Source organism: Mercenaria mercenaria, chromosome 2 (genome assembly GCF_021730395.1).
Source record: "Mercenaria mercenaria strain notata chromosome 2, MADL_Memer_1, whole genome shotgun sequence".
NCBI classification, from domain to species: Eukaryota; Metazoa; Mollusca; class Bivalvia; order Venerida; family Veneridae; genus Mercenaria; species Mercenaria mercenaria.
In genome coordinates, this window is record NC_069362.1 from 101,148,651 (window position 1) to 101,292,829 (window position 144,179).

At 34.6% G+C, this 144,179-nt stretch overlaps 5 protein-coding genes across 8 annotated transcripts in view; 2 read left to right on the forward strand and 3 right to left on the reverse strand.

Annotated features, from left to right (window-relative positions):
• Positions 1-25,988: 25,988 nt before the first annotated feature.
• On the reverse strand, positions 25,989-59,415 carry LOC123562417 (protein transport protein Sec31A-like). Of its 2 annotated transcripts, XM_053537379.1 has the most exons (28): positions 59,251-59,415; positions 56,352-56,478; positions 55,873-55,962; positions 55,327-55,522; positions 54,880-54,975; positions 54,311-54,448; positions 51,077-51,219; positions 50,665-50,776; positions 49,876-50,028; positions 49,091-49,231; positions 48,184-48,408; positions 47,608-47,682; positions 46,002-46,100; positions 44,865-44,924; positions 44,085-44,211; positions 43,403-43,581; positions 40,904-41,030; positions 40,157-40,305; positions 37,787-37,957; positions 37,178-37,361; positions 36,429-36,756; positions 36,120-36,193; positions 33,469-33,587; positions 32,934-33,071; positions 30,503-30,556; positions 29,908-30,027; positions 29,207-29,278; positions 25,989-28,624 (listed from the first exon to the last, which is right to left on the reverse strand). In XM_053537379.1, exons 2-28 carry the CDS (start codon positions 56,462-56,464, stop codon positions 28,436-28,438), a joined length of 3,672 nt encoding a protein of 1,223 aa, XP_053393354.1. In that variant the 5' UTR covers positions 56,465-56,478; positions 59,251-59,415; the 3' UTR covers positions 25,989-28,435. The 2 variants fall into 2 exon arrangements, with proteins under 2 accessions (XP_053393354.1, XP_053393355.1); XM_053537380.1 differs by lacking the exon at positions 30,503-30,556.
• A 14,888-nt stretch (positions 59,416-74,303) lies between these two features.
• LOC123564711 (uncharacterized) lies at positions 74,304-78,468 on the reverse strand. Its single transcript, XM_045358473.2, has 3 exons — positions 78,330-78,468; positions 76,439-76,603; positions 74,304-76,079 (listed from the first exon to the last, which is right to left on the reverse strand). Exons 1-3 carry the CDS (start codon positions 78,391-78,393, stop codon positions 75,865-75,867), a joined length of 444 nt encoding a protein of 147 aa, XP_045214408.2. The 5' UTR covers positions 78,394-78,468; the 3' UTR covers positions 74,304-75,864.
• A 1,747-nt stretch (positions 78,469-80,215) lies between these two features.
• Positions 80,216-83,291, forward strand: LOC123564732 (vesicle-associated membrane protein 8-like). The gene is made up of 4 exons (XM_053527529.1): positions 80,216-80,263; positions 80,551-80,652; positions 81,082-81,244; positions 83,137-83,291. The coding sequence occupies exons 1-4, from the start codon at positions 80,216-80,218 to the stop codon at positions 83,289-83,291; spliced, it is 468 nt and encodes a 155-aa protein (XP_053383504.1).
• Positions 83,292-100,422: 17,131 nt separating this feature from the next.
• On the forward strand, positions 100,423-132,891 carry LOC128555314 (protein transport protein Sec31A-like). Of its 3 annotated transcripts, none has more exons than XM_053537383.1 (28): positions 100,423-100,524; positions 103,853-103,979; positions 104,383-104,472; positions 104,895-105,090; positions 105,411-105,506; positions 105,946-106,083; positions 107,296-107,438; positions 107,735-107,846; positions 108,473-108,625; positions 109,504-109,644; positions 110,324-110,548; positions 112,006-112,080; positions 112,660-112,758; positions 115,139-115,198; positions 115,916-116,042; positions 116,495-116,673; positions 117,282-117,408; positions 117,835-117,983; positions 119,901-120,071; positions 120,494-120,677; positions 121,099-121,426; positions 121,662-121,735; positions 124,483-124,601; positions 125,804-125,941; positions 128,152-128,205; positions 128,713-128,832; positions 129,338-129,409; positions 130,307-132,891. In XM_053537383.1, exons 2-28 carry the CDS (start codon positions 103,867-103,869, stop codon positions 130,493-130,495), a joined length of 3,672 nt encoding a protein of 1,223 aa, XP_053393358.1. In that variant the 5' UTR covers positions 100,423-100,524; positions 103,853-103,866; the 3' UTR covers positions 130,496-132,891. The 3 variants fall into 3 exon arrangements, with proteins under 3 accessions (XP_053393358.1, XP_053393357.1, XP_053393359.1); XM_053537382.1 differs by having other exon boundaries at positions 100,468-100,639; XM_053537384.1 differs by lacking the exon at positions 128,152-128,205 and having other exon boundaries at positions 100,468-100,639.
• Positions 132,892-141,060: 8,169 nt separating this feature from the next.
• LOC123562933 (uncharacterized) overlaps positions 141,061-144,179 on the reverse strand; it is an 8,722-nt gene continuing 5,603 nt past the window's right edge. Inside the window, exons 3-5 of the mRNA XM_053527533.1 lie at positions 142,537-142,608; positions 141,617-141,724; positions 141,061-141,328 (exon numbers count right to left, since the gene is read on the reverse strand). Of these exons, the coding sequence (XP_053383508.1) occupies positions 141,246-141,328; positions 141,617-141,724; positions 142,537-142,608 (263 nt within the window). The 3' untranslated portion in view covers positions 141,061-141,245. The remainder of the gene's footprint in view (positions 141,329-141,616; positions 141,725-142,536; positions 142,609-144,179) is intronic.

Sequence of the window (144,179 nt, forward strand, 5' to 3'; positions counted from 1 at the left end):
TACTCAAAACTGGATTTGCTCAGCTAATTTGCATAAAATGAACCAGTGTTACAAACAACGAATAAAATTCTGAGACCACTAAAACTGAATAAAATGATATAATTAGTTGTTATCATTGAAATAACAATGTTCATGTGGTCTATAATGTTCGCAGACATCGCGTAAACACTTTATTGAAGGAAGAATAAAAATGTAACATACATTACACATGTTACGTTACCATTTCAACAACCTTGTTGTATTGCATCAATTATTTAAAAAATATTCTAGAAACATAAATAATATTACTTATTTAATACTTATTTAATACAATATGCTTCTTTATTTGTCAGACAGTGTGATATTTTTCTGTAACACACTTTAAAATACGTTACCACTACCATTGCTTTTTAAAACGATATTTAAGAAGAATCTAAGCCCAAATTGCCACATACTGATTTATTTAAACTGTTACTGGTAAGATTTAAGAATGTTTTCTTCTGTTATTTCAGAAATTGCCTAAAATATACATTGCAACATCCATGTAACTATAATTTGAGATATAATTTCAATAAAACATACAATAGTATCCATCTGCGCGTTCATAATATTATGATCATACAGCTAATGTGTGCACTAGTCCTGTGAGTAAAAAGCAAGTTTTATAAAAAGTTTTTTTTATTATTTTAGAAATAGTAGCATTGTAAGAACATATACAGAACCAACCCTAGCTCGACAGATATCTGGACGAGGCCTTTGCTCTACATGACGATTCAATAAAGATATTGTGTCTTAAGTCAATAAACTTACACCTGTAAAATACAGAGAACTTAGCACTTGTCTGTAGAGAACTGAATAGTTCCGGTACAAAATCCAGGGACACTTGTTAGGTTAACTGCTCAACATTACATGACTGCATTTCTGTTGCAAAGCGGTGCTCAACCAAAACTAACAAACAAAAGAAAATATGCAGGTATTTAAGTAAACACTTTAGATTTAAAACTTTTACCAGGTTGACAAATCTGTTTTAGTGATACCAGATCAAGATATAAGAAATATATAAAACTTTAGAGATATAAAATAAAGAAAACTATTATTGTCATTTTGAAACATTCACAAGAATGACAGAATATACAAAATATTTTTTAATATTTTAAATTTTACAGACAAGGGCTAAATTGTATTATGTGAAGGAATATTCCTGAACTTATACCTGAACATTAAGAGAAACACTACTAAGAGAAGCTATGCATCAGTCGTAACAAATAAAGTGTGATTATCAATTAAGTTACGTACCAAAGGTTATGACAAAGGCATGACCTGTAATTGTCAAAAGTTCAAACTGTAGCAAGGAACTCGAGAGCATGATACAAATTGCTTCTCAGTCAAAGTGTAATTAAATGTCATTTATAAAAATATAGTGATTTTTGAGAGCCTATGATCTTCTTTTGTCAGTTACTTTTTATTTATAAATAATATGTTATAGAGCAACATATTATTCATAACAGCGAACCAACAAGAGAGCAAATATGCTATATTAGGTATCATTGAAGTGAAAATATCGTAAGTCTCATCTTAATCAAGCCGTGCAAAATGTGATTTTCTGGTAACACTGCTGCCTCAAATCGTGTGCAGTTCATGTTTTTCAGACATTTCATCTAATTTTAGATTCAGATTTTAACTAATCCGTACAATTTTACTATTACAGAACACTGTTTCAGCTAGTGCTAGGGGTGTGAAGGCAATTTCACATTTCACTGACACAATAAAATCAAATCAGCTGTTATTTTGCTTGGTTGTGTTGTTATGCTTCCAAAGGATTATCTTAAGAAATATTTGCTATCACAAAAAAGTCTTTAAGTGCCATGTGATGTTTACAAAAAATCTTCTCGTACTCGGTTTCAGTGTTGTTAGATTTTCGGGCCTTTTGGACCATGTTAACTAAAACAGAATTCCTCTTAAGCCAGTGCTAGGGAGGCGTAAGCTGTGTTTACACTTCTTTACCTCTCATAAACAGACTTGATCCAACTGAGTTTGCTATTTATTGACTTGGTTGCGTTCTTTGCCTCGAAAGGATCTTCGTAAAGTCAGTTGCAACATGTTTTCAGCAACTCTGAAGTGTCGTTCAGAAGGCACTCAGTATCTTCCTAGAAGTATTAAATAACATTATGTTATTGTTTTCGTAACAATTTTGCTTTTCAAACACTTAATATTGTTCACATTCTTGACAGCTTTTCGCAATTTCATAAGTTTCAATCTAAAGATTACTTAAAGTACCTAAGTATTTCATTTTTTTTTTTTTTTAGTTTTTGTTCAGTGCTGCTTTTCAACAATAAGCCCATAAATATCTCAATACAATGCATATTTTTCTCAAACTCAAAAACAAAATGCTTTATTTCTCACGTGAATAACTGAATAGATACACTTCACAATCACACAAAACAGGATAAATATTCCATTATAAAAACATTTTCCATGAAGACAGCCCCAAATTGTAACCCTATTATCAATGCATGGATGTATGCAAGGATTTATACATAATTAATATATACAGAACAGAACAGAACAGAACATGTATTTATTAGTCTTAAGCATATAACAGCTTATCGACATATACGTAAACAATTATACTGCATGGCATGCGTAATACATAGACAAATCATACATTTTCATGGAATTCAAAACAAAACATAATACATACACAAATAAACAAACACCAAAAGCACAACAAGCACAAAAAGCACAAAAGCGAGAATCCAAATAATACAGGTAAAGGTGAGAGTTACTGTACATTCTCTCGAAACTGAAACTGTCTCAATTTAAACGCTTTAATGATAAACACGGCTAATTTAATAAGGACACTTTTATTTTTTGAGTTTAGTAATTCAATGAATTTCATAACACTCGGATGTCTATAGTAGTAAGTATTAATATAAATCCTCCTTAGATCACTGTATAATTTGCATTTTATGATAAAATGAAATTCGTCCTCAATGTCATTGAGGTCACAGAGGACACATTTCCTTTGTTCTCTTGGCACTGCTTCGTTGCCATATCTGGATTTCTCAATCAGTAAATCGTGCGATCCTAAGCGAATTTTGCTATTGCCCGCCTGTAATTTAAATTATTTAATACAAGTAAATATTCGGGAATTTCAAATGTCTGTTTGATTTCTTTGTACAAATAAAGAGATGGGTATACATTCATACTATCTCGCCATTCCGATATATACATGTCTTTTAGCCTCTGTTTAAGAACAGGTATAAACAATTCAACCTTCACAGATGTAGGGAAGTACCAAACTTCACCAAAACCTGCTGAGTTCAATAAATTTCTCACTTGCAATGTCCAGTTATCGATTTCTTGTTCTGTTAACAATAACATGTTACCCAGCAAACTATTCAGGATACAATTGTCTCTTCTGTTATGGAGTTTAAGAAATTATTTAAGTATTCTAATTTTACGGTCTATAATTAACGGGTACCGACCCGATTCTCCATATACTCGTATATTACTCGTGCTCATTTTGGCATTTAGTGTCCATTTTATAAATTTCCGATGAATCCGTTCAATACACTCAGCACTTGTCAAACCCCAAATTTCGCTTGAGTATGATAATATTGAAGTCACAAATGAGTCAAAGAGATTAAACATAATATTTGTTGGGACTATGATTTTACTGACTAACGAAAATAGTGACCCTACTGCTTTAAGCCCTTTGCCCGCCAGTATCATTGTTGCTGTTCTAAACGATCCTCCGGACGTAAATATCAAACCTAAATAGTTAAAACTATTAACCACTTCGATCTGTTCATCTCCGTAAAACCATTTTTCATCCGCTGCTGTCGGTCCACCTTTTCTAAAAACCATAACTTTTGTTTTTTGGACATTAACAGTTAAATTCCACTTATCGCAATATTGCTTCAAGCTATTCATCGATGATTGTAATCCTTCGATAGTGTCGGATAAAATAACGGCGTCATCGGCGAACAGAATCAAGTACAGAGACAGCTGGTCAAGGTTTATACCTGCATTCAGATTCGACTGTAGTTCAAACTCTTAATCATTTATGTATAATGAAAACAGGATCGGGGAGCATATTTCGCCTTGAAATAAACCGACATCATATTCAAAAAAGTCTGAAAGAGTGTTTAGCTGCCTCACACAGGATTTAACTCTACTGTAAAGCGAACGCATGATTTGTAAAACTTTACCATCTATTCCATTTTTAATGAGTTTCAACCATAAAGATGAACGATCAATGGAATCATATGCCTTTTTCAAATCTAGAAACAAGCAATAAAGTCTTTTTTTATTTCGCAGATGTTGTTGAATCACCTCATTTAGCATAAAAATCGCGTCAGTTGTACCATAATTTGATTTAAATCCAAACTGCGCATCGGAGATTATATCATTTTTGCCCGACCATTGTTTAAGTCTATTATTTATAACGGACATAAATAGTTTAGCAAAACAACTACAAAGTGTTATACCCCTATAGTTTCCGGGGTCGTCTGTTGGCCCTTTCTTATGAACTGGAATAATAATACCTTTGCACCATAGTTCCGGGAACGAACCTGTTTGTAATATGTTATTAAACAACTTTTCAACATGATAGATAATTATATCTAATGTTTCAACGAAATATTCTGACAATAATCCATCAATTCCAGGTGCTTTATTCCGATTTATTTTTCGTGCGGCCAGTCGTATTTCTTCTTGGGTTACGGGACGATCCAGCTCGTCGAAAGTAGTGCAATATGTTTCTGATTGGGAATTTTCTTGGGAGGATGTAATACCAGCTGTAGCCTCTCCGTCGTCATTCGAAACTGATTCCGCCGATAATGTTTTAAAATATTCGTAAAATTGCTGAAGTGATACATCGTTGTTATCGGACTTACTTTTACCTTTGAACATTTTCCAGAATTCCTTAGGCTTTTTGTTCCTATATTCATTCATTTCAGAACATCTTTTAATATTAAACACTTGTTTCGTTTTTCTTACACAATATTTATAATCTTTTTTACGCTGTATTAGTATCAATCTGTTGTTTGCAGTTCTATTACAAATATACTCTTGTAATGCATTTTGATACAATTTTTTCTTTTCTTTGCATTGGTCGTTATACCACAATTTGCTTCTGTTATGTCGTGCATCAGTAAACGCAAATTTATCATAAACAGTCACTGTCTTTTTGAAAAATCTATCTGCCCGCGTTACTAAGTAATCACTAAACTGTTCCACTGTGTCATTCAATGACAATTCATTGCTCTCCATTTGCATTAAAATTTCATTTAATATATCAATATCTTGAGCGATACTATCTCTAAATTCCTGGCGGTAATTGTCATTCCATTTTGAGTAAGAAAAAAGTAGTCCGGTATTTCTCGCTTGCTATTGTGTTGATTCGTATTTTGAATGACACCGTGGCGTGATTTGAGAATTCGTTGTAGTCGCTAACGTAAAAATTCTCTATTAAGTCAAAATTCGAATATTTCGTCAGTACCAGATCGATCTCGCTCTCACCATTTGCCGTTAAACACGTGAATTTCCCATGGACATTATTAATTCTCCCATTACAAATACACATATTTGTCGCCTTACAGAGATCCAGTAAATTATCGCCAAAACGATTTGATCTTTGATCAGGAGATCGCCGCGGGGGCGGACAGTCATTTAAATGGTCCGTTAAATCTTGCTCCATCACACGTTCGAGCTCAATGTAGTCTTTCTTTTGCCCTACCCTGCTATTAAGGTCACCAAAAAGGACCGTTCGCCCTAATTCTGAAAACTCTATAATTTCTGATTGCAATTTTTGGAATATATCATAGTTACATAAATTGTGTATAACTGAAGATTCTGGTGCAATATAGGAAAATGCTAGGTACCAGTCGGTGTCCATTCTGAAAAACGTTTTATCTAATTTCAGCCAAATAATGCAGTCAACGTCGTTTTTGACCAATTTTACTCCTTTCCGTATACAGTTTTTGATATAAACAATCATTCCTCCACTAGATCGCTTAGCCCTTCGATTCTGAAATCTACGGAAAGAATGAATAGCCTTATCATATCCGTCAATATTAATTTTTGAAGATTTCGACGTCCACGTTTCGTTGAGACAAATAATGTGATTGCCAGAAATAACTTCTAGAAAGTCTTCGTTCTCCTTTTTTAGATTTGTGAGTCCCTCTACATTCCAACAAAGAATACCTAGGGAATTCTCGCTTACTCCCTATGTCGTCCTCCTTGCGCCCTCTGCCCTCGCTTCGTCGCCAAATGTCTGTGTTTCTTCCTCGTGTAATTGCCCATCTATATACAGTTTGTCCCATGAAATATAGGCTTTTCTCTCCTTTGATTTCGCTTCCTTCATAATTGGGACTAAAGATCGCCTTTTCTCCAAAATTTCTTTCGGATACTGCGGGCTTACTCCTAAATCTGTTCCTTTCAAATTTGGTGCCGATTTTCTCACCGACTCTTTGTCCTCATATGATTCGAATTTAACTAATATGGGTCTTGTTTTCCTAAGGTCATATCTACCTATCCTTTGGGCAGATTCCACCTTTATTGTTTCTTTAGCGTCTTCTATTTTCATATGATCTTGAACTATTTCCAAGATTTTGTCTCTACACTTGTCGTTAGTTTCATCTCGGTCTTCTGGTACCTTATAAAACATCAAGTTATTTTGTAAGTCCTTCACCTTCATTTTCATCAAAGTTGACTGGAACTCATCCTCTCTCTTCTTTTGTTGCACCTGGTAGCCCTCAAGCTTTTTCACCAAGGTCTCTATTTCTTTCTGTTTCTGTTTAAGCGTATCCGAGCTATTGGAATCAAAGGTCCTGCTTTTCTCAATCTCTGCTACCTTCTGCTACCGTCGTTTCCATAACTGTCACCCTTTGCTCTAGTGTATCCATTTTAACCGTTATATTATTCATTGACACTTGTATTTTGTCCAACTGACCCAGTTTTGTATCAATGCAATCAAGTCTTTGTAATACAGAATATATACATAAAAATACACTTGTTACTTTAACTGCCCGCCATTACATGACAGAAATACTGTTGAAAAACCGCGTTAAACCCAAAACAAAAAAGAACATTATCAATGTAAAATGTAATTATTGACAACAATATTGAAACCATCAAATAAAAGAACATCACAATTAAGAAACTGATATTAGTATAATTAAACTGATAGATGCATTTATTCAAAATGAAAAAAAAGAACACTGAATGTATAATGAATGTTTCAGATGATTTCTTGGTTGACAAAAGTAAAGAAAGAATGTTAGAATTAACACTTTAAAGTTTTAACAAATCAATGACATCATAATATTGATAAGAATGATTCAAATTTCTTCCTACATATTTATAAATACAGCAAAATACAGTGGTAACGTATTTTAAAGCGCAGTTATGGAAAAAAATCTCATTGCTTGAGAATTATGGAACTATACTGTTTTGTGAGAGTATTTAATAACTTGAAAACTAAATATTCCACTACTATTTTCTGAGAAAATAACGTGACAAGATTACTGAAATGGTAACGTAACATGTGTTAAGTATGTAACAAACAGATCCCTCCTTCAAATAACTATTTACACTATATTTTTCATATGATATATCTCAAGTAACACAAGTTTATTGATTACAGTTTATTTCATCGTGTTGTTCAGTTTTAGTTATATCTTGTTTCCAGAGATGTCTGTTTTAGCATAGATTAATTTATGCAAATTAGCGATAATACCTTATGTAGAAAAAATATTTACTTTCAGAGTAACTAATACTGTTCTAGAAAACGTTACATGTGTAAAGTATGTTACATACTGATTCTTCCTTCAAGAAGGTGTTTAAACTACATTTCAAAACAATATAGCTCACATAATTGTTATTTTATTGACAACAATTAATCATATCATTTTATTAAATTTCAGTGATATCTAGTTTCCTGAGTCGCCGGTTGTGCTAGTGGTTGATTTTATGCAAATTAGCCAAACATACGTATTTTGGAGTGAAATATTTACAATCAGTGTTACAAAATACTATTTAAGAAAACACTGAGAGACTTTCAGAACAGATCAAAACTGTTTGGTACATTTAAATTGATTTAAACTTTTGTCATTTTGTAACATTCTCATAACATTCATAAATATGCAAATTAGTTGATTAACATAAAAATACTGCAATATGAAGGTAATGTCTTAGCTAATGTCTTAGCTCCATTTTGACACCATTTTTATTGTTTTATCACCATAATTGACCAAGATATGACTGATTATCATCTAAATGGTTGTTCATGGAAACATTTTTTATTTTGAAAGAGTTGATCCTGCCGAACTATTTGGTACCTATGAAAAAGAGATTAGGGGGATGCATGGTAGACCTTATTGGCCCCCACCTAAATATGAATTATTCCATTGCAGATAATCCTCAAGGTTTGAGATGGTACGAAGACGTTGTAATCTTGCATTCCCCTAAAGATGCCCTAGCTATTACAGGTATGTAAATTGTTAATAAAGATAAATTCTTTCCAATATATTATGCAAATGAAAGCTGTTATTATATCAAAATGATATTTTGAATATATCAAAATGATATTTTGAATATATCAAAATGATATTTTGAAAGTTGTTCATATTTACAATAAACTTTAATTCAGAAATAATATTCTTGACATTATGAAAAAAGCAGAACAGGTATCATACTGCATGCAAAAAGTGGAAAGATTAATGTCAACAATGTAGATCTTGTACGTTACCAGTCAATTGATAAATACACTGAAGCCCTCAGAAATAATTATATAAGTTGATAGTCATTAAAGGACACGTTTGATAAACAATTGATCCAGCAGACTAAATAGGAACTACATTTTCCTTTATTTGTGAAATTATTACAGCCTTTGTGTACATCTAATAAACCCTAGTAATACGCAAATAATCAATTTAACAGTGTTTTCTGAACATATAGCTTATGCTGTCAAAGATTTCTAGTTGACTTATAGTTTTTTGTACTCAAGATTTATGTATAACACTGCCACCAATTTTTCATTGATAATGCACCTTTCTATATGTACTTATAGTTTTATGTTTATTTTGATCCACTTTAACTAAATTTCTGTTTCTGCAAGAGGGATTTGAATAAAAATCAAAATAATTGTTACACATCATCTCCCGCATCATGTGACACAAGGCCCATAATTCTCACACAAATATTTCATCAATTATCCCCTAATTACGGAAAATTCCAGGTTAAAAACTTTGATGCACTTTCATTTTATCTCAGTTATTACTAAATGGATATGATTGAAACTTAAAACAGTTGTTCTATATCATCACCAAAACCATATGACTAAAAAGCCGTACTCCTGAACCAATATTTCATAAATTATTTCACCTTTTTACTTAGCATTTCAGTTTTATTTTGACGCACTTTCAATATATCTTTGTTACTTTTTAATAGATATGACACAGACTTAAAGTAGTTCTTCTGTGTAATCGTTCTCATCATTTGACAGAAGATCCATACCTCTTGGACAAATATTGCATTATCATTAAGGATCACCACTCTGCGACCAATATCTTACGGATTATGCTCCCTTTTACTTAGACTTTTAGGTTGAAGTTGTGGCGCACTCTTACAGAATTTGTTTTAGTTTATGTTTTGATATAATTTCACTCTTACTCTGTTATTACTAGATATATTTGAGACAGACAAACTATTGTCCAATATTGTTATTCACATTGGAGTCATTAATCATCCAGTGGTAGTCACAGCTCTAACGAGCATTCAAATAGTACAGCTGTCTTCTGCGACAATGTAGTATTCATTTTACCTTCTTTAGCGTTTTTGCAGTAACATAATACAGTCTTTGAAATCGATAAGTTTAATGAAATCAATGAAAGAAACAACAAACTTTATCTTTAAAAATAACATTTTAAAATTTTTGTACAGTTTCAGCAATCTTTAAATTTTAAAGTCTTTTACGATATTAACCTGAGAATTGAAAAAAATACTTTCAACAATTTTCTTTGTTAATTCATGCAGCAATGTGACAATAATTTAAGTAAAGAGACTGAAATTAGAATTTTGAATTTCACTCTATATTATTTCAAACTGAATAATATAAACTGGCTTGTTAAACATTTAATAAATATAAAGCTAAAAGCAGATTTACAGTAATCTACACTTTTGTACAATATAGGCATTGTACCTAAAATATCTAGTCAACATTCAAATTCTGCTGAAAGACGAAATCTTATTGCATAAACTTTACAAAGGTGTACCTTTATGTCATTTAATCTGATATTCATGCTGTAAAAGTAATGACAATGTAAAGACTTCTGAACCATAGTGAACAACTGTTTTGTGAATAATTGTTCAAATAATTCAGATTTCATTAATTATAAATAAATTCTGCGATTTGAGCAATATCCAGTGACAAAATGATAATTTTGTTTATAAAAAACTACATTCATTATAGTAGATAAACATTCTGGTAGCAAACTATGTATATTTTTCTAATCATATTAAATTTGAAAGTTTTCCAAATTGTGTAGGTCATCTAAGGCGTAAGTGAACAAACGGGTATTGCCGATTGTCAATACGGGTCCACTACATTAATTTTGAAAAAATGTTGCTATAACCTGGAAAATGTACATGTTTAAAAAATACCAAAGAAAACTAACATGCACTTCACTTACTTTATATTTTAGGGAGCAGACATAACCCTGAAAGGGAATTTGATATGATCAATGGACAGACGATGATGAAGTTTACAAGTGGATTCCAACAAAATAGCAGAGAAGATTGACCATCCAAAAAGCGCGACTGTGGAAATGGCATATCTGTTCATGCAATTAGAGATTTTCTTGTGATAAAGCATTTAAAAAATAACATAACAAACTTAAAATTGTGAGAAATAGAAAATGCTTTATGAACAATAATTCTGACTGAACTTTATCTTAAGCTCATAGGTAACTCTTAAAGTGATTAAAAACTTTTGGGACCAGGAACATTTTTTAATATATGAGTTATTTATTGCTTGAAGTCATTGAGTTGTATATATTCATTTCCTGCAAAGCCATGTGTGTATGTACTTTGGAATAACTAGGGCATATTGCAATGAACAAGGGCTTATTGCAGTAGACTTATAAATGAGTTTTATATGAGAGAGGACTATTTCTTACATCAATTGTCTTTAATAGTCATTTTGGAAATTGTATGCAAGTGTAATTGGAATCATTTTAATTTGAAAAGTAAATATTATGCATACGTTGTGTTGTGTCTTTATATCAGTTGACAGCATCGTAGTATACATTATTGTGAATGTAATAAAATTAGGGTTTGTTGATAAGTATAGGAACCAAAATATCTGCTATATCTTTCTAGTATAATATAAAGCCTTGAAGTTATTAGCTCAACTTGCGTTTGCAGCTTTCAATGCTTCCATGAATTATGTTCAACATGATGTTATTTTTTTTGAAAAACACTGCTTTCAAAACAATAGTACAGAAACTGCTGTTTGTACTACTGCAAATATTGAGAAATGAACAAAAGTTATTTTCAAGCCACACCACTGCCAGTAAATAATGATGAAACGGGCGCAAGTTGTTTGTCTACGAAACAATTGTACCTTGAGTTATTTATACACCTTACTAAATGTAATAAAACATCAATGTCCTATGCAGGATAAACTCAGATCTGTTACTTTTAAAGAAAACAGTCGATGATGAATAACGAATTATAAGCATATGTTTTGTTTTTCAAATGGAAGATCTTTACAGTCACAAAGTTCATGAGTCACAATACATTCAAAGGGAGACGAGACTGTCTCTCTTTCCAAAAAAATTCTCACAGTTGTCTGCCAGCAAAATATATTAAGAAATCTGTCTTTACTCAAGAGAGGAAATAATTCTTATTGCATCGCTACGAGTAAAATACATTTTAAAGCAGTGAACTAAGGACGAATTAGATTGCAATAAAAGCTCCATATATATATTTGTGCCAGATACAGTTTCGGATTATATGACATTGAATGCGAACTATGATAAAATATGTCATATCAAATGCTACAAACAACATAGCATTGACAACACGATGTTATATCTGATATCACAGTTCATAACAATTATTTTGTAAGTTATGAGTATTCTACTATTTTAATGTCCTAGTTATTCTAGGATGACTCATGAATGTTTTACAATTTATTTCCAATGGTGTCATTTTGATAACATGAAGTGTCAAGGACAAATAAAGAATATCTGATTATGAAGTAAATGATTAAATACTGAACTATATATCTAAATCTTAAACAGATCACAGAATCATGATCACATAAACTGGAAGGGCTGAAACTATATTTACATCACAATCACAAAAACTGGAAAAGTTATTTGTTGTTTGTTTTTGTGTTTTATTCCCATATGCAGTATTCAGGTATTCAGATACCAATGGAATAGATATTTATAACTGAATAGAATCATATTTATCACAGGGTATTGAAGATCCCTAGACAGACCTATTTTAGTCCTGGGTATTACATGAGAAATTCAGACCTCACAGAAATACTTGGTTTGAAATGCACCTTCTGTACCAGAGAACTATTTGTATTTAATATTAAGCGGTGATTATCAGCTTCTTTTGCTCCAATTTATTTGAAAATATTAAGGCCTGTGTAATGTTCTGCCATAGACACACATTTTAAAATATTGATGTTCCTTTGTTTTTGAAATAACTAAAATCAGTTTATGTGTGTATTATCATGTATATGCAGTTCAAAGTAAAGAACTTTGCTTCAGTGTTCATGTAAGAAGCAAGTTAGGTTATAACAATTTTCAATTTAATTGCAATCTATATAATAACATTGCTAAAATCCATCTAATAGTAACTGTAATTCAATTGTAATTGTAATTTAATTGATTACATTTTAAGGATGTGCGAGCGTTTTTTTGTTGTTGTTTTTTTTTCAGACAATCCCCTATTTTGAAAAATGCTTCTTCGAATTTTCCTTTCTAACAAAATTTTAACCAAGAATTAATGCTAAATTATTAAAATGTGGCTGATAATGTACCATTTAACTGAACAGATTCTACTTTTTAAAACAAACCTTAATTTTTGACTGGCATTTGCCTAAAATTGATGTAAAATGTACAATAGGGTAGGAGTAAGTAATTTCAATTATCAGTTTAAGTAGATCAGGTTTGGTTCTGATTTTTTTTTTGACTGATACATATATAATGAAAAGCTACACTTGAAGTAAAAGGTTTTCAACATAGCACTTTATTTTATCTAGAAAATATAAAGTAAAACAAAAAATATCAAATTCTTTAGATTTTAAAAGATTTTCCTAAATAAATCTTTCGGTGACCAAAACTTTTTTCTTTCCGTTTTGAAGCATTTTTGTGTGTCATTAAAGATGTAAAATATTTTTAAAATCTTAACTGCAGAATTTCTTTAATTTGCAGATTTAAATACGTTTTTTCCATTTAAAATAAAGTGGGTGGGGAAATTATGTCAACATGTAAAAATGAAAGAAATTAGTTATTTACATGTACCCTTCTATAAAACTGATATCACCTTTCATTCATTGAAACCTTAAATCCCTATTAAAGTAAATGGGGTATTATATGTTTTTATAAAGTACCACAATTTTTTTCAATTTAACAAAATTTCAGGAATGCTTAAATAGTGGGTAAAGAAAATGCCATATAAAATTAAAACAAATTCGGTTACCAGTGCCTTTTCTACTCTTGTTTGTTTTAGAAATTAATGCTCTTCAAGCTCACAGAGTATGAAAAAAAGCTCTTAACGGTAGAAAAAAAAAACGATCATACATCCTTAAAGTAATTGACCACAGGTCTGTTCAGACATTAACCCAAAAAAGTGATATTGTCTCAGATAAATATCAAAACTTACACGCAACTATTTAACCAACAAGGCAGACGGAGTAGAATATTAACCATTTAAGGATCCAACACAAAAGAAAAGTGTTCTCATGTATTTCAATGATATTTATACATCAGAGTTGTGCTGCATTAGAATTGTCAAGACATGTCCCATGTTGTTCATTATATGTGATGTTAAGAGAAGTAAATTTCTTATTGTCCATGAACTAATATTTCCAGATTAAAAGAAAAATGAAAACATACTGAAAGAACTTTATATGAAGGATTCAAGAGAAATATGTTTGAAATGTAGAATCATTTTCGCAGAGCGGATTATCTAGAGATGCACAGAAACGCTGCATATTGGCTGATAACAGATATGGAATGGATCGTAATCACAAATGATCGTGATTAAAAAGTGACAGTCTTCCACTTAGTTTACGTGTGTTGTAGAACATATTTCACTAATATTACCAATTAAAGAAAAGCGTAATTTTAAGTGTCTTCTTCAACATTTTCATTATTTTGAACATTTTGTACAATGGCGGTAACACTCAGGACAATGGACAGTGTATTTTAGTAGAAATGATGATATTAAGTGAAACTAAACATTGCAATTTTTAGAAAGCAAGAACATGTTTCTCAAAATTACTTTCAAGCTTTTAATGCAGGCGGAAGATTCTGAATACTGGTACCCTTCGACATGATTTCAGATATGAACGGGCACTTTGATAAGATCATCGACCTTCTTCCAGTCAGGTAAATAGCTTCTTCACATTTACAAAAATGATTTACATTTTGAACAGGATTTCAAATAAACAAAGAAGATTGTCAGATCATTAGAATCAGAGACACTTGCCAACCGGCCACAAAGGCCCCTGTCGCAACAGGTACATTTCGCACAGATGAAATTGTTACACAAGCTAAGATGATTAAAAGAATATTAAATCAAAATTTGTCGTGTCATCAACGTTTTTCGAAAAAAAACAAAAAACAAAAAAAAAACAGCTATGTTTCAATATTGATACAGCTGATGTATTCATGGCTATCGTTTCTGCCAGTAAAATGTGTTGATTTTATTTAAGTCCAGAAAAAAATGTGTCGACTTTATTAAACTAATGGAATTTTGGTCCAAGTTCTTTGGCCGAAAATATGACCTATAAAAAGAAAATACAATGTGTAACTATTCAATTCTTTTATGGTTTGCTCTGGTATGATATCACATACAACATAAGTTCTTCTTTCCTGTTATATGTGTTCATTGTTACCTAAGACAATTTCGTAGGTTAATGAAATTGTTATGAGGGTATTTTATCATAAACAGGCACCTTTCCCTACTGTTAAAAACTCTTAAAGGGAAAATAGATCCAAATTTCATATTTATAAACATGAACAATTACTTCATATAGTTTATGTTAGCATACAATTTTCAAGTTTATGTGTAAAAACAATGCTATGAAAAGTACATATTGTATACAAGTATAGATAAACACGGTATAAATGTTTACTGCCACTAAATAAATGGCCGTTTTTAAAACTCAACTTTTACTGCATGCCATTTAATTATAAATGTAGTTCTAGATGCAAAATTAATATATATGTTTAGTAAAATTAAAGACATTTGATAAGGAATTTATAGGGTTGAAGTAATTATCTAAAGATAAAACAGTTTAGTGAACGATGGCAATTGGATATCTTTGATTCTTAGGTATACCTAAAATCCTCTCATTTAGGCTTAACCGCCGTCTAGCTTTCCCGGGGCAAGTCCTCAAAATCCTCACCAGCAGGAGGGGATGTCCCTCCCCTACCCCGTTGCGAAAACTGAAAATCACTCCAGGAACGATCCCAATCACACTAATATATGCTGATGAAAGTTCTTGACTTGGAAAAAAAACAGATTAGAGAGGAGTGAGTACTGAGGGAAATTTATAAAGTATCACTTTGTTCTTACATAAAGGAAAATAATACAAAATACAGAGCTATCGTCAGAAATCATCATTTTACAATATTGTGTTTTTCACAAGGACTTTTCTTTGTCAAAATGTTAGCTCCATGCACCAACTTACTACACATTTTGTTAATTGTCAAAACACCGAACAGATAACGCAGATTTCAGAGAACATCCTTTTACAGCTGCTTTATTTCCATAACATTAAAGTTCATGATGAAAATGTCGTATTCCAGACGCAGAGTTTAGATACAAAACAATCCATATACATTGCGATCCAATAGAGGGAAGATATCTCGTCGTCTTTGAAGTAAAGATTATTCTCTTTTTAGCTCACCGGAACGCAAGGTTCTCAAGTTGAGATATTGTGACAACCCCGTGTTTGTAGACGTCCCGTCGTCCGTACACACATTTATTCAAATGGCATCTTTCCCTGAAATTACTCAGCTGAAAGAGCTAAAAAAACATGATTCTTGGGCGATCTTTTAAGAAGATTGTTTCTAAAAAAATCACATAATGTACATTAGGTACGAAGATTGGTCAAAGTATAACGGATCTGGCCAGTTCAAGAAAGGAACCGAGATCTTATGGTGATACAAGTTGTGTGCAAGTTTGGTTAAAATAAAATCATAAATGAAACCACTATCGTGCAGACAAGAAACTGTTGACGCACGGACGGACGGACGACGACGAAGGGTGATCACAAAAACTCACCTTGTCACTATGTGACAGGTGAGCTAAAAAGAAATGTTCTTCCACTGCTGTCATTATGAATACTAACTGTCTGTTTTAAAAATTCTATATATTTTGACAGTTATTTGGAGACATGAAAATAGCATGCTTTATCCCTTTAAGTTCGTCATGCCGAAGTAATGTTTCATTATTATAACGAATAAAGATTTCATTTTAAAGAAATAAAAAAATGTATTTGGTATGTTGCTTTGATGGTTCCTTAGTAGGACTATTTTATGTTTATAACAGATGAAAATGTCAATGGACAGTTTTCCGAAATAAGAAAAAAGATATTTTCTTCTTTTTAAGTAAGTGTTTCTTTTGGATGCTTTCATGTTTATATATCACATGGAATCACTAGATTCTATATTTTGGCAAAAATAACATTTTACATTTAATTTTCTTAAAGATTAGTTTAATTAAATTTTGAAATACTTTGTACTTGCTGATGTGTACCTTTGTTGCTTAGACACGTGGCGACCTAATCAGATTATATTGTCATTTGGATCTTGAGTGAATTGTTCATTCTGTTTACATAAAAGCTAAAATGATGTATATATTTGCGCTATTTGGTTTTAGTTCATTCAGTTCCATATATTTCTGAGCATAAATAGGTAAAATTTTGATGCCTGGTGACCCCATGTGTTTTTTGGTATCATTTGAAAGAGTTGTGTCTGCTGATCAAGAATTAGTAAATAAATGACCACAAATAATATGCACGAATTTCTACAGTCATGTTTTTTGACTGCGAAATGATAAATCTTACGATGTATTAACTGGATTTCTGTTGAAGTATCATTGTAGACTATAAAGTAAAAAGATAAAAATTCTACAACATGTTTTATTATGTAATTTATATTTTCCTTTTCAGTAGACAAAACACTTTCAAATGATACCTAAATTATATGAGTTTACCAGGCATCAATATTTGTTATATTTTAATAGCATTGATATATAGAACTTGGTTATTTGTGGATCGGATACCTTAAATGATAGCAAAAGGTGATATTTACCCGATATACAGTTATTGAAAAGTTAAATGGCGTCGAAAACTAACGTTTTAGCCTAGCCCTAAATAGTTGAGATGTTGTCGTTTTTACAGCCGGGGCGTCCATTTGATTCTTTTTTTTTTTTGTTTCATTAAATATAACAGGCCCGTTGAAACCTATGTGCCGGGTGATGTAATTTTCAAATATGCACTCAAAACTATTCGCCGACGGAATGCTTACTTTATGCAAAAATCATGCCAAAATCTTTCTACGAAGTTATTGTTTCGAGCGGAATGACTGAGCTGTGTGTAAAAGATGTTCGAACATAGAATTTAAAAAACACTAAAAATAATATATAAATGTATTTCGGTGTAACATGAGCGAAAAGAATACGGAGATCTCCGACTTCTTTTTCGCTATATTACCTTAAATTTACCCTATCCCCTTTTCACGCGCAGATTTTGTGCATCAAAATTTCAAAAAGAACTGTTTGTATTTTAGGGGAAAATAAGTTAATCACAAAAAGGTTTACAACATAAATTTCATTTTAAGCGTATTATAATTCCGTAAGCCATTTTTCGACTTCTTTCCGATTTTCATTGTCACACTTGTATACCTGGGGGTGTGTTACACACAAAAAAAAATGCGTAATGAAAAAATGATACTTCTTATTAAACATTTTTACTGCTTGTTCTCCATATATTATTTTTTAATTTTCTGAAAATATTCCTCGTATGTTTTTGAATAAAATAAGTTTATACAATCCTTTGACTACCAGCTTCACGCTTCGAGGCTATGGACATTGGGAATTTCAGTTAATCCCCGCGTTTTTCAACCAAGTTCACATTGTCTCTTAGAAGGATTTATTTGCAGCCTTTATATAACGGCTTATTGCATTATTAATTAATTTTTCGTTATTTGGTTTAAGCCAGTTTCAACTGTTTTAAATACAATTTTCCCCAGAATCCGCAGATGTTGGTTTGAGCCCGACTAGCTACAGCGCAGTGGGAATGTTGTCAATTTCTTATGGAGAGTCTGTGCCTACTGGTTAGAAACTATATAGAGACAGGTTTTTTATTTTTTGATCCCCGTTTTCGTCAACTAGTGTGTCATTCGGTCGCCAACATTAAATTGCCCCTTTTGGATGTACGCACATTTGAGAGTACTATATACTGACTAAAGATTAGGGTTAGGTTTAACATAAGTTTAATATAGTGTACATTCAATGCGTGCGTACACTCAATACGGTGGATTTGATGCCGACCGTCATTCGGTCCGACATGAGAGGTGGTGTGATTTCTGTCTAGATGAATTTGACAAGATACTATTTTCTAAGGATCACTTGTATTTTTGAAGTTTCAAAACTTGGATTATTTTAAAATCTGAATTGCACATATTTGTTAACCATGACGAAATTTAAAAATGTGGGAAGGGTTGAATATGCCGATGTTAAAATAACTTGTAGCCTGATTGTTGTTGTTTTTGGTCACAAACAAGTAAATAGTTTCCCTATATATTCTGTATAAAACTGACATTTTTAAAGAGCTACCAAACATAGCTAGACCTATTTCGGAGAACAAATCCTTATCTCATTTTAATGAATTATGATAAAACTGATATAAAATGAAGAGAAAAGTAGGGGTCATGTATCTTCTAAGAGAGATTTCTCTTGTCACATTTGCTTACTGTAAAATCACATCAAAATCACACTGCTGTGACCTGGAAGTACTACTCATGCTAAAATTGAGCTTCACTTCACCAAATACAACCTGCTCCCCCATTTTTCCTACCAAAATGTCAAAAATACATCCACAATGAAATTTAAACAGAAACTAGCTTTAATTTAGACCTATGTTGCCATGCCAAGTGAAAAATTAGTGTTCAAAAACCTGACCGCTATTACGTGTGTTAAAAAGATCTGCTTGTATTACTTTATGTAAGAAACAAGGAGTAATCAAATATGATGTAAATAAAAAAATATTAAAGTGGTTAGCAGTTCATTGTTAAATCGCGAAGTTCATTGTTACCACTACCTCCCATTTATTCCTTTTTTTTTTCTTTTTTTTTACGATAGTGCTGTTTTAAAACAGAGTGAGCGGTCAGGTTTCGGGGGACTACCACGTATTAGTGTATGCAGAATATTTATACTTTATCTACATACACTAATACTTGTTATTGAGAGATATTTCAAATGTCAAACCAAATTTAAATTTGACGGGTAGAAAAACCATTTTGCTTGTCATGAATTTTTCTGCGTCTAAAATTCTTTCGTTTTGTGAACGCTATATAATATACATGTGACTTCTTGAAATTTGGTTGAGATAGCAAAATTAATCATTAAATCAGGCCAGGTTCCAGAAATATTTGACTGGGAGCACCAGTCTAGAACGAAGATGTCACCACCGAGGCGCACAGCGAGTAGGTACATGAGGGGGTCTATGCCCATGTTAGTGGGGTCAGTGGGGGTGGGGTCTCTCCCCCAGAATTCTTTGAAATACAGGTATGAAATGGTGCCCTCTGGTGCATTTTCAGGTCTAAATTTTGAGGTAAGTGAGGTGTTAGACCACTCTTGATTGGGGAGGGAGTCAGGGGTCACTTCTCAGCCAACTGGGGGGGGGGGGGGGGGGGGGAGGGGGGTCATTTAAAACATATTGTTCTGAATACAGGAGAAAGTTCGGAAATCCTATGTAATATGGAAAGTATCACAACAATACCGAGGGGGTATCATTAAAAAGTTTTTGCCTAAAAATATCATTCTATTATACTGGCCACATATTTTGTAAATCACAGAACTTCCTAACTTATTTAGGAATATTTTATTTCCTGGTATATTCTTTTCTCAAATTCAAAATAAATCAGATAGCTTACTATCATCCCCTTAATATCATATAAGTTTTTTTGTTTTTGACCAGTTAGAAAAAAGGTCCGTTTCAGGTCTCGTTCCTTTTTGACAATATTGAGAGGTACCTCTTTCGAGATAATTGGTGTGACTCACATGGAGCCATTTTGGTGGGGAGCAGTAACTGCACTGTTACTCCATGCTTCTGGCAGCATCGTCTTCATTGCCGTCTGCTTCCGGTCGTTCGCCGAACAACTTGAAGCGAAGATCGAGTATCTCGTGCTTCTTGAGATCAGCGTACTTCCCGTATACGGTAAGCATGCCCTCGACTACCAACATCCGGCTTCCAAGGATGTTACAGAAGCGTTGATTCTCCCTTTTCTCGGCAGTGCTGTGGCGTCGATCCAACATCTCCATCTTTTGGTTGAGCTGAAGAATTTGAGAAGATGCGCGTCGCAGTTTCTGATCCGCCATGTACAAGTCGTCAAGCATCTGGAAACGTGCCTCCATGGTGCGTGCAATTTTTCGGTTTATCAGTGATAGATGTGTATGATTTGGTATACAGAAATTGTATGACAGGAACTGCCTGGTAGCGGGTTAAGTACCATTCTTGAAAGCTTGTCAGCTTGTTTCTTAGTTTACTCAAAGATAATTAAAGCATCAGCTGATAATTGCGCTTGGCTGCACGCGTAATTAAAATATTATTTTCACTTAATGTCATAGTCAAGTGTGTTGCAAAGTGTGAAAAACATTAAGGAGGAACCACACTATAACTTTTTTTCAGAGCCCACGTTATTGACTGGTACCAACAAAAACTGGAAGATATTTCTGATTTAGATCTGTGTATATTTTTACGTTTAGTGCATCAGTGACGTTTCCATGACGTCGCAAACATGACCACTTCGCGCACTTTTGACGTCAGATATACGGGGACAAAATCTGCATTGAAATGGTTGTACCGGCAATATTTTTAAACGTAAACCCATAAATTATACATGAAATGAAAGCTGACATGAAACTCCAGACGATTATTTAATCGGAATTGTTCTACGTTTTCGCGTAATAAAATGAAAGCCAAAAAACGAGTTTTCTTTTTACTTAAATTTTCCACAAAGAATAGTTTCGCTCAGCATTAAAAAAAAATCCATCCGTAATTTTTTTACCAAAATTGAATATGTTTTACACTAATACGTCCTGTAAATATGTAGTAAAAACAGAAAGTTTCACCGTGCCGTTTTGTAGCTATATGAACTTCTTAAGCATTACTACAGTAACATTTTTCGACGCTGAAAAAAAAAATGACGTGAATGTGAAGATATGGCCCTTAAGGTTAGGCAAAAAAGGTTTGTTTCTGGTAACATGCTAAACAAATAGGGTAGGTAGCTAAAGTGCCGCCAGTTTTTATTTACACATTTACAATTAACTATAATAGATTTTTATTTAATGATGATTTAATCGGAATTGCTCTAAGTTTTCGCTTATTAAAATGAGAGCCAAAAAACGAATTTTCTTTTTATTTAAAATTTCCACAAAAATAGCTTCGCTCAGCATTAAAAGAATATTCATTCGTAATTTTTTTTATTAAAACTGAATATGTTTTACATTAGTATGTTTTCTGAATAACAGTCAAAATTTAGAAAGTTCTGCGGTGTCGTTTTAAGGTAATTAGCTGTTATGCGTTGATACTAGGTCAACAAATTTACGTTTTCTCGACGTCACCATTTCAAATTGTTTTTGAAGAATTGACAAGTTATGCAACATTCAGATAAACATGAAATTACATTAGTTATCCAATTATTTAGTAATTGTGGTAGCTTTTATGGAATGTGTAATCACGCAGACGGTAACACTTTCATTAGTTAACATACTGTCAGATCCGAATATCTACCATTCAGACCCAAAATATGGAAATATTATGTTTCTGCGAGGATAAGTACTAATTAAAGAATAGGCTGAGACTATGGCATTCGTTTATAGTGATAAGAATAATTATCACATCAGTGGAAACACTAGTGTAAATTTCCTTTCAGTGACCTCATTATCTGCGTGGTCATATTCGAAGTTATACAAGGTAATAAACATGTATTATTTGAAACTCTTCTAAATTATTGCTAATACATTTTCCATAAAAGAGAGTTATAGACCTGAGCCTATTTAACAACGCAAATAGTTAACATATTTTATATACTTTGTATAAAGCGTACCATATTTATGTAGTAATTTTACAGAAATGTAATAGCATAAAATATTACACATTTGTTCAGAGCAAATTGGCCGATCGCGATCACGTGCTTGGTGTGGTCAAAAAGACATGTAGACTCAGATGATAGCGCGTAGTTCTGCACGGATTTCTCGACGCATAGTTTACGATTTTTATCGCTTCTTTATTACTAGGTATACGATATATTACTCTAAATATCTTAATGAAAGTTACATTCATTTGTAGAACTATTCAAGAACTATTTCATAAAGGTATAGCGCAAGGCTCAAACTCGACCCTAAAGGTCGTGTGGACTCGAACATGGGTGCCATTATGTCAAAAAGCAAAAACATTACGAAAATACACTTTATTTTTCTGAAAAAAATATTTTACATCAATTAAGGCTCTTAAGTAACACGTTTTGGCGAATATCAATTATTTCTATGGAAATAAATAGTTTTAGGTAAGTTTTGTCCGTCTGTACGATCTGTAGACTTGCTATAGGGAACGTATAACGCTAATCTTGGTCGTATTGTTTCGAAAAATTCATCAATTTCTTTTTATTATAAAAAGCGTTAAAAGTAAGATATCAAACTGAAATTTCTTTTAAAAAGTAGTTGGAAATATTGTCTAATCGAATATGAAAAACAATTGTCTTCCCTGATGAGCACGCCGTCGGGAACATTTGCTGAATTTTGCTATTTTTGCCTTAAAATATTTGCCGTAGAATAAGGAAAAAGTGCTTATAAAATATTTACTTTGGCGAAAGAACTGCAAATTAAAACTCGTTTTGACAGGAATTGACAAAATTTGAATGTTTGTGACAAAAAATACAACATCTTTTCGTCCGTTTGTACGTAATTTAGGATAAAAGCTGTATTTCCGTACTTTTCCGTACGGTAAAAGGCAGTGCTTTTCATTAACTTCACATAATTGTAGAATGTTCCAAACACAAGATATTTTAATGAAATAACTTTTATAAATTATATCTAAACATTGTCTAAGCAGATATATAATTTGTATATTTTTATCGCCGACGGTTTCGTCGGAGGACCTCTAAAAATGTACCATTTTTCGTGAAAATATGCATACTTCTTCATAATTATATTAAATAGAGGGGCTGGCCTTGTCAGAGGAGTCATATCTTCATAACCTGATGTCCGATTTTAATGAATGATACCTTGTTGCGAAGGGCAAGCAAGTATCTAGAGAAAACAGGCCACGTCAGGTTCGAACTCTTTTGACTAGGGGTCAAGGTCATAGGTCAAATTCCGGTAATATTCTCAAAATATGAACTTTTCAGAGCAGTCAAGGCAGTCCTGAAAACTCGAGCACTACCTTCTCTGAGTCCAATGACACCATTGAAGCAATTCTCACGGCTCCCCGGGGCGGGCCAGCTTAGTCTTGTCCAGCACCCTACAGCAAATAACAAGTATGGCCATTTTCTGATACCTGTCCTGAGCTCTGATGGCATCATATGGACTTGTAATAGCTTAAATGTAAAGCTAAGACATCTACAAACATATTCATGTATGGTATAGGTAGGTATCTGGGGTGTAGAGACTCGAACAAGGGTCAAAATCCAACGTAGTGTCATTATCAGCTGAAATTCAGTATGAATTTAATACAATACCGTTCCTCCATGTATTACCTCCCCTGACACATATGGCTCACCAAGGTTTTCGAACATGGTCTTAATCTGTAGCCAGGACCCATACCTAGTCGACCATGTATTAAAAGGGTACAAGTTTATGTCAAAAGGGACCCAACTGGGTCGAAAACCTTCCAGACATGGCCAAAAAGGCCATTTCGAACGTACTTCGTAGCCGTGACTTGGCCTTATACCTAATAATAAATATATTACAGTTAATTGTAAATGTGTAAATAACAACTGGCGGCACTTTAGCTACCAACCCTAATTTTTTAGCATGTTACCAGAAACAATCTTTTTTTGCCTAACCTTAAGGGCCATATCTTCACATTCACGTCATTTTTTTCAGCGTCGAAAAATGTTACTGTAGTGATGCTTAAAAAGTTCTTATAGCCAAAAAACGGCACGGTCAAACTTTCTGTTTTTTACTATATATTTACAGGATGTATTAGTGTAAAACATATTCAATTTTGGTAAAAAAATTACGGATGGATTTTTTTTAATGATGAGCGAAGCTATTTTTTGTGGAAAATTTAAGTAAAAAGAAAACTCGTTTTTTGGCTCTCATTTTATTACGCGAAAACTTAGAGCAATTCCGATTAAATCATCGTCTAGAGTTTCATGTCAGCTTTCATTTCATGTATAATTTATGGGTTTACGTTTAAAAATATTGCCGGTACAACCATTTCAAGGCAGATTTTGTCCCCGTATATCTGACGTCAAAAGTGCGCGAAGTGGTCATGTTTGCGACGTCATGGAAACGTCACTGATGCATTAAACGTAAAAATATACACAGATCTAAATCAGAAATATCTTCCAGTTTTTGTTGGTACCAGTCAATAGCGTGGGCTCTGAAAAAAAGTTATAGTGTGGTTCCTCCTTAAGCCAGATAAACGGTCACATAATTATGAGGATTAAATGCAATCAGTGTTTTTTTTTTTATTGTTCTTTTTTAGTCTTCAAAAACTTTATGTTCTAATCAAAATAGTTTTGTTCAACATAAAATCACATCATTTTTGTTTAATTGATAAAATCATTTAAATACCACGTTTTTTTTTCGGGGGCGGGGAGTTAATTCTTCTTGATTTACTACGAAATATTTTGAAACTTTTGAAAGATTTTGCAATAATGTTTTCATGCATGTGATATATTCAAACATTTATACACGAATCGAAAACGCTGCAATGTCAATTTATCCAGTCTATACTATATGTCGTTTGGCTAGCTTTGTGTGCAGTTTGGATGGCATCATGAGAACAGAACATAATATTTCATCCAAAAAGTACATGTTAACAGAAAACTACCAACTGTTTACAGTAAATATATTACCCATAACCAATGTGCCAAACAAGTTTGAAGATCGCATGTTAAAGGGTTCTCAAAATATTCTGCAAAAACGGTTTTGTATAGTAACTGTGTCCTTGACATTTAAATTTCACCAACCTCAAAATAGTTCATGCCTCATGCATTACCCACGAGCTGTATGCAAACCATAGGTCAAAGCATTCTCAAATTATCAGATGTGAATACTAGTACTATCTGTGACCTTGGCCTTTGACTCACTGGCTTTAGCATCATTAGAGATCAGGCGGTGTCCATGCACATGGTCAATGTGCAAATCAAGGTCACTAGTCAAAGCATTCTTAAGTTAATGAGCAGAAACTGAATCACTAACAGACAGACAGACAGACAGATGACATGTATTTTAACATAGTATGTCCACTCCGGCGTATAAAAAGTACTACAATGAATAATAACACAAACAAAAGCTTGGTTCGTAATGTTTTATTATTTTTTCACATAGTTATCATTAATCAAGAAGTATCAGTCCAATAAGTAATAGTATTAACATCTATATGACATTTTATTCTATCTGTCATTCTGTGAGAATTCATTTATGAAATAAGATAATTTATATTTACAGAAAACATGTTCAATTACATTAAATGTTATGTTAACAAATCTATAGTACCTTTAAAACTGACTAGCTATTAATTAAAAATAATTCATGGTATTATGTGGATAATGGTTGAATACATCGAACAAATTGTAAATGTGTTCTATCTTATCAAAGTCCTAATAGTAAACTAATTATACAAGCTGTTTTTCTTGTATGCATTACTATGTAGTTTTATTTCAAGAACAGCTCTGTCCTTGTTGGCAGAGTCTACAGCAGTTGCTTCTTCTTATATCTTTGAACACAGATTGCCTCTAGGTTATGCCTATTTTAAATTGGGAAATCTATTTTAGTCAGAAAGTTTTCAGTGCAAGTGCAGCCAGTTAAATGTGTCCAGTCAATCTGAGGCTCAAGACAACTGACTATCTTAAGAGTCACGAGTTTGAACCCAAACTCCTCCAACTAAAATTCTAACAGTGTTAGACCTCTGTTAGACAGGAGTCTGGATTATGGTTACTTTTATATAACTGTCAATTCTACTTCATTTATATCTACTACAACTTTATAAATGATAAAATCAATAACAAAATCTTTCAATGCAAAGTAAAAGAAACAACTAACACACAGTCTTCACATAAATACTGTTAATTATCGCTGAGTAAATAATTTACTAAGTTTTTGCTACTATAATCTCTATCTATTTTGATTTTTTGGTGACAGAAATTATGCAAAAGTATTATCACACAAAATAAAATATTAAATCAAAAAGGTAATTTACAATTCCGTGTGCAAATGACAACTTTCCAACACATATCGGTCAGTGAGAATTGTCCAAAAATAAATAAGATTCCCTATTCCAATTTACCCCTGGTTAAGATATAACAGAAATTACATATTCATAAATCATCATCTTTCTGCTACAGTATGTGAAATTTTGGCTGTACTCAAAACAAGAGTAAAATGTAGATTTTAAAGTCAAAAACACACAATTTCATGATACAAAGATGCGAATCATCAACAGCAATGTAAATGTCTTTGAAAAAGAAATCAAGAGGTGCAATTTCATACTTGTACAAATAAGTGTAGAACATCACTTTTTATTTCAGTATATGTCTGAGGTGCAAATATTCAAAACGTTGCAACTCTAAACATAACTTAGCTGTACAAATTCAAAATGTACTAGTAAAAGACTAAAATGTAAAGTTTAAAATGTGTCGATTTATATGTAGTCCTTAATTTTGTCCACAGTTTCCAGCAGGCTCATTCTTGCAGGCTGCATAGTATACACATAAGCATTTGTAATAAGATTACCCTCTCTATCAATTAGATGCCATAAATTTATATTTTAACTTAAGACTTAAAAAAAATTATTTCTTAACATTTATACGTTTGGTTGCCTTGAATTCAAGATGCACATTTTACAAAACATCGGATCAACAGTAACACAAAATGTGTAAAACCTTATTAATTACACAAAACAAATTCTCTCATATTCCTTTATTATATCTAGAATGAGCATATATATACAGAACAACATGAGCATATAAAAATAGCATGCTTTGAAAAGGCATTTTATAAACAGCATACATGTTAAAATGATCTCCTAAACAGGTGATTTAATACTTGAATAAAACTTCTATTAAACAATTTTATGAACACAACAGGTTCATTAGTCATTGTCAAAATATGAATGTTTGTTGTTTCTTTCTGCAGACAGAAAACATGCATAACAAACACATGACTAGCACTATCCGTTCAGTCTACAGTACAATTATGACACGGAAATAATATGAATTTGCCTTCATAAAACATTCTAATTTACTAAAATACATATCACAACTTCAGCATGAAACAATTGCAACTGCTTCTTTGTTTTACAATTAACACAGATTTTATGTTTAAGAAGTTAAGCCACTTGAAGACTGTTGCAAAATGTACTATAACGAAATAGCAAAGATGTACCAAATAACAGAAAATAACTGTTAAAAGGTAATTTCTTCCTCTAATTCTTATCATATACACCAATTGCATTGTAATAAATATCTTATAATTTCAACAGTTTTCTGGCATGAAGTGCAGTCATCAACTATATCAACAGATTTGTAGACGATACATTGTCATGAATAGTTACCTAGCCAAGATCACAATCATTATGTACACCGTGTACTTTATATAATTTATTAACAGTATATACACTGCATTGTCATGAAGCTGTAACTTTGAATAATTATCTAGCTCAGAGATTAATGATTGCAAACACAGATTTGAAGACCTCACACACCGTCATAAATTTGAAAGTTTTTCCTAACACAGAGCACTATCATTGTACATAGACTTGAAGATGTGATGCCGACTGTATCAACATTTTTAGTCCTGGCATGAAACTGCTGATTTCTGAGAAATTTCCCTGACTGACCATTTGTGTATAAATTGCAAGTCCTGTGTTATAATCATACTGTTGTACAGTTTGAACAATCTGGTGTAAACCTTGAATAACTGCAGGCGATAACTGAAATATGAAATGACATAATGTGTTATATTGTTTACTTGATTACGTTTGATGTAACATCATAATTGTTAATTTCAACAAACCAGTCAACAGACAGTCAAGTGTATGGTACAAGCACAAACCATGCTGCATTAAACTAATGAAAAATAATGACAAGGAGCAGAAGTTACTCATATGTAGGTTATGCTTCCAAATGTATGTCAACAATTTCAATTTTTGTAATATTTATAAACAGAAAGTAATATATTTAAAATGTCAAAAATCACATTAGGTACTTTTTAAATGGATATCTCATGTGTTTGCTATGAACTATAGCTAAATTCCTTCATTTTATATTCATTCTTTACTGTGTGAATAACCAAGTGGACAGCCTTTCTACATATTATAGGATTATCAGGTTTTACACACACAAAAAATATACAAAATTACTGCCAAGAATTCACCGAATCGCTTTTTTTAAACGTTTGATTAACACTTACTTAGCAAATGAAAAACCATTATTATTTTTGAAAAAGAAAAAGACATCAATCTAGAGTCCCTGAATTGTCAGAAATTATATCAAATTTCTTGGAGTATACTTACTGTGCCTTCTCTAAGCATGTCATAAAGAATTTCTAGCTTTTTCATTACATCATCAAGTTTTCTCTTCATTTGCTGCAAACATATAATAGTTAAATTTAGTTCAAAATATATACAGGACATTTGTTTAATGTTTTTTACTGAAGTATTGGCATATATCAGTGAATTACAAATATTTCAGTGACAATATCATTTTCATTTTTCACTGGTATAAAATTATATTTGAATGAGAAAGATCATGAATGATTAATAGTTGGAAATTCTTTCCAAAACACACTTCAATAAAGATACAAATGTACATCAATACAAGAACATGGAAATATATGCTCTACTGTATTTAAATGTAAAAGAAATCTAGAAATATCATAGAACTTTTTAACTTTTTTTTTTTTCAACATAGATATTATAACGTCGCAACATTGTGATATTATTACAAAATTTATGAGACACTGCCCAAGTTATGGCAGGATCTCACTTTGTGTGACATACAAATTGACGATTAACTGGGGTGGGGAAGCAATGCACGAGTCCTCTTTGTTGAAACACCAGTAGGGGACTATTTGTTGAAACACCAATAGGATACCATTTGTTGAAACACCAATAGGGGACTATTTGTTGAAACACCAATAGGGGACTATTTGTTGAAACACCAGTAGGGGACTAATTATGAAATATTAATACGACAATGGTGTGGTTTTACTTACAGCATTATTTGCTCTTGTTTGACAATTATGCACCAAATTATTGAATATATCTTGTAAAACTTTATGTTCTTCTGGAATAGGTGCCTTTGGAACTTCCTTCACAGGCTCTGGGGCAGCCGGCTGAAAAAAAAAAAAACCAAGATTTATATTTTTCAAGGATTAATTCATAATTCTGTAACTTAGTTCAGGCAAAAAAGACAGTGTAAACTCTAACATTGCACAGTATAAATTTATCTTTAATTTGAAAACATGCAAACTAAAATCATATAATGAAAATATGACTTAAATCAAACTTTATTTAAAGTATTTAGCACAGATGTTTAAGTGTAAAATAGATTTCTTGAACTCATTACTACATTATTTTATTTGAATTAAAATAGAGAACATATCCTTAATGTACAAATTTGTGATTGTGTAACATTTTGTTTTCACTTCAACTGTCAAGCGGACAATAAATAAATGCATGCAGCTGCACTTCATGATGTAGAACTAACACATTGTAGAACCAACATGACAGAGATCAATTAATGCATTAGTCAAGTCAAATCAAACTTTTTATTCATTCACCCTTGCTTCGAGACAAACATCATCTCACCTTTGGTGCAACATGGCCGTTAGTGTACGTAGGTTGTGGTGTTGTTGAGAATTTCTGGTACAGAAGATAGGCATGTTACACAATATATAAAATACAAACAAGCACTGCTGCAAATACTCTTTTAATATCATTCTTTAGCAAATAGCATCGTAATAAACTTTTTTAAGTGACACGTTTTTACTAATTACGAGCTTCATTACTAAAAACGATACATAAAATATTAAGGTGTAAGAAATATGGTAAAAATGGTGTTAATTTCTATCAAATTAGTTTTGTGATTTTTTATATATAGTCATGTGTTTTAAAAGAACATTTGCAGCATAAAATTAAAGCAAGCCCTCTATTCACAAAACTGTCAACTTTCTAAACAAATAACAATGCTATATTTTTGTTTGTTTGTTTGGTATAGAGACCCAATTTCAGTCATGTCGTGACTTTTCCAGCATTTGATGGCAGAGGGAGACCCTAGGTGCCCCTCCAGGCCTTGTTTCCGGTATGGGCAGGCACTTGGGTAAGAACCACTAACTTATCATAGGCCGGCTGTATATACCACGCTTTATAACTTGCAAATGTTAACATTGTGTTGCCATAGCTCTAATAGATGCATATACCTTTTTAATAGATTGATATTTTTATTTTAAAATACTGACAAAGCTGGCCTAAAGTAGCATAAAAACATTCCACTGAAATTTTGGCATATATTTATCCAGTGCATTTTCACAAAACATCAAACCCAACACTTGTTGAAATATTGTGAATAGAGAACCAGACTGTTTACTAGTATGTGCAAATCATACAAGCAGCAAAAATACCACAGAAGTATGAATTTCAACTATCTATGCTTTGTACAACAATAAAGTAAAAATTATCATATTGATAAAGACTGTAAGCTGAAATGACCCGCGCCATGAGAAAACCAACATAGTGCGTTTGCGACCAGCATGGATCCAGACCAGCCTGCGCATCGAAACAGTCTAGTTAGAATCCATGCTGTTCGCTAATGGTTTCTCTAATTGCAATAGGCTTTGAAAGCGAACAGCATGGATCCTGACCAGACTGCGCGGATGCACAGCTGGTCTGGATCCATGCTGGTCGCAAACGCACTATGCTGGTTTTCTCATTGTGTGGCTCAAATGTTAATGAAATTAAAGAGCGTGAAATCTAGTGTCTTTAAAAATTCTGTATCTATTTGGACAGCAACAGTGAAACAAAATAGCATCTACACAACAAATTGGTAAAGAACTTAAATACGAGGATCTTAAAATACTGAGAAAAAAAATGTGTATGAAAGAAAGAAGAAAAACTGTTAACAGTTATCGCTTGACTAGAGATGCAATAAATTCTCTAATATTATTATTCTAGTATATAAAACCCTTAAAAGACTTTGGTATACAGCTGAACCTGTAAAGACAGACCACACTAGGGGATCAGAAACAGTAATGAAACACTGTTTGATTGTGTACTTTGCAGCTAAAGACAGCTCTGAACAATATCTTAACATAAAATGTACTAATGAAAGTTAAATACTTGCAACTCCAACCCTTAACAATTGATAAATATTGGTGCTGTGGTCTTTCGAGTCAGGTGGCTGTAGAATGGGTTTGACTGTATATTACTGTACATTCTTCTGAAGCTCGTCCAATTCGTTTGATTTTTTTTAAATGGTACTTTTAAAATAATAAGATGCTACTTTGACACAATATCTGCTGAAGTCTTTCAGGGTGATATATATTATCTAATTGTTATTTAACTTAGTACAAATTTAACTTTGTTAGAGAACTATATATGATGCAAGAAGTTGCAGAAAAAGAAAAACACAAGCTTAAGACATAAATATGTCTTTCAATACAAACTCTGGCACCTTGTATATTTCCATAGATTGCATATTTGCAAAAACTGTTTTTATCAATTGCTGTGCAGCAGTAAAAATAGAGACTAAATGAATATTTTAAGAGCCCCATTGTATTAAAGCTTTAGCCTGCTGGCAGCAAGTGATTCTACCTTTGCGACCAGTGCAGACCAAGATCAGCCTGCACATCCGTGCAGTCTGATCATGGTCTGCACTGTTTCGTTATCGAGTCAGTAAATTTTCAGTGAACATCCCTTCAAATAATAAATGGTATTGCCCAAATTGAATGATGGACCAGTCCATTGTAGAAATTTAGCAGGGTAAGGGTTAAACGCAATATGCTCTAAATAAGTCATGACTGCAATATAACTACCATATATTAACAGTATCCTTATCATGTACACATTTAATGACTAAATTTCGACATGAAAGAACTTTGCACATAACTGATATTGCAAGCATTGTAAAACAACATCTAACTTGTGTAAGACAGCCAATCAGACATTTACATTAAGACATGGAAATATACAAGGTTTTGCTATAGGTCCCAGCGTTGTGTTGTGTGTATTTTAACATATTTACCTGAGGTTCTGGCTTGTATTCCTGTGGATTGTAGAAATTTCCATAGTTCATTTGGCTTCCTGGCTGGCTCTGGTCTGGTACCTGGGGTTGACTACCATATATAGGGTTTGTGATTGGGGCAGGATCACTTGGCTGGGGCTGATATTAAAATACGTTAGTATTAAAGCATACTCGTTATCATTATCTAGTTACAAGTAAACTTGGATATGGACATTTATACATATGCTAATGGTTCCTTAAAATACACAGACTTATCTCTTTACCTGATTACTGGGGCAATAATGGTTTTCACAAATACTGCCTCCATACATCTATTGCAGTGTTATAACACAGTTATTGGGAAATTGTTAGATCCAAACAGACACAATAAAAATATATCCTTTAATTTCATCACTGCAACATTTAGGAGACAAACTGTTTCTAGTTCGGCCTTTAACACACCATGAATACTTACATCAAGGAATAATTACAAAAGTTATAGTAAGTAACATGTAAGCTGATTTTCATGATTTGACAAATGAATTTCAACATTTACCTTTGGCTTGTCTTTTTTCATTACCATAGGAGGATCATTCCATGCTTTGTCTGGTTTGGAATCTTGGAACGAGTGGAAGTTTGGATGGGTACCACCACCTGAAGGAGGCTGACCATATCCTGCAAACATTACCAGAAACATTTTTGTTAACAATGCTAGTATTTCATCATTTTCCTATAGCTTTGTTTGCACTTATAAATAAGAACTTGAATATTGTGACTGGTCACATTTTTTTTTATAAAGGCCTTGGAATCCTTGAATCCTTAAAACTTGACAGTCCCTCTGCTGGCAAAATCAATATACACTCAAATAAAACAAGTATGAATACTATCCTTAGCATGCAATGTGAGAACTTGATCTCTGTTTGCAAATGATCCTTTTAAAAAGAACAAGCAAATTCAATGAATTGGTATCCCCCGCCGAAAGGGTTTGTGGTGAGGAATGGCAAAAAGATATATCCGGCAAAAAGTTAAGGATGTTAATAAGAAGCAAATAATTAATTTCATTAGTCAAAATCAATTTAACAGAAAACAAATGTTTAATTAAAGAATACATAATAAATGTATGATACTTTGATCCTGACTAAAGAATTTATTTTGAATGGGATATGCTTACTGTAATAAGCTTAGCTTTTAAAATTAAATGCAGTTAATTGAAATGTGAGCTTGAAGTTTAACTGGAACGAAATATTGTCTTTGAGTGGTTTGGCACCAGGTGTTGCTGTTTAACATGTACATTTGAACTTAAAAGGACAGATGTCCTTAAGAGAACACAGGTAAGATATCTTGAACATGGCTGAGGGCAAGGTTTGTGCAGTCACAACTTAACATGTTGAAGGTTTGAACATTAAAAAAAAAAAAAAAAAAGGAATGGAAATATATATATAGATATATGTATATATTTTTTTTTAGGGGGTGGGGGTGCAGGGGAATGGGAGAGGAAACAAAATTTTACATGTTGATTATAAATATTGATTAAAAATTAAAAAAAAATAAATAAAAAATAAAATAAAAGGGTAAAAGGGGTGGGGGGGGGGGGGGGGGGGGGGGCGGCAGATGATGCATGATCAGTGGTGGGCATGACTGGGTGGATAAGTGAGGTAGGGGTATGGTACAACTTGGAAGGTTTGAAAAAAATCTAAAATAAGAAATGAAAAAAAAAAAAAAATTTTGGGGGGGGGGGGGGGGGGGGGGGGGGGAGGGGGAAGGGGTGTGACCAAGGCAAGTGGGTGACCAGGTGTGGGTGCGCAACTTCACATGTTTATAATAAATGTTCACAGAAAAGAATGAAAGAAATTTAATGAAATTCTGCCAAATGGTAAGTTTGTTATGTACAAATATGTGGATTTTTAGACAATTAAAGGGCAATAACTCTGAAGTTACAAAAGAAACCCATACAAAATTGTCTGTGCACAACCACATTATAGTGCTCTAAATTCTGTTAAAGTTTCATAGTTCTAGGTCAAATATATCAAAAGTTATGATGCAGAAATTGCCATATCTATAGTACCCTATATAGTTAACACTAGAAACTTCTAAGGGCCATAACTCTGGTGTTACTTGGGCAATCTGTCTGAAACTTGATGGGCCCCATAACCTCATAGTGGTGAACATGTATATGAAGTTTGTTTGAAAAAAATCTAAAATAAGGAATGATTTTTTTTTTTTTTTTTTTTTTTTGGGGGGGTGGGGGGGGTGTCGGGGGAGAGGTGTGTGATCAAGGTAAGGGGGTGACCAGGTGTGGGTACACAACTTCACATGTTTACAATAAATGTTCATGGAAAAGAATGAAAGAAATTTAATGAAATTCTACCAAATGGTAAGTTTGTTATGTACAAATATGTGGATTTTTATACAATTAAAGGGCAATAACTCTTAATTTACATATAAATCCGAATGAAATTATGTGTACACAACCACATTATGGTGATCTAAATTCTGTTTAAGTTTCATAGTTCTAGGTCAAATATATCAAAAGTTATGATGCAGAAATTGCCATATTTATAGTACCCTATATAGTTAACACTAGAAACTTCTAAGGGCCATAACTCTGGTGTTACTTGGGCAATCTGACTGAAACTTCATGGGCCACGAGAACTCATAGTGGAGAACATGTATATGAAGTTATAAATAAATATTCCCAACCATTTCCTAGATATGGCTCCGGACGGACGGAAAGACGGAAGGACGGACGGAAAGACGGACGGAAGGACGGAAGGACGGACAACGTCAAAACTATATCCCTCCGACTTTCGTCGGGGATAATAAAATACAGTTGAACCTGCTTTAATGGCCACCAGTGTTATGCAACCACTTGCTTTAAGCAGCCAGTCAGTTAACTTGGCAAATTGATTTTTTCCCAAATTTTAACTTAAGCAGCCAGCTGTCTTGAGCAGACAGACTGTGTCACTCCTTTGGTTGGCTGCTTCAGACTGATTTCACTGTACACTGAAAATCTGTCTAATTGGAAATGAAACTGTCAGGTCGTTGCTGTTCTCATGTGATATTGCACACAGGATCGACTTAACAGTTAAAACAGATCTATGTAAAAACCCTAAAATCTCAGACAGGAGATATGTTTAACAACTGCATAAAAAGAGGTTACTTAATATTATTCCAGAAATGAATAATCTATGAAAACTGGGAATTTACCTGGTGTAGCACTGGTATACATGTTACTGGGTGCCCCGGATGGCTGGGATACAGTTGGTGTTGGATACTGTCCTCTACAATGTAAAACATAACTTATCAGAATATGCATTTAAAATAATAAACAATTTCTAATAGAATGTCAAATATCCCACTTTGAATAATCTGCCAGAGAAAAAAAATCATATAAAATCTCTGCTTAAAAAAAGGACTGTTATGTTTAACATGTTACAAGACTGTCCTTAAAGCAGCACTATCACTCAAACCTATATATGATTTATGTCTGGAATATCTACATATAATTTCACTTACCCATAATTGTATGCTGGCTGAACTGGCTGTGTGTTATAATCCATTGGATTGTAAGTGTTGACTCCATACCCAGAAGAGGCCGCTCCACCATACCCTCCTGTTGTTGCATTGGGATACTTATGAGCAAGCGGCCCTTTGTTGGTAGGTGATGAGGGTGCACCCGATGTGACTTGACCACCGTATGTTGGAACTGACGAAGCACCAGCTGGGTTACTGTACGAGGGTCCAGTTGGTCCAGTTAAAGGATTGTTTACACTGTATGTAGGTACTGTGGGACCATTCATGACTGGATACTGGTTTGAATACTGACCATGACTAGTGTATGTCCCTGAAAATAACACACAACTTACTACTAGTTATTGCAAACATTTACAACAGACAATCCCTTCAGACAGGCATATTCCAACATGAACCAATTTTCTAAATCATATATCATTCACTTAAGACTCTTTAAAATCAAAGAAAGCACCTGATCTTCAATTTTTCATAGTAGCACCCAAAGATCCGATTTCTGAAACATGTCCCTCCAGACACTTGTCCATCCAGACATTATTTCAAGGAAGGGCATGCAACTGAGTAGAACCAAGTCAGCCAGATGGCTTCCTAACATGAAAGAATTTGATCCCTAGCAAGACTAGTACCTTAAGCACATGGCAATCTATGCTCTTAAAATATTTATTCAAGAGTCCAATCCACAGTTCACACTTTGTTTGCTTAACAGAAACTGTATAAGGACCACTAGAACCTACCTGTTGTAGTTGTATTGAATGTAGAATTAGCTGTTGCCTGGTATGTAGTAGGCTGTTGTTGTCTAGGTGCCGGCTGCTGGACTGCCACATTCACTTTCTGCCAGGGGCACTGTGGGGCTGACATTCCTTGGGGTACAACACTCAGGGCTTGATACAGTCTGTCCCTCAATACTGCTAGGCTATGCTAAAATGAGAAGAAAGCTAGGTTTGATAATTTCAGTGATCTATCTTTTATGCTATGAACATGGACTTAAACATAATTACAGTTTTGCTATCTGTATGTAAAATATAATTATTTCATGTACAGACAATGAAAGCGAGGTATTGTAATTTGAATTGCTATCTTGAAAAACAATTAGAAAATGAAGTTTGATTAATACATGTATATTTACTATCAAATCACCTGCAGAGCTTGATAATCCTCTTACATTACATTTATCGGGTCATCTTTATACATATTTCACTCATATTTTGCGAGTCTCCTATGTGAACTCACTCAATGACAGAGATTACGCTACTTCTATAAATATAACCCTACAGTATGAAGTTGGCACTTCTGCTCTCAAACAAGCTTATTTACCAGAACGCATCCAAAACATTATAATTTACCTCTGAACTTTCACCAAGATATCTCAGTGCGGTATCTAAACATCCCTGTGAAGACAGAATACCAGCATATTCACTCAATTTATCAGCTACGATACCAGTAGTGATTTCTGGAGCTTGACCTCTAGATGTCTCAACTGCTTTACGTAACAACATCACTTTCTCTACCAGATCCTAGCACAATTATAAGATAGATATACTGTGAAATCAAGGCAAAACATTTTGTGTTTCTGGAAAATACAACTATTTCATAGCGATATGATTTTACTGTATGAACAAATATGGAAAAAAAACAAAAAACGTTGTTTTTTTAAACACTGATTAATCAAGCACAAACTCTGAAAATATCTTCAGCATTTAATTTAACAGCAATTAAGGTATTATCAGACATAGGTGAATTATCAGACTAACTATTAAACATCTCATTTATTGCAACTGCCTACCTACTTACCAAGTACAAAAAAAAAACAGCAGCACGAGATGTTATAAAAAGTCTCACATTTTATTGTAATTATTTGCATGCAGAAGGTAAGAATGCGATGCCAGTCAAGGTTTGCATTGGTACTGCAGTAGTATAAATGTATAAATGATCATTCAACAAAGAAGTTTTGCCTGTACTACTGGTAACACAGTCTATGCAATTAAGGGAAAAACAGCACTTTTTTTCGACAGAAACAAAGGCTTGCTATGATTACTGTTTTATCCAACATTTCTGTAACAAGATTTTTCCTTCATTTCTATATTAATACAAAATAGTGTGATAGTTTACATTATTCAAAAGCACTCCAAGGGGGGTAATAAGACCATTTTAAATTTTCAAAATATCTTGATAAGACTTTTATCATCAAAAAATGATTCCGTTAGGGTATTCTCCAATGTAAATTTAAGCCATTTTCGACATCAAATTAACACACAAAATTTTTTTCTTTTTTCAGGTATCGTCGCACCACGTAATTTTACGCACACCTATTTCGACGCCATTTTTGTTTTGACCTCGTTCTCGATTAACTTGGGGTTTCCGATGACGTAGTTACTCGGTGTAATGACAGAAAACATCATGATTAATTTTACCGATAAAAAAGTTGGAAAGTTCAGGATTTGAAGAGATTTATCTAACTTACATTTACCCTATACATGATTTTAATGTTTCTACTAATGCAAATTTTCATCTATTTTAAAAACGTCCCTGTGGAAGCTTAGATTAAAAAAAGTTACTGGAAATTTTGTTGTACGTCTGCAGCCGACTTTGGAGCTATCAAGGTCACATCACTGCCATGTGACATATGTAGTCGCACTATTTTATGCACTGTTTTGGAAGATGTACGCATTATATATCAATGCGATCATTACTACACACTTCAATTTTTTTTCTTGTCAAGTAGGCTGCGAACACTGGGTTCATCTAAAGTTTTGTATAAAACAAAATGTGCCAAATTCCTCTGTAAACACTGCAGTCCAGAAAAATGAAAGAAAAAACATCAGACAGCGTGTATTAAAAAAGCAGAGTGATTATTTATGTTCTTAGCCCCTTATGTTCATGAATGTTAAAATGTTTTCCGATTTATTTATATCATTTGTCCTTAATATTGATTATCTTCTTGCATCTGCTTTTGTGTCAAGTTTTATTGCATCATCCATGACAGTTATGGTGTAGCACATTACTTACAGTGATTACACAAATATTTAAGCCAATCAAAAGCTTCGTAACAAGTATCATGTAAGATGCGTCGAAATAGGTGTGTTAGAAAAAGTATGGCCGACCACACTAGTTGTTGTTTACCTTTTGATTTCTGGCAGTCATTTGTGTAGAATAAGATGTTATTGGTATGATTCAATGCATAAAAGGTTAGTGCACATGCAACATCTAATAGAGTCACGTATGTTACTGAATGAAAAAGCGCGGCCATGTTGCTTGTTATGTGCGTCGAAACTGGTGAGTCTGGGATATTAGTAGTTTGTTAAAAAAAACTTTCAGGATATTCGTTAGCATAAAAGCAATATTGCAGCACATTTTGTAAAAGAAAAAATTTCCAAATTATGATTTTCTCTGATTTTTACAGTGGAAAAAATACATTTGTTACTATACAATTAGCAAAATTAAAGCTATTTCAAAATCAGAATGATCCTACTACCACTCTCACAGGCCTTTCAAAAGATGTATAGTTAATATCTGAACCTTGCAACTCATAAAAAAAAACACTATTGCTCAGGTGTATCAAAAAGTAATTCTGGAAGTTCCTAAGTCTGTCTAAATGGGAGACCACCTACCTAACTGGAAGGGCAAACTATAACCCTAGAACTGCTTGTGAATCACATCTTTTACTATGATAGGTGCATTTCAGTGTACTGTCCACAAATAGTATAATCATTTACCTGTAAGGCCATTGGTGAGTTACTGCTCTGTGTCGTATTGAACCAATTTTCCACCATTTTCTCAACATTCCCGGAGCATATATAACACAGACCAGCATAGGGAGATAGTTCTCCATTTCCTTCATTTTCTAACCTTGCTGCCAAAGTATCTAAAGAGAAAACAATGTTTCCATTACACCAAGTTCACACCTTAAAAAATTTCAGACAAGCACTAACAACAGTATTTCTCTTTTCACTTTAATTACTCCTTCCTAAGAAGTAGTAGTATTAGTAGTGGTATTAGAATATTTGCTTGTTTTTCATTTAGCACAGATTTTCAACAGTATTTCAGTTTTGAAATGACCAGCAGTTAACCTAACCAGTTTTCCTGGATATTGTACTAGCACTAACCTGTTCTCCACAAGTAACTGCTAACTTCCTCACAAGAATCAGTGGTAGAGGACAATTGATTTCAAACACAATATCATTTATCAATTGTCAAGTACATACAGCTTGCACGCTGATCGACTCAAGGCCCCGCCAATCTATAGACAAGCACTTTCCTTATTGAACTAAGCAAGCGGACTGTATCAGAATAAAGTACTTGTAACTCAAAGGAAGTGCTCTAATGCTCCGCTCAGCTGTTCTCGGCTATTCATTTCTTATACAACAATTTGTTTCTCTAAAGTATGAACTCAAGAAGAATGTTAACATTTACAGGAAAGTATCATTTTACCTCCTATAGATAATAAATTACGTAAACCTTACCACAGAGAGTAGAGAATTCATCAGCTGGAGAGTATGTGAGTATAACAGCTAAAGCTTCCTTCCAGTTGTCCAATTCACAGCTGTTCACTACCTGCCTCCAATCATGTGTTACGATTGCAGATACCAACTGAAAAATACCATGCATTGTACGTACATCTGTTTCTTATTTGACAATAAATAGGAAATACTGGATAACTGATACTGATACAAGTTTATTCGGACACTGAAAACACATTAATAGATTATGATGTTTCACCTCTAACAGTTCTTGATATGTAAAATACTTATGGTTAAAAAAAAATACCCCAGCTTCTTAGATTTCTTAGAGTATTATATTTGCCACCAAAACTAACAACTTTCCAAAAGGTTTAAAAAAAAATGGATGGCAAATGACTCTAAGTGCAAGAAAGTCATGTAATGTCCCGAGGAAACTGCCTTGGTAGGAGCAAACTAACAATCAGCAGAGTGGTGGACTTAAAAGTTCATATGTGCATGATGTAGCAAAACAGGATGCATGTATGTATATTATTTACTTACTACTTTACACTTTATTACTGTTTCTTCACTTTTTATAACTAAATAGAGTAACACATTTTTACTGTTCTGCAAGAGGTAGAATTATTTTGTGAGAAATAGCTTTGCATTTTTCTTTTAAGACAAGAGATCACAGAGTGATCTTGGCGCCCACCAATGTACCATTTTTGAGTGTTCCAAATTTCAAGACTTACTGACTAGCTCAAGGTCAAATTTCATTTCCGTACACAACACTTTGCATGTGGTCCAAATTCGAAAGCTGTAGCTTGAGAAATGTGAAAGTAGGTCACTAGATCAATTTCAAGGACGAAACGTGAAAGTAGGTCACTAGGTCAAAATCAAGGTCAAATTACACTTCAGAACACAAATTTATGCATGTGGTCCAAATTTAAAGCCTGTACCTTCAAAAATGTGAAAGTAGGTCACTAGGTCAATGTCAAGGTCAAAGTTTGTTTCGGTACACAATCCTATGCATGTGGTCTAAATTTGAAGCCTGTAGCTACAGAAATGTGAAAGTAGGTCACTAAGTCAATCTTAAGGTCAAAGTTCATTTCGGTACACAAAACTATGCAAGTGGTCCAAATTTGAAGGCTGTAGCTCGAGAAATGTGAAAGTAGGTCACTAGGTCAAAATCAAGGTCAAATTTTATTTCGGAACACAGAACTATGCATGTGTTCCAAATTTGAAGCCTGTACCATCAAAAATGTGAAAGTAGGTCACTAGGTCAATGTAAAGGTCAAAGTTTGTTTCGGTACACAAAACTATGCATGTGGTCCAAATTTGAAGGCTGTAGCTTGAGAAATGTGAAAGTAGGTCAGTAGGTCAAAATCAAGGTCAAATTCCAATTCGGAACACAGAACTATGCATGTGGTCCAAATTTGAAGCCTGTACCTTCAAAAATGTGAAAGTAGGTCACTAGGTCAAAGTCAAGGTCAAAGTTTTTTTCAGTGCACAAAACTATGCACGTGGTCCAAATTTGAAGGCTGTAGCTACAGAAATGTGAAAGTAGGTCACTAGGTCAAAATAAAGGTCAACTCATGTCAAGGTTCATCTTGCCACTCAAAACCATACAGGTAGTCCAAACTTGAATGTTGTAGGTTATTGACAAGAAGATTTGTAAATCTTTTCCCTATATAAGTCTATATGAACCATGTGACCCCCCAGGGCGGGGCCATATTTGACCCTAGGGGGATAATTTGAACAAACTTGGTAGAGAACCACTAGATGATGCTACATTACAAATGCCAAAGCCCTAGGCTTTGTGGTTTGGACAAGAAGATTTTCAACGTTTTTCCCTATGTAAGTCTATGTAAACCATGTGACCCCGGGGCGGGGCCATATTTGACCCTAGGGGGATAATTTGAACAATCTTAGTAGAAGACCACTAGTTGATGTCATATACAAAATATCAAAGCCCTAGGCCCTGTGGTTTTGAACAAGAGGTTTTTCAAAGTTTTTCCCTATATAAGTGTATATAAACCATGTGACCCCCGGGGCGGGGCCATATTAGACCCCAAGGAAATATTTTGAATCATCTTGGTAGAGGACCACTAGATGATGCTTCATACCAAATATCAAAGCCCTAGGCTCTGTGGTTTTGGACAAGAAGATTTTCAAAGTTTTTCCCTATAGAAATCTATGTAAACTATAGAAATAAACAAAGGGCCATAACTTACTAAAAAATTGTTGAACCAGTTTGATTTTCAGGGGGACACAACTAGGGTACCAATACATCATTCTGACAAAGTTTGGTCAAAATCCCCCAGGTAGTTTATGAGGAGATGCGATAACGAGAAATTGTTAACGGACGGAAGGACGGACGGACTGACGGACGGACGGACGGACGGAAGGACGACGGACCACGGACGCAGAGTGATTTGAATAGCCCACCATCTGATGATGGTGGGCTAAAAACTTACCAAAGCCTTAATTCTAAATGACTACATTAACATATATGATACTTACCCTGCCTAAATTTGTGCCATTTTTCTGGAAGTATCTCTGCTGTGTTCGACTGAGAAGTTCTGGTCCTCCCGCTATAGCCAGCAGTATTGCCTCGGCCATTTTGTTCTCACACAGACACATATCTACAGCTGCTTCAAAATTCCCAGTCAGTAATGCTTGACATAACAAACCATCTGCATCTGAATGAATCATAAACATATGAATGAATTACAACACACTTCATAAACATCTGAATGAGTTACAACACACTTCATAAGCATCTGAATGAATTACAACATTCATAATTATTTGAATAATTTACAACTTGTATCAGGCAGCTTGGCAGTTATAACCGTTTTTAATTAGCTAATAGTTTACCAACTGGCCACACCTGAGTGGCTGTCAGAGGGATTCCAACCACTTACCTTCCATACCTGAGGCTGATTGTTTAACCACTAGGCAGCCATGTATGACTTGTCTTCTTTATTTCCAAGTATGAACAAGTACATATCTAAGAGACATCTATTGTAATTCTGTTAAGCTATCAAGTAGAGAGTTTCAAATAAGCTTTCAGCTTCCTACTCAATCCTGTATGCCTTTTTGATATATGTACATGTTATAAATAAATTGTGATTAATAAAATATTGTTTAAACCAAACTATAACTACCTAACTGAACTCCAGTAACAATTTTAAGCACATACCATCAGATGCTGAGAGACTTAGTGGAGTTTCAGATTTCTTGGAAGCTTGAGTACCAGACTGACCTATCTCATCAAATGCTGAAGATCCTCCATCTGAGAAATGTAGTTCATCTCTGCTCCCAGGTGTCTGAAAGGTATTCATGTTTGATTCATGTTCTATTATTTGTCTACTCTTTATTTTATGTCAGGGGCCTCCGTGGCCGAGTGGTTAAGGTCGCCGGCTTCAAATCACTTGCCCTCATCGATGTGGGTTCGAGCCTCACTCGGGCGTTGAATGTCGGTGGTTCTACCAATGTGCCTGCTCGTGATGAAATAATGCACAGAGGGGCACCCGGGGTCTTCCTCCATCATCAAAGCTGGGAAGTCCCCATATGACCTATAATTGTGTCGGTGTGACGTTAAACCAAACAAAATAAATAAAATATTTTGTCACTCCAACACAGTTCAGGTAATATCAAGACTTTCCAGCTTTGACAGTGGATAAATACACAGGGTGCTCCTTTAGACATTATTAAGGCACAGGCAGGCACCTCTGTAGATCCAGTGATCTTACGCAAGCCTGCTTGATGGCTTACTTAAAACGGCTACCCATAAACTGCTTGAACCTCACTCAGGAGTGAATACTTCATAACTAAATCCTAGTATATTTTCTATTGTAAGCAGTATGGGAGGTAGTGATACTACAGTATTTTATCTATCTAATTATACTAGCTCTTATATCAGCCAAAGAATTATCACTAAATTTATAAAATTATAATTATCATTAGTTTTTATAATTACCTTAGAATCCACATTTGGTGAGGCCCTTCCACTACTTGACAGACCTTGTAAACCTGGTTCCTGTAAACAAATTCTAATCATTACATAACAGATTCCAAAATATACACTTTGTACAGGTGAGAACAATTTTCAAATATATCTGTGTCTGGTATATCATAGCAAAAAACTCAATACTATGCAAGGTATAAAAACAAACAAATCCAAAAGGAAATTTATTACTGATCAGGAAATCACAAAGACTGGCAACAGAGTGACCAATTTATCCTTTAGCCTGCTGGCGGCAAGTGATTATGCTTTTGCGACCAGTGCACACCAAGATCAGCCTGCACATTCGTGCAGTCTGAACTCTGATCATGGTCTGCACTGTTCGCTGTTCAGTCAGTAAGATTACAGTGACACCCCTTCGAATAATAAATGGTACTGCCCAAATTGAACGATGGACTAGTCCATTTTAGAAATTTAGCAGGCTAAGGGATAAAATGCTTGCTCAGTTTCAGACAGTTCTTGCTATTATCAGATCAGTTACCTACATGTCAAGATTCTCACATCAACTACTTAACCTTTAGCTTGCTAAATATCTAAAATGGACCGGTCATCACTTAATTTGGGCAATACCATTTATTATTCAAAGGGGTGTTCACTGAAAATTTACTGACTGAATAGTAAACAGTGCAGATCAAGATCAGCCTGCACATCCACTTGGTCTGCACTGGTCGCAAAGGCAGAATCACTTGCCGCCAGCAAGCTAGGGTTAAATGTATGTTTTGTTTATTTCGGTTCAAAGTAAGACCAACACATTCCAGGCCTAATAGCAACTTTTAAGTTTTTATGGTGGAAGAACACCAAATGTTCACCTCAGCGTAATACTCTAGACAAGGGCAAGGAGCTTGGTAGAATCATTGACATTCAACAAGCAGCTGTAGCTTCCTCACATAGCTGAAACTCAAAGACAGTAAGGGTAGGTGACTTGATATCAAGGACCCTAACTAATCAGCATAGAAGACCCCAAATAATTTGAAAGCTTTCTCGAAAGGTATACCATCAATATCGTAAATCCTGAACTTTTTCTCTAAAAACAAAGAGATTTAAAATGAGTAAAATTGATATACAGGAGAACATGTCGAAAAATATACAAACCCCAGTTCCAAGCTGGTTCATTTTCTGTACAAGTTCATTGGCATCTACTCCAGGTCCCACAGATTCATTCAATCCCTCAGACTTAGTGTGCTGAGATACCTGTAAAACACAAACAATTTCAATAAAACAAATCTGCTTCTGAACATGGAACGGATATCCATCTGTACCATCAACTTTGCACATTAACTAAATGATGCTGAAATATCAAAATATGGTCCTACATTTTAATACATGTACTTTATAAAAGGTTACAATATTAAGTAAGTATGGCTATGTTTTTATGTTAAATTCTCACAAATCATTTATTCATCAGACATTATTAAAGATAAATCAAGACTCTGTACCTGTCAAAAGTTGTGATACAGCAACATTCTAAATTTCAACTATTCTAATGCTTATCAAAATGTAAGTTTGTTTGCTTTGGGTTTAGTAATGTTTTTCAACATTATATCTGGCAGTACAATACTTAGTTATGTAAACAATGGTGTCTACTTGTAGCAGTGAGTGCAATGCCTAACTTTATAGTGCTGCCTCACAGGAATATCACGCCAGAGACACATAACATAATACCCCACCCATGCAATTTCTTCAGGGATCATCCTACAAGGCGATTTGAGCTATATCGTCGCTTTAAAGTCGGCACTTCGCCTAATTATCGCCTTCGGGCGAAATCCGAATCGCCGAGTTTTTCAGCGTGTTATTATCTGTTAACTTAAAGTTGTAAAACTTGATGCATATTCTAGATTAAATTATCGATAAATCCACAGTCAACCCCGCCTACTCGCCTGTCAAACTTCAGCCAATCGTAGCGTTAATATCCCACAGTGTCAATCAATAATATTGTAAGCCGCCGCCATTTTGAAAATTTTCAATCGGCGTGTAAAAAGCCGATAAACTTAACGAGAGCATGATCTTATGCAACAATTGTATATTATTCTTTCATTTTATTAAAGATTACTTCAAAATTTATTTCAAATACCATGATTACGGTCAATTTCTGTAAATGAATTTCTCGGGTACTGTGGATAAAAAATGATTTCGCGGACGTCAGAACTGCCGTACAAAATATTGTAAAAAAGATCGCCATTACCTACGAGTTTGGTATTATTTTCGAAAAAATAAATAATTAAATTAAATGTATAAATCTGAACAAGTTGATGCAAAGTTCAGGCATTATAAAAGCACGAGAATCGAAACACGAATGAAAAATTTCATGGCGTTTTGATCGTGCACCTGTTAAATTTACGAGTTTCGGACATGTAAATTTCGGATAAAAATTTAAAGGCGACTTTTTCATAGCCAAGTTTATACTTTATTTAGAAATTCATGAAAATGATAATGCAAGAATCAATTTCCTTAAATAATTACTGTTTACAAGTTACAGCTAGACCCATAGAAAGTGGATATATATAGGCAGGAAACTGAATGCTATGCCGATTCTTCTCCTTAAATTCCTCAACTTCTCCCTAAATTCTTTGGAGGGAGAAGTCACTTCTCCCTAAAATTTTGACCTAGGATGATCCCTGTTCTTAGAAAGGCAGCTGTTATCAAATAGACCAGCATCTGATATTAAGAAGAAATTCAACATATTATAATGTATCTATACCTTTGTGGCCAGTTCTGTCTTATCATATCCAAGCATCTGAATGTATCGCTCCCTTGGCTCCTTCTCAAAATTCACCTAAAACATCAAACTAGAAACTTTAAAATACAGAGAAAACATACAAATGGCAACTAAATGTGCAGCAATGTTAAAGTAACTAAGCACTAAACAAGTTTTTTAAAGTCTTTTCAACATTCTATTCAATATTATAGAAGAAAACAATAAACAATCAAGAACTGTCACTATTAGTGACAAATGCCCAGAAGCGGACACGAAAAAAAAACACACATCATTTTTTTACCTTGACCTTGACACCCGGGTCATAAGCGCAATACACATTCTCAATATGGTTAACATGTGTCAAATCATTTTCAAATCCCCCTATAAATGTTGAAGTTACAGCCCAGACAAGAATTTACATGAATGCACGCATTCACACACACACACGGACGGACAGTGCGATTTTAATATACTCACCTTCAGGGGCATAAAAAGGCAACTCATATTTAAACTTTCTTGTTTAGAGAAATTAGCTGTGAATAATTTTACTTTATTTACAGTGAACAAAATACAACCTACCATTAAAAAGTTCCATATACTTTCTTGCATACTATCACCAGAGTTTGCTGCTTTCATAGCACAGAATTCTACATGCTGATTATTGTTTAATGCTTGTTCTAACTGCAATGACCCAGTTACCAGATCTGTTTCCGTGAGAACCTGACTGATTGTAACTTGTCGACTCACAGGCTGCTGTGGATTCTGAGGTTTCACATTCTCAAATGAAACCAGTTTACCACCAAACTGAAATATATAACAGTAACTGCATACACATACTGTAAAATCATTTAATTTTGTGAGCAAGAAATTTCGTGGTTTTGTTCAAAGTGGCAATTTCGTTGAGATTTCACTTTTAAACATAAAATAAATGGGAATTTTACTTGTTTGTTTGGGATTAAATTTTGTGGATTGACTCAACTATGAAATCCATGAAAATCTGTCCCCCTATGAATATTAATGATTTTACAGTATGTATTTTCTTAATCACCTGTGTATAACTGCTTGTCTCATACCTACTGCCAATAACAGAAGATAGAAATCTAAATTGCTAACAGTAATATTTGTTTGACTAGGTTTGACGTCATCTGCAACAGCATTTCAGTCCAACAACTGTGGTCATTTAACCTTAACAGTATTTGTGAACCTGAATTCTGTATCAGTACTGCCTTGTTCTCCAAAAGAAACTTTGCCGCATGTTTCAAAAGTGGAGGACTAATAACATCTAAGACACTGTTATCTCTCTCAAATAATCATGAAAACACTGATCTGACTTGAGACCTCTTGATTAATAGCCTTTTGCTCTACTTACTGACCTAAATGCGTGGGTTAAACACCTGGAGAAAGTAACCTTTTTATTTAGAGCAGAAAGATCCTTTTTCATTCAATACATCATGAACTCATGGTATGCCACAACGTTATAACTTACACCAAAGTTAGCTCCGACTGGTTTCTTCAACCATTTAGGTGGTTTCTGTAATGGCATGACATTCTGTTCTTGTTGCTGTTGTTGCTGTTGACTGTGCATGGCTTGTGTGAAAGGATCGGAAGAATGGAATGATTCTGTCACCTGTAAAATAGTAAATGCGTTTTAAGTCATGGCAAAAGGGTTTCAGTGATATGTTAACTTTCCAGTTTTATAGGGTGGAGGAACCCTCCTTGCCTACATGGACATCAGTTCAGGCACAGTAGTGAGGAGAAATGTATTTCAATGTCGGTGACCATAACCACTTGGTTATGGAAGCCCCTGCATAACAGTACAGATGAATTAAACATACATGACAAAACAATTAGTGGAATATAATAAATTATTAACAAAGGAATAGTTATCTTTATCTTATTTTTTTCAAAAATACTTGCATCACCATAGAGTATGGTTCAGTCAAAACCTCACTGTCCCTACGTTACTTAAGCCTTACAGCAACTAATAGCTAAAATACATTTACCGATGATTCTTCAAACAACATACCAGTAATACATTTTATACCAGGAGTTGCAAATACAGGCCAGGATTTTCAAAAAATTCTCAATGATGTACAAACAATAACTAAGTGAAGATAAAAAGTAGGCTGATATAGTTTTTTTCTTATCTCCTCTCAAGCAGATACATATCTATCATCATCAGGATTACAATTAGCATACCAAAATACAGATCACATATTTTACTACTAATGTGTCCCAAAAAAATCTAAAATACATTCAGATGGCATTTACCTTGTCTGTCTGTTGAATGGGATGTCCACCTCCCATCAGAGAGTAACATGTGATACTGCCATCAAATGATGAGCTAGATATAACATTTGGATTCCTTGGACACCACTGTACATCAAAACTCCATTGATGACTGGTTGGAATCTCATATACAACCTGCAAATAAAAGGAAATGAAAATAACATACCATTTCTAAAGCAAATACAAACAATTCTACATATGGTTTTGAAACTAGGGACTGCTAATGGGAAATTCAGTAAAACACAGATAGCTCAAAGCAGCAAAGGAATGATCAAAATGCTTTAGTTTTACACGGTATCAAGTTATCAAAATGTAGAAAATATAAGGCGGAGCAGGAAATTAAATGCTCTTGTGAACCTGTGCTTGAGCCACAGATACTCGGGTGAGTGACATTCCATTATATTTAAATACTGAAGCTGATATATAATAGCAGTCAGCAGACCTAACTATGTCTCTTGTTTCTAGCCAGTACTACTATAATTTATTCTCAACGAGAAACAACTTCCTAACATCAAGCAGTGGCTAAGAATTAATGAAACTGCACCCTTAGAATCTTTGATAATATATCACAAAGGACATGTGTGCAACAAGGAGTAATTCAATCCCATGATCACATAATTTGTCTGACATCAAGAGAAACATAGCATACTTGAAAACAGTTTCAGATTTATTTTTTACAATTTTATGAAATCTGTAATGATACATTACATTAAGATTTTCACAAAAGAATGATTCATTCAGTTTTCTGAGATTATTTAGATTATTTCATACCTCTCCATTCTGTACAGAGCTGTTGGGATTCCAGCATAGGATCCTGTTGTCCTTGGCACAACTGAGCAATAGGTCTGGATCCTTGGGACACCATGCCATACTCAATACACCTCTGGAAATGACAAAGAAATACATCTTCATTAAGACATGTCATACTTAAAAACACTATGATTATTGATTAGTAAGGCTGAACATTAAATGGTTCATGGGTAGGTCTGAAACTTAGGCAGCAGTCAGTAAGACTTTCTCATTAATTACCAGTAATCGTGCAGCAGGTGTTGTACTGAAGAAAGATCGATAACTTTTGTGTCTTTCACTTGGAAGTTCAAACATCTGTGAGCCATTTTCCTTTGATGGTCTTAAATTTTGTTTGAATGAAGAGAGACTGGTAACAATAATTTGAATGCGTTACCTTTGATGGTTTTCTAAAACTTTGACAGGTGATGTGGCATATCTTAGATCCCACAGCTGTATAACAGGTGCATGGTCATCCTCTGATGATAAACACATCTGTGTAGCCACCTCTGGGTTCCAAGACACTAACTTTGGTTTTATCTGCCATAAACATTAATGTCACAAGTGTTATTTTTATCAACAGACATCAAGGTCTTCTATCTCTTACATATCTAGCTGAGTAAATCAATCACAAGTGTAAAGAATACTAAAATAGACTTATTACATCTACAGTCCATGATTTTCATTTTACAAAGGCATTACATAAAGAAGTCTGTACAGCTTTACAAGTATCTCTCTGAGAATTACTTCAGGCAATGCCAAGCACCTGGTTAGAACAAGCTGCCTCCTGCAAGCCAGCTGGACGGCTTTCTTCCTCACATAAAGTAATTCTACACCTAGTGTTTCCTGCAGGCCTTTTTAACATGGCGCAGCGCCATGCCCCGTTTGAAGTACCGCCAAGCTGCCCTTCAACCCGCCCGTTTGCGCCACGTGCCCTTTTATTCTATGAAGCTTGTATATTTATCTTGACAAGTGTCCTTTCAAAACCAGTCTGGAAAGCCAATGTCCGCGGGCCATGTTCCGTGTATTGTACCGTCAATTAGCGGCTGTGATCAACAGGTCGACACGTGGGTGCATCAACCGTGAATGACCCTGATTAAGAACTGACAGGATTATGCAATCAATGACTGTTTTATGATAGTTTAATTGGGAACAGTAGATGAAAATTTGTTGTTTTTAGCACATCGACGGTGAAGCAACATGTAGCCTTTTTACGGAAGATATGATTGAAAACGGTCAATTAAACGATAATTATTTTAAAAGGTTATAATCCTTTAAAATGTAGATTGATTATCGCACATTTTCGATGCTCTAATTAGGCCTTTAAAAATAAAATATTGAAGGTTTGCCGATCGCCGACCAACCCACGAAAATTGACCAGACTCAAAATATTTTATATCGATTTTATCTACAAGATTTATTTTATTCCTTTACGGATATCATTTATAAAAATAATAAGATAAACGTTTAAGCTTTAGAATGATACCAAATTCATTAAAATCGACCGATGTCTTGATTTGTAATATTACGAAGTCGTACTTTCCAAAGCACATTCATGACGCGCCGATGCAGAAGTCGTCGCCATCTTGAAAATTTGAAAACGTACATCGGTATGAAAATAACCGATAACTTAGCGATTAAGCAAGGCCCTAGTTTTGTTTTCGTAAATAATTTGTCAAAATGATTTTATAAGGCCGAAATTTAAGATGAAAGTGCACAGCCGCATGCGTCAAGCAAGCCTAAAATTTTGAGTTATTACTCGCAATGAACCGTAGGTATTTATAATTCACATTTATGTTTATATTACTGAATAATGTGTGATTAGATGGAAAAAAACAGATTCATAGTCAGTCACTGTATGTATCGCAAAAACTTCCGAGCAACGGGGGAGTGATAAAAATAGTGGCAGACGATCTAATCTAGCAAATTTCACAGCATATACTTTTTACGTCGCATTCTACTTTCGTTTTCGCATGCCCAAAACACTAGCAAAATATAACTTTCCGACTCGAGCGGTCGTCTAAATCTTACTGGCAAGGAAGAACAATGGGTTTAATCAGCAATATAGGTACAAAGTCATTGATTACATGTAGATTTGACGAACTGCCTACTGGCACGCGAGTAGTCCCCGGACAGCAGTAGTCACCGGACACGTTCCCGCAACGCTCTAATTTCCCGATTCGTCTACATGTTTTTATGCCTAATCATACAGACGTTTGTTTTGGAGAAGTTTATCAAGTTTATTTTTTTATAGGTAATCATATGCATATAATAATCGTGGAAATCCTTCCGCATGGTTACTTGTTTACATGTCCACTGGCGGGGCTTCCGTTTTTATTGCGCATGCGCAAGAAAGGCCCTACTGAAGGGTTTTAAAATTAAGGCTACATGTCTTTACTTCACGACTAGCAGACGATACATACACGTTCAACAAAAAAAACTTATTTTCTTTGTGACAACAATACGTAATATGCTAAAATATTTCATAATTTGTTCGATTAATCAGTTATTGCCCGTGACTTAAGCATGATTATTCTATTTTTATTGTCGCAATTTTCCGTGTGGCTGGGACAAATAAATTTGACTCAAACGTTCGATCTTTTTACAGTTATATAAAATATCATTTGTCTTTTTCATAATTCCAGCTCATATGGGCAGTTCCCAATAAATATATTCATGAAGAAATAGTGTCCGGGCATTACTATTGAGCATGTTAAAATTTGACGTTCTACAGACCCCTTTTCGGGCCTCGCTTATTCCCCGCGAACGTGACGTCATTTCACAGGAAAACCCCTAAACTGGTAATACCGGAGCTAAGGTATTTATATATGTTAATCGTTTTTATTTTTGACATTGTTTAAGCTTTTGGGGACGAAATATATGCGATTTCTGTCCGGGGACTACTTGCATGCCAGTATCCTCTTAACGTAAATCAGTGATGATTGACAAAATAAAGTTGCACACTGATAGTTGTTCAATAAACTTATTGCTTATTAATTATTAGCTAAAAATATTCAGCTCAGAGATGTTTATATGGTTTTATGGATCTCTATATATATGGACGCGACCGTCAGAAAATAAAAATAGCGTCAGTTAAGTTATGGTAGCCAGAACTAATTAATTATCACCTGAAATCTGTCTCTGAAAATGCAAGCCAGCACTTCATGTGGGTAACAGAATAAGAATGTTTGAAAGTATGAATCATCAGTGTCATCTTTAAACAAAAGAAAGGAAAGCACTTTCACAACATGGTAGGCATTATAAAGAATAATACAAATTATCTATCCCATATCTGAGATATGAAAGAATCTCAAATTCAATGAGAAAATAGTATGTAAAATGACGCCGGCAAGCGTTCTTGGACGAATGCCCTTTCAATGCCAAACCGCGCGTTAAAAGTGTCCCTTTTCAAGGGAAGCACCATGCCCCTTTAAGAGTCTGCAGGAAACACTAACACCCCAAGTGAGATTCCGAACTCCGAGCAGCAAGTGATTTTAAGTCCCTCATTAAATGTTAAAGTCTAATGAAAATTATACCTGGAATATGCACAGTAATGATATATTTAAAACATTTATTCTAACGCTTGAACCTAGCCATTTCAATGCATGTGACACTAGAGTAAAAAACTTACCCTTGACATACTATCGCTGACTTTTATGATTGGTTCATTTTTGCGTAGATCCCAGACAACACATCTAGCAGTGAATGTGGATGCCAGGATATGTTGTACTTGTCTGTTCCACGATACACACGTAACTTCCTCTGGTGGCTAACAGAAACATAACTCAACTATTAATAGGACTGCTAAAAGAACATTTCAGCTTCAGCTGAGTACCTACTATACATCCTTATACTAAACTTTCATTGATAATGATCAGGTAATTAGAGGAGAAAAATTAACATCCATTTACAAACTTATTAAAGATAATTGTCCATGCGGAAATTTTTAAATCTCATTGTATTCAGCATTAGCAAAGGTTACTTATAAATATTTTTATATACTTTAGTAATAACATCTAGGATCTTTTGGAAATTGGTATCTGTGATGTTTTGGTTTTATTAAATAAGCCGTAGAAATAAACAAACATGTGCAAGTGCTTTATTTAAATACATTTGAACTTTATTCTGTGATATCTTAATGTAATCTCAGTCTCAAATATTTATTCAATATACTGACATGCATTATCTACGAAAACTAACCTGTGATTTTGCACCTGGAGTCATCGGACTGTCTGGATTATTCATGTCCCAGATGAAAATCTCTGACTCGGCTCCACCTGACACTAATAAATTATTCTGAAATTGAAAATGAGAGTGGAATTAAATGTTACATTTTTATTGTTTGTTTTTTTTTTTGGTTATTTAATGATTTTTTAGCGTTACATAACGTTCATAATGCCCTGCAAGAGTTCCTGGATTTTGGATCAATATCATAAGATTTTCCCATATGAAAGAGAACAAATGACACCATCGTTCAAAATCATTCCAAAATTATTATCACAGAAATATTAATAGAATAGATAAAAGTATTAATAGATAAAAGTTGCTACTTAAAATAATTTTTACAATTTTAGAAAACACATTAGGTTAGCAGCAATCTTACAAAGAAATCTTTAACCAAATTTTATGTAAAACTCGGTATGTTACCTGAAATGGGTTAAAATCCAGTGCCTTCACTGCACCAGTGTGTTTGTCTTTTTTGAACATTAAGCAGTCTTGGTCTCCCTTGATGAACTTTGAGGCATCATAAGCCATCAGCCCACCATTGTCTGCACCTCCAACTATCACACCATTGGGAAGGTCTTCTGTTACATCGTAACATCCCCAAGCAACTTTGTGAAATCTGGAAAGTATGCAGCCACAATAAAAATCAATTGTAAATTCTGAGTATTTAAATCTTAGACATTAAACAACTAAATCAAAATCATTTGAATATATGTTTTTTCTAACTCTAATCAGCAAAAAAAGAGAGAATCACATTTAGATGTTAGTAAGGATGCCTGTGATACATCTGCAAAATAAAATCTTAACAAGGTGGCTGAAATGTGAATTAAAGACTATAACTCCTGGGAATATCCAAAGTAACTTACGACGTCACCTACCCAGGTAAATCAGTTCAGGTAACCTTAGACACCCTTTTAAAATGGATAAATTTACAATCCCTGAAAAAAAATTTCATGAAATCATTCAAACCTGCAATCTGAAGGTACGGTTGCCACCAAGGGCATGTCCAGTGAAGGGTCTCCAAGGTTTAAGCTGTACAGTTCCAAGGCTGCAGAGGTGCTGAAATTTATATCAACACTTTTATTAGTAGGTGCAACAGTTCAACATATTCACTAACAGCTGGGATGAAAACTGTAATATCTTCTATTACAAAGATTTTAGTATAATGTGTATTATGCAACATAGAGAAACATCAAAAGAAATAAATGGAGTATCAAACTACTAGTATACTGATTTTATTCACCAATCACCATAACTTAGAGTTTCGGTTAATTTATTTCATCTGAAACATTGTTTTTGCACTTCACAGGGAAACTTTGCTTAGTAGTTTCTCAAACCCAGAGTAGTCAATTTTGAAGATGAACTGTACTCCTCACAACATAAATTTTTGTATGGAATTTCTTATGATTTTTTATTCTTTACTAAAAAGGTTGGAAGAAAAAGGTTACCTAAATGTGGCATCTAGTTGCTGGGCAGCTGTTCCTGCAACCATATAAACTGGGTGTTGTGGCTGGGGCGACCATGCTATATTAGCGGTACGACCTATTTCTTTCACCTTCATACTGAAGCTGAACCCTGTATGAAAATGTTAAAAAAATGAAAATTAAACTATACTTTCTTTATTCTGAAAGCAAAAGCATTTCTTATAAATGAAGATTGAGGATAAGAAAAGATTAAAACTTATAAAAGGTGAACATGACTGTAATAAATTATTAAATAATGTGTAGAAAACAACATAACCATGAACATTAAGTAGACCGCTAGTCACTTCTTACAAAAAAGGAATTAGCTAGAGGTTTGGTAACCAGATCTCTAGACCCATATGGCCATACTCAATTCATTAATTGCAGAATAATAAAGCAAAATAATGCACAGAAAACTAATATCAGAATATCTTTATTCATTTTTATACCTAATTGTTGTTTTTCTTAACTTCTACACTAAAAATTGTCAAATAATCCAGTACTATTGGGATCTGATAAGTAGGGAAAAACATCTGAAAAGCTAAACTTTTACATATTATGTATACAACATGCTTATTTGTATGGGTGGTTTCGTATGGATAACTAAAATAATCGGCATGAATTTCCAGGCATGATTGTCAAGCCATTAACAAAAATAATCAGCACAACCATTCTGCGAATAACGGAAATAATCAGCAGGACTGTCATGCTGATAAAGAAAATTATCAGCTTTATAGTTGTGTGGATAATGGATATCCTCTACCAAGAATTCAATTAATTTTTAAAGCAAAAAACAAGTTTAGGTGATCACACTTTTAACACACCAAATGTCGTATGCCACTTTTCCATAATTGCTTCAAAAACATTCTTCTTCTTCTTCCATTAATATGCAGGGCCCACTGCATGTATGTACAAGGTCGTTGTGATGAGGGAACAGTGAAAGATAGAAAGCGGTAAAAGATGATAAAAACCCTGTATGGCTTCCAGCTGCTGGATGTTCCTGCTAGTGTGGGGGTCCCATGCGGTTGAGGCATATTCAATGATGGGTCTGACCAGGCTGGTGTAGCACTGTGCCCTTGTTTCCCTTGGGCATCTAGATATGTTCCGTCGGAGAAAACCAAGTGTGTTGTTGGCCTTCTTGGTTTTGGCGTTGACGCGTGCGTTCCAGGTCAGACTGTTAGTGATTGTGACTCCAAGATATTTGCCGGAAGTTACTTCAGCTAGGTCGTGGCCATGGATGGAATATTTGGCTCTGATTGGGTTACGTTTTCTAGTAATTCTGACAACCTCACACTTGGAGGGGTTGAATGACATCTGCTAGTCCTTCTCCCACTGTTGAACTTGCAGACGGTCAAGGTAATCCTGTAGCGCAGAAGCATCCTGCTCTTTGCGGATTTTCTTGTATAGGAGACCATCGTCTGCAAAAAGGCGGGATGTTGATGATGCTTTCTGTGGTAGGTCATTGATGTATATAAGGAAGAGCAGAGGACCAAGGACAGTACCTTGTGGGGCACAGGAAGTCACGGGTGCAGAAGATGATAAATATCCCTCAACAATGACATTTTGACTGCGGTTGGATAGAAAACTCTGGATCCACTTGAAGGTATTCCTGTTGATACCATTGGCATAAATTTGTGGTCGAGCTTCAAATTCAATAGGAGTCGCTGGTGTGGTACCTTGTTGAAGGCCTTGGAGAAGTCCAGCAGGATCGCATCTATTTGTTCTCCTTAGTTAAGTCCTGCACACTGACTGACAATACACATTTTTGTGATAAATAACGCAAAAATTCGAGGAACTATCGTCGCACCACGTAATTTTACGCACACCTATTTCGACGCCATTTTTGTTTTGACCTCGTTTTCGACTAACTTGGGGTTTCCGATGACGTAGTTACTCGGTGTAATGACAGAAAACATCATGGTTAATTTTACCGTTAAAAAAGTTGGAAAGTTCAGGATTTGAAGAAATTTATCAACTTACATTTACCCTATACATGATTTTTAATGTTTGTACTAATGCAAATTTTCATCCATTTTAAAAACGTCCCTGTGGAAGCTTAGATTAAAAAAGTTACTGGAAATTTTGTTGTACGTCTGCAGCCGACTTTGGTGCTATCAAGGTCACATCACTGCCATGTGACATCTGTAGTCGCACTATTTTATGTACTGTTTTGGAATGTGTACGCATTATATATCAATGCGATCATTACTACTCACTTCATTTTTTTTCTCTTGTCAAGTAGGCTGCGAACACTGGGTTCATCTAAAGTTTTGTATAAAACAAAATGTGCCCAATTTCTCAGTAAACACTGCAGTCCAGAAAAATGAAAGAAAAAACATCAGACAGTGTGTATTAAAAAAGCACAGAGATGATTTATGTTCTTAGCACCTTATGTTCATGAATGTTTAAATGTTTTCAGATTTATTTATATCATTTGGCCTTAATATTGATTATCTACTTGCATCTGCTTTTGTGTCAGGTTTTATTGCATCGTCCATGACAGTTATGGTGTAGCACATTACTTACAGTGATTGCACAAATATTTAAGCCAATCAAAAGCTTCGTAACAAGTATCATGTAAGATGCGTCGAAATAGGTGTGTTAGAAAAAAGTATGGCCGACCACACTAGTTGTTGTTTACCTTTTGATTTCTGGCAGTCAGTTGTTTAGAATAAGATGTTTTTGATATGATTCAATGCATAAAAGGTTTGTGCACATGCAACATCTAATAGAGTCACGTATGTTACTGAATAAAAAAGCGCGGCCATGTTGCTTGTTATGTGCGTCGAAACTGGTGAGTCTGGGATATCTCTAGACTTTACTGTTTTTAGTTGACACTGACAGTTCATCCGGCTTGAAAATTATGAGCCGGTTACTTCCTTACCTTAAAAATACGTGTTCGATATATATGGGTTGTGCACTTCTGGGGTATTGAATCAATTGCAAAAGCTTATATAAACTTTTTTATCGTAACTGTCTTGTCATAATCGAATAAATACTAAAATATTCGATGAATTGTCAAGACGTGGCATTGACACATATCCCACAATTCATCGTTCCGGTTATCGTAATTTCTTATTGCTGTTATGGTGACATTTCTTCGTCGGTATCAGAGCACTATTAAGTAAGTTCAAGTCGGGGTTGAAATACACTAAATAGCTGTTTTTCTTTATTCTTTAATATAAAATCAAAGTATTTTATACTTCTTTGATAATTGACATATTTCGATTGGCTGCAGCACACATCAGGACCTATTTTGAATGTCTGTAACTTAAGATTTTCTTGAAAAATATTGTTTGTCAGTGCTGAACAAAATCAAAAGGAAAGTGGGTGTCATATTTAATGCAAGAAAAATATTTTCAGCTGCAAAATCAGCTAAAAAATTATACCCCAAATTGTAGTGGTGGTGTATGACCTAAGTATGCATGGCAAATTATGACATGTTATCATTTCATTGTGAAAATGCTACCTACATGTCAAGCATAGATCTACCATGTCATTTCAGCAGAAAAAAAGGAGCACCGCCTTGTGGATGCAGACACTCATCTGATTTTTTGTTTCTGTATAATAGAAATATTGACCTACCCCTGATTTTCTAAGTCCAGAAGGGGCCATAATTCTTGCAAAAAGCAATGCAGAGTTACTCTACTTGCTGTGCAGTGTCGGCTTTTGACTTAAACATATATAAAACTTAACCAAGTGTCAGCTTTTAATGGCGAATAAGTTTTAAAGCAATAGTTTTGGCCGTAAAGGAGAAAAGGGGACCTAAACAAAAAACTTTACCAAGATATCTGATATTTTCTAAGTCCAAAAGGGGCCATAATTCTTGCAAAAAGCAGGATGGAGTTATGTTTCTTGCTGTACAGTGTCAGCTTTTGATGGTGAACAAGTGCTGCAAGTTTTAAAGCAATAGTTTTAATAGTTTAGGAGAAAAGTTGACCTTAACATAAAACTTAACCAAGAAATCTGATATTTTCTAAGTCCAAAAGGGGCCATAATTCTCGTAAAAAGCAGGATGGAGTTATGTTTCTTGTGGTACAGAGTCAGCTAATGGTGGTGAACAAGTGCTGCAAGTTTTAAAGCAATAGCTTTGATAGTTTATGAGAAAAGCTGACCTGAACATAAAACTTAACCAGGCAACGCCGACGCCGATCAAGTGATGACAATAACTCATCTTTTTATTTCAAAAAATCAGATGAGCTTCTTCTTCTTCTTCTTCTTTCACGACTACGCTGTCAAACCAGTAGCCTCGATGAAACTTGTGGTTTGCTGCAGATCCTCAATGGCTCCATACAGTTTCTGGTGGACTGAGGTATCTATCGGCCAAGTCGCAGCTCGCTCCTGGACATGCCTTTTACATCTCAGAAGTATATGCTCCTCAGCCTGATCTTCCTCACCACATGGACAAGTTGGCGATGATGCCAGTCTGTATTTCTTGTACATGTGAGCATTGAGCTTGTTGTACCCTGAGCGGAGCCTGACCATCATCACTTGTTCAGACCGACCAAGGAGATGAAAAGCATCTTCCTCCATCCTTGGTTTCGTTAGTGCCTTGATGATGCAGACTTTCTCCTTGTAACTCACAGGTTTTGTTGGTTGTTCTGACTGAGCTCCTAGCTTAGCCAATTCGTCTGCTTCTTCATTGCCTGCAAGTCCACAATGGGATGGAATCCACTGAAGTGCTACTTTGCAGGTTATACTCAGGCTCTGCATTCTCCTGGCTAGCTGCGTAGCTTTATTGCTGATCAGAGCTTCCATGACAGACAGATGAGCTAAAACTAAAAAATATAAATAAGGAAAATAGCTCTACGTGTTATAAGGGGTTAAATGCCTCTGCTACTGTTTTCTATGCAAAACTAGCAATTTATAACATGTTTTATCAGCATTTCTAACCTTTCACTTCCTGCGAGACTATCCTTGTCTTGAAGGTCTGTCTTTAGGCAATTAAAAGATACAAAAAATATGGGGTTGATCGTAATGCAGTGAAAACATGATCATGTGACTGAGACATATGATGAAAACGCTCCTATTATGTAGGCAGACATCAGAAAATACCTGCTTTCACCTTTACTTTTTACAAAACGGTTTCGACTAAATTTTCGAAGCATATAACGTAGCTTAAAATCATCTGCAGACATTCCTCTTTGTAATCAAACATCAATAAAGCTAAATATATCTGGCATGTAAATGGCCTTTACTAGGCGGGAAAATTGCCCTATATATTGATATGGACTACATTCGAGTAGACCACGGAGGCATATCCGGCGAATTACTACCTTCTATGCGACTACCATTTCTTTTCACGCCAATACCCTGCTTAGTGTCTGTATGCCTAGATGTTTGCATATAATCAGAAATACTATGGGTTTTGACAATTTATGATTACAATTAACACTAAATAGCTGTTCTTCTTTATTCTATATGAAATTGACATATTTCCAATGGTTGCAACACATATCAGGACCCGTTTTAAATGTCTGTAACTTACATTTTCTTGAAGAATATTGTCAGTGCTGAATAAAAATCAAAAGAAAAGTGGACCCTGTAACAATTTTACAAGGGCTGCAGTACACAACCGAGGACCCTTTTAAACATTTGTAACCTACCTTTTCTTCAAGGACAATGGCAGTGTTAAAGAAAAAGTCACCATTATTCTTTACAATACAAATTTATTAAAGTATGTGCATGGTAAAAAAAGAATATTCGCTATTTACTGACAGTACTGACTAGAACTAGCTAGAATAAATGGTAACCAATTTTGTATTTTTCTATTCTGAAACCTTCATTCAATATTGACTTACTAATGTATAAGTTCGAGTGGCAGAGTTGACTTTTATCCAGCCAGAAGCATACACACATACACACACAAAGTATTTTTGAAGAATGGGCTGGAGAGTAGGTAATAATAAATCAGGTCAAAATGGGACTAAATCACCCCTCTGAAGTACTATGACCTTTAGACCTTGCTTCTGATCAAGTACATTTGGTGAACATCCAATAAACAGTTCATTGAAAGTTATGTCAAAAGGTTTTTGCTACTTGTTACTGGGATAGCACATAAAAGCTGCCAAGCAGAACCATTTGAATAAAAGTATGAAAGGTCCATACAAGAATGCTACAGACCAAGTTGAGTGAATGATACACCAAGTTGCATAAAGAGGCCAAGCAAAACCATCTGAACAAAATTAAGATAAGACCATTCAAAGAATGATGCTACAGGCCAAGTTTTGAAATGATCCATATGTCAGTCCATGAGAAGAAGTTGTTTACTGATTTTTTTTCTATTTTTAGCTTTGTCAGCCCCTAAAAAGAGCCAAGCAGATCATTTGAACAAATTAAATAGGACTATACAAAGATGAAACAGACCAAGTTTGGTGACAATCCATCAAATGATTGACAAGAAGTAGTTGTTTAAAGGTATTTCTATTTTTAGCTCTTGCAACTATATTAGGAGCCAAGCAGAAGCACTGAAGAAAGCTGACAGAAGATATCTTACATAATAATTATGCTATAGGCAAAGTTTTGCAATAATCAATCAAGCAGTTCACAAGAAGTTGTTTAAAGTTTTTTTTTAGTTTTAGCTCTGGCAGCCCCTGAAAGCATTTGGATAAATTTGAGAGATGTTACACATAAGGATGCTACAGACCAAGTTTGGTGAAGCTCCATCAAATGGTTTATGAAATAAGAGATTCATGATGACCCTGGATCGCCCACCTGAGTAATATGAGCTACATGTATCAAATGTCAAACTGATGCTGAAATATTAAGAAAGTAGGTCAGTAGGTCACATTCATGGTCACTAAAAGTCAGTTTTAAGATCGGTGCATGTACAATACTGTACATGTCATCAAAGTTTCAAGGCTGTATCTTAAACAAGAGGACCAAGATGGCCCTAGGTCGCTCACCTGAGAAACACACCATAACAGTGTAAACATGTTTGACCTAGTTATTTCATGGAAACAAATATTCTGACCAATTTTCATTAAGACTGGACCAAAAATGTGGTCTCTTAAGTGTAAAGAAGTATTTTCTTCAATTTGACCTAGTGATCTAGTTTTTGAGACAAGATGACCTACATTCGAACATGGCCTAGATTTGATTAAGGCAATCATTCTGACCAAAAATCATGAACCTCAATTAAAAAATACAGCCTCTAACGCATACAAAAATGTTTTTTCTTTAATTTGTCCTAGCGACCTAGTTTTTGACCCCAGATAACCCATAATTAAAGTTGGCCTAGATTTCATCAAGGCTATCATTCTGACCAAATTTCATGAAGGTCAATTGAAAAATACAGTCTCTATCGCATACACAAGGTTTTTCTTTGATCTGACCTAGAGACATAGGTTTTGACCACAGATGACCCATATTCTAACTCCTCTTAGATTTCATCAAAATCATTCTGACTAAATTTTATGAATATCCAGTGTAAAATGCAGCCCCTATTGCCTTCACAAGGTTTTTCTTTAATCTGACCTTGTTTTTGACTCCAGATGACCCACATTCAACATTGACCTAGATTTCATCCAGACAAACATTCTGATCAAACTTCATGAAGATTCGGTGTAAAATGCAGTCCCTTTTGCATACACAAGCTTTTTCTTTGATATGACCTAGTCTTTTACCCAAGATGACCCATATTCGAACTTGGCCTAGATTTTTATAAGGCAATCATTCTGACAAAAATTCATGCAGATCAATTGAAACATAAAGCTTCTATCACATACACATGTTTTTTCTTTGATTTGACCTAGTGACCTAGTTTTTATACCTCAGATGACCCATTTTCGAACTTGGCCTAGATTTTACCAAGGTTATCATTCTCAAAAAATTTCATGAATATCAGTTGAAAAATACAGCCTCTATTGCATACACAAGGTTTTTCTTTGATTTGACCTAGTGACCTAGTTTTTGACCACAGATGACTCATATTCAAACTCCTCCTAGATTTCATCAAGGCAATATCATTTTGACTAAATTTTATGAATATCCAGTGTAAAATGCAGCCCCTATTGCCTACACAAGGTTTTTCTTTAATTTGACCGGGTGACCTAGTTTTTGACCCCAGATGACCCACATTCAAACTTGACCTAGATTTTATCCAGACAAACATTCTGATCAAATTTCATGAAAATTCAGTCTAAAATGCAGTCCCTGTTGCATACACAAGCTTTTTCTTTGATATGACCTAGTGACCTAGTTTTTGACCCAAGATAATCCATATTCGAACTTGATCTAGATTTTATCAAGGCAATCATTCTGACCAAAATTCATGAAGATCGATTGAAAAATACAGCTTTTATCGCATACGCAAGGTTTTTCTTTGATTTGACCTAGTGACCTAGATTTTGACCCTAGCTGACCCATTTTCGTACTTGGCCTTCAAAAAATCTTGAGTATAAATAAGTATTTTTTTAATTTGACACAGTGACCTAGTTTTTGACCCCAAATGACCCATATTCGAACTTGACCTAGATTTCATCAAGGCAATCATTCTGACCAAAATTCATGAAGATCAATTGAAAAATACAGCCTCTACTGCATACACAAGGTTTTTCTTTGATTTGACCTAGTGAGCTAGTTTTTGACCCCAGATGACCCATTTTCAAACTTGGCCTAGATTTTATCAAGGTTATCATTCTGACAAAATTTCATAAAGATCAGTTGAAAAATACAGCCTCTATCGCATACACAAGCTAAATGTTGACAGAGAGACGACAGACGCCGGACATCAAGTGATCACAAAAACTCACCTGAGCTTAAAAACAAGAAATTAGGTCAGTAACCAATAGGTCAAGGTCACAGTCAGGTGACCCCTAATCACTTGGGGTCATCAGGTAATTATAATTAAATAGTCTAGGAAATATGATCTTATAATTTTTTTAAGTATTTTTACTATATAACTCATATAACAAGTGACCCCAAGGTAGCGCCACTTTTCACCCAAGGGGCATAATTTGAACAATCTTGTTAGAGATCAACTAGGCAATGCTACATAACAAATATCAAAGGCCTAGGCCTTAAACTTTCAGACAAGAAGAGTTTTAAAAGTTTTTTCCTATATAAGTCTATGTTAAACTTGAGACCCCCAAGGGCATAGACTCTTTTCACCCCAGAGGCATAATTTGAGCCATTTTGGTAGAGGAACATTAGGCAATGCAACATACCAAAATATCAAAAACCTATGCCTTGCCGTTTTAGACAAAAAGATTTTTTAAGCTTTTTCCTATATGTCTATGTAAAATTTGGAACCCCCTGGATGGGGCCTCTTTTCATCTCAGGGGCATAATTTGGATAATTTTGGTAGAGGACCACATGGCAATACAGCATACCAAATATCAAAAGCCTAGGTCTTGCTGTTTCAGACAAGAAGATTTTTTAAAGATTTTTCATATGCAAGTCTTTGTAAAACTTGAAATCCCCTGGGGCAGTGCCTCTTTTCACCCAAGGGTAACAATTTGAAAAATCTTGGTAGAGGACCACAAGGCAATGTTTCATACCAAATATCAAAGGCCTAGGTCATGTGGTTTCAGACAAGAAGTTTTTAAAATAAAAATCCTATATAAGTCTATGTAAAATTTGGGACCCCCAAGGCGGGGTCTCTTTTCATCCAGGGGCTCAATTTGAACAACCTTCATAGAGGACCATTAGATGATGTCACATGTCAAATATCAAGGCTCTACACCTTGTGGTTGTGGACAAGAAGATTTTTGAAGTTTTTCCTTTCTATACGGAATTCAATTGTTTGAAAAATTTGAAAGGGGGCCACCCAAGGATGATATTTCTGTGAAGTCTGGTGTGTTTTTTTAGAAAATGTTGACAGACACACGACACACGACAGAAACTGTACAGTCAGAAAAGCTCACCATTTTTAGCTCCTGTTTTTAGCTGTTGCAGCCCCCAACAGGTGTCAAACAAACTATTTTAACTAATTTTAGGGAGGAAGTTTGGTAAGATCCATCAGTACGATCATGAGAATCGGTTTAAAACGTTGTCTTCTTTTAAGCTCTGGTGGCTCCTAAAAGAGGCCAACCATAACCATTTGAATAAATTTGAGACAGGATTGGTGAAGATCCAACAAAAGATTCACAAGGAAAAGTTGTTTAAAAGTTTTTCTATTTATTTTGGCTCTGGCAGCCCCTGCATTAAAGGAGCCAAGTGTAACACTTGAGCAAACTTGAGGGATGACCATACAAGGATACTACAGACCAAATCTGAAGATCCATCAACTGGTTCATGTGAAAAGTTATTCATAGATTTTTCTTTCTATTTCAGTTCTGGTGGCCCCTTAGTGTCCAAGCAGAATCATTTAAATAAATTTAAGACAGTACTTCACAAGGATGCTACAGGCCAAGCTTGGTGATGATCCATTAAATGGTTCATGAGAAGAAATTACAAAAACAACTTTTTCTATTTTTAGCTCTTTGGTAAAATCATTGGAACAAATTTGAGAGAGGACCTTACAAGGATGCTACAGACCAAGTTTAGTGATTATCCATCATGATAAGATTCATAAGAAGATGTTTATGTAAAAATGTGGATGCAGGACGATGGAAAATCGATGATAGATGAAGCCAGGCCTTCCACCTTTACTACTAGCTCACCCTGAACAATATTCATGTGATCTAAAGACAAAAAAAAGAAAGTTTATTTTGTTTTTTTAGTAAGATTTATTGAAACAGTTTCATTAACAATACCAAAATAATCATGTAAAAATCAAGTAAATACCAGCACAATCAAAATTTCCAATACACATGTCATTTAAATAAAGCTTCTGACACAGAACATGTTTAATTAACCCTTATTATGCTAGACACGACTGCTTCTGCTTTTGTGACCAGTGTAGATCATGATCAGCCTGCACATCCATGCAGTCTGATCATGATCTGCACGGTTTGCCATTCAGTCAGTATCTTTTGGTAAGCACCCCTTTTAAAAGTTAATGGTACTTTCCAAATTATAAGATGGACAAGTTCATTCTAAAAATTTAGCATGGTAAGGGTTAATGTAACCGAGTGAGTTTTTTTTTATTACCATCCTTATTTTCATTATTATTCATTATTTAAAAAATAGTAAATCACATTAAAGCAACATTTTTCAATTTTTGTAGTATTTTGCTAAGAGATTTATTTAAGAGGCCCATAGCACAGAGCCAAATTCCGACCAGAATAAAATTGCTTTATTCTTTTTTTTTATATTTTTTCATAAATGTGAAGATACACTTGAGAAAAAGTCAAAAGGCAACACTGTTCATTCTTGCAATTTGTAGGCAAATATTCTGATATACATTTATCATTATTCATTAAATCCTATCAAATATGGTAGTTTCTTTTGTGATATTTGAAGCATGACCTTTGTAACAAGTGCAAACGGAGCTTGTGTTGTAATTCATTTTAATACATAATCTATAGCATGTATTTTTATAACTGAACATCATGTTAAATCTATTAATCATATTTAACAGTGTTAAAAACTTTTCTGGATGATTGAATTTCTGTATATTCTAATAAAATTCCTCTGTATATGAGTTTCACCAGGGGTATGGGTAGTTACATGAATTACAGAACATGCTTCATGTGTACATAAAACAAAGGTCGTGCATCAAGTATCACAAGAAAACAGATGCTGCATTTTCAATTTTCTTGAGTACGTGTGCGTGAAAAGCTGTGTATTTTGTCTGATATCAGTTTGCAACAATTTTCATCTAAAATTTTGATTTATTATACAGTTAGCTGTGTTTTTTGGGAAAGTATGGATATGTTTGGCAGGTTCCCAGCCCCACTCTCCAATCCCCAGCACACTAAAATCACTCCTATGTCAGCACCTCAGATAACAACGTACTCGAGCTTTATAAATGTGAGCTTTGAATGTGTGTAGTAGCATTTTCCAGCAAAATTTAACACCAAATCAACAAAGTTTAAACTCTAATTGTATTTTTTATCAGTTTTAAATAAAATGTTAACACAAGTCTGGGCCTACAGTGCCTATGCATAGGTATGCCAGTGCTCTCTTGTGGCTTGTATTATGGTTTCAACAAAAATGAATGCTTTGTATGCACAATGACTGTATAGATCTACAATATGTTTAAATATAGTCCTAAAGCTAATGACTAAACATCTACTCTATATGATTATGGCATCCAATAAAAGTGTTTTGTAACAGTTATAATATTTTGTTATGAATATAAACATGAACATGAATTAAACATATATAACAGAGTATTTTAACAAGCTATTTGGCGTAAAGTTGTAATAACATATGAAACAGTGCATGTTCAAAAATAATATTTCTAAATTATTATTTTGACTTGCCTTCCTGTTTTTGTTTTTGTTGGGTTTAACGTCACACCGACACAGTTTAGGTCATATGGTGACTTTCCAGCTTTGATGGTGGAGGAAGACCCCAGGTGCCCATTTGGGCATTATTTCATCATGGGTACCTGGGTATAACCACCGACCTTCCGTAAGCCACATGAAGAATTCAACGCCCCTTAATGCAGGCAAATGTGACAAATGTGATGTAAAATGGGAGAATGCAAGTTTGTAAGTTAATTGTATATAATAAATTATTGTGGTCTAAGTAAGAAAACAACAGTTAATATTTGTCAACACTTTGAGCATTTCCTGTATGAAAAAATAAGGTGGAATCCGTCCTGAATCTAGGCGTATTAAGGGCATAATCTTGCTAAAAATGGATATTCAAAGGCGGACTTTAGGCAGACATGGATTATTCTAAAAATTCCGCCTAGTTGTAAGTTAGAATTTAATAAATTTACTTCTGTAAACCTTTAGAAATAGCAAGATGTGTTGAGGATTTAATTAACATCTTTTCTGTTTTAACAAAATCATTATCTGTTAATTACTTACATTGAATCAGAAGTATAATGCATAGCATTTACAAGGTAGCAAACAATTTAAATAAGATTTCAAGTCTAAGTGAGTATTTAATTGTTATTGTTTTAGTATCGTAATTATTGCCATAATTATAGACATTTTATCACAATAGTATGGCACTGGCACCAAACAGTAATGATAATTTCAGTAATAATCAGTAGTTCATGACATGTCCATGCTAATTTAGTGAAGGTTACTTTTCTTAAATTTTTGAAGAAATATTCATGATATTAGTCAGTATTGTTTTCAAGATGTGCATTTGCTTCAATAATTTTGTCATTAAGCCATAGCTGATATATCTGTAAAATTGAAGCTGTCTTATTAATAAATTGTATTTGGCAAAGCAAAATGAATCTAGTGAAATGTGAAAAGCTTAAATTCATGCTCAAGATAAATACTAAGGGTAATTTTTTATGCTTTACGTAAGGCGGATTTTATTCCAGTCAAGCTTTTCTGTGTATATTTTCCGCTTAAGCAAAAAATATCCTTAGACGGAATTGTTTCCTGCTTAAACATTTTTACGCCAATTTAGGCGGTTTCCGCCTTACTAACAGGAAAAAATTTGCATATTTCGGGCCCTATTCTCCCTTAGGCTGATATTACGCTTAATAGCAACATAAGATGGAAACCACTTTATTTTTCTAGGCGGTTTCCGCCTAAAGTATGGGCGTACTTTTTCGTACAGGTTAGGTTCAAGCGAGTCATTCCCTACTATAAGTAACAATACACTTCAAGGGTGCTGCGCTCTTACAAATATTTGCACATAGAATGGAGTTAAAGTGCCAAATATTGGTCTAGGAAATATATCAGTAGCCATAGCCACAATACTATGTCATTCAGTTTACACCCTAACACTTTTTCTTTGGGAAGATTGCTTCAAGCGTTGAGAGGACTTGTAGATCAACCCTTTTTCCTAATATATGTACAAATGATGTAAATGTCTATTTATGTATGTATATACTGGCAATAAAATATGCTTAAACTAACACTTTTCCTTATTAGTTTTCCATACATTCATCACAAGCAAGAATTATTCACAGAAACCTAGTGAATAATCACGCTATAATTGAGTCCTACCATGAGAAAACCAACATAGTGCATTTGCGACCAGCATGGATCCAGACCAGTCTGCGCATCCGCGCAGTCTGGTCAGGATCCATGCTGTTCGCTTTCAAAGCCTATTGCAATTAGAGAAACCATTAGCGAACAGCAAACTATTGTGACTATTATCCAAGCTACAGTATATGATGTTACAATTTTGTATGTTTATATTGCTTATATAAAGAACATTAATATTATTTTGTTTGTTTCAGTGTAAGATTGAAATATCTTTTACAAAAGAACACCAGACGCAATATTTCACGAGTGGCATGAGTGGAAGATATTTTGATTTTACAAGTAAAACTAATGAATTTTCTTTTTATTTCATTTTGACTAAATTTACACATTTTATAGTTACTTACCAGTGAAAAAATACACATATTTGATATTTTTCACTGTGAAAATACCAGATATATTTCACTCTAATATTTTGAAAATTTACTGAAAAATGTAATAAACATATTTTTGCTTTCTAAATGTAATCAAACATGTTTATCATACACAGTTTGAAGTTTCATTTGACATAGAACATGTTTATATTGGCCTTTCAATATTGGGCATAATTATTTCATATTTAGGAAGTGTGGTTTTAAAGAAAATGTTCCAAATGACATCTTTTTCAACAAATTTTGACACTCTCTCACCTTATTACAAATTTCTAGACTTCTATCTAAGCAGGATATTTGAGAGTGAGAATCTACAGAATGTATTCCTGTACAAATTAATTGACTGAAATCTTTATTTAGAATAGGCAAAAGGAGATGGTTGTAATTAGTAGAATAGCATGTCATTACAAGCATACCAAAGTGTTTCAAGTCGAGTAGGATTTAACGTCATGCCAACACAATTATAGGTTATATGGCAACTTTTTGACTTTTTGTGGTGGAGGAAGACCCCTCCTTGATTATGTAAGCAAGACAGGAGCACGGTATGTCTTTAACTCTGTGGTACACTTGTCCACAGGGCAACTTCAACTATTTATTAACTTGCCCAACCCAATTTTTGGTTGCCCAAGGAAACATGGTGATGTAATGAGATGTTACAATGAAGTATAGCAACAAAAACAGTTGTACATGATTTTCTGAGAAGTATTTCTTGGGACTTTTCTCATATTTCACTTGCACGTTGGGCAACTGAGTTTGATTTTTTTGCCTGCCTGCACTCCACTTCTACCTGCCCCGGGCAAAAGGGGAGTCTTCGAAGTTGAGCCCTGTGGGAGGTAACAATGTTTTTACAAATCTGTATTTCTAATTAATTTCTGCAAAATATATAAATGACAATGCAAATCTTTGACAAATATGGTACCGTACTTCATATACTCATGTCATTCGTTTGGCTGAGTTTGTTTATAAAATTTATACTTCAGCTAAAATAACTCTATTTTGTTTGAGCAACAAGGATAGAAAACTGTCTTAAACAAGGGAACATAAGTAAGTGTAACTGATCAAATGTTAATGTTAAAAATGATACATCACCTCACCAAAATCTGATTAATCCCCTTTATGTGCTGTATGTAATTTCTTAAAAATACCCATATGTAGAATAAAGCAAATACAGGTATATTTAACTGATACGGTATATTCCACCACATGCCTATACTTATTAGCTGCCACAAAAAAACGAGAATATAAAATGCCTGTCATATTTAGGTTGATCATTTGCTCATATGAAGTGTGTGCTTTTACAACCATTTCTATTGGGTTGTAAAAACTATGTTCTAACAAATAAAATAAAAATATGAAAAACCAGATTGAAATTGCACTGATTTGAACACAATGCATTTAAATAACAAATTAAAATGTGAAAATGATTTAAAACAGAAATAAAACTAAATTCAAAATTATGAAGATTTCGTAGTTGATGGTGGTAAAGCCGTTGTTTTAGAACTACTATCGTCACTTTTATTCAAGGCGCCAGAACCAAACACAATGGCTAGCACTATTCCCAGTATAACAGCAAACACTACAAGGCCGACTATAATCTTCATCTTTAAGTTCTTCCACCAGTATTTCTTCTTGATCTTTGTTGCTGTTCTTTGAAATGTTGCCGACTGAAAAGCATTTGATTTCTGTTTTTTAGTATCACTGACATAATTTTTGTCATAATTATAGCAGGTTTTCAGCTATGAATGCTGTCCTATGATCACTATGACCTGAATCTTTTACTGCCCCAAAAATACGAAAGGGTCATCTACTGACCACAAATAATCATCCTATATATTTTCAGTCTCGAGCCCAGTGTAACCTTGACCTTTGACCCACTGACCCAAAACATTAGGGGCCACCTACTGATCACTGGAAATCATCATAGTTTTATGAAATTTGATGCATGTAGGCCAATGCATTCATTAGTTATCGAGAAGAAACCATTTTCAGTTTCAAAGTCATTGCGACCTTGGCCTTTATCCTAATGTCCAAACAAGAGGGTCATTGACCCTAAAGCGCTCACCTGTACAAGGCTTCAAGTGCATTTGTATAACGTAATGGTACAAGTACAGAGTTAGGTTTCTTCTATGTTAGCCTATATTATATACATGTCACACGAGTTTTAAAGTTTCCACTATATACATATAGGGAAAAGTAACCATGCCCTCTGGCGGCCATGTTTTTTAACAAATCAAAATAATCAGGGGGTCACAGAAGGACCATTTGTGTAAAATTATTTTAAAATCAGGGCAGCAGTTTCACAAAAGAAGATTTTATAGGGAAAAGTGACCATGCCTCCTGGCAGCCATGTTTTTTGACGAATCGGAATAATTTGAATAATCTTGGTAGAGGGTCACACAAGGACCATTTGTGTAAAATTATTCTAAAATCGGGCAAGCAGTTTCACACAAGAAGATTTTTAAAGTTTCCACTATATACATATAGGGAAAAGTAACCACGCCCTCTGGCGGCCATGTTTTTTGACAAATCAAAATAATTTGAACAATCTTGGTAGAGGGTATCACAAGGACCATTTGTTATAAATTATTTTAAAATCAGGGCAGCAATTTCAAACAAGAAGATTTTTTAAATTTCCACGATATACATATAGGGAAAAGTGAACATGTCCCCTGGCGGCCATGTTTTTGACAAATCAGAATAATTTGAACAATCTTGTGTTAAATTATTTTAAAATCTGGCCAGTAGTTTCACACAAGAAGATTTTTAAAGTTTCCACTAAATACATATATGGAAAAGTGACCATGCCCCCTGGCGGCCACTTTTTTTGACGAATCGGTAAAATTTGAATATTCTTGGTAGAGGGTGACATAAGGACCATTTGTGTGAAATTACTTCATAAATTGGACTTAAATCATATTTATAATAGGCCTTTAGGAATAAACGTTCACGACAATAATGTGTCAAAAATAGTGCTGATATCTTTTTATTAAATTTGCGTCTTAAATGTATAAACAAAGCAAAAATTTAATATAAAGCCATATTGTATGACACTTAGCTACACAAGCATATGGAAAAAAATCTTTACAGATATCGCTTTCTTCAAAAGTAAATAAACAAACTCCCTTCCACTATTTGATAACATAATAATCATCTAATAAAAGGACATTTATACATTTTTTTTAGAAATGTCATTCTCAATATTATGAAAACTGACTTTACTAAAATAGGCCAAAGATATAAAGGTCTTGGAATGTAAAATGCTTATAAATAAATTTCTAAAGCAAATTGCTTAATGGAATTCATTGCATCTAAAATAAATTCATACAATGTTGATAATTAAAGACAATAATGATAGGTGCATGCCTGTATAGGAACATGAATTTCATTTTCTATTTTAAAACATATTTCAACAGATATTATGATGAATCAGCATTATTTAAGTTGACTTTTTATTAATCTAATACAAGTTACAACTGAACTTCTTGTATTTTATATCAAATTTAAAATGCATGACTATAAAATATTGAGAGTTTTTCTGCATATTTACCAACTACATGTTTGTTTTTTAGACTCGGTGTATATTTACCTTTTACTGAAACTACTTATTTATGAAAGCATTTTAAATTTCGAAAATGTTTGAACATAAATCTGCAGACATGTCCCTTAAAAACTATATACAAATTGAAAAAAATCTGTGTATATATACAATCATGTACGGTGTTTGTCCTGCACTATTTATAAAAATATATATCATACAAAATATTTACATACTGTTACAGATATGTACAGATTTGATATGTTTTGATATATTGGCGGATTAACCGACAGTAATTTGTTTATTAAACATCATTTCATATACACTCATTCATACACATCCAGTAGCCAACGTTTACTGCATTCCTAGCACTGGAATTATACTTGGTAATCAAATTCATTAAAAGTAATTACATTCTGATTACTTGACAAATGTGTAATAATTACGGCTGATTACAATTACTGATTATGATAATCCCAGGTCAGATGTAGGTCATATATTTAGTTATATACAGTTAGTTTTTCTGCATATTTTGCTGTAATTATAAGAAATTTGTTAATGCAAAAATTTTATTCTATTTTAGTTGACTCAATCAATGGATTAGTTATAGCTATATTTTCAAATCTGACCTACCATAAGCATTTACCACTAACAGAAAAAAAAACAGTTATATTTTCATGGTAGAATGCAGTAATGCTCAGCTCATGAATATTTTCTTCATTGGTATTCAGTAATAAATGCCACATACCACATAAGCCATCAACCACAACTTTCATAACCATTCAAAATGAAGCAACATTAACTCAAACTTCGAAACTCATTCATTATCTTACACTACGTTTCTTGCATAGATCAAGCAGAATTAAATATCCAATCAAGAACATTAAAATCAAGTGACAAAAATGTATATTCCCTGATGAACACTTGATAGTTGTTTAAAACAACTTATATATGAATAAGAAAATTCATATGTTACTATATACAGGATGTTACTAAACTCTCCATTCAAAAATTCATCTTTGAAAACAATTATGTACTTTGTTACTGTTCTTTCTTGTAGAAAAGTGATTTTCAGAAAACAGTCAATACATGTGTTGCCTAAAAAGGCTGACATATTAGGTGCTAGCCAAATTTTTACTCAAAAATTTGATATTTTTCTGCCAGTGGAAGAATTCTTATCTGATTCTATGTCAGGATATAAGCAGCCTATACCAGTATAAAATTAGACCATAGTTATCTTGAAGCAGACATGATAAAATAATAATGTTAAATGCTATGTTGACATTTTCGCTACTTTTCATACTATACGTAAAAAATAATAAAGTTAATATTATTCATATGTTAGGTTCATGTTTTTTTGTCTGCTGGAATCTGAACAAATTTTGGGTGATGTAAATACATCGTTTTACAATCAAATGCTTCCCATTTACTTGTACAGTCAAACAGTAAAAATATAATATCGAAAATATTACTGATATTAATATTACAACCTTCGTTGAGATTTTTCTCTGGAATGCAGTCTGAATAGCAAGGCAAGGAATATACTTCAAACATACAAGTTTCGCTTTCACAGTCATATTTTATCACAAGAACTGCTTCATGATCACACCCAGAGCAGCAAGAACTGATGCAAGAACAATATTGACAGACGTTCCTGACGATCCATTACAGCCGTCACTTTCACAGTAACAAGTGTTCTTAAACACGCCCACATTATCCCAGGACCACCTGCAGCCCCAGGCCACGCCCTGATCTGTTCTTGACGCACATCGACGAGTTATCTTTATCCAGGCGCCAACTGTAACAGAGAAAAATTGTCAATTTTAATTTTGAAATACATTATATAATTACAGTGACACCTCACCAGAGCAAACACCATTAGGAAAACTAATTGTGTTTGTTGTACAGAGGTTGTTGCTCTTGGGAGTTTAATTTACTGAGAATTCTGTCCAATGGGAAGTAAAATGTTTTTATACAGGTGTGTGCTATTTAAGAGGTATCATTTAGAAAGGTTTTACCATTTAAAACAGATGTTTCTTCAACAGTAAAACCTTGATACTGAGCTCAAGTGAAAACTTTTAAATACAGGACCAAATGTTAAAGCTAACTACTAAATGGATTAAGCCTGGATAAACTTTCCAACATAATATCACTTACACCCAGGGCTTTCCTGATAGATCTTCACACAGAACTGTCCAGGTGTATTGGCTTCGAAACTGTTACAGTCAACCATAGCATTGATGGATTTGTCAAACGGGGTTTCCTGGGGACACAGATCTGGGTTCTCATTACTGTCACACTGGTAACATTGAATTGCATAGCCTGTAAAACAAGATACAAGTTTAGCACAGATCCGGGTATTGCAAATACAATTAACTAAGCATCACAGAAATTGTTAGCCTAATTTATTTGATGGTAGACAGATACTGTTTGAGTCTGTCCAACCGTTATTTAGAAACAAGACATCACCTGTCAAAACTTTTCGTAATGTCTACATAATAAGACTAAAATGTGTCAAAGCAATTTAAGACAAATACCTACAGGCTTGGTAAAAATACCCCCATTTGAAAAAATACTTAGTCAAAACTCACCCTTCTACCCTGGCAAAACATAATAATTTTAACAGAAAATATGTAATGGTTGCCTGAATGGAATATTTTTGCTCTGTCTACAAATTTCAATATTTTAAGAAAATTTAATTATCAAAATGTTTTATGCTTATTTCCCTAATTTCTAGCTGTAAAGAAGGAATTCAAACATCTGTTTGCACGGACTGCGTTTTGTGCAAATTAATTTCACTTTATTTTCTTTAAATGAATTTAGTGCATTCTTGATTACTGTCTATTGTAATTCCATCAGTAACCCATATATGGGCAACACCTCCAGACAACTGTAGTATTTTTTAGATCTGGAGAATAGTATGCATACAAGATACAGAAGATGCTCCAATTCCAGAAGCTTCATTAATAATTATGGTGTAAAGCAACCATACCTGGGACTTTCATCCTATTGTTAGAGATTTTTGTTTTGTCTCAAAGTCACTACCCCTGGTTTGGTAGTCAGTGTTCACACTTGACCACTCTAAGTTCAATGGACACAGAGCAAGTTCTTTACAAAGGCATAACAATCATAATTATGATATAAGTTTAGGCATATAACTGTCAGTATTTATATCCTGTGTCTTTAAAGCAATTTAAATGTTATCAAGACTAACAAAATTATATATTAAATCTCTCTTTTAGAGGTACAGCACTATTAGAATCTGGTGACAATTTGCAAATGTATACAATAATTTAATTGTTAATTTTGAATATATTAGTACCTGATATATTACGCCTTTTGAGCCACTTGATTTTTTTAAAGATATTGTTACAGTAATAATTATACTGATCTTGAAAAATTAATGCAATATTAATACAATTATCATAAAAACTAAAACTGCTTGTTTGATGTTAATAATTTTAAATCTTTGTACAATAGTGTTGCATTTGAAGTTAACAAATTACATGACAATATTAATGTATACATTTTTTATAAGAATGTTGTTTTTGTTTCCATAATTACACAGGTAAAAATTAAGTTTTTGGGGCTTTTTCCTAATAGAACAACTTCACAGTAAATTAAAATTGAATAAAAATTCTATGTTTATTATGTTAGCTAGTTGACAGAATACATGATTATCAAGGAAAATGGTTGTTGACTAGGTAAATAAAGTTATCAGCACACTGTAGCACAAACTTCAATTACCTCCCCTGGAAAAGTAATTTTAACAGGTACAGGTGTTGGTTCAACTTAAAATATATACATGTTGATATAGCAGTAAGAAACTGTGTGCTATAAAGCAAGAAGCGGTGTCAATCGGAAACTGGATGATAGCATACATATACATAGTACCTAGATATTATTGATAGACCAAAAGCGGAAATGTATGACTCAGAAATGAGCGACTGAAAACTACAGAAAACGGTACAGATCGTTTTATTACACCTGTTGAAACTTTATTTAGAGTTCGTCTTCTTCGGTTCAAACAGACCAAATGCATACACACCTTTCCTAATATACAGGAGAACGCCTAGCAAAACTGCTAGGAATGTTGTTTTTAACTTCGCCATTTTGGCGGATGTCGTTTACCTTGGTGGCGCTGCACACCTGTATTCATTTGCATACAAGACCAATTAACCTGTCACGTGACCGGTGTACAGGTAAGTTGTTTAATCTGGTATTTTAGTGCTATACGCATGCGCTTATTGAGAGGCACTTGAAGGTGTATACATTTTAACTATCAGTGGCAGTATTCCAGAGGTAACGTTTGTCTACGAAAGCAGGGCTCGTGAATTCGAGCTCCCGCATCTCCAACTAAAAAATACTTAAATTGGGATAAGAGTGCCGTGCATGGGTGCTTTACGCCTGGTCCATCTCGTGATTGATCACTTTCCTTAAAACAGGCGTTATCGTCAGTGATTCACATTCTAACATAAATTTAAATTAAAGCTTCAGAGTACACGGAATAAAGTAAACATATTAATTTGCTGTAGGCCATTGTACGAGTCACGGTTAGTAACCCGAAATTTCGAGTAGGCCTAAGTAAGTCGCAATTTCGAGTTAATTTCGAAATAGTAACTCGAAATTTCGAGTGACGTAACTCAAAATTTCGAGTAACTAAGTCGAAATTCGAGTTAGTGTTTCGAAATTTCGAGTTAATAAATAAAACGCACCTGTCTATAATGCTGTTCCGTTATAATTCACATAAAAACGCGGCTTTGAAAAAAAAACAACAAAAAAACCCTGCCAAATACATCATTTTGCGCTTTTCAGGCGCTCTAATGAAAATACGACGTTAACTAGTCAGCGAAATGGAGAATAGAGAACTGGAAAAGTAACAGACTGTTGGAAATATTGTCAATTTTAATATGTGAATCTTTTATACCTTGATCGACTTTTGCAGATTCTCATTACATGTAAGTAAACCACTTCGAATACAGGTTTGTCATTTCGAAGACTGGTCTTCCATTAATATTATATACAGTACAGTTAAATGTTGATCATGTATTTATGTATGTATTTGATTTTGGGAATAAATGTTTAAACTATAAATACAAAAACTAGTTATAATCTATCACACCATCGTATACTATTAACAGACACCGCACATCTATACATGCCCCGTGTTTCATTCAGCCCTAGTCTCCAGGCATGCCAAGCATAATTTATTGTTATAGTTTCAAAATTTTATGATTGGATAAAGTATCCAGTAATATTCACGCAAATTTAGCGCCACGAGAGTATTTCTATAAGACTTATTTAACCAAACAACAACAACAACAACAACAAACAAAAAACTGGGGAATACCATTGTATTCTAGTCTTTTTAAAACATTTACATCATTTCTGAAGCACTCTTTTGAAAAAGAGTGCGCAAATCATTTTAAAAATGTTTTTTTACTGGCAGTATTACATTGATGTAAAAGCAGATATATTTTTATAAAATATTAAGGAGTTTTTGCATGACATATGATATAAACTACTTGATGTCAGTGAGCATGAAGATTTTCTTTTCATTCGTTTATTTGTACATTCTTCTTTTTTTTTATTTGAGTCTTTCTCAGACAGCTGCTGTCTGAGTCACTGACAGCTCTGAAATCTGGGACCAGCCTTCAAATTAACCAGTGGCAACTTTGCATTCTCTGACTTCTTATGTACAATCTTGGATCACAGATTTCATTGACTAATTTAGCTCAAATCTTGCTCTGACCTATATGATTATATACAGACAGAACATTGTATTTACAGTATGGCACCTTGAAACATTACTTTCTGCTTCTTTATTAGACAAGTTACAGCACTTTGTACTGAGATTATCAGGATCTTAGATTCCTGTTTGTATAAGATAGGGTTTTCCCTAGCTGAAAGACAGTGTAAACAAGGGTTTTATCCATGCTGTCCAGAGGGTTGGGAAAACAGCTGTCATTCACAAGTAGATGTGTAAGATTTTTTCTTGCCTATCATGTACAAAAAAGATACTAATGACAATTTCTTGGCTTTATATGAAATATTTAGTTTGTGATGTCATGTATAGTTTTTGATGTATACTGTGTGACATCACATAAGTGCACACTATTTTAGAAAAGGTTTTCCGCTAAGGAAAAAAGGAATACCTGTCCCAGGCACATGATCGCACATATTTGTATCTTCTCTGCAAGAAAACTCTGTGATATGTATTTATAGATGTGTAAATGCAGATGAAGGCAAACAGTTATTCTTTGTTTTAGATAAAAGACCAGTTTCACAATCAGAACTTTGCCGAGCAAGCTGTCACAGCCAGGACTCATGAATTTGACTCTCAGTTTAACCCTGTCATCTCCAAACAGATGGTGAGTTATACATAGAAATCTGTTCACAATATTCACTTTCTTAATTCCTTTCAGTATTCCACAAGTAACTGACAACTTCCCCACACGAATCTAAAGATAAAGGATGAATGACAGCTGCAAATAATGTTCAATCAGCTTTCACAAAGAACATATACCTCACCTGAGGTTCCAGCTTTTGACCTCATCATTGTGGGCATTTTGTGCATTATTTGTTGAGTGAACTAAATTGGTAATCTCTTCTAGACCAGAATCAGTTATGTATATATGAAGTCATTTATTCTCCTCGGATTTTCAAGTTTTGTTGTTGTTTAGAACATGCTAAATTACTGGTAAGAAATCTAGTTATTGACTGACTACTGGTATCTTTGAAAATGTAAAACATCATTAAATCTACATAAAAAGTCTGTAACAATTTAATATAAATTGCAGGACAAATATTCCAAGAAAAATGCAACAGATAACCTAACAGTTTTACAAGGTCAAGTAAAAGAGGTTCAAGGTGTGATGTCACAGAACATAGAGGCTGTCATCCAGCGTGGAGAGAGGTTAGATGATCTCATGGACAAAACAGATGAGCTTGAAGCTGCAGTAGGTATTTTTTGTGCTCATAAAAGCAGGGAGTGGAGTGAGGAGCACACTAGGTGTGCTGTCTTCAGACTATACATTCTTATAATTTCTGTAAATCTAAATAGTTTATAGCTGACTCTTAGGCTGTGATACTATTTATGCCTCCCTTTCGAAGAAAAAGAGGGTATATTGTTTTGCTTGTCAGTTGGTAGACATTCAATAACTAGAAAATGTTTAGACCTAAAATATTCAAACTTTATAGGACAAATTAGGTCAACAAATGTGTTTAAACAACATCTCCTCCCAAAAACCACTGAAAGGAATTTTAGATGAAACTTGACCTGAATGTTCCTTGGGTGGTCCCCCTACCAAAAATTGTTAAAAAAGGTTCCCGCCCTTTGGGTTGGGACCAAGGGGCCCAAACCCGAGCAAAAAAAAGAAAAAAAATTTTTAAAAAGAAAATTCCCCCTCCTAAACCCATGGTCCCCATTTTTTTTAAGGGAATTTTTTTACCCCAAAATGGTCCCCTTTTAAGGATTTTTCCCTCTTAAACCCAAAGGGTTTTTTGCAAATTTTTTTCCCCCAATTCGTCCAAAAAAACCCTGGCCCCCCCCAGGGGGCCCCCCCGGGGTTTTTTTTTCCCCTATTTATATAAGGGGGAAATTTAAAAAATCTTCCCCCTTTTTGTTGGGAAACTAAAGGCCCCCCATTTTAAAAAAAATTTTTAAAAAACAAATGGGTTTTTTTTTTTGTTGGGGCCCCCCCTACCAAGAATTTTTTCATATTTTTTTCCCCTTCCCCCCCAAAAAAACAATGGCCCCCCCAGGGGGAAATGGTCCCCCTTTTTCCCCATAAAGTAAAATGGTGGGGAAAAAATTTTAAAAAATCCCTTCCCCTTTTTTGAAAAAAGCCCCCCTGATTTTAAAAAAAAATTTTTTAATTTAATGGTTCCCCCCCGGGGGATTTCCCTCCCCACTTTGATTCGTCCCAAAAAAAAAAAGGCCGCCCCGGGGGGGGGTGGTTTTCTTTTCCCCAATGGGTTTTTATATGGAAAACTTTAAAAATCCTTTTTTGGGGTAAAACTGCTTTTCCCCCATTTTTTGTAAATTTTTACACCAAAAAGGTTCCTTGTGGTGGAAAACCCCCCTTTCTAAAAATTTTTCAAAATTTTTTCCGATTCGTCTAAAAAAATTGGGGGGCCAAAGGAAAGCCCTGGCCCTTTTTTTTCCCCATTTCGTTTTTAAAAGGGGGGAAAAAAATTTAAAAAAAACTTCCTTTTTGGGGAAACTTTCCCCGCCCAATTTTAAAAAAAAAATTTTTAAAACAAAAAAATCCCCCTTTTTTTTGACCCCCTGATTATTTTGATTTGTTAAAAAACATGGCCGCCAGAGGGCGTGGTTACTTTTCCCTATATGTATATAGTGGAAACTTAAAAAATTGTGTGACATGTATACAATATAGGCTAACATAGAGGAAACCTAACTCTGTACTTGTACCATTATGTTATGCAAAATGCACTTGAAGCCGCTTTAGGGTCAGTGACCCTCTTGTTTGGACATTAGGATAAAGGCGAAGGTCACAATGACCTTGAAACTGAAAATGGTTTCTTCTCGATAACTAAAGAATGCATTGGCCTACACGCATCAAATTTCATAAAATTATGATGATTTCCAGTGATCTGTAGGTGGCCCCTAATGTTTTGGGGCCAGTGTGTCAAAGGTCAAGGTTACACTGGGCTCGAGACTGAATATATATAGGATGATTATTTGTGGTCAGTAGACCCTTTCGTATTTTTTGGGGCAGTAAAAGATTCTGGTCATAGTGATCATAGGACAGCATTCATAGCTGAAAACCTGCTATAATTATGACAAAAATTATGTCAGTGATACTAAAAAACAAAAATCAATTGCTTTTCAGTCGGCAACATTTCAAAGAAACAGCAACAAAGATCCAAGAAGAAATCTGGTGGAAAAAACTTAAAGATGAAGATTATAGTCGGCCTTGTAGGGGTTTGCTGTTTTTATGGGAATAGTGCTACCATTGTGTTTGGTTCTGGTGTCTTGAAAAAATAGTGACGATAGTAGTGCTAAAACAACGGCTTTACCACCATCAACTACGAAATCTTCATAATTTTGAATTTAGTTTTATTTCTATTTTAAAACATTTTCAAATTTAATTTGTTACTTAAATGCATTGTGTTCAAGTCAGTGCAATTTTAATATGGTTTTGATATTTTCATTTTATTTGTTAGAATATAGTTTTTACTACCCAATAGAAATGGTTGTAAAAGCACACTTCATATGAGCAAATGATCGACCAAAATATGACAAGCATTTTATGTTCTTTTTTTTGTGGCAGCTAATAAGTATAGGCATGTTGCAGAATATACCATGCCAGTTATGATATACCTGTATATGCTTTATTCGACATATGGATATTTTTAAGAAATGACATACAGCACATAAAGGTGATTATATAAGTCCAATTTTAGTGAAGTATCTTTTTTTTTTAACATTAACATTTGATCATTTACACTAACTTATTTTCACTTGTTATACTTTTAGTGGAGATATTCCTTTAAAATTTTAGTTTTCTATCCTTGTTGCTCAAGCAAATTAGAGTTATTTTAGCAGAAGTATAAATTTTATAAGCATGCTCAGCCTAAGGAATGATATGAGTATATGAAGTATGGTATCATATTTTTCAAAGATTTGCATTGAATTTATATATTTTGCAGAAATTCATTAGAAATACAGATTTGTAAAAATATTGTTGTCTCCCACAGGACTCAACTTTAAAGATTGCCCTATTGCCCAGGGCAGGTAAAAGTGGAGTGCAGGCTGGCAAAAATCATACTTATTTGCCAATTGTGCATGTGAAAATATATATGAAAGATCCCAAGAAATGCTTCTCATAAAATCATGTACTACTATTTTTGTTGCCATTCTGCATTGTAATATCTCATCACATCGCCATGTTTCTTTTGGGCAACCAAAAACTGGGTTCGAGCAAGTAAAAAAATAGTTGCAGTTGTCCTTTGGGCAAGTGTACCACAGAGTTAAAGTAGAGCCCTGCTCCTATCTTGGTTACGAAGTCATGGAGGGGTCATCCTCCACAACAAAAAGCCAAAAAGTTGCCATATAATCTATAATTGTGTTGGCATGACGTTAGACCCAACAACAACTAAAACACTATGGTATATGCACATAATGACTTTCTATTTTGCTAATTACAACCATCTCCTTTTGCCTATTCTAAATAAAGATTTCAGTCAATTAATTGGTACAGGGATACATTCTGTAGATTTTTTCTCTCAAATATCTGGCTTGAGTTGAGTCTGGACAATTGCGTTAACGTGAGCAAGTGTCAAAGTTTTCGAAAAAAGATGTCATTTCAAACATTTTCTGTAAAACCACACTTTTTCTAAATATCAAATGATTATGTTCAATATTGAAATGTAAATACAAGCATGAAATAATATAATGTCAAATGAAACTTTAAACTGTATTATTGAACAAACATCTTTGATTGCATGTATATAAGCAATATGAACATACAAAATTGTAACAACATATACTGTAAGTTGGAAAATATTCACAATAGTTTTATGTTCCCTAATATCAATGAAAAAGATTCCTTGTATATTCGAAATATTTGTGACTGTTAATCTGCATTATGTCCCAAAATACAAACATTCACGTTTCGTGAATTCTTTACGCTGTGAGCAAGGCTGCTAGGTATGAAATTGTTAAATAAAGCCTGCGTGAAAATCACCCGATCGATAGATTTATGAAAAACCTGTATATCACATTTCATGCTGATGTTAAAAAGCCCCATGTGGTTCTGGGACGATCTGTGTATGAAAAGAATTGGAACCTATGCCTTACCCTTGCATGATCCTAAAAGGAGACTAATAGGGTCTTGGCACTTGGTTTTGCTGTAACTCTGTGATTCCAGCAGGTATGCAAATTTTGATTCCATACCTCATGTTTTTATTTCGATGTAAATGAGATGTGAAACCAAAATTTGTAGTCCTGTTTGGTGCCATATAACCTATACTGTGTTGGTGCACCTTAAAACCCAAATAAATAAATATGATGTTAAAGAATGGGACCATTTTGTTAACATATATCTAGTGATCATCTGCTAAATTATTGCTTGTGATGAATATATGGAAAACTATAAGAAGGAAAAGTTGTTAGTTTAAACATATTTTATTTCTAATATATACATATATATTAATAGATAATTACATCATTTGTACATATATTAGGCAAAATGGTTGACCCACAAGTTCTGTTAACGCTAGCAATGGGTCTTCCTTAAAGCTCTGCTCCACGGCTATTCAAATTCTATTGTGTGTATGCAACCCATGATTACAATGGGTAACAGTTAACGGCCACGCGTCACACTTTAGCACACAAAACCACAGGTATTTTATTTCGAATTTTATATAAAATAGACTCTATTTTGACAGGCGTCACTGTTCATAGTCAGGATTTTCATGCTTTTTCAGTGACAATTTAAGGTTAAAAGGTAGGACTGGAGCAGGTCTTTAAGAAAAAGTGTTAGGGTGTAAACTGAATGACATATTATTGTGGGTATGGCTACTGATATATTTCCTAGGCCAATATTTGGCACTTTAACTCCCTTTTATATGCAAATATTTGTAAGGACACAGCACCTTTGAAGTGTATTGTTATAGTAGGGAATGGCTCACTTGAACCTAAATGCTCAAAATGTTAACAATCAGTAACTGTCGTGTTATTTCTTTGTCTTCACATATAAAAATTATATACAATTAAGATATAAACTTGCATTTTTGCTGTCACATTTGCCTGCATTAAGGTATAGTAGAACCCCGCTAATTAAGACTTTTTAAAAGAACCATAGATGGTCTCATTAGCGGAGTCCTACTGTAAACCTAATATGAATATTGAAGAAGTAAGAATTGGAGGACGATAAAGTTGTCCTGAAATAGACCAGGAAGACAAAAAGTGATGATTACATGTATTTAGAAGTATTATTTCTGAACATGTGCTTTGTCATATGTTATCATTAGTTTTTTGCCAAATAGCTTGTTAAAATACTCTGTTATATATGCTTAATTCATGTTCATGTTTATATTCATAACAAATTATAGGTATTGTTACAAAACTTTTATTGGATGCCATAATTAGATAGAGTAGATGTTTAGCCATAAGCTTTAGGAGTATATTGAAACATATTGTAGATCTATACATTGTGCTTATAAAGCATTGTTATTCCTCCTGTAGAAACCGTAATACAAGCCACAAGAGAGCACTGGCATACCTCTGCATAGGCACTATAGGCCCAGACTTGTGTACAAATTTAATTCAAAACTGATAAAAAAATACAATTGGAGTTTAAACTTTGTTGATTTGGTGTTAAAACTTACATTTATTAAGCTCTTGAGGGTGTTGTCATCTGAGGCACTGACATAGGAGTGATTTCAAAGTGTGCTGGGGATTAGAGACGGAACCTGCCAAACCTATCCATACTTTCCCAAAAACTATTTGGACCACCAAAAGCATTCTTACAATTTATGATAACAATAATATAACCTTTATTTAATGGTTTTTCTTTGAGAATACAGTGTTAGGGCCAAAAGATGGAGCCGTGGGCAAATCACACTTTCATTTGAATATTTTAAAAGTAAAATTACTGTATTTCTTTTTAAACAGGTTTATTTTTACCCTTTTACTTTCCTGATAGATATTGCTGAAAGTGAAGTATTGTGATTGTCCTGTGTCCGTCACCTGTCGAGCAACATGTTGTCCGTCATCAACTGTTTTACTGTTAAAACTCTAGAGGTCACAATATTGGCCCCAATCTTCATGAAATTTAGTCAGAATTTTGACCTCAATAAAATCTCAGATGAGTTCAGCCAGGTCATCTGCATACGCAGGTCTCTAGGTCAATTAATAGGAAAACATTGTTAACACTCGAGCCACATTTTCTACTTGATCTTCATAAAACTTTGTCAGATTATGCTTGTCTCTAAAATCTAGGTCAAGCTCAAAAGTCAAAAACTAGGTCACTAGGTAAAATGTAGGGAAAAAGTCATGTTAACACAAGAGGACACATTTTCTATCTGGCTTGTCAGAATATTTGTCTCTATGAAATCTGGGTCCAGTTTGAAACTGGATTATCTATTTCAAAACTAGGTTACTAGATCAAATCATAGAACACAAGAAGCCACATTTTCTACCATATCTTAATGAGACTGAGTCTGAATATTTGTCTGTTTGAATTGTAGGATAATTTTGTAACTGGGTCACTTTTAGATCTATACATAAAGCTCTGAATTCGGCTACCCCTATCGGGCCTCAGTCAATACATGCGATCAGCTGTTTAGACGGAATAGAAGCTATGACTAAATCTAAGCCAGAGTAGATAAAAACTGTGTCAGGTGAGTGATACAGGGCTTTCAGTGCCCTCTTGTCCTTATTATAGCCATAAACAGATGCAATATTTTATTTCTGTTTCAAGTTTTATATAAAAAATGTAGACACAGCTAACTGTATAATAAATCAAAATTTTAGATGAAAATTGTTGCAAACTGATATCAGACAAAATACACAGCATTTCACGCACACTCAAGAAAATTGAAAATGCAGCTTCTGTTTTCTTGTGATACTTGATGCACGACCTTTGTTTTATGTACACATGAAGCTTGTTCTGTAATTCATGTAACTACCCGTACCACTGGTGAAATTCATATACAGATGAATTTTATTAGAATATACAGAAATTCAATCATCCTGAAAAGTTTTGACACTGTTAAATATGATTAATAAATTCAACATGATGTTCAGGTATAAAAATACATGCTATAGATGTATGTATTAAAATGAATTACAACACAAGCTCCATTTGCACGTGTTACAAACGTCATGCTTCAAATATCACAATAGAAACCACCATATTTGATAGGATTTAATGAATAATGATAAATGTATATCAAAATATTTGCCTACAAATTGCAAGAATGAACAGTGTTGCCGTTTGACTTTTTCTCAAGTGTATTTTCACATTTATGAAAAAATATAAAAAAAAGAATCAGCAATTTTATTTTGGTTGGAATTTGGCTCTGTGCTATGAGCCTCTTAAATAAATCTCTTAGCGGAATGCTACAATAATTGAAAAATGTCGCTTTAATGTGATTTACCATTTTTAGCTCACCTGAGCACAAAGTGCTCATGGTGAGCTATTGTGATCACGCTGTGTCTGGCGTCGTCAACATTTCTGTTCAAACAACATCTCCATAACCACTGAATGGATTTTGATGAAACTTGGCATGGATGTTCCTTGGGTGGTCCTCTACCTAGGTTTGTTCAAATAGTTCCGCTTGGTTGCACATAGGGGCTGCCAGAGCTAAAAATAGAAAAATCTTCAAACGACATCTCCTAAACCGATGGTCCGATTTTGAAATAATTTCACACAAATGGTCCTTATGTCACCCTCTACCAAGATTATTCAAATAATACCAATTCATCAGTAAACATGGCCACTAGAGGGCGTGGTCACTTTTCCCTATATGTATATAGTGGAAACTTAAAAAAATCTTCTTGTATGAAACTGCTTGCCCGATTTTAAAATAATTTTACACAAATGATTCTTGAGTGACCCTCTACCAAGATTATTCAAATTATTCTGATTCGTCAAAAAACATGGCTGCCAGGGGGCGTGGTCACTTTTCTTCTCTGAATCAATAATAGCTAGAGCCTGGATATTTGGCATGTGATTGTAATGTCTACCATAATTGTTCAAATTATTACCCTAGGTTCAAAAGTGTGTGTGTCATGTATATAATATAGGCTAACATAGAAGAAACCTAACTCTGTCCTTGTAAAAACACACTTGAAGCCTTGTACACAGGTGAGCGCTTTTTAGGGTCAATGACCCTCATGTTTAAATAATGAATAATAATGAAAATAAGGATGATAATAAAAAAAAAAACTCAGTTACATTAATTAAACATGTTCTGTGTCAGAAGCTTTATTTTAATGACGTGTGTTGGAAATACATCTTTTTGATTGTGCTGGTATTTACTTGATTTTTACATGATTATTTTGGTATTGTTAATGAAACTGTTTCAATAAATCTTATTAAAAAAACAAAAGATAACCTTTCTTTTTTTGTCTTTAGCTCACATGAATTTTGTTCAGGGTGAGCTAGTAGTAAAGGTGGATGGCCTGGCTTCCGTCATCTATCATTGATTTTCCATCGTCCTGCATCCACATTTTTACTTAAACATCTTCTTTTGAACCTTATCATGGATAATCACTAAACTTGGTCTGTAGCATCCTTGTAAGGTCCTCTCTCAAATTTGTTCCAATGATTTTACCAAAAAGCTAAAAATAGAAAAAATTGTTTTTGCAATTTCTTCTCATGAACCATTTGATGGATCATCACCAAGCTTGGGCTGTAGCATCCTTGTGAAGTACTGTCTTAACTTTGTTTAAATGGTTCTGCTTGGACACTAAGGGGCCACCAGAACCGAAAAGAGAAAGAAAAATCTATAAATAACTTTTCACATGAACCAATTGATAGATCTTCATCAGATTTGATCTGTAGTATCTTTGTATGGTCATCCCTCAAGTTTGCTCTAGTGTTACACTTGGCTACTTTAATACAGGGGCTGCCAGAGCAAAAAAAAATAGAAAAAACCTTTCAACAACTTTTCCTTCTGAATCTTTTGGTGGATCTTCACCAATCCTGTCTCAAATTAATTCAAATGGTTATGGTTGGCCCCTTTTAGGAGCCACCAGAGCTTAAAAGTAGACAACCTTTTAAACCAGTTCTCATGATCCTACTGATGGATCTTACCAAACTTCCTCTCTAAAATTAGTTAAAATAGTCTGCTTGACACCTGTTGGGGCTGCAACAGCTAAAAACAGGATCTAAAAATGGTGAGCTTTTCTGACTGCTCAATTTAGGAATATCATCCTTGGGTGGCCCCCTTTCAAATTTTTCAAACAATTGAATTCCGTATAGAAAGGAAAAACTTCAAAAATCTTCTTGTCCACAACCACAAGGCGTAGAGCCTTGATATTTGACATGTGACATCATCTAATGGTCCTCTATGAAGGTTGTTCAAATTAAGCCCCTGGGATGAAAAGAGACCCGCCTTGGGGGTCCCAAGGTTTACATAGACTTATACAGGAATTTTTTTTTTAAAGACTTGTCTGAAACCACATGACCTAGGCCTTTGATATTTGGTATGAAACATTGCCTTGTGGTCCTCTACCAAGATTGTTCAAATTGTTACCCTTGGGTGAAAAGTGGCACTGCCCCAGAGTATCTCAAGTTTTACAAAGACTTGCATATGAAAATAACTAAAAAATCTTCTTGTCTGAAACAGCAAGACCTAGGCTTTTGATATTTGGTATGCTGCATTGCCTTGTGGTCCTCTACCAAAATTATTCAAATTATGCCTCTGGGTGAAAAGAGGCTATGCCCTTGGGGTCCCAAGTTTAACATGGACTTATATAGGAAAAAACTTAAAAAATCTTCTTGTCTAAAACGGCAAGGCATAGGCTTTTGATACTTGATATGTTGCATTGCCTAGTGTTCCTCTACCAAAATGGTTCAAATTATGCCTCTGGGTGAAAAGAGGCTATGCCCTTGGGGTCCCAAGTTTAACATAGACTTATATAGGAAAAACTTTTAAAAATCTTCTTATCCGAAAGTTTAAGGCCTAGGCCTTTGATATTTGGTATGTAGCATTGCCTAGTGGATCTCTAACAAGAATGCTCAAACTATGCCCCTTGAGTGAAAAGTGACGCCACCTTGGGGTCACTTGTTATGTGAGTTACATAGTAAAAATACTTAAAAAATTATAAGACCATATTTCCTAGACTATTTAATTATAATTACCCGATGACCCCAAGTGATTAGGGGTCACCTGACTGTGACCTTGACCTACTGGTTACTGACCTAATTTCTTGTTGTTTTTTTTAGCTCGGGTGAGTTTCTGTGATCGCTTGATGTCCGGCTTCTCTCGTCTGTCTGTCAAATTTAGCTTGTGTTTGCGATAGAGGCTGTAGTTTTTCAACTGATCTTCATGAAATTTTGTCAGAATGATAACCTTGATAAAATCTAGGCCAAGGTCGAAAATGGGTCATCTGGGATAAAAAAAACTAGGTCAAATCAAAGAAAAACCTTGTGTATGCGGTAGAGGCTGTATTTTTCAATTGATCTTCATGAATTTTGCTCAGAATGATTACCTTGATAAAATCTAGGCCAAGTATGAAAATGGTCATCTGGGATCAAAATCTTGGTCACTAGGTCAAATCAAAGAAAAACCTTGCGTATGCGAGAGAAGCTGTATTTTTCAATTGATCTTCATGAATGTTGGTCAGAATGATTGGGTCAAAAACTAGGTCACAAGGTAATATCAAAGAAAAACCTTGTGTATGGGATAGAGGCTGTATTTTCCAACTGATATTCATGAAATTTTGTGAGAATGATTACCTTGATAAAGTCTAGGCCAAGTTCGAAAATGGGTCATCTGGGATAAAAAACTAGGTCACTAGGTCAAAACAAAGAAAAACCTTGTGTATGCGATAGAGACTGTATTTTTCAATTGATCTTCAAGAAATTTGGTCAGAATGATAGCCTTGACGAAATCTAGGCCAATTTTAATTATGGGTCATCTGGGGTCAAAAACTAAGTCGCTAGGACAAATCAAAGAAAAAACATTTTTGTATGCGATAGAGGCTGTACTTTTCAATTGAGGTTCATGAAATTTGGTCAGAATGATTGCCTTAATCAAATCTAGGCCAAGTTCGAATGTAGGTCATCTTGGCTCAAAAACTAGTTCAATAGGTCAAATTGAAGAACAAACTTCTTTACACGTAAGAGAACACATTTTTGGTCCAATCTTAATGAAAATTGGTCAGAATATTTGTTTCCGTGAAATAACTAGGTCAAACATGTTTACACTGTTATGGTGTGTTTTTCAGGTGAGCGACCTAGGGCCATCTTGGCCCTCTTGTGTAAGATACAGCCTTGATCCTTTGATGACATGTACAGTTTTATACACCGATCTTAAAACTGACTTTCAGTGACCATCAATGTGACCTACTGACCTACTTCCTTAATATTTCAGCATCAGTTTGACATTTGAAACATGTAGCTCATATTACTCAGGTGGGCGATCCAGGGTCATCGTGAATCTCTTATTTCATGAACCATTTGATAGAGCTTCGCCAAGCTCGGTCTGTAGCATCCTTATGTGTAACATCTCTGTAGCATTCTTGTATGGACCTTTCATACATTTATTCAAATGGTTCTATGTGCTATCTCAGTAACAAGTAGCAAAAACCTTTTGACATAATGGTCCGAGAGCTCACGGACTTTTATTGCAACAATTGAGGCCAAAAGAAGTTTATACATTTTTGGAAACAATATTTCATATCCTCCATGAAAACAAATTTCTTAAGTGTCAAAGCCGTGCCTATCTATATTGTGTTCACTTATGTTTGTGATAGGGGAGGTAAAACTCACTTGTGAAAATATTAGGGGGTAGGGTAACGTTTACGTCTACCATTTTTTCACTGTTTAATTACAGTAAATATTTGATTGTCAGTAAACGTATATATGTCAAACAATGACAGCAATAAGAAATTCATCAAAATGTAATGAAAGGTGAACTTGATATTCAAGGTCAAAGGTCAAATTTATGTGAAAATCACAAAAATTGGCAAATTTGAAATTTATTTTTATTCTCAGAAATTAGTTTGTCATCATAAGTCACTCATCTTTGTCTATGTAATGTGTATATATCAGCAAAAATCAGAAATACAGATATTATTGCAAAAAGTCAAGGTCAGCCCTAATAACTGAAGGTCAAAGTTCATTTTCATGAGAAAATGTGAAAAATGTTAGCTTTACTTTTTTCTAATCTGTTTAATATGTCTTCACATTATTAGTTGCTGAATTTAATTCGTTTTAATGTTTGTATGTCAGGCAAAGTCAGCAGTGCAGATGTAACCCCAAAACCGCCAAGGGTAAAGCTAATATCAAAGGTCAAAGGTCAAATTTGTGTGAAAAAATGCATAAATAGCTTCCTGTTTGAAAAATAACAGATACCTTTTTTCATTATTAGTAATTGCTCGTGCTTTAGTTTGATGTATATATGTCCCTAAATGTCAGTAATGAAAATAAAGTCTGGAATGAGTCAAGTTCAAATGTGATATTAAGGGTCAAAGGTCATTTTCAAGTTAAAGAATGAAACATAGCTCTTTAACTTTTCTTTTTGTTCATAGTATCTTGTCGATATTAGTCAATGATATCAGTTCATTTTAATGTATAAATGTTAGGCAATGTCTGGTATGCACATATAATTTCAAAACATTCAAGGTCAACCATAATATCAAAGGTCAAAAGTTAAAAAAGTGAGTAAAATGCTGCAATAATATCACCTATTTGTAATTATTATTGTTGTTTAAAAGTATTTGTTTTGTCATGTTAGGAACTGTCGTTGTTCATTTTACTGTATATATGTCAGACGATGTCATGAAAGAGAAAATAAGTCAAGGTCAAACCTGGTATTAAAGGTCAGGGGTCATTTTTGCATAAAAGATCAAAATGTAGTATACTTACTCATTACTATGTTCAAAAATAGCTTGTTGTTATAATTCACTGTTAGCAATTTATTTTAATGTAAACATGTCAAGCAAGGTCAGCAATGTAGGTCTTAAGTCAAAGCCAAACCTATTACCAAAGGTCAAAGGTCAAATTTGTGTGAAAATAAGCGAAAACACCATTTTTGAATGATTTTTCTTTATTGTTTTAGGGTATTTTTGTCAAAACTAGTAACTGATTATTATTTATTTTAAAGTATATTTAACAGAAAATTAGTCAACGTCGACCTCACACTAAAGGTCAAAGGTGAGGGTCTTCAAGAAACTCGCCAGTATGAAAAAAATGACTGGAACAAGTTGGGGAGCCAATGGAAAGATCCTATGGCAAGCCTACACAGACAGACACCGTTCGGCCAATAGCAGAGTACGCATCCACCTCGTGGGGTAACCGCTTCCTAAACCTGTAGAGATGATAAAGATAAACAGGACAAGGTACAAAATTCAGGCATGAGGATAATTCTGTGAGCAATGAAAACAACTCCAGTAAAAGAAATGGAAAAGACAGCCAACCTTGAGCCATTAGTAACAAGACGAGAGTACATTATGCAGACAGAGAAGGCAAGGAGACTACCATCACATCCACTCCACTCAAAACTCGAGAGCAGAACAAAGAACGGACTAAAACGACAGAGTCTCAAACATATCGTTAAAGAACTACAAAAAAGGAAAGCAACAGCACTGGACGCAGAGGCAGAGCCGCCTGTACCCGATCAATTGGTTCCTAGACATTGTGTTTCGAAGATCAGATTGGAGGTGCCAGGATTAGAAGAAAAGGGAAAACAGCATCAGGCTCACCAAAAATCTCTAACGCTAGAAATGATCAATTACCGCTATACAGCACACTTTTGGATCCAAGAATATACCAATGGATCAGTGGAAAAAACAGTTCAGAATGTTGGGAGTGGTGCCTACATCAAATTTTCAAACAGCTCCACTCTCACACTCTCTTATCCAGTCGGCAAGAGACTTCAACTTCAGAGCAGAGATGCAAGCCCTCACATCTGCCACACTCCAACTGTATGAGCGAGGAGAAATGGGACAGAATATTGTTTTCCTAACAGACTCCAAGTCAACTCTTCAGGCTCTCTCAGCCGGTCCATCAGACATCTTAACGAGACAGCTGCTAACAGGCATCAATCTCCTGTCTGAGAGAAACAAGGTAGCAGTTCAATGGATTTCTGCACATGTGGGCATAGCCGGGCATGAAGCTGCAGACAAACTTGCAAAGGAAGCACCCAAACGAATACAGCCCCAACCTCCAACTTCATACAGAGAAGCTCACACTCTACTGATGAACAGCTTTGCGTCAGACCAGAAGAACATAAATGGAGGAGGCTACCTGCCCAATCATGACAGTCTACACAATCAGGCACAGCCAAACAACTATCCTCCGTCTGCGCACAGGAGACTGTGGCCTGAGAAAACATATGAAGAAGCTGGGTGTTTCAGAGACAGCTAAATGCCAGTGCGGATTAGAGGAACAAATACCATTCAACATCCTGCAGAGCTGCTCCTATCTGGAAGAAGCACGCCAGAAAGTTTGGCCAACAGACATCTAATTTGAGACCAAATTTGTTGTGAGATGCCAGCGACCTGCAGAATACGGCGCATTTCATTGCCGCATCTAATCTTAAAATATAAAACGGCCATAAGAAGATGAAACGCAATAAGTAATTAAGTAAAGGTTAACATTAAAATGAATTAACATCAAGTTATAACGACAAGCTATTTTTTAACAAAAAAAAAATAAAATAACAGTGCTAACTTTTGAATTTTTACCCGAAAATGAATTTTAGCCTTTAACATCAGGGCTGATCTATAGACTCAGGTCTGATGAAATCTTCATTGTTGACATTGACCCATAAATATATTAATATATATATATATTAATGACAAAATACCTTTAAACATTGAAAAGTATTGCAAAAATGCTATTTTTGCAATCTTTCACACAAATTTGACCTTTTACCTTTGATATTAGCTGTACCAATTACTGTTTTTGAAATAAGATCTGTATTGCTGACATTGCCTTACAATTAAACATAAGAAAAACAACTATTTTCAATGAAAGAAATGACAAGTTAATTTATAACGAAGAAAAAATACATGCTGTATTTTGAATTTTTTTTAATATGAAAATGATCTTTGACCTTTAATGCCAGGTTTCCCATTGACTAATTTTTCATTATCATTTCAACAGTGATATTGTCTGTTATAGATATTTTAAAATGAATAATGATCAGTTTTACTAGTAACAAAGTACCTTAAAACAATAAAGAAAAATCATTGCAAAAATGCTGCTTTTTGCGAATTTTTACACAAATTTGACCTTTGACCTTTAATAATAGGTTTGCCTCTGACTTATTGGGATAAGACCTATATTTCTGACCTTGCTTAACATGTATACATTAAAGTAAATTGGTAACAATGAATAATAACAACAAGCTATTTTTGAACAAAGTAATGAGTAAGTATGCTGCATTTTTGTGTTTTTTATTCTAAAATGACCCCTAACCTTCAATACCAGGTTTGCCCTTGACTTATTTTCTCTTCCATGACATCGCCTGACATATATACAGTAAAATGAACAACTATCAATTACTTGAATAACGAAACAAATACTTTTAAACGATGATAACTATTACCAACAGGTAATATTATTGCAACATTTTACTCACTTTTTGACCTTTGTCCTTTGATATTATGGTTGACCTTGAATGTTTTGAAATTATATGTGCATACCAGACATTGCCTAACATTTATACATTAAAATGAACTGATATCATTGACTAATATCGACAAGATACTATGAACAAAGAGAAAAGTTAAAGAGCTATTTTTCATTTTTTTTACTTGAAAATGACCTTTGACCCTTAATATCACATTTGAACTTGACTCATTCCAGACTTTATTTTCATTTCTGACATTTAGGGACATATATACATCAAACTAAATCACGAGCAATTACTAATAATGAAAAAAGGTATCTGTTATTTTTTAAACAGGAAGCTATTTTTTCACACAAATTTGACCTTTGACCTTTGATATTAGCTTTACCCTTGGCAGTTTTGGGGTTACATCTGCACTGCTGACTTTGCCTGACATACAAGCATTAAAACGAATTAAATTCAGCGGCTAATAATGTGAAGACATATTAAACAGATTAGAAAAAAGTAAAGCTAACAGTTTTCACATTTTGTCATGAAAATGAACTTTGACCTTCAGTTATCAGGACTGACCTTGACTTTTTGCAATAATATCTGTATTTCTGATTTTTGCTGATATATACACATTACATAGACAAAGATGAGTGACTTATGATGACAAACTATTTTCTGAGAATAAAAATAAATTTCAAATTTGCCAATCTTTGTGATTTTCACATAAATTTGACCTTTGACCTTGAATATCAAGTTTGCCTTTCATTCCATTTTGATGAATTTCTTATTGCTGTCATTGTTTGACATATATACATTTACTGACAATCAAATATTTACTGTAATTAAACAGTGAAAAAATGGTAGACGTAAACGTTACCCTACCCCCTAATATTTTCACAAGTGAGTTTTACCTCCCCTATCACAAACATAAGTGAACACAATATAGATAGGCACGGCTTTGACACTTAAGAAATGGGTTTTCGTAGAGGATATGAAATATTGTTTCCAAAAATGTATAAACTTCTTTTGGCCTCAATTGTTGCAATAAAAGTCCGTGAGCTCTCGGACCATAACTTTCATTGAACAGTTTAATGGATGTTCACCAAACGCACTTGATCAGAAGCAAGGTCTAAAGGTCACAGTACTTCAGAGGGGTGATTTAGTCCCATTTTGACCTGATTTATTATTACCTACTCTCCAACCCATTCTTCAAAAATACTTTGTGTGTGTATATGTGTGTGCTTCTGGCTGGACAAAAGTCAACTCTGCCACTCGAACTTATACATTAGTAAGTCAATATTGAATGAAGGTTTCAGTATAGAAAAATACAAAATTGGTTACCATTTGTTCTAGCTAGTTCTAGTCAGTACTGGTCAGTATGTCAGTAAATAGCGAATATTCTTTTTTACCATGCACATACTTTGAATAAATTTGTATTCTAAAGAATAATAGTTACTTTTTCTTTAACACTGACAATGTCCTTTAAGAAAAGGTAGGTTACATTGAATGTTTAAAAGGGTCCTCGGTTGTGTATTGCAGCCCTTGTAAAGTTGTTACAGGGTCCACTTTTCTTTTGATTTTTTATTCAGCACTGACAATATTCTTCAAGAAAATGTAAGTTACAGACATTTAAAATGGGTCCTGATATGTGTTGCAACCATTGGAAATATGTCAATTTCATATAGAATAAAGAAGAACAGCTATTTAGTGTTAATTGTAATCATAAATTGTCAAAACCCATAGTATCTCTGATTATATGCAAACATCTAGGCATACAGACACTAAGCAGGAAATTGGCGTGAAAAGAAATGGTAGTCGCATAATGGCGGATTCAAATAGTCATCAGTTTTTTGGCTCTGGAGGCATGAAGGTAGCCGGATATGCCTCCGTGGTCTACTCGAATTTAGTCCATATCAATATATACATGTAGTGCAATTTTCCCGCCTAGTAAAAGCCATTTACATGACAGATATATTTAGCTTTATTGATGTTTGATTACAAAAAGGAATGTCTGCAGATGATTTTAAGCTACGTTATATGCTTCAAAAATTTAGTCGAAACTGTTTTGTAAAAAGTAAAGGTGAAAGCAGGTATTTTCTGATGTCTGTCTACATAATATTAGCGTTTTCATCAAATGTCTCAGTCACGTGATCATGTTTTCACTGCATTACAGTCAACCCCATATTTTTGTACCTTTTGATTGCCTAAAGACAGACCTTCAAGACAAGGGTAGTCTCACAGGAAGTGAAAGGTTAGAAATGCTGATAAAATATGTTATAAATTGCTATTTTTACATAGAAAATAGTAGCAGAGGCATTTAACCCCTTATAACATGTAGAGCTATTTTCCTTATTTCTATTTCATTTTTAGCTCATCTGTCTGTCATGAAAGCTATGATCAACAATAAAACTCCGCAGCTAGCCAGGAGAATGCAGAGCCTGAGTATAACCTGCAAAGTAGCACTTCAGTGGATTTCATCCCATTGTGGACTTGCAGGCAATGAAGAGGCAGACAAACTGGCTAAGCTAGGAGCTCAGTCAGAACAACCAACAAAACCTATGAGTTACAAGGAGAAAGTCACCATCATCAAGGCACTAACGAAACCAAGGGTGGAGGAAGATGCTTTTCATCTCCTTGGTCGGTCTGAACAAGTGATGATGGTCAGGCTCCGCTCAGGGCACAACAAGCTCAATGCTCACATGTACAAGAAATACAGACTGGCATCATCGCCAGCTTGCCCATGTGGTGAGGAAGATCAGACTTTGGAGCATATAATTCAGAGATGTAAAAGGCAGGAGCATGCTGCGACTTTGCCGACAGATACCTCAATCCACCAGAAACTGTATGGAGGCATTGAGGATCTGCAGCAAACCACAAGTTTCATCGAGGCTACTGGTCTGACAGTGTAGTCGCCGACGAAGAAGAAGAAGAAGAAAAAGAAGCTCATCTGATTTTTTTGAGATAAAAAGATGGGTTATTGTCATCACTTGATCTGCGTCGGCGTTGCCTGGTTAAGTTTTATGTTTAGGTCAGCTTTTCTCATAAACTATCAAAGCTATTGCTTTAAAACGTGCAACACTTGTTCACCATCATTAGCTGACTCTGTACCACAAGAAACATAACTCCATTTTGCTTTTTGCGAGTATTATGGCCACTTTTGGACTTCGAAAATATCAGATTTCTTGGTTAAGTTTTATGTTTAGGTCAACTTTTCTCCTTTACGGTCAAAACTATTGCTTTAAAACTTATTCGCCATTAAAAGCTGACACTTGGTTAAGTTTTATGTTTAGGTCAAATGCTGACACTGCACAGCAAGTACAGTAACTCTGCATTGCTTTTTGCAAGAATTATGCCCCATTTTGGACTTAGAAAATCACGGGTAGGTCAATATTTATATGATACAGAGACAAAAAAAATCAGATGAGCGTCTGCACCCACAAGGCGGTGCTCTTGTTCTTTCTGCTGAAATGACATATGGTAGATCTATGCTTGACATGTAGATAGCATTTTCACAATGAAATGATAACATGTCATAATTTGTCATGCATACTTAGGTCATACACTACCACTACAATTTGGGGTCTCATTTTTTAGCTGATTTTGCAGCTGAAATTATTTTTCTTGCATCAAATATGACACCCACTTTCCTTTCGAGTTTTGTTCAGCACTGACAAACAATATTTTTCAAGAAAATCTTAACTTACAGACATTCAAAACGGGTCCTGATGTGTGCTGCAGCCAATCGAAATATGTCAATTATCAAAGAAGTATAAAATACTTTGATTTTATATTAAAGAATAAAGAAAAACAGCTATTTAGTGTATTTCAACCTCTAGTTGAACTTACTTAATAGTGCTCTGATACCGACGAAGAAATGTCACCATAACAGCAATAAGAAATTACGATAACCGGAACGATGAATTGTGGGATATGTGTCAATGCCACGTCTTGACAATTCATCGAATATTTTGGTATTTATTCGATTATGACAAGACAGTTACGATAAAAAAGTTTATATAAGCTTTTGCAATTGATTCAATACCCCAGAAGTGCACAACCCATATATATCGAACACGTACTTTTAAGGTAAGAAAGTTACCGGCTCATAATTTCCAAGCCAGATGAACTGTCAGTGTCAACTAAAATCTAGAGATAGTTCCTCGAATTTTTGCGTTATTTATCATAAAAATGTGTATTCTCCGTCAGTGAGCAGGACTTGACGAAGAAGAACAAATAGATGCCATCCTGCTGGACTTTTCCAAGGCCTTCGACAAGGTACCACACCAGCGACTCCTATTCAAACTCGACCACTATGGTATCAACGGGAATACCTTCAAGACTCAAGTTGATCTAGAGTTTTCTAACCAACTGCAGTCAAAAGGTCATTGTTGAGGGACATTCATCATCTTCTTCACCTGTGACTTCCGGTGTCCAACAAGGTACTGTCCTTGGTCCTCTGCTCTTATATACATCAGTGACCTACCACAGAAAGTGTCATCAACATCCCGCCTTTTTGCAGACGACAGTCTCCTATACAAGAAAATCCACACAGAACAGGATGCTTCTGCGCTACAGGATTAACTTGATCGTCTGCAGCAGAGGGAGAAGGACTAGCAAATGTCATTCAACCCCTCCAAGTGTGAGGTTGTCAGAATTACTAGAAAACGTAACCCAATCAGAGTCAAATACTCCATCCATGGCCATGACCTAGCTGAAGTAACTTCCGGCAAATATCTTGGAGTCACAATCACTAACAATCTATCCTGGAACACATGCGTCAAGGACAAAACCAAGAAGGCCAACAACACACTTGCTTTTCTCCGACGGAACATATCTAGATGCCCAAGGGAAACAAAGGCACAGTGCTACACCAGCCCGGTCAGACCCAGGGCTCCAGATAAGAAGCGTATTAGCGTAAATTACGCTTTGAAATAATGCATATACCCATGTCTGATAATTTTAAAGCGTATAAAAACGTATATGAAATAACAGAAACGTACGCAATGACTTTTTATTGGCATAAATAAAATCTGAATCGTCCGGATGCTATATGTAACAGAGCACAGTCGGCATTAATTCTCCCACGTTGAACGTACACACGCATTGAATGGTACTCTATAAACCTAGGTTAAACTATTTTTTACACTCAATGTCTGCGTATATCAAATAGTTGGGAATTAATAATGATGGTACGGTAGTTTATTTTAAAGCTGTGTGGATTTAAAATATCAACTTCAGTGTGGAATAAACAAAAATGTCGCTTTCTAAGAATGTGTAAGTGAAAAAGCACTCTACGCATTCTTTAAACCAACAAAACTGATCCCCAAAACATAGCTAAAGGTATATTGAATATTCTATTTTATTCGGTAGCGAGTGTGAAGCCAAAGCAAGCCTTTAAGGGAAAAAAAGAAGCAAAAACTTAAATGATGAATTGAAACTAAACTGCAAACAAATGCATGGATGTTACACCCAATAAATATGTTATAAAACTGATTTATGGCCAGGGCACTCATTTGGCCATTTTTGGGGCCGAATATGGGCCCCATTCCCCTCATAAAATAATATGTTTTTTTCCCCTTTCTCACAAGCAAATTCCCCTGATAAAATGTTGTTTGACACAACTAGGTATGAACTCTTTTCAAGTTATATTATAGTGCCTCTAAGGAAGGTTACTGCTGCAATATGTTATATTAGTTAGACATGATTGAAAACAGTATTAATAAGTGTGAAAAGTGCTAGCATATATATCATTTATATGGTTAAAACCTTCCCCGTTTTGTCTTAAAATGACGTAAAATTCCCCTTCCTGAGGGTATGGGTACCTGTCCCCAAAAGTTGTCTAGTGCCCTGATGGCTTTTTTCACATTTATAAATTTCCAGGAGTAAAATTACTTCTAGTCAATTTCAGATTTTACCATTTTACTCATTCACAAAAATATGTTGAGTCAATACTCATTGGCCAAAAAAATTATCTGGAGCCCTGCAGACACATCATTAAATATGCCTCATCCGCATGGGACCCCCAGACTAGCAGGAACATCCAGCAGCTGGAAGCGGTCCAGCGAAGAGCAGCCAGATTTGTGATGGGTGACTACAAAACCATTAGCGGTACCAGTCGGATGATAGGTAGCCTAGGCTTGGACTCTTCTACAGCAGAGAAGAACCAGTAACAGACTGGTGATGATGTACAGGATCATCCATGACCTTATAGACATCCCTTGTGGACAGTTCCTTCATCCATCGGCGCTTACAATCCGTGGTCGAACAATGAGATACATGCTGCCATTCTGCCGGACAGCAGGATACCAACATTCCTTCTTCCCAGCTGGCATTCGTCTGTGGAACCAGCTGCCAGAGCAAGTCGCCACAGCCCAACTCTTGGACGCCTTCAAGGCCGGGCTTGTCGCCCCCACAAATAGAGCCATACAGGGTTTTTATCATCTTTTATCGCTTTTTATCTTTCACTGTTTGCTCATCACAACTAACTTGTACATAGTTTTCATATGCGACGATGCTCCAGAGTGGGCCCTGCATATTAATGGAAAAAAGAAGAAGAATATTTTTGAAGCAATTATGGAAAAGTGGCATACGACATTTGGTGTGTTAAAAGTGTAAACTGATCACCTAAACTTGTTTTTTGCTTTAAAAATTAATTGAATTCTTGGTAGAGGATATCCACACAACTATCAAGCTGATAATTTTCTTTATATGCATGACAACCCTACTGATTATTTCCGTTATTCGCAGAATGGTTGTGCCAATTATTTTTGTTATTGGCATGACAATCGTGTCTGGAAATTCATGCCGATTATTTTAGTTATCCATACGAAACCATCCATACAAATAAGCATGTTGTATACATAATATGTAAAAGTCAAGCTTTTCAGACGTTTTTCCCTACTTACCAGATCCCAACAGTACTGGATAATTTGACAATTTTTTGTGTAAAAGTTAAGAAAAACAACAACTAGTAAAGATATTCTGGTATTAGTTTTCTGTGCATTATTTTGCTTTATTATTCTGCAATTGATGAATTGACTACATGGCCATATGGGTCTAGAGGTCTGGTTACCAAACCTCTAGCTAATTCCTTTTTTGTAAGAAGTGACTAGAGGTCTACTTATTGTTCATGGTTATGTTGTTTTCTACACATTATTTAATAATTTATTACAGTCATGTTCACCTTTTATATAAGTTTTAATCTTTGCTTATCCTCAATCTTCATTTATAAGAAATGCTTTTACTTTCAGAATAAAGAAAGTGTAGTTTAATTTTCATTTTTTTAACATTTTCATACAGGGTTCAGCTTCAGTATGAAGGTGAAAGAAATAGGTCGTACCGCTAATATAGCATGGTCGCCCCAGCCACAACACCCAGTTTATATGGTTGCAGGAACAGCTGCCCAGCAACTAGATGCCACATTTAGGTAACCTTTTTCTTTCAACCTTTTTAGTAAAGAATAAAGAATCATAAGAAATTCCATACAAAAAATTATGTTGTGAGGAGTACAGTTCATCTTCAAAATTGACTACTCTGGACATACATTAAATGGGTTTGAGAAACTACTAAGCAAAGTTTCCCTGTGAAGTGCAAGAACAATGTTTCAGATGAAATAAATTAACCGAAACTCTAAATTATGGTGATTGGTGAATAAAATCAGTATACTAGTAGTTTGATACTCCATTTATTTCTTTTGATGTTTCTCAATGTTGCATATACACATTATACTAAAATCTTTGTAATAGAAGATATAACAGTTTTCATCCCAGCTGTTAGTGAATATGTTGAACTGTTGCACCTACTAATAAAAGTGTTGATATAAATTTCAGCACCTCTGCAGCCTTGGAACTGTACAGTTTAAACCTTGGAGACCCTTCACTGGACATGCCCTTAGTGGCAACAGTACCATCAGATTGCAGGTTTGAATGATTTCATGAAATTTTTTTTTCAGGGATTGTTGTAAATTTATCCATTTTAAAAGGGTGTCTAAGGTTACCTGAACTGATTTACCTGGGTAGGTGACGTCGAAAGTTACTTTGGATATTCCCAGGAGTTATAGTCTTTAATTCACATTTCAGCCACCTTGTTAAGATTTTATTTTGCAGATATATCACAGGCATCCTTATTAACATCTAAATGTGATTCTCTCTTTTTTTGCTTGCTGATTAGAGTTAGTAAAAACATATATTAAAATGATTTTGATTTAGTTGTTATAAGTTTTAGTTAATTACAGTATTTATATGCAAAATAATGAAATTACATTGTAAAATCTTTTAATGTCTAAGATTAAAATACTCATAGAATTTACAATTGATTTTTATTGTGGCTGCATACTTTCCAGATTTCACAAAGTTGCGTGGGGATGTTACGATGTAACAGAAGACCTTCCCAATGGTGTGATAGTTGGAGGAGCAGACAGTGGGGGGCTGATGGCTTATGATGCCTCAAAGTTCATCAAGGGAGATCAAGACTGCTTAATGTTCAAAAAAGACAAACACACTGGTGCAGTTAAGGCATTGGATTTTAACCCATTTCAGGTAACATACTGAGTTTTACAAAAAATTTGATTAAAGATTTCATTATGAGATTGCTGCTAACCGAAATGTGTTTTCTAAAATTTTAAAAAATATTTTAAGTAGCAACTTTTATCTATTAATATTTCTGTGATAATAATTTTGGAATGATTTTGAACGATTTTGGCATGTGTTCTCGTTCATATGGGAAAATCTTATGATATTGATCCAAAATCCAGGAACTCTTGCAGGGCATTATGAACATTATGTAATGCTAAAAAATCATTAAATAACAAAAAAACCCAATGAAAATGTTAACATTTAACTTCACTCTCATTTTCCAGAATAATTTATTAGTGTCAGGTGGAGCCGAGTCAGAGATTTTCATCTGGGACATGAATAATCCAGACAGTCCGATGACTCCAGGTGCAAAATCACAGGTTAGTTTTCATAGATAATGCATGTCAGTATATTGCATAAATATTTGAGACTGAGATTACATTAAGATATCACAGAATATAGTTCAGATGTATTTAAATAAAGCACTTGCACATGTTTGTTTATTTCTGTGGCTTATTTAATTAAACCAAAACATCACAGATACCAATTTCCAAAAGATACTAGATGTTATTACTAAAGTATATAAAAATATTTATAAGTAGCCTTTGCTAATGCTGAATACGATGAAATTAAAAAATTTCCACATGGACAATTATCTTTAATATTAAAGTTTGTAAATGGATGTCAATTTTTCTCTTCGAATTACCTGATCATTATCAATGAAAGTTTAATATAAGTATGTATAGTAGGTACTTAGCTGAAGCTGAAATTTATGTTCTTTTAGTAGTCCTATTAATAATTGAGTTCTGTTTCTGTTAGCCGCCAGAGGAAGTTGCGTGTGTATCATGGAACAGACAAGTACAACATATCCTGGCATCCACATTCACTGCTAGATGTGTGGTCTGGGATCTACGCAAAAATGAACCAATCATAAAAGTCAGCGATAGTATGTCAAGGGTAAGTTTTTTAGTGTCACATGCATTAAAATGGCTAGGTTCAAGCGTTAGAATAAATGTTTAAGTATATCATTACTGTACATATTCTACCGTATTTTCCCGAATAAACGCCCCCGGGGGCGTTACATTTTCCAAAGAGTTCATTTGAGGTAAAAAAAATAAAAAATAAAAATTTTTACAAAACTTAAAAACATCGTTCAAACCAACTGTAAAGTGTTTCTGTGTTGTTTAATTCCCCCAAAACGTAATTATTTGGCATCCAATTTAATGCAGTGTGTCTTAAAATTTATACAGTACCTCATGTATTCCGTGACACGCTCGCGACATTACACATTACGTCATCATACCCAAACAGCTGTGTACTCCGATAATATTTTCCTTAGTACATGCGGGTAGCAATACACAATGTCAGTGGTTTGACACGCTGCTTATGTGCCGGCTTTTAAATTAAAAGTTATTAAAACTGCCGAAGAAAAGGTTAACACTTTGCCGCAAATTTGTTTAAAGTCCACAGGAAGCTTGTGCGCGGGTGGTGCAAAAACAAATCAAAAATGGATTTACCGTTTAATTTTCTATTTGATGATTGGATACGTACCGTACTTAGTATAAACGTTTTGGATTTACGGTACATGTACTGTTTAAAAGTGTGTTTAATTCTTAATACATTGGATACTTACTGTAAATTACTTATTTTGTGGACTTATAAAAATGAGGTAGGTGATTTTTTTTCGTTCTTGTTGACTTTTTTCCCCTCCAAAACGGGTGGGGGCGTTAATTAGAGGGGGGGGCCTTAATTCGGGAAAATACGGTATGTATAGTTTTCATTAGACTTTAACACTTAATGATGATAAATACTTTGTGGTTCAGGTTGCCGACTTAAAATCACTTGCTGCTCGGAGTTCGGAATCTCACTTGGGGTGTAGAATTACTTCATGTGAGGAAGGAAGCCATCCAGCTGGCTTGCAGAAGGCAGCTTATTCTAACCAGGTGCTTGGCATTACCTGAAGTAATTCTCTGAGAGATACTTGTAACGCTGTACAGACTTCTTTATGTAATGCCTTTGTAAAATAAAAATCATGGACTGTAGATGTAATAAGTCTATTTTAGTATTCTTTACACTTGTGATTGATTTACTCAGCTAGATATGTCAGAGAAAGAAGACCTTGATGTCTGTTGATAAAAATAACACTTGTGACATTAATGTTTATTGCAGATAAAACCAAAGTTAGTGTCTTGGAACCCAGAGGTGGCTACACAGATGTGTCTATCATCAGAGGATGACCATGCACCTGTTATACAGCTGTGGGATCTGAGATATGCCACATCACCTGTCAAAGTTTTAGAAAACCATCAAAGGTAACACATTCATTTTATTGTTACCAGTCTTCCTTCATTCAAACAAAATTGAAGACCATCAAAGAAAAAGTGGCTCATAGATGTTTGAACTTCCCAATGATGGACACAAAAGTTATCGATCTTTCTTCAGTACAACACTTGCTGTACAATTACTGGTAATTAATGAGAAAGTCTTAATGACTGCTGCCTAAGTTTCAGACCTACCTATGAACCATTTATGTTCAGTCTTACTAATCAATAATCATAGTGTTTTTAAGTATGACATGTCTTGATGAAGATGTATTTGTCATTTCCAGAGGTGTATTGAGTATGGCATGGTGTCCCAAGGATCCAGACTTATTGCTCAGTTGTGCCAAGGACAACAGGATCCTATGCTGGAATCCCAATAGCTCTGTACAGAATGGAGAGGTATGAAATAATCTAAATAATCTCAGAAAACTGAATGAATCATTCTTTTGTGAAAATCTTAATGCAGTGCATCATTACAGATTTCATAAAATTGTAAAAAATAAATCTGAAACTGTTTTTAAGTATGCTATATTTCTCATGATGTCAGACAAATTGTGTGATTATGGGATTGAATTACTCCTTGTTGCACACATGTCCTTTGTGATATATTATCAAAGATTCTAAGGGTGGGCAGTTTAATTAATTTTCAGCCTTTGCTTGATGTTAGGAAGTTGTTTCTCGTTGAGAATAAATTATAGTAGTACTGGCTAGAAACAAGAGACATAGTTAGGTCTGCTGACTGCTATTATATATCAGCTTCAGTATTTAAATATAATGGAATGTCACTCACTCGAGTATCTGCGGCTCAAGCACAGGTTCACATTAGCATTTAATTTCCTGCGCCGCCTTATATGTTCTACATTTTGATAACTTGATACCGTGTAAAACTAAAGCATTTTAATAATTCCTTTGCTATGTGTTTTACTGAATTTCCAATTAGCAGTCCCTAGTTTCAAAACCATACGTAGAATTGTTTGTATTTGCTTTAGAAATAGTATGTTATTTTCATTTCCTATTATCTGCAGGTTGTATATGAGATTCCAACCAGTCATCAATGGAGTTTTGATGTACAGTGGTGTCCAAGGAATCCAAATGTTATATCTAGCTCATCATTTGATGGCAGTATCACATGCTACTCTCTGATGGGAGGTGGACATCCCATTCAACAGACAGACAAGGTAAATGCCATCTGAAGGTATTTTAGATTTTTTTGGGACACTTTAATAGTAAAATATGTGATCTGTATTTTGGTATGCTAATTGTAATCCTGATGATGATAGATATGTATCTGCTTGAGAGGAGATAAGAAAAAAACTATATCTGCCTACTTTTTATCTTCACTTAGTTATTGTTTGTACATCATTGAGAATTTTTTGAAAATCCTGGTCTGTATTTGCAACTCCTGGTATAAAATGTATTACTGTTATGTTGTTTGAAGAATCATCGGTAAATGTATTTCAGCTATTAGTTGCTGTTAGGCTTAAGTAACGTAGGGACAGTGAGGTTTTGACTGAACCATACTTTATGGTGATGCAAGTATTTTTGAAAAAAAATAAGATAAAGATAACTATTCCTTTGTTAATAATTTATTATATTCCACTAATTGTTTTGTCATGTATGTTTAATTCATCTGTACTGTTATGCAGGGGCTTCCATAACCAAGTGGTTATGGTCACCGACATTGAAATACATTTGAGCCTTGCCATGAGAAAACCAACATTGTGGCTTTGCGACCAGCATGGATCCAGACCAGCCTGCGCACAGTCTGGTCAGGATCCATGCTGTTCGCTAACGGTTTCTCTAATTGCTGAAGGCTTTAAAAGCGAACAGCATGGATCCTGACCAGACTGCGCGGATGGTTAGGCTGGTCTGGATCCATGCTGGTCACAAAACCACAATGTTGGTTTTCCCATGGCGCGGCTCATTTCTCCTCACTACTGTGCCTGAAATGATGTCCATGTAGGCAGGGAGGGTTCCTCCACCCTATAAAACTGGAAAGTTAACATATCACTGAAACCCTGTTGCCATGACTTAAAACGCATTTACTATTTTACAGGTGACAGAATCATTTCATTCTTCCGATCCTTTCACACAAGCCATGCACAGTCAACAGCAACAACAGCAACAAGAACAGAATGTCATGCCATTACAGAAACCACCTAAATGGTTGAAAAAACCAGTCGGAGCTAACTTTGGTGTAAGTTATAACTTTGTGGCATACCATGAGATCATGATGTATTGAATGAAAAAGGATCTTTCTACTCTAAATAAAAAGGTTACTTTCTCCAGGTGTTTAACCCACGCATTTAGGTCAGTAAGTAGAGCAAAAGACTATTAATCAAGAGGTCACAAGCCAGATCACTGTTTTCATGATTATTTGAGAGAGAAAACAGTATCTTAGATGTTATTAGTCCTCCACTTTTGAAACATGTGGCAAAGTTTCTTTCGGAGAACAAGGCAGTACTGATACAGAATTCAGGTTCACAAACACTGGTAAGGTTAAATGACCACAGTTGTTGGACTGAAATTCTGTTGCAGGTGACGTCAAACCTAGTCAAACAAATAAAACTGTTAGCAATTTAGATTTCTGTCTTCTGTTATTGGCAATAGGTATGAGACAAGCAGTTATGCACAGGTGATTTAAGAAAATACAAACTGTAAAATCATTAATATTCATAGGGGGACAAATTTTCGTGGATTTCATAGTTGAGTCAATCCACGAAATTTAATCCCAACAAACAAGTAAAATTCCCATTCATTTTATGTTTAAAGTGAAATCCCTACGAAATTGCCGCTTTGAACAAAACCACGAAATTTCTTGACGACAAAATTAAATGATTTTACAGTATGTGTATGCAGTTACTGTTATTTTTCAGTTTGGTGGTAAACTGGTTTCATTTGAGAATGTGAAACCTCAGAATCCACAGCAGCCTGTGAGTCGACAAGTTACAATCAGTCAGGTTCTCACGGAAACAGATCTGGTAACTGGGTCATTGCAGTTAGAACAAGCATTAAACAATAATCAGCATGTAGAATTCTGTGCTATGAAAGCAGCAAACTCTGGTGATAGTATGCAAGAAAGTATATGGAACTTTTTAATGGTAGGTTGTATTTTGTTCACTGTAAATAAAGTAAAATTATTCACAGCTAATTTCTCTAAACAAGAAAGTTTAAATATGAGTTGCCTTTTTATGCCCCTGAAGGTGAGCATATTAAAATCGCACTGTCCGTCCGTGTGTGTGTGAATGCGTGCATTCATGTAAATTCTTGTCTGGGCTGTAACTTCAACATTTATAGGGGGATTTGAAAATGATTTGACACATGTTAACCATATTGAGAATGTGTATTGCGCTTATGACCCAGGTCTCAAGTGAAAATGATGTGTGTTTTTTTTCGTGTCCGCTTCGGGGCATTTGTCACTAATAGTGACAGTTCTTGATTGTTTATTGTTTTTTTCTATAATATTGAATAGAATGTTGAAAAGACTTTAAAAAACTTGTTTAGAGTGGTGGAACCTATGCTCGCGGTATTCCTGTGCTCGCGGTATTTCGATAAATACGCTCTCTGCAGAAGCACAGATAAAAATATTTCATCATACTAAGTTCAACACCAACCAGTTGTGAAATGCCTTTACAACAAACGTAGCGATAGCCGCGCGTGCCGCTCACGTGACGTATACAGCAACCGATACATTTTACGCAATCTGTTTTCGTCGCACAAATCTCAGACAAATACGTCAAAATCACCCAGCTAAAGTTAGTCTTTTAGAAATCATGTATTGAATTCAGATATAAGATACATTTAAGAGCAATATGTGATGAATGTGACGCAAGGCTACACTACGAGTGCCTGTCGAACCATGAAAAGATCGATGTTGATCATAGTATTTTGACGAAGTCCAAATGGCTCTTGCTGAGATGTAGGGAGGAGTAATTATCCTACATACCAAAGAAGTGTAGGAAACATTAGTGAGTTAATCACTGTCGTTGTTTGAATCATTAATTCTTGAACAGTCTGTTTTTATATTACATTATTATACGTTTTTAAGCTTTGTTCTAATAGTGATTCCATTTCTGTAATAGAAATATACACATAGAGGCACATACTAAATTTTGTCCTCATTTCTTTTGTTTTTCACATAATAAATGAGTAATATTCCAAATATTATACTCGCATATGCTTGATTGTTCATTTTTAGCCTGCTGAAATTTTGTTTCATTCTTAGTTTGATAGATATATCATACCGCCAGCATAGGTTCCCTTCAGGGCGAAATTTCACATTTTCACGTATGCTGTGTCGATAGCTCACAAGATGACTAAATCATGTGATGAAGCACATCAACAATATGTTTCGATAAAAGGAGGATAACTTTATGTTTTTGCATAGGCAAATCGAAATAATAATCTTTTCTTGCTTCTTAAAAGGATAATATATTTACAAAATACCGCGAGCATAGGTTCCACCACGCTAGTGCTTAGTTACTTTAACATTGCTGCACATTTAGTTGCCATTTGTATGTTTTCTCTGTATTTTAAAGTTTCTAGTTTGATGTTTTAGGTGAATTTTGAGAAGGAGCCAAGGGAGCGATACATTCAGATGCTTGGATATGATAAGACAGAACTGGCCACAAAGGTATACATACATTATAATATGTGGAATTTCTTCTTAATATCAGATGCTGGTCTATTTGATAACAGCTGCCTTTCTAAGAAGTTGCATGGGTGGGGTATTATGTTAGGTGTCTCTGGCATGATATTCCTGTGAGGCAGCACTATAAAGTTAGGCATTGCACTCACTGCTACAAGTAGACACCATTGTTTATATAACTAAGTATTGTACTGCCCGATACAATGTTGAAAAACATTACTAGACCCAAAGCAAACAAACTTACATTTTGATAAGCATTAGAATAGTTGAAATTCAGAATGTTGCTGTATCACAACTTTTGACAGGTACAGAGTCTTGATTTATCTTTAATAATGCCTGATGAATAAATGATATGTGAGAATTTCACATAAAAACATAGCCATACTTATTTAATATTGTAACCTTTTATAAAGTACATGTATTTAAATGTAGGACCATATTTTGATATTTCAGCATCATTTAGTTAATGTGCAAAGTTGATGGTACAGGTAGATTTTCAAAAATGGATAACCGTTTCATGTTCAGAAGCAGATTTGTTTTATTGATATTGTTTGTGTTTTACAGGTATCTCAGCACACTAAGTCCGAGGGATTGAATGAATCTGTAGGACCTGGAGTAGATGCAAATGAACTTGTACAGAAAATGAACCAGCTTGGAACTGGGGTTTGTATATTTTTCGACATGTTCTCCTGTATATCAATTTTACTCATTTTAAATTTCATTGTTTTTAGAGAAAAAGTTTAGGATTTACGATATTGATGGTATACCTTTCGAGAAAGCTTTCAAATTATTTGGGGTCTTCTATGCTGATTAGTTCGGGTCCTTGATATCAAGTCGCCTACCCCTACTGTCTTTGAGTTTCAGCTATGTGAGTAAGCTACAGCTGCAAGTTGAATGTCAGTGATTCTATCAAGCTCCTTGCCCTTGTCTGAAGTATTACGCTGAGGTGAACATTTGGTGTTCTTCCACCATAAAAACTTAAAAGTTGCTATTAGGCCTGGAATGTGTTGGTCTTACTTTGAACCAAAATAAACAAAACATACATTTAACCTTTAGCTTGCTGGTGGCAAGTGATTCTGCCTTTGTGACCAGTGCGGACCAAGTGGATGTGCAGGCTGATCTTGATCTGCACTGTTTACTATTCAGTCAGTAAATTTTCAGTGAACGCCCCTTTGAATAATAAATGGTATTGCCCAAATTAAGTGATGACCAGTCCATTTTAGATATTTAGCAAGCTAAAGGTTAAGTAGTTGATATGAGAATCTTAACATGTAGGTAACTGATCTGATAATAGCAAGAACTGTCTGAAACTGAGCAAGTATTTTATCCCTTAGCCTGCTAAATTTCAAAAATGGACTAGTCCATTGTTCAATTTGGGCAGTACCATTTATTATTCGAAGGGGTGTTCACTGTAATTTACTGACTCACAGACTCAGTGCTCCAGCTGGCTATTTACAGCAGGGCGCATCTCCCGTTCCGAAATTCGTTCCGCCCTGTTGCCCCTCCAGGCACCCTGCTCGTTTTACAACCATTCATTTCTTTTTTTTTTAGCCAAACTTCCCTTTTTTGCCACAGTGATTATAATACACTGCTTTATTGCCCCCTTTTTATCGAGTGATACACGCCGGGGGGGCATTGACATAATTAGCAAACAATTAAACAATTACCTGCTGTAATCGTGCCCGAGGCAGACCATGATATTTTAGACTGCTCCACTAGCATTAAAATCACTGAACCTTAGTGTTAAAACAGTTTGCAAACCAGTCTGAAATCATTATCATTTCGCGCCACCTGTCAAAGTGTACTTTCGTTTTCGGTAATATAGTCGTAAATACCCCTTTATACACAACTGAAACTTAAGTCCAGACAACAGACATTTATATGTAATTAATAAAAATCAATCACAATCAAATTTAAATAGGAAAATATTTTGATTTTATCGTTTTACAAGTTTTTGAAATCGAAAGTAAGTTGTCGTCTGCTATGTGAAATTGCCGATTTTTCATGAAGATTTCTTTGAAATTAGTTTACTAAGATGTAATGACAGGGTACACTTTAATGTCAGATACTGTGAAATGCTGTTAAACTGTCTTTGCATCATAATATTTTTTCAAAAATATTGTTTAAACTGGACATTCGACGACTTTTAGAAAAAAGTGTAACCATATCCGGATATAAAATTTTGGATACCCGGAATATGTCTATTACAAGTGCTAAACTTGCTTTTAGACTGTTGTAAGTTAAAAACTTTGCCCGATTTCATTTATTTAAGTGGAAGTTTAAACTTTATTTTCTGTATATAATATGTTACAGGTATTAATTTATAAATATCAAGTAGCCTACATGGAGAAGATGTGTACTGAAATTGTAACAAGTAAAATAGGCCTAAACACATAGATATTGTTATTCAGTATGCAATTACAAAGAAATGTTACAAGTTGAAAATCAATGCCAAGTAAAATACAAACAGCAGAATTTTTAGTTAATAAATAGGTGCATTAGAGATGACAGACATAGCCTATTAAAGGACCATACCTAAAGTATGCCAAAAAACATGCCTAAATTATGCCAAATTCCATGCCTAAAGTATGTTAAAATGCACTGTATGCATGGACCAGTTATATTTTTTTCCTGGGGGAGCACGGTCCCGGACCGACCACCACCCCAGAAGTGCCCTTTTCAGTGCCAGCACCCTGCCCTTTTTTAATCCTAGCTGGAGCACTGAGACTGAATAGCAAACAGTGCAGACCATGATCAGAGTTCAGACTGCACGAATGTGCAGGCTGATCTTGGTGTGCACTGGTCGCAAAAGCATAATCACTTGCCGCCAACAGGCTAAAGGTTAAATTGGTCACTCTGTTGCCAGTCTTTGTGATTTCCTGATCAGTAATAAATTTCCTTTTGGATTTGTGTGTTTTGGTACCTTGCACAGTATTGAGTTTTTTGCTTTGATATACCAGACATATATATTTGAAAAATGTTCTCACCTGTACAAAGTGTATATTTTGGAGTCTGTTATATAAAGATTAGAATCTGTTTACAGGAACCAGGTTTACAAGGTCTGTCAAGTAGTGGAAGGGCCTCACCAAATGTGGATTCTAAGGTAATTATAAAAACAGTAATGGTAATTATATATAAATTTAGTGATACTTCTTTGGCTGATACAAGAGCTAATAAAATTAGATAGAAAAATGACTGTAGTACCACTACCTCCCATACTGCTTACAATAGGAAATATACTAGGATTTAGTTAAACCCCAACTCACTCACTTTATTTTTGTCCTGAAGCTCTTATAATAATGTAAAACTAATGATTACTTGTATGGTGATAGTACAATGCATTGGTAAAAGAGCATGTTGGGCCTCTGTGGCCAACAGGTTCAAGCAGTTTATGGGTAGCCGTCATCAAGCAGGCTTGTGTAAGATCACTGGATCTACAGATGCCTGCCTGTGCCTTAATAATGTCTAAAGGAGCACCCAGGGTATTTATCCACTGTCAACGCTGGAAAGTCGTAATATTACCTAACTGTGTTGGTGTGACAAAATATTTTATTTATTTTGTTTGGTTTAACATCACACCGACACAATTATAGGTTATATGGGGACTTCCCAGCTTTGATGATGGAGGAAGACCCCGGGTGCCCCTCCGTGCGTTATTTCATCACGAGCAGGCACATTGGTAGAACCACCGACCTTCAACGCCCTGAGTGGCAAGTGATTTGAAGCCGGTGACCTTAACCACTCAGTCACGGAGGCCCCTTGACATAAAATAAAGAGTAGACAAATAATAGAACATGCATCAAACATGAATACCTTTCAGACACCTGGGAGCAGAGATGAACTACATTTCTCAGATGGAGGGTCTTCAGCATTTGATGAGATAGGTCTGTCTGGTACTCAAGCTTCCAAGAAATCTGAAACTCCACTAAGTCTCTCAGCATCTGATGGTATGTGCTTAAAATTGTTACTGGAGTTCAGTTAGGTAGTTATAGTTTGGTTTAAACAATATTTTATTAATCACAATTTATTTATAACATGTACATAAAACAAAAAGGCATACAGGATTGAGTAGGAAGCTGAATGCTTATTTGAAACCCTCCACTTGATAGCTTAACAATTACAATAGACGTCTCTGAGATATGTACTTGTTCATACTTGGAAATAAAGAAGACAAGTCATACATGGCTGCCTAGTGGTTAAACAATCAGCCTCAGGTATGGAAGGTAAGTGGTTGGAATCCCTCTGACAGCCACTCAAATGTGGCCAGTTGGTGAACCTTTAGCTAATTAAAAATGGTTAACAACTGCCAAGCTGCCTGATACAAGTTGTAACTTATTCAAATAATTATAAATGTTGCAGTTCATTCAGATGTTCATGAAGTGTGTTGTAATTCATTCAGATGCGGATGGTTTGTTATGTCAAGCATTACTGACTGGGAATTTTGAAGCAGGTGTAGATATGTGTCTGTGTGAGAACAAAATGGCCGAGGCAATACTGCTGGCTATAGCTGGAGGACCTGAACTTCTCAGTCGTACACAGCAGAGATACTTCCAGAAAAATGGCACAAATTTGGGCAGGGTTAGTATCATATATGTAAATGTAGTCATTTAGAATTAAGGCATTGGTAAGTTTTCTTTAAAGAAAAATGCGAAGCTATTTCTCACAAAATGTTTCCACCTCTTACAGAAGAAGTCTTAAAACAGTAAAACTGTGTTACTCTATTTAGTTATAAAAAGTGAAGAAACAGAAATAATGTGTAAAGAAGTAAGTAAGTAACATACACGCATCTTGTTTTGTTACATCATGCACATATGACTTGCTAATGAAAACTTTTTAAGTCCACCACTCTGCTGATTGTGAGTTTGATCTTACCAAGGCAGTCTCTCCTGGACGTCACATTCTTGCACCTAGTGCCATTTGCCATCCAGTTTTAAACCTATTGGAAAGTTGTAAGTTAGTTCTGTTGGCCAAGATAATACTTGGCAGAAATGTAAGAACCTGTGGTATTTTTTTTAACCATAAGTACTTTACAATTCAAAAAATGTTGGGGAGATGAAACATCATAATCTATTAATGTGTTTTCAGTGTTTGAATAAACTTGTATCAGAATCAGTTATTCAGTATTTCCTGTTTATTGTCAAATAAGAAACTGATATGTGTGATGTACAATGCATGGTATTTTTCAGTTGGTATCTGCAATTGTAACACATGATTGGAGGCAGGTAGTGAACAGCTGTGAATTGGACAACTGGAAGGAAGCTTTAGCAGTTATACTCACATATTCTCCTGCTGATGAATTCTCTACTCTCTGTGGTAAGATCTATGTACAAATTTATTATCCGTAGGAGGTAAAATGATACTTTCCTATAAATGTTAACATGCTTCTTGAGTTTGTACTTTAGAGAAACAAGTTGTTGTAAAAGTAATGAAGAGGTTTGGTATTATTTCAGCTAGGATGAACATAGGAGCACTTTCTATGAGTTACAGGTACTTTATTCTGATACTGTCTGCTTGCTTAGTTCAATACGGAAAGCGCTATTATCTATAGATTGGTGGGGTCATGAGTCGATCCACGGGCAATGCGTATGTACTCATTGATGATTGATAATATTCTGATACCACTACTACTATTTCTCAGGAAAGGTTATTAAAGTGAAAAGAGGAATACTGTGGTTAGTGCTTTCTGAAGTTTTTTAAGGTGTTAACTTAGATGTAATGGAAACATTGTTTTCTCTTTAGATACTTTGGCAGCAAGGTTAGAAAATGAAGGAAATGGAGAACTATCTCCCTATGCTGGTCTGTGTTATATATGCTCTGGCAATGTTGAGAAAATGGTGGAAAATTGGTTCAATACGACACAGAGCAGTAACTCACCAATGGCCTTACAGGTAAATGATTATACTGTCCCTGTTTATAGTTTGCCCTTTCAGTTAGGCAGGTGGTCTCCCATTTAGACAGACTTAAGAACATCCAAAATTACATTTTGATACACTTGATCAATAATGTTTTTTTCATGAATTGCAAGGTTCAGATATTAACTATACATCATTTCAAAGGCCTATGAGAGTGGTAGTAGGATCATTCTCAGGGATTTTTTTACCATTTCAAACCTGGGGCCTGGGGCCCATTAAATTGGGAAAAATGGCATGTAAAACCTGAAAATTGGGAAATTTCAAAAATAAGTTTTACCGTTATATGAAATTTTATTCAGCATTGTATGTCAAATTACAAATTTACAAGTCAATTTTTCTGTTGTTTTTTGTCTCTTGAAAGTGTCTACCAATTTGCACAATGAAAGTCACAAAAATCTCTTTGGACAAAGAAGGGTCAGCAAAAACCTTCAGTTTTCAGTGGGTCAATACCAGCTTCACTTGTGTACAGTGTTTTATCCAATGTTTTATAACGGGCTTGATCTGAGGATATGTTTAATTCGTCATCAGCGTTTGCTTATATTACCGAATCTTGGGACTTTATCATAGTAGCCTGTTTCTCAGCACTTGTTTTATTGACAAAGCCAAAGCTTGACAGCTTTTTGTTGTCAGCAGCATACCTTTTTATGCCTACATCTGTATAATATTACTATTTATTACTCAACATATATTTATTTCTGGAAAAATTGGCGAGCTTGATCGCAGTCACATGTACGGAACATAGAACAGTTCGCAAGATTTAATCGAATCGGTACCTGAGTGGTTATTCCATTAAAACAGGAACAGCTCTAACTCGAAAAAATATAAGGAACAAGAATCAAAATGAAAAATCGGAAACTTGAAAATTGAGATTACAGCAAAATTGGTATTTTTGGCAGGTTTTTGGGAAATTTAAACCTCAAAATTGGGAAAATAAGCAAATTTCTGTAATTGGGATGGGGCCGAAATTCGGCCCCAAAATCAGCCCTAAAAAAAACCCTGGTTTTTGATTTTGAAATATCTTCAGTTATGCTAATTGTATGGTAATAAATGCATTTTTTGCACTGTAAAAATCAGACAAAATCATAATTTGGATAAAAAATTACAAAATGTTTGCAAGAAATATTGCTTTTATGCTAACAAAGATATCCTGAAAGTTTTTTTTAACAATCTATTAATACCTGAAAAAGGATAATTTTTTTTAATTTGATGTCAAAAATAGCTTAAATTTACAATGGAAAAATGACCCCACCAGAATCATTTCTTGAAGAAAAATGCAAAACTAATCAAGATATTTTGAAAATTTAGAATGGTCTTATTACCACCCTTGGAGTGCTTTCCATAGAATGCTGTAAAATATCAGCATTCTTTATATTAAAGAGAAATGAAGGAAAAATCTTGTTATGGAAATGTTGGACCAAACTGTAATCATCGCCAACCTTTGTTTCTGTAGAAAAAATGCTGTTTTCCATGTTAATTGCATAGACTATGTTACTAGTGGTATAGGCAAGAATTCTGTGTTCAGTGATCATTTATACATGATTGTACTACTGCAGTACCAATGCAAACTTTAACTGGCATCACGTTCTTATCTTCTGCATGCAAATAATTGCAATGAAATGTGAGACTTTTTGTAACATTTTAGGCTGCTGTCTTTTTTTTGTACTTAGTAAGTAGGAAAAAAACTAAAAAGTACTTGTCAGTTATACAGTTAAAAAAACAATTGAAATAAATGAGATGTTAGTCTGATAATTCACCTTTGTCTGATAATACCTTGATTGCTGTTAATGATAATGTACCATACTGAAGATATTTTCAGAGTTACTGCTTGATTAATCAATGTTTTTAAACTTAAACAGATTTTTTCACAGTATATCTGTTCTATAATTGTGCTAGGATCTGGTAGAGAAAGTGATGTTGTTACGTAAAGCAGTTGAGACATCTAGAGGTCAAGCTCCAGAAATCACTACTGGTATCGTAGCTGATAAACTGAGTGAATATGCTGGTATTCTGTCTTCACAGGGATGTTTAGATACTGCACTGAGATATCTTGGTGAAAGTTCAGAGGTAAATTAAAATGTTTTGGATGCTTTCTGGCAGATAAGCTTGTTTGAGTGCAGAAGTGCCAGCTTCATACTGTACGGTTATATTCAATTATAGAAGTAGCATAATCTCTGTCATTGAGTGAGTTCACATAGGAGACTCACAAATATGAGCGAAATATGTATAAAGATGACCTGATAAATGTAATATAAGAGGATTTTCAAGCTCTGCAGGTGATTTGGTAGTAAATATATTAATCAAACTTCATTTTCTAATTGTTTTTCAAGATAGCAATTCAAATTACAATACTTCGCTTTCATTGTTTGTACAAGAAGTAATTATATTTTACATACAGATAGCAAAACTGTAATTATGTTTAAGTCCAAGTTCCTAGCATAAAAGATAGATCACTGAAATTATCAAACCTAGCTTTCTTCTCATTTTAGCATAGCCTAGCAGTATTGAGGGACAGACTGTATCAAGCCCTGAGTGTTGTACCCCAAGGAATGTCAGCCCCACAGTGCCCCTGGCAGAAAGTAAATGTGGCAGCCCAGCAGCCGGCACCTAGACAACAGCAGCCTACTACATACCAGGCAACAGCTAATTCTACATTCAATACTACTACTACAGGTAGGTTCTAGTGGTCCTTATACAGTTTCTGTTACGTAAACAAAATGTGAACTGTGGATTGGACTCTTGAATAAATATTTTAAGAGCATAGATTGCCATGTGCTTAAGGTACTAGTCTTGCTAGGGATCAAATTCTTTCCTGTTAGGAAGCCATCTGGCTGACTTGGTTCTACTCGGTTGCATGCCCTTCCTTGAAATAATGTCTGGATGGACAAGTGTCTGGAGGGACATGTTTCAGAAATGGGATCTTTGGGTGCTACTATGAAAAATTGAAGATCAGGTGCTTTCTTTGATTTTAAAGAGTCTTAAGTGAATGATATACGATTTAGAAAATTGGTTCATGTTGAAATATGCCTATCTGAAGGGATTATCTGTTGTAAATGTTTGCAATAACTAGTAGTAAGTTTTGTGTTATTTTCAGGGACATACACTAGTCATGGTCAGTATTCAAACCAGTATCCAGTCATGAATGGTCCCACAGTACCTACATACAGTGTAAACAATCCTTTAACTGGACCAACTGGACCCTCGTACAGTAACCCAGTTGGTGCTTCGTCAGTTCCAACATACGGTGGTCAAGTCACATTGGGTGCACCCTCATCACCTACCAACAAAGGGCCGCTTGCTCATAAGTACCCTAATGCAACAACAGGAGGGTATGGTGGAGCGGCCTCTTCTGGGTATGGAGTCAACACTTACAATCCAATGGATTATAACACACAGCCAGTTCAGCCAGCATACAATTATGGGTAAGCGGAATTATATGTAGATATTCTAGACATAAATCATATATAGGTTTGAGTGATAATGCTGTTTTAAGGACAGTTTGTAACATGTTAGACATAACATTCCTTTTTTCAAGCAGAGATGTTATATGATTTTTTTTTCTCTTGCAAATTATTCAAAGTGGGATATTTGACATTCTATTAGAAATTGTTTATTATTATAAATGTATATTCTGATAGGGTTAGTTTTATATTGTAGAGGTCAGTATCCAACACCAGCTGTATCCCAGCCTTCAGGGGCACCTAGTAACATGTATAACAGTGGTACACCAGGTAAATTCCCAGTTTTCATAGATTATTCATTTCTGGAATAATATTATGTAACCTCTTTTTATGCAGTTGTTAAACTTATCTCCTGTCTGAGATTTTAGGGTTTTTACATAGATCTGTTTTAAAGGTCCATTACTAAGGGAAAGTGAGTTGGCAATTTTTTTCATAGCCAGTGCATAGACTTCTGCAAGACACTAAATAATGAAGATTGGCAGGTCAAAATTTACAGAAGTTCTTTGGAACTCAAAGAAATGTATGTGTATTATGTTGAAATTTCAATGAATCGACATAATGACCCCCCAGGTCTTTTTAACTTTCTTCATACTTCATAGAAAAATAATTGTACATATACTGCGATTTATTTCGAATTTCTACATACCAACTTTCATTTTCCAATAAAATGAATAGTTTCTGTGCTTTTTAAAAGAAATTAAAATGTTCACTTTCCTTAGTATTGGACCTTTAACTGTTCAGTCGATCCTGTATGCAGTATCACATGACAACAGCAACGACCTGACAGTTTTATTTCCAATTAGACAGATTTTCAGTGTACAGTCAAATCAGTCTGAAGCAGCCAACCAAAGGAGCAACACAGTCTGTCTGCTCAAGACAGCTGGCTGCTTAAGTTAAAATTTGGGAAAAAATCAGTTTGCGAAGTTAACTGACTGGCTGCTTAAAGCAAGTGGTTGCATAACACCAGTGGCCATTAAAGCAGGTTCAACTGTATTTTAATCTTTTTAAAAGGATCATTTGCAAACAGAGATCAAGTTCTCACATTGCATGCTAAGGTATATATATAGGATAGTATATATATAGGATAGTATTCATACTTGTTTTATTTTAGTGTATATTGATTTTGCCAGCAGACTGTCCGGTTTTAAGGATTCAAGGATTCCAAGGCCTTTATAAAGAAAAATGTGACCAGTCACAATATTCAAGTTTTTATTTATCCCCCCACCAAAGGTGAAGGGGATATTAGAAATGCTCTCCGTCCGTGCGTCTGTCCGTCCGTCCGTCCGTCCGTGCGTCCGCAACGATATTTGTCCGGAGCATAACTCCAAAAGTACTTGAGGGATTTTCTTCAAACTTCATACACTGATAGAACACATTGGGAGGAAGTGCAGTGTGCAAGAACAATAACTCTACCTTGCCTATTTTTTGAGTTATTCCCCTTTATCTTATTTTCTTAAAAAAAATTGTCCGGAGCATAACTCCAAAAGTACTGGAGGGATTTTCTTCAAACTTCATACACTGATAGAACACATTGGGAGGAAGTGCAGTGTGCAAGAACAATAACTCTACCTTGCCAATTTTTTGAGTTATTCCCCTTTATCATATTTTCTTAAAACATTTTGTCCGGAGCATAACCCCAAAAGTACTGGAGGGATTTTCTTCAAACTTCATACACTGATAGAACACATTGGGAGGAAGTGCAGTGTGCAAGAACAATAACTCTACCTTGCCTATTTTTTGAGTTATTCCCCTTTATAATATTTTCTTAAAGAAATTTGTCCGGAGCATATCTTCTTCATGCATGGAGGGATTTTGATATATCTTGGCACAAATGTTTACCACCAATGTGCGGAGTGTCATACGCAAGAACTAGGTCCCTAGGTCTAAGGTCAAGGTCACACTTAGAGGTCAAAGGATACAAGAATAAAAACCTTGTCCGGAGCATTTCTTCTTCATGCATTGAGGGATTTTGATATAACTTGGCACAAATGTTTACCACCACGAGACGGAGTGTCATGCGCAAGATCCAGGTCACTAGGCCTAAGGTCAAGGTCACACTTAGAGGCCAAAGGTCAGATACAAGAATGACTTTGTCCGAAGCATTTCTTCTTCATGCATGGAGGGATTTTGATGTAACTTGGCACAATTATACACCATCATGAGACGAAGTGTCATGCGCAGTTCCCTTCTTTAGAATTACTTCCCTTTGTTGTTACTTTAAATAGCTTTTATTGTAACTTTTTCATTACTAGTCGTAGGGAAAAATCGAGACCACTTTTCTGTAGTACAACAAACATGCTAAATCCAATTTTGAGGTGTATTTTGACCAGTCTCTTCCTGATAAAGATTTTTGTGTGGACTTGCAATTTTTTTTTTTTTTTTTTTTTCTTTTTTTTTTTTCTTTTTTTAAAGATTAACTTCCCTTAGTTGTTACTATAAATAACTTATATTGTAACATTTTTATAATTGACCCTAGGGAAAAAACAAGACCACTTTTCTGTGGTACAGCATAGATGTTACTCTCCAGTTTTATGTGTATTTTATTAATTTTATTATATATAAGGTATCTCTACCTAGTAAGGAGTTTTTTTGTGGACTTTAAAAAACAAAAGACTTACAATGATTACTAAACAACCACAAAATTAACATTCCATTTGCAAATACAGCTGCTAGAGTAAAGAAATTTGCTTTGACGGGCATATATTGTGACATTCTGGCACTCTTGTTCCCTGTTAGCTTTCCATTCCTTCTTTTTACAGTAGCCATATAGAAAAACATCATAGTTATACTCTTCATGAAAATTAATAAAATTTAGCAGTAAACCACCTCACTACTGACTTATTCTTTCTTCCACATCTTAAAACCCCTGATGCGGACCACATCCTTCAATTATGATATGCCCGGTGGGGGGATTAGCCATGTCTGACATGGCTCTTGTTTATAAGTGCAAACAAAGCTATAGGAAAATCATGAAATACTAGCATTGTTAACAAAAATGTTTCTGGTAATGTTTGCAGGATATGGTCAGCCTCCTTCAGGTGGTGGTACCCATCCAAACTTCCACTCGTTCCAAGATTCCAAACCAGACAAGGCATGGAATGATCCTCCTATGGTAATGAAAAAAGACAAGCCAAAGGTAAATGTTGAAATTCATTTGTCAGATCATGAAAATAAGAATACATGTTACTTACTATAACTTTTGTAATTATGTCTCCCACCACACAGTGGTGTGGGAGACATATTGATTTACTCCAGTCTGTGTGTGTGTCTGTCACAAAGCTTGTCCGCACTCTAAGTCGAACATTTCTCATCTGATTTTCACCAAACTTAAGCAAAATGTGTTTGACCATAAGACCTCGGCCAAGTTCGATAACTAGCCAAATCGGTCCAGGCGTCTTGGAGTTATGGCCCTTGAATTACCAAAAATCGGCCTTTTTTTTACTCTTGTCCGCACTCTAATTCAAAACTTGAACAAAATGTGTTTAACTATAAGACCTCGGCTAAGTTCCATAACTAGCCAAATCGGTCCAGGCATTTTGGAGTTACAGCCCTTGAATTATCGAAAAATCGGCCTTTTTACTCTTGTCCGCACTCTAAGTCGAACATTTCTCATCCGATCTTCACAAAACTTGAACAAAATGTGCTTGGCCAGGTTTGATAACTAGCCAAATCAGTCTAGGCATTTTGGAGTTACGGCCCTTGAATTACCGAAAAATCTGCCTTTATACAATTGTCCGCTCTCTAAATCGAACATTTCTCATCCGATCTTCACCAAACTTGAACAAAATGTGTTTGGCCATAAGACCTTAGCCAAGTTCGATAACTAGCCAAATCCGCCCACGCACTTTTGATTTATGGCCCTTGAATTACTGATTGGATCCACTCATCCAGACCATCTAATTGGATCAACTCGTCTAAACCATCTAGAGAAACTAGACATTTTTCATAGGGGCAGTTGTGGGAGACATGCGCTTTTCTCAAAAGCATCTCTAGTTATTCCTTGATGTAAGTATTCATGGTGTGTTAATAGCCTTGAAGGATGGACTAGAAACAGTTTTGTCTCCTAAATGTTGCAGTGATGCAATTACAGGATATATTTTTATCGTATCTGTTTGGATCTAACAGTTTCCCAATAACCATGTTGTAACACTGCAATAGATGTAAGGAGGCAGTATTTGGGAAAACCATTATTGCCCCAGTAATCAGGTAAAGAGATAAGTCTGTGTATTGTAAGGAACCATTAGCATATGTATAAATGGCCATATCCAAGTTTAACTTACACTTGTAACTAGATACTGATAACAAGTATGCTTTAATACTAATGTATTTTAATATCAGCCCCAGCCAAGTGATCCTGCCCCAATCACAAACCCTATATATGGTAGTCAACCCCAGGTACCAGACCAGAGCCAGCCAGGAAGCCAAATGAACTATGGAAATTTCTACAATCCACAGGAATACAAACCTGAACCTCAGGTAAATATGTTAAATTACACACAACACAATGCTGGGACTAATAGCAAAACCTTGTATATTTCCTTGTCTTAATGTAAATATCTGATTGGCCGTCTTACACAAGTTAGTTGTTATTTTACAATGACTTGCAATATCAGTTATGTGCAAAGTTTTTTCATGTCGAAATTTAGTCATTACTGTTAATATATGGTAGTGATATTGCAGTCATGACTTATTTTAGAGGATATGGCTTTAACCCTTACCCTGCTAACCATTTATTTTCTGAAGGGATGTTCACTGAAAATTTACTGACTCAATAACGAAACAGTGCAGACCATGATCAGCCTGCACGGATATGCAGGCTGATCTTGGTCTGCACTGGTTGCAAAGGTAGAATTACTTGCTGCCAGCTGGCTAAAGCTTTAATACAATGGGGCACTTAAAATATTCCTTTTAGTCTCTATTTTTCCTGCTGCACAGCATTTGATAAAAACAGTTTTTGCAAATATGTAATCTGTGGAAATATTCAAGGTGCCAGAGTTAGTTTTGAAAGACATATTTATGTCTTAAGCTTGTGTTTTTCTTTTTCTGCAACTTCTTGCATCATATATAGTTATCTAACAAAGTTGAATTTGTACTAAGTTAAATAACAGTTATATAATATATATCACCCTGAAAGACTTCAGCAGATATTTTGTCAAAGTAGCATCTTATTATTTTAAAAGTAACATTTTAAAAAAAAAAACAAACAAATTGGATGAGCTTCAGAAGAATGTACAGTAATATACAGTCAAGCCCATTCTACAGCCACCTGACTCGAAAGACCACACCACCCATATTCATGAATTGTTAAGGTTTGGAGTTGCAAGTATTTAACTTTCATTAGTACATTTTATGTTCAGACATTTTTCAGAGCTGTCTTTAGCTGCAAAGTACATCATCATACTGTGTTTCATTACTGTATGGGCTTATTTAGCAGTGACAGAACAGAAAGAAAATTTAGCTTTTAAAGTTTCAGATATATTATGTTGATGAATGGAGGCCAAGGTTTCATTTTTATTTTAGGTTAAAACATTAGCAGTTTTTGGGGCTTCCTTTTGGATCCTCAAGTATGATCTGTCTTTACAGGTTCAGCTGTGTGAAAAGTCTTTTAGGGGTTATATATACTAGAATAACAATACTAGAGAAAATATTGTATCTCTAGTCAAGCGATAACTGTTAACAGTTTTTCTTCTTTCTTTCATACACATTTATTTCAGTATTTAAGATCCTCACATTAAATTCTTTACCACTTTGTTGTGTAGATGCTATTTTGTTTCACTGTTGCTGTCCAAATGGATATAGAATTTTTAAAGACTAGATTTCACTCTCTTTAATTTCATTAACATTTCAGCTTACAGTCTTTATCAATATGATATTTTACTATATTGTTGTACAAGGCATAGATAGTTGAAATTCATACTTCTGTGGTATTTTTGCTGCTTGTATGATTTGCACATACTAGTAAACAGTCTGGTTCTCTATTCACAATATTTCAACAAGTGTTGGGTTTGATGTTTTGTCAACATGCGCTGACATAAAATTGTGCCAAATTTCATTGGAATGTTTTATACTACCGGTACTTTAGGCCAGCTTTGACAGTATATTAGAATAATATATCAATCTGTTTAAAAGGTACATGCATCTGTTAGAGCTATGGCAAAACAATGTTTACATTTGCAAGTTATAAAGCATGTTCCATACAGCTGGCCTATGAAAAGTTAGTGGTTCTAACCCAAGAGCCTGCTGATACTGGAAACAAGGTCTAGAGGGGCACCTAGGGTCTCCCTCCACTATCAGAGGCTGGAAAAGTCACCACGTGACTTAAATTGGGTCTCTATTCCAAACAAACAAACAAAAATATAGCATTGTTCTTTGTTTAGAAAGTTGACAGATTTGTGAATAGAGGGCTTGCTTTAACTTTATGCTGCAAAGATTCTTTTGAAACACATGACTATATATAAAAAATCACAAAACTAATTTGATAAAAATTAAAACCTTCTCTACCATATTTCTTACACCTTAATATTTTATGTACAGTTTTTAGAAATGGAGCTCGTAATTAGTAAAAACATGTCACTTAAAAAAGTTAATTAGGATGCAATGTGCTAAAGAATGATATCAGAAGAGTATTTGCAGCAGTGCTTGTTTGTATTTTATATATTGTGTAACATGCCTATCTTCTGTACCAGAAATTCTCAACAACACCACAACCTACGTACACTAACAGCCATGTTGCACCAAAGGTGAGATGATGTTTGTCTCGGAGCAAGGGTGGATGAATAAAGGCATTCACTTTATACTAAATGTAGCATACTAAGTTTGATTTGACTTGACTAATGCATTAAGTGCTCTCTGTCATGCTGGTTCTACAATGTGTTAGTTCTACATCATGAAGTGCAGCTGCATGCATTTATTTATTTGCCCGCTTGACAGTTGAAGTGAAAACAGAATGTTACACAGTCACAAATGTGTACATTTAGAATATGTTCTCCATTTTAATTCAAATCAAGTAATGTAGTAATGAGTTCAAGAAACCTATTTTACACTTAAATATCTGTGCTAAATACTTGAAATAAAGTTTGATCTAAGTCATATTTTCATTATCTGATTTTAGTTTGCATGTTCTCAAATTAAAGATAGATTTATACCGTGCAATGTTAAGAGTTTGCACTGTCTTTTTTGCCTGAACTAAGTTACAGAATAATGAATTAATCCTTGAAAAATATAAATCTTGGATTTGTTTTTTTCAGCCGGCTGCGCCAGAGCCTGTGAAGGAAGTTCCAAAAGCACCTATTCCAGAAGAACATAAAGTTTTACAAGATATATTCAATAATTTGGTGCATAATTGTCAAACAAGAGCAAATAACGCTGTAAGTAAAACCACACCATTGCGGTAGTAATGTTTCATAATTAGTTCCCTATTAGTGTATCAATAAAGAGGACTCGTGCCTTGCCTCCTCACCTCAATTAATCGTCAATTTGTATGTCACACAAAGTGGGATCCTGCAATAACTTGTGCAGTCTCATAAAGTTTGTAATAATATCACAGTGCTATGATAATATCTATGTTGAAAAAAAAAAGTTAAATAGTTTTATGATATTTCTAGATTTCTTTTATAGTAGAGGGATATTTCCATGTTCGTATATTGATATACATCTGTATCTTTATTGAAGTGTGTTTTGGAAAGAATTTCCAACTATTAACCATTCATATTCTTTCTCATTCAAATATAATTTCGTACCAGTGAAAAATAAAAATGATATCATCACTGAAATATTTGTAATTCACTGATATATTCCAATTTTTCAGTAAAAAGCATTAAACAAATGTCTTGTATATATTTTGAACTAAATTTAAGTATTATATGTTTGTAGCAAATGAAGAGAAAGCTGGATGATGTAATGAAAAAGCTAGAAATTCTTTATGACAGGCTTAGAGAAGGCACAGTAAGTATACCCCTAGAAATTGAATATAATTTCTGACAGTTCAGGGACTCTAGATTGATGTCTTTTTCTTTTTCAAAAGTAATAATGTTTTTTCATTTGCTAAGTAAGTATTAATCAAACGTTTTAAAAAAAGCCAATAAGTGAATTCTTGGCAGTAATTTTATATATTTTTTTTTGTGTAAAACCTGATAATCCTAAAATATGTAGAAAGGCTGTCTACTTGGTTAGTCACACAGTAAAAAATAAATATAAAATGAAGGAATTTAGCTATAGTTCATAGCAAACACATGAGATGTCCATTTAAAAAGTACCCAATGTGATTTTTGACATTTTAAATGTATTACTTTCTGTTTATAGATATTACAAAAATTGAAATTGATGACATACATTTGGAAGCATAACCTACATATGAGTAACTTCTGCTCCTTGTCATTATATTTCATTCTAATATGCTTGTCTCTGTTAAAACACTCTTACGCTAGAATGATGTCACGTTAATGTGCAGTGATGTCATAGTTCTTGTTGCGACGAAGAAAGAGCGCCTCTATATTTTATCTACTGTTTTAGATGAATGGCATACTAGAATCGAAATAATTTATAGCAGAAGAGTGTTTTAACGCTATTTATACACTGGCGGTAATATGTCGTACAAGTAATTTCACTCGGGCTGCGCCCTTGTGCAGTTATTAAGCAAAACGTATAACTGCCTATTGTGCATAAATAGTGTTAAAGCACTCTTTTGCTATAAATTATTTCTTAATTACTTTAATGCAGCATGGTTTGCTTAAAGATGCTTGTACCATACGCTTGACTGGTTTATTGAAATTAAGAGTTATGATGTTACATCAAACGGAATAAAGTAATTAATATAGCACATTATGTCATTTCATATTTCAGTTATCGCCTGCAGTTATTCAAGGTTTACACCAGATTGTTCAAACTGTACAACAGTATGATTATAACACAGGACTTGCAATTTATACACAAATGGTCAGTCAGGGAAATTTCTCAGAAATCAGCAGTTTCATGCCAGGACTAAAAATGTTGATACAGTCGGCATCACATCTTCAAGTCTACGTACAATGATAGCGCTCTGTGTTAGAAAAACTTTTCAAATTTATGACGGTGTGTGACGTCTTCAAATCTGTGTTTGCAATCATTATTCTCTGAGCTAGATAATTATTCAAAGTTACAGCTTCATGACAATGCAGTGTATATAATGTTAATAAATTATATAAAGTACACGGTGTACATAATGATTGTGATCTTGGTTAGGTAACTATTCATGACAATGTATCATGTCTACAAATCTGTTGATATAGATGATGACTGCTGTCCATGCCAGAAAAGTGTTGAAATTATAAGATATTTATTACAATGCAGTTGGTGTATAAAATAAGAATTAGACGAAGAAGTTACCTTTGAACAGTTATTTTCTGTTATTTGGTACATCTTTGCTATTTCATTATAGTACATTTTGCAACAGTCTTCAAGTGGCTTAACTTCTTAAACATAAAATATGTGTTAATTATAAAACAAAGAAGCAGTTGCAATTGTTTCATGCTGAAGTTGTGATATGTATTTTAGTAAATTAGAATGTTTTATGAAGGCAAATTCATATTATTTCCATGTCATAATTGTACTGTAGACTGAATGGATAGTGCTAGTCATGTATTTGTTATGCATGTTTTCTGTCTGCAGAAAAAAACCCAAACACATTCATATTTTGACAATGACTAATGAACATATTGTGTTCATAAAATTGTTTAATAGAAGTTTTATTCAAGTATTAAACCACCTGTTTAGGAGATCATTCTAACATGTATGCTGTTTATAAAATGCCTTTTCAAAGCATGCTATTTTTATATGCTCGTGTTGTTATATATATGCTCATTCTAGATATAATAAAGGAATATGAGAGAATTTGCTTTGTGTAATTAAGAAGGTTTTACACATTTTGTGTTACTGTTGATCTGATGTGTTTGTAAAATGTGCATCTTGAATCCAAGGCAACCAAACATATAAATGTTAAGGAATAATTTTTTTAAGTCTTTAAGATTAAAATATAGATGTATGGCATCTAATTGATAGAGAGGGTAATCTTATTACAAATGCTTATGTGTATACTATGCAGCCTGCTGGAAACTGTGGACAAAATTAAGGACTACATATAAATCGACACATTTTAAACTTTACATTTTAGTCTTTTACTAGTACATTTTGAATTTGTACAGCTAAGTTATGTTTAGAGTTGCAACATTTTGACCATTTGCACCTCAGACGTATACTGAAATAAAATGTGATGTTCTACACTTATTTGTACAAGTACGAAATTGTAATCTCTTGTTTACTTTTTCAAAGACATTTACATTGCTGTTGATGATTCGCATCTTTGTGTCATGAAATTGTGTGTTTTTGACTTTAAATTCTACAATTTACTCTTGTTTTGAGTACAGACAAAATTTCACATACTGTAGCAGAAAGATGATGATTTATGAATATGTAATTTCTGTTATATCTTAACCAGGGGTAAATTGGAATAGGGAATCTTTATTTTTGGACAATTCTCACTGACCGATATGTGTTGGAAAGTTGTCATTTGCACACGGAATTGTAAATTACCTTTTTGATTTAATATTTTATTTTGTGTGATAATACTTTTGCATAATTTCTGTCACCAAAAAATCAAAATAGATAGAGATTATAGTAGCAAAAACTTAGTAAATTATTTACTCAGCGATAATTAACAGTATTTATGTGAAGACTTTGTGCTAGTTGTTTCTTTTATTTTGCATTGAAATATTCTGTTGTTTATTTTATCATTTATAAAGTTGTAGTAGATATAAATGAAGTAGAATTGTCAGTTATATGTAGCCATAATCCAGACTCGTGTCTAACAGAGGTCCAACACTGTTAGAATTTTGACTCTTAAGATAGTTGTCTTGAACCTCAGATTGTCCTGACACATTTAACTGGCTGCACTTGCACTGAAAACTTTCTGACTAAAATAGATTTCCCAAATCAAAATAGGCATAACCTAGAGGCAATCTACGTTCAAAGATATAAGAAGAAACAATTGCTGTAGACTGTCAACAAGGACAGAGCTGTTCTTGAAATAAAACTACATAATAATGCATACAAGAAAAACAGCTTGTATAATTAGTCTGCTATTAGGAATTTGATAAGATAGAACACATTCACATTTTTTTTTGATGTATTCAATCATTATCCACATAATACTATGAATTACTCTTAATTAATAGCTAGTCAGTTTTAAAGGTACTATAGGTTTGATAACATAACATTTAATGTAATTGAACATGTTTCCTGTAAATATAAATTATCTTATTTCATAAATGAATTCTCACAGAATGACAGATAGAATAAAATGTCATATAGATGTTAATACTATTACTTATTGGACTGATACTTCTTGATTAATGATAACTATGTGAAAAAATAATAAAACATTACGAACCAAGCATTTGTTTGTGTTATTATTCATTGCAGAACTTTTTATACGCCGGAGTGGACATACTATGTTAAAATACATGTCATCTGTGTGTCTGTCTGTCTGTCTGTTAGCGATTCAGTTTCTGCTCATTAACTTAAGAATGCTTTGACTAGTGACCTTGATTTGTACATTGACCATGTGCATGGGCTTCCATGACTATTCGTCGGAAGACATTTGGTCGAAAAGACATTTGACAGAAAGGACAATTAGTCGGGCGTACAATTGGTCTCATAGGACTCTATGGCGAATGTAAATTTAACAGAATTTTCGTCGGATTTGGTCGAATTTAGTCGCATTTAACTTGCCCACTTTGCCGTTATGTTTACAGTTTTCAACCCGATTAAAGTAGACTCAGCTTGATTTATTCATCATAACTTAACCTCAACTCTAATCGAACAGTACACAATATACTGTTAAAAATCACATGTTACATTACAATTGATGACAGCAGCACTTCCATTTAAATAACATTGTCTAGATACACCATAAAGTCAATATTTGATGTTAAAGCTTATTCCCTTTAGAAAATCCAAGACTGGCCTCTTTCCGTAGTCTTTCACTGCCTGATCCCTAACGATGCTGAAGCCAGTGGGCCAAAGGCCAAGGTCACAGATAGTATTCACATCTGATAATTTGAGAATGCTTTGACCTATGGTAAAATTTAAATGTCGAGGACACAGTGACTGTACAAAACCGTTTCTGAAGAAAATTTTGAGAACCCTTTAACATGCGATCTTCAGACTTGTTTGGTACATTGGTTATGGGTAATATATTTACTGTAAACGGTTGGTAGTTTTCTGTTATCATATACTTTTTGGATGAAATATTCTGTTCTGTTCTCATGATGCCATCCAAACTGCACACAAAGCTAGCTAAAGATGATCGCAACAGAAACCCCTTTACATAATGTAGTTCAAAACGACATATATAGTATAGACTGGATAAATTAACACTGCAGCGTTTTCGATTCGTGTATAAATTTTTGAGAATATCACATGCATGAAAACATTATTGCAAAATCTTTCAAAAGTTTCAAAATATTTCCTAGTAAATCAAGAAGAATTAACTCCCCGCCCCCGAAAAAACGTGGTATTTAAGGTATTAGGCCCATAATAGAGTATCTCCTCTTTGAAGAGTATTCAGTTTCTGCCATAAACCTACTTTGACTGCGATTTTCAGGGTTGCGTAGGTTCAAGCCCCACTGGTACCAAATTTTTTTTTCTTTTTTTTTTCTAGTTAGTTTTTACTTCTTTCAAGACTTGTTATTGATTTATTGTACAAAAATGGAAACTATTCATTTGATAAGCAATTTCTTGCCGTTCAAAGTGAATTTACCTCTGAAATAGAAGGGGTAGAGTTAGACATCTTTAAAAATACTGAGTTACGTGCGGTAAAAGTTCTCTATTTTGCCTTCGTTCTTTAGATTACATATTGTGGAAGAAATTTAGGTAAGTTTTACTTCTGCCCCACAGTTATTTTTGAATGAAGTGAGCAAAATTGAAAACAGACCCGCAGGATTCGACCTTATAATTTTTCAATGTTGGAGATAGAATTCTGTCTCATTAAATCCGTTTACTTGAGACACCGTAGAAGAAATGATACTGACACTTATATTTTTAGTTCTATAATTGTTTACCAATAGTTGATGATTGTTTCATAAAAAATAATTGTATAATGAAATCTCTGCAAACATTTTGGATACAGGCCGCCACCTTGAAATATGTCTCTACTTGAGCTTGAGGAAATACCATAAATTACACAAAATTTATAAAAAACGGCACGGTAAAAGTTTTTAAAAATTTGCAACAAAATGCGAAGCACGGTCAACTGTAAGAATATACCAAGCAAATGCCATTTTTTAAACATTACTATTAGGGGCCTAATACCTTAAATGATTTTATCAATTAAACAAAAAGGATGTGATTTTATGTTGAACAAAACTACTTTGATTAGAATATAAAGTTTTTGAAGACTAAAAAAGAACAGAATAAAAAAAAAACTGATTGCATTTAATCCTCATAATTATGTGACCGTTTATCTGGCTTAATGTTTTTCACACTTTGCAACACACTTGATTATGACATTAAGTGAAAACAATATTTTAATTACGCGTGCAGCCAAGCGCAATTATCAGCTGATGTTTAAAATTATTTTTGAGTAAACTAAGAAACAAGCTGACAAGCTTTCAAGAATGGTATTTAACCCGCTCCCAGGCAGTTCCTGTCATACAATTTCTGTATACCAAATCAAACACTTTTATCACTGATAATCCGAAAAATTGCACGCACCATGGAGGCACGTTTCCAGATGCTTGACGACTTGTACATGGCGGATCAGAAACTGCGACGCGCATCCTCTCAAATTCTTCAGCTGAACCAAAAGATGGAGATGTTGGATCGACGCCACAGCACTGCCGAGAAAAGGGAGAACCAACGCTTCTGCAATATCCTTGGAAGCCGGATGTTGGTAGTCGAGGGCATGCTTACCGTGTACGGGAAGTACGCTGATCTCAAGAAGCACGAGATTCTCGATCTTCGCTTCAAGTTGTTCGGCGAACGACCGGAAGCAGACGACAATGAAGACGATGCTGCCAGAAGCATGGAGTAACACTGCAGTTACTGCTCCTCATCAAAGTGACTCCCTGTGAGTTACACCAATTATTTCGAAAGAGGTACCTCTCAATATTGTCAAAAAGGAACGTGACCGGAAACGGACTTTTTTCTAATTAGTCAATAACAAAACTTACATAATATTAACAGATGATAGTAAACTATCTGATTTATTTTGAATTTGAGAAAAGAAAGATTTGAAAGAATATACCAGGAATTGTTAGGAAGTTCTGTGATTTACAAAATATGTAGCCAGTATAATGTTTATAATAGAATGTGATATTTTTTTGTTGGATTTAATGCCGCACCGACACTGTCGGACACATGATAGGTCATATTGCGACTTTCGAGCTTTAATGGTGAAGGAAGACCCCAGGTGCCCCTCCGTGCATTTGTGATATTTTTAGGCAAAAAGCTTAATGATAGCCCCTCGGTAATTTTGCGATATTTTCCATATTACATAGGATTTCCGAACTTTAGAACAATATGTTTTAAATGACCTATCAAAACTTTCAATGAAATTTAAACGAGTAGGATATTTTATGCAGACCCGGATGCAGGGATGGGCCGAGGGGCGGGGGTTGGGGGGTGCTACCCACCCCAGTTGGCTTAGAAGTTGGCTCAGGGGAGAGCCCCCTGACCCCCTCCCCCAACAAGAGGGGACAAACCCCTCTATTACCCCAGAATTAAGACCTGAAAATATATAGGGCATCTTTATAAAATGCACCAGAGGCTACCTATATTTAAAATTTTTCCAGGGGAGTGCCCCCCTGACACCCTCCCCAAGCAAAAGGGGTCTAACACCTCCATTACCTCACAATTTAGACCTGAAAATGCACCAGATGGCACTATTTTATACCTGTATATCAAAGAATTCCAGGGATGAGACCCCCTGACCACTGGCACCAGATCAGAAAGAAAATGCCTCCGTACGTGTTATACCCTACCCCTAGGTATTCTATAAGAACCATGGTCGTGAACGGGAAATTATACTAACCCGTTTCAATCGTACATTTCTCAACTTAAACGCGCAGTTCGGTGAATGGGTATGTAGCATATTGAACAAGCGATAATTTATCTTCCATCGTGCACCAGTCACATTGTCTCAATATTCCATATTGCTGAGATTATCAACATATTTTATGCTTTCGTCAACGTTACAGAAAAAACTTGCTTGACCTTCCCTAATGAACATCCGGTCTAGAGGTCACGACAGTGTGCACATGTTTGGCGAAACGTAAACAAACAAAAACAGAATTTAAAAAAATCACAATTTTACACTAAAACTCCAAATGATGAATGAAATTCATCTTGTATACGATATTTAATTTGAAATCGTACATTGGTCTGCATCTGTTCTGTTTATTTTATTCATTTTGCACATTAATGCTGCATTTTCACATTTTAGCGAACACGTGTAGTAAAGTGACGATTGACATACATTTTCACAACAGCCAATCAGAATGTTTTTTTAATCTAGAACGGAACTTCACCAGAGAAGTTCAAGCAAGTTTTTTGTGTTACGTTGAAATTACTATAAACTACGCGTTGTTTTTCTAAGATAAGATGTATTAAAGAAATGCGACCGGTACTCAATGGAAGATAAATTACCACTTGTTTGATATCCATAGTACACATTTACCGCACTGCGTGTTTTAGGTATGAAATGCGCGATTGAAACGGGTTAGTATATTTTCCCGTTCATGACCATGGTTCTTATAGAATACCTAGGGGTAGGGTATAACAGGTACGGAGGCATTTTCTTTCTGATCTGGTGCCAGTGCCCCTGACCCCTCTAACATGGACAGAGGCCCCCTCCTGTACCTACTCGGTCTTGGCGCTATGCACCTTGGCGGTGACATCTTCGTTCGTTCTAGACCTGTGCCCCGCCCCCGCCCCCCGATTGCAAGAAAGATGCGGAACATTCATTTTTTAAATTTTCCATGGGTATATCATCATAGTCTCAGATTTTTCTATTTTTTGCCTTTATAAGCATATTGTATACTCCTTAAATAGATACATTATCGGCGGTCGAAGTACCATCGGCCATGTTTCATCTTTAAACGAATATTTAAGAGACTAGAAAGAAACATAAGTTTCCGTGCATTGATTTCCTTAAGGCGTATGATTTATCAATACATCAGTTTTATGGAATAAATTAAACAGTGAAGGAATTCATGGCAATATATTACAGGTAACACAGTCGCTGTACAATCCGGACTCGCCGTGTATTAGAATAAATTAAATAACAAGCGTCTGGTTTAATGTTAACCGTTTGCGACAGCGCTTAATATTGCCTTTTCATAAATGATCTTGTCACTACGATTGATATTACTGGTAAAGGAACTGATACAGATAATGATAAGGCTTGCATTTTTTCTATATGTAGTTGACATTTTACCCAAAGCCGGTGTGAAAGTGATCTACAATCAATGCTTGGTGTGTTGGAAAATTTGTGCACATCAAATGCTATGTTTGTTAGCCAGTTTCAGTTTCAGTTTATTTTTAATACAAGGCCCATGAGGGCATCTGCATGGAATAATACCATAACAATTTCCACAAAACAGTTTCAAGACAGTTCAAACATATTCAAAATGATAATTCTATCTAAGCGTGACTAGACACGTGTAAATATAATTGAATGTAAAATTACATTTAATGGAAGGTGGTAATATTACCTTACCTTTTGCATAACATTTTTAAGAAATATTGCAAGTTTTAATAATACAGTCCTATCCGAGCTTTGAAACAATTTTTGAAAAGAAAAGACACAATATTGCGTATTCTTAGTTCTCTTGGAATGTATTGTTTCCTTTCTGAAATAAAGTGTACACAATCAAAAATATAATGGAATTCATCCCCTATAGAGTTACTATTACACAAATGACAAGTTCTCTGACTAAGATCAATATTATATCTTACACCATTTTCTACTGGTAATTTATTGTTACGACATCTAAAATGACAAAATGACAAAGCCAAGGCTCTTGGAAGTAAATTAAAATAATTCTCAAAAGTGAAATCTGTTTTAAATATTCTGTAGTTAATACATTTGCTAGATGACTGTAACTGCTCATTCCATTTCTGCATAAACTGATCTTTGATTCTTTGCTTAATAATAGTACTAAAATATTTTGGGCTAGGAGACGACTGATTAATCCAAAAATCTGCAAAACCTAATTGTTCTAATGACGTTTTCACAAACTTTATCCAAGGACATGAATATACATTTTCAAAATCTAGTCTGTATAATAACCTATACATAATAACATTGATTTTTTTCTGTTCTACTGTTCACAATTCTACTCCAGTAATTCAAAACCCTACTCTTAACAACTGCATCTAATGGTAAAACACCAAGCTCACCAAGTACCATATTATTAGGCGTAGATTTCTTAATATTTAGTAATAATTTTAGAAATTTCATCTGAAAAGTGCATATAACACTAAGGTCTTCACAGCCCCACACTTCATTTCCGTACAACAAGATGGGACTGACCATTGTTTCAAATAAATGCAAAATCAAATCAATTCCTAACTGCAATTTACGACATTTCTTGAGTAAACTAAACATTGCTTTTCTAGCTTGCTCACATAAATGCTTCTTAGTTTTATGAAAACTACCATTATAATTGAGTTTTACTCCTAAGCAACTAAAGTCATCAACAATTTCCAGCTCATTGTTATTATAAGTAAAAGATGGCTTATTCCTAATTTTCCCTCAAGAGAATACGACTACTTTAGTTTTCTTTGTGTTCACTTCTAGCTTCCACACGTCACAATAATCTGACATTGAATCTAAAGCTATCTGTAGATCAGTCTGTGACTCAGCAAATATAACAGTATCATCTGCATATAGCAACAGGTACAGTTTAAAATAAACCTCAATTGTATTATCACTAAGAACAGTCTTTACTGAGTTTGAAAGTAATTCAAGACCTCTGTAGCTATGTGATATGAATGATACTAAATCATTTAGAAAATTAGAAAACAAAATTGGCGACAAATTTTCACCTTGGCGGGCTCCGGTAGAGCTAGTAAAAAAGCTAGAGAGGCCTTGATTACTTTTAACACAGGACTTAGCCTTTTCGTAAAAAGCATATATGACTTTCAAAATTTTACCATCTATATTATGTTGTAACAATTTGTTCCATAGACAAATACGGTTCACAGAATCAAATGCTTTTCTATAATCAATAAAAGCACAATAAAGTCTAGTTTTTTTACTTAAATAAAAATCTACAAGTAGTTTAAGTGAAAATATGTGATCAACGGTCCCATAATTCTTACGAAAACCTGCTTGTTCTTCACACAACAGACCAGAGGATTCTAAAAAAGTATTGATTCTTGTGTTAAGTATACTATAAATAACTTGCCTAGACAACTCAATATTGTTATCCCTCTAATTATCAGGGTCTTTGGTGTCACCCTTTCTTTTATAAATTGGAATAATTATACCCTTACACCAACACTCTGGAATGTATGAAGTATCTAAAACAAGGTTGAACAATTTACATAATACAGGCAACATGACTTTCTTGGAGTGTTTCAAATATTCATTCAAGATATTATCATACACAGAACATGCTTTATTGTTGTGTAGAGAATTTATGGCAGCTAAAATTTCTGCACCAGTAATATTAACATTTAAGTCGATATTGTAAGATTCAATATTATCTAAATTGAAATGTAAGTCTTCATCCTCGGAACTTTCATTCAATTTACTAAAATGCTTATAAAAAGTTTCAGCTGAAATATTAGATATGACATCTGACTTTTCATTACAATGCTTATTCAGAAGTGACCAGTAAGACTTAGGATCCGAATGTTTCAAACCCAACAGAGAGTAATATTGGTCATTTTAGACCACTGTCGACGGGTAGATCTTTACAATGCTTATTCAGAAGTGACCAGTAAGACTTAGGATCCGAATGTTTCAAACCCAACAGAGAGTAATATTGGTCATTTAAGACCACTGTCGACGGGTAGATCTTTCTTTTTTACATGTGGGGAGTACATTCTTAATGTTGTAGTGCAATTTATTTACTCGGGTTTTTTACTAGATGAGTTTCTGGATAATATCATGGCGGCTCAGTGTATAGCTCAGAGTGCGAGCCGGGCGCTTGGTCTGCTTAATGCTATATCTAAGGCGTTTGGAGGATGCATTATGATGTCTTTGTTAAGCTATACGATTCCATGGTATAAAATTATATGGCGCTACAATTTTGGGTAGCAAGTCTTTCTCATACATAAAATTCTGTTCAGAGCAATGCATTTTTACTTCAGGGAAGGACGGTATACACCTACAACGGTTCACATGGCAGTTAACGCAGGTAAATCAGTTGAAATCTATATGTCAACAGTGACATAGATTAACTGGATGTAAAATAGTTAAAGATTTTCCCTGCTTGTTTAAATAAGCGGTACTAGGTTCAAGAATGTCATATAGACTACAGAGATTTATTGAAGATCTAAACTACAAAATAATATTCCTTTAAAATTTCTAAAATGAGCACATATCATAACAGCCCATTCACAAAACCAATTTGTTCATTTGTTATTCATGCTGTTTACACATTATCACTTCAAGTCAATTACTCACAGTCATAACATATGTTTTTGTTAATACTAGTGTGTTATCACCAATAAAGTGTATGTTCTTTCTGTATTCTGTTCAGTAAGTTTCTCGCGTTCAAGAATCGTTGTGTCAGTGCTATTCGCTGGTTGTTCGACAAAACGTCATTTCCCTCACACCATTAGTAATGCAGTATTCATTATCGGGTGCGAACTTGTTCCCTAAAATTGAAAGTAAAATGTGCAAGACACAATTACTAAATAGAATATGTACAGGTTTAAAACATATGCCGTAGGAATGTTATAACTATGCATGCATGTAAAGCTGCACACAAATATCAGTCGTCAGTTTTTATTAATTACTACAACCGTAAATATATATAATTTCTTTAAAAAAATAAAAACAATTAAATAAAAATAAAGACAACACAACAAGCATATTTGATAAAATTTACATACCGCAACTTTTTATGCTCACAAGTTTCATTGCAAAAAATCTTTTCTACAAACCTGATACTACCAGAGCATCTTTTGGAGTGTGACGAACATTTTCTTTACAATTAACATGTGACCCAGATCTTGTTAGGTCACTTTCTCCGTTGTCTGGACTGAATGAACCTGAAAACATTAGGAATATAGAATGAATGAAAATATTTTTTAAACAAGAGCTGCAACTATTGGTGACAAATGCCCCCGAGGTTAGCAATGTGCAATGAAATCAATATCACAGATGTATGTCTCCTTCCTATAACATAACCAATTTTGAAATGCCATAGAAAACTAAATAATATTTTACATGAAATTTCAATTCATTATGCCCCGGCATTTATGTTGGAGCTTATAAAATGTGTGTGTGTGTGTGGGGGGGGGGGGGGGGGGGGGGGGGGGGAGTATAGCGGTGCTGCTATCCGTACGTCCATCGTTTGTCAGTACGAAATCTTGTATGTCCAACCTCCCCCACACTATTAGCCTGATTAAAAGGTTATGTTTGAAAATTGATGAGGGACCTTTTATGTAAAGACGACCATTAAAAATCAAATCCTCATCCACTTTTCGAAGGAATAGATTCAGAGATGCTCAGATGCACAACCTTATCTGAATACAATTTAGTCAAATATTCTTCATGTGAAGATGGTCTGTACTAAAACTTTGCTATTTCGAGGATGGCACAGTATGTGGGGGCATCCATATACAATGGGCACAATTCTAGTTTAGTATTTTAACTATTGATACCAAGAAATATGCAACAAAAGTTACTTGAATGCAAATAACCCCGCACTATTTTTACGTTTTAGGGGCTACCAAAATGCAAAACATACTGGAAAACTGAAATATTTCACTCATAGATGTATGATATAATCACAAGATGTAATAACTACACACAGTAAGCTATTTGTAATTGTTAACATTCCAGACTACCATGTATTTACTTTGCGATTCAGCTCGGTTTGTTCGTCCAGTTACCTTCCAAAAAGCATAACTGCTTTGACTGTGTGCGGGAACTGAAATAGTAAGAATCATAAATTGTTTTAGAAACGAGAAGACTAGAAATATGAATAGTCATTTTCCATACTGAATATCAAACGATTAAAATACCACACGCCATACCCCATAAACAGTTGTCCGGGCAAATGGGAATCAGTCAACAAATGTTGAAAGGAGGGAAGTAAAAGACATTGCTTCATGTAACATTTCTATGTTAAAAACATCTGTACTTCCAGAAAAAGATATTTTAACAAGCAAATTCGATGAATTGGTATCCCCCGCCGAAAGGGTTTGTGGTCAGGAATGGCAAAAAAAGATATCTGGCAAAAAGTTATGGATGTTACTAAGAAGCAAATAATTTCATTTGTCAAAATCAATTTAACAGAAAATGAATGCTATCTTTTGGTTGGGGAAGCAGGGGCAGCAGGGGTGACTGGGTGAGGGTACAAAACATCGATTATTGTCACTGATCATCGATGTTGATTATAAATACTGAAATATTGATGGAAAATTAAAAAGGGGGGGGGGTGGGGGCGGGGGGATGACTTGGTGGAGGAGTGAGGTGGGGGAACAGTACAACTTTGCATGTTGATAAATATTCATGGAAGGTTTGAAAATAATAATAATAAAAAGGAAAGAATTTTTTTTTGGGGGGTGGGTGGGGGGGGGGGAGGGAGTGTGAGGAAGGCAAGGTGGTGACAGGTGTGGGTACACAACTTCACATGTTTACAATAAATGTTCATGGAAAAGAATGAAAGAAGTTTTATGAAATTCTACCAATTGGTTGGTTTGTTATGTACAAATCTGTAGATTTTCAAACAATTAAAGGGCAATAACTCTAAGGAAAATTGACCAATTGAAAAAAAAATGACAGACATCATCGAAGTATGTTGGTTCATATTTATTTTAAGTTTCATGAAATTCCACCAGCTTGTTACTGAGAAATGGCTGCAGATGTGGATTTTTCATTAAATCAAGGGCAATAACTCTAAGGGAAATTGACCAATCCAAAAAAAACTTGATGGGCATCATTGCAGTATGTTGGTTCATATCTGTTTCAAGTTTCATGAAATTCTACCTGCTAGTTACTGAGAAATGGCTGCGGACGGACATTTTTGGGCATTTTTCATTAAATCAAGGGCAATAACTCTAAGGGAAATTGACCAATCCAAAAAAAAACTTGACGGGCATCATCGCAGTATGTTGGTTCATGTTTATTTCAAGTTTCATGAAATTCTACCTGCTAGTTACTGAGAAATGGCTGCGGACGGACGCACGCACGCACACACACACGGACGCACGGACGTGACGGACGGACAACGCCATTTCAATACCTCCCTCCCGATTTCATCGGCGGGGGATAAAAAGGTTCTCTTCATTCAGTTCGATATAATACACTGCGCTCTGTGTCGGATTCAAATTTGGCCTAAGGGACCCAGTTTAAACAACTATAAACTTTAAACACATTTCCGCGGAGGGCCCCTAACTAACCCTATATATGATTTGTTTCATCGACCACGTATATTTTTGCCTAGAACGAAATGAAAATATAGAGGGTCGCCAGGTGACCACCTTTTATCCAATGTAA

What these genes read in the sequence shown, in the direction of transcription:
- LOC123562417 (XM_053537379.1), bottom strand. Translation starts at nt 56,464, where the DNA reads ATGAAGGTGAAAGAAATAGGTCGTACCGCTAATATAGCATGGTCGCCC. An exon ending in ATGGCACAAATTTAGGCAGG is followed by an intron (nt 41,031 to 43,402) that starts GTAAGTATCATA and finishes GGTATTTTTCAG; the next exon opens with TTGGTATCTGCAATCGTAAC. An exon ending in ACGGCCATGTTGCACCAAAG is followed by an intron (nt 30,028 to 30,502) that starts GTGAGATGATGT and finishes TTTTTTTTTCAG; the next exon opens with CCGGCTGCCCCAGAGCCTGT.
- LOC123564711 (XM_045358473.2), bottom strand. Translation starts at nt 78,393, where the DNA reads ATGGCGAAGTTAAAAACAACATTCCTAGCAGTTTTGCTAGGCGTTCTC. An exon ending in TCTCCTGTATATTAGGAAAG is followed by an intron (nt 76,604 to 78,329) that starts GTGTGTATGCAT and finishes CTTGTTTTACAG; the next exon opens with GCTATGCAATTCAATGTTAC. An exon ending in CTATCAGGAAAGCCCTGGGT is followed by an intron (nt 76,080 to 76,438) that starts GTAAGTGATATT and finishes TCTCTGTTACAG; the next exon opens with TTGGCGCCTGGATAAAGATA.
- LOC123564732 (XM_053527529.1), top strand. Translation starts at nt 80,216, where the DNA reads ATGCTGTCCAGAGGGTTGGGAAAACAGCTGTCATTCACAAGTAGATGT. An exon ending in TGTCATTCACAAGTAGATGT is followed by an intron (nt 80,264 to 80,550) that starts GTAAGATTTTTT and finishes TCTTTGTTTTAG; the next exon opens with ATAAAAGACCAGTTTCACAA. An exon ending in CTGTCATCTCCAAACAGATG is followed by an intron (nt 80,653 to 81,081) that starts GTGAGTTATACA and finishes TATAAATTGCAG; the next exon opens with GACAAATATTCCAAGAAAAA.
- LOC128555314 (XM_053537383.1), top strand. Translation starts at nt 103,867, where the DNA reads ATGAAGGTGAAAGAAATAGGTCGTACCGCTAATATAGCATGGTCGCCC. An exon ending in CAGTCGGAGCTAACTTTGGT is followed by an intron (nt 109,645 to 110,323) that starts GTAAGTTATAAC and finishes GTTATTTTTCAG; the next exon opens with TTTGGTGGTAAACTGGTTTC. An exon ending in ACAGGCTTAGAGAAGGCACA is followed by an intron (nt 129,410 to 130,306) that starts GTAAGTATACCC and finishes TTCATATTTCAG; the next exon opens with TTATCGCCTGCAGTTATTCA.